Genomic DNA, 103,050 nt, shown 5'->3' on the forward strand with positions numbered 1-103,050 from the left:
ACCACTCTGCTGTCATGAATTTAGGTTTGCCATCACAAATTGCAGCGAACCAAGAAGTGAGTTTATCATATGATAATCATCATGCCAATAGCAACATGATGGGTTTTTACAAGGGGCGGGGGCGGGAAATGTACACATCCGAAAGGGAAGCAGCTGCAGACATGGTTTCTCAAAGCTTTTCTTCCAAAGCCTTGTGCCATATTGTAGCATGTCCCATTTCGTTGTTACTTCTTTCATAAATGACTTGAATGAAGTCCGGCGACTCTAGATCTAACTGCAATGCTGAAACGAGTTAGGATAAATGTGTGCGATCCACTGCTGCAGTTGTAAGCATATTAAGAGCCAATGAAATAATAAAGCGTCATATACTAAGAAAACATCACATTCACCTGCAAATACTGAGAAGAACTTTAATGATTACTAATGGAACTGTGAAATACTTCAATAAAGCGAATGACCCGAGGGCACAAATAGTGTGGGTAGACCCTTCTTCGTAGGAGTATACAAAAAGCGGACAAGCAGATCAGTATTTCGCACTGTGTTTATTGAATAACCTACTGTAAGATGGAGATACTTACAAATGTCAAATGGGGGCGGGGGAGGCTTCTCTGCAAGGCTAATAAAATGAACACATTGGATTCTACAACCAGAGCTTCCTCAGTAGTATTTACACAATTAGGTGGTTAAAATTTGCTTACAACACACAAAATATTGTACATACCAAGTCGTATATAAATACAAAAAGAAAACTTCCGGATACTAATGTACACATCTAATTTTTTGCATAAACACTTTTCATTTAAATCTGTAACAAAAAGGGAACACAACATCTACTTTCATTTTGCTTAAAGTGTGACATGCCCAGACTACAGTACACTTTAGAGACATCAGTGCCCAATCAACATACTTCCTCTGAAAAGGGGAAACACAATTCTGCACTCTAAAATCCAACTCAACCCTCTCACGAACTATTTTTCTAAAAATTATATAACTTAAAAAGCAGAATGACGAACATCCTACCATATCACACACACACACACACACTGGACTCTAGACAGAATAAAAGCAATATATTGCACATAGTCTGTATTGCAATCCTGAGAACCCTTTTCACAAACAATACTGGCTTTCAGTGACTAACAGGACAAACAGCCGAATATCAAGTGAGCACTTCATATTCTAGCAGGAATCTTCAAAAAAAAACAAACCCACAGAAATCCTGCGGGAAGCTTAATCGCACCAGTATAGTTAAGATCATGATCCCGAAGTACAGATAAGTGGAACTAAACTGCAATGAATCAATGGGACTTAAGGCAAAACATCACGTTAATCTGGCAAACCCTCCGTTCCCAAATCTGCATTTGCAGAGGTACTGCAAATGTGGAGTGTGGGAGCAGGAATAAAATCTAAGTAGCTGGGTTGAGTACTTGTCACATATCAATTTAGTTTTCCCTCTACACCTGCCTCGACATCAGCTGTTTTCCCATCAGGCAGGCTTCGCTTTTGATTTTGGTGCTTCTTAGGAAATGGGGAAGAAATTTAAATGGCTTGGGAGTAACATTTGCATGGGGGAACTGGTAGGTGGGGTAAGCAGCAGCTCCCTGTTTTATGTCCCTGCAAGTGCCTCACTACAGTTTAGGATTCGGTTTACACAGTAAAACACAGGCTTCATAATCCTTTGCTTTCTCCACCATGTGTGGCTCCACTCTCAAGTAATGGGGGAAGGGAGGGGGAGAGAGAATAAGCCTTTGGATGTACAAGAGCTAAAATGGTGTCTCTATTAAGTGACATTGTGATTTTTAAAAATTATCAGTAGGCTTTTGCCTACGGTAGCCTAATGTCTTTGCAGGCTGTAAACGAACAGCCTCAACTCTGGTTCAAGGACTGCAGCTTTTAAGACTGACTAGTTTCCAAGGTTACCTCAGGTTCCCTTACTCATGGATCCCTTTAAAAAGAAAATCAACTCCTTCCACACACATTTGTCCATATTTAGATAACTAACTCAAACGGCAAGACCAAACATACCACACTAAAAGGCAGCGATTCCTGCAATATTAAGAACATTTTGACAATGAATTGTTTTCAAGTAAACATTAATCCCTGACATAAGTTGTAAACCATGTTTTCCCACAAAATGATCTTTTAGTTACTTAAGGCAGCAGCATCTTAAATATTTTAGAGGTAAAGTTAAGATTACATTTTAAGAAAAATACGATAAACTTGAGGCCCAAGTGGTGTTTTGTCTACTGATGTCTCACCAGACAAATTAAGGCAAAAGTGGTTTGACTTGTGTTCCAAGCTTAAAGTCTTGTTCTGTGAAAATTCCAGTCAAAGCACAGCAAGGAACATTCATTAAAAAAATTCCAGTGACAGTTTCAGAGGTATCAAGGAAATATAAGCCTTGTTAGTGTCAACAAAAGGCTCCAGTGTTATGAGCTGCCACTACAAACTGTGTTCACGGGAGAGCCATCATACAAGTATATCTGATGGCCAGAAGTTTCTCCAGGTTTCTGCTTCAAGTTCGTTGGCACCCCTTCTATGGAGGACGGAAGCAAGGAGAGGAAAGGGACGTGTCTACATTCCCCACCCCACCCCAATTTCAGTAAGTCACTCTTGCAAAAGTAGCATCATGAATTTCGACGTATATTTTTGCATTTCTTCTCAGAAAAATCTTGCTTCTGCAGGAAAGGCACCCATGTTTTAAATGTTAAAAAGAAAAAAGAAAAATCAATGAGGGATTTGTTTTCGTCCAAGCTATTGGCAAGTAGTTGCTTCATTGAGCTCCTTTCTATGGTGGCAGGTGCAACTCAGTTTACATACCACCAATGTTTTCCTTCCAAGATGTACTGGTCCTGTCTCACCCCCTTCCTCTGCAGGTGCTCATCCATCAAAACAACCTGTTGTGTAAGAAGGATGCCCGCTAAAATAGCTACTGCCATAGGTCAGAGCGAGGCAGTGCCTGGGCTCCGTTGAAATGGCTACCTGCATGGTGATAGGCCCTTGAATGGACACTGTTTGCAAAACAGGCTGAAAGCTGGCCTGCAGGGTGGAGTAGGAATGCAGGGAATCGCTATGGTGGCCCGAGGCAAGGCCACTCAGTCGAGGAGCTTGTAAAGAGTCCCGGTAAGCCGAGCACAGATCCTGGATTGGGGAGTGGAACTGCGGAACGACAGCCGAATGCTGGGCCAGGGGATGATAACGCGATTGCTGGAAGAGAACTTGAGTCGGGGTTTGAAGGGTGAGGCTTTCCACAACTTGCTGCTGCTGCTGCAACAGCTTCACACGATCCTTTTCCTTGTTGGCTTCTTTGATGTCCTTATCATGAGCTCTGTTAGATAAAAATAAAATCACACACAAGCTTAAAGGCCAGGGTTTTGAAACAGAAAAATAAAATGTGACAGGTAAGTAACTAGCAATTGCTGGGTTTTTTTGGGGGGACTACAACTCCCATCATCCCTAGACCAGTTGTCAGGAATGATGGGAATTGTAGTTCAAAAACAGCTGGAGACCCAGGTTTGGGAAACATTGCTCTACACCTATGTCTGGGAATGCTCCAGGCCGTTTGGCAGGCATGGAATGTTTTAGAATCATGTTTCCAAAAGCCGCACTGAAAATTATAGTATTTACAATAAAGTTACAGACACCAAAATACCATCTGCCATCTTATGTCCTAGATCAGCAATGAGAAATTAGTAGACCAGGGTTTGGATGCGTGTACCAGACCTTTTAAAGAAAAGAAATGGGCCACCAATTTTAGCCATGTCATAAATATCTGTGCTCATCTGTACAGAAAGGGAACAAGGTTTCCCAGTGGGCTTACCAGCTCTATCACTGAGGCTTTTTGGATCTTTGCATGAGTATCATTAATAAGGCAGGCAGCTATGTCAACTGTAAATAGCTAGGGCACCGGGGACGCTACATGTTTGCAGTCAACATGGAGTCACACCACGTAGATGTTAATGTTTGAAATTCTGCCCGCATAATTTGACGTATTAGTCGCCTGAAAAAACTAACACATAAATAAAACAATGTTCATCAGGTGGCTGTTTTTATTCAAAACTTACACAAGCATGAGTTCGATACATGGAGCTAGATGCTCCCAGGAATAACACGTTAACAGCTGGAGCTGTGCGGTCCAAGAAGGAGAAACCTCAAGACAGATGCGCGAGGCTCCCACACAAGCAGCAGCAACCAGAGAAGGCCGAAACGAGAGAAAAACATGATCTGGAAGAAAAGGAATTTCAAAATTAGGCCCAGCACCTTCATCCATAAATGGCAAGACTTTGTCAACTTCTTCCAGTAAGTCTGGCAGCAGGCTAATGTGATGTATAAGCCTTCTGGCTAGAGACTAAGACACCACAATGACAGCTTTGGCTCAAGAGAGAGCAAGTCAATTTATTTCTTGCAAGCAATGCCACTAAATCTACTGTAGTCTCTTTGTGTGTGCAGTGCAACTTTTATTATGGGCAATAACTCAGGCTTCGATGGGCGCTCTTAACCCAGCATCTGACAGATCGTTGCCATCTGATCTCAGATTTTATAGACCGTTTAAGACTGCAATCATACTGGAAAGAAAACGCCATTAAACTCCGTGGGCTTTACTTCCAGACAAACATGCAGTACTGCATGCCAAGTATTGCCTGGCTTTAAGATCCAAATATGGCATATTTCGTTTTTATATTTTGCAATGGCTTAGGGGCAAAATTGAGGAAATGTGGCTTTTACTGGTTCTCAAACTTGCTTCTTCCTTGTGGGGTGGCAAAAGCTTACTATCCCAAGTTCTAGAAGCAAAGGTTGGCTTCTTTGCTCTGAGGTAAGCAGTGGCAAACATAGGGTTGAAATCACACTTCTTCCACAAAAAGACAGCAACCAACTCCTATGGAGCTGCAGGGTAGAGGGGAAATGGATGAAAATCACATTTCCACCTTCCCTTCAACAGGAGAATCCTGAGAGTGGAATTCTACTTGTGGCAGCCTCTACCCAGCCCCCATATATTAAAACAAGTTGTGGGTTAGCTTGGTCCAGAGTATGCCTAACCCCAAAACAAGGCCTCAAAGAGCAAGAATTCCCTTTGCCAAAGCCTGAGCTTTGATTTCATGCCTTTTCTAAGGTGAGGCAAATATTTTTGTGCATTAAACGCAATGTTTCCCCATATCCAAGGACTGCTATAATCCTGATAGAGGCTACTGCAAGGCAGACATGTGCCTTGGGCCTCTGGATCAAGAAATTACCTTGCAGTGAGACTTCTAGGAAATAGTGAGAATATTTCTCCATGAAAGCTCTGACTTTGGTCACGGACGTGATAGGCCAGCCATTGTGCAGATCGCTCTCGCTAACAGAGGCAAAGAGGTAGTAATCGATGTAATGCGCCGGGGTTGGCAGACAGAGATTCCAGTTAAAAGTTTCCAGGAGCAGAAGTTCCATCTTCAGCAGGTCTTTCTTGGTTAGCGCCAGGTTAAGGCTACACATGTAAGCAAAGCTGTTCAGCTGGTCTAGTTTGGGCACCTTGTCCTCCTTCTCTTCAAACTTGCCTATTGGAAAGAAAGAACAAGCCACTTGAGTTCAAGGCATTCTCTCCATCTAGATTCTCCTGAACTCAGCTAGAAGCCAATGCTGAAAAACCCAGAATTCAGAGATTTATCAGCCAGCCGTTGCCACTGCATGAGATAAACTGTAGTCCAGGCATAGGCAAACTCGGGCCTCCAGATGTTTTCGGACTACAACTCCCATAATCCCTGACCACTGGTCATGTTAGCTAGGGATGATGGGAGTTGTAGTCCTAAAACATCTGGAGGGACGAGTTTGCCTATGCCTGCTCTAGTCAAACACAAATAGTACAGAATATAAAATTATGGGAGCTTTGGAAAAGCATGCAGTCCACTTTCAGTGATGTGATGAGACAACATGGAAGAAAACTAGAGCAGCTCACAATGTGTGAAAGCAATGTATTATTTTACATAAAGATGCAATACAGTACATAACCAAGACCAGCACATATGGAAAAATGCTGGCCCACACTTCAAAGAAAAAGGAGCAAAATACACATTATGTTCAATCCGGTTATCTGATTATACACTTTTATTTTATGTCAACTATTACTAATAGGAAAGTGCGATTTAAACAACTATCCCAACCCTTCCAACAGGCACTGCTCAATATTTAAATTTATAGGCCTTGGAAGAACCCAGTCCAGTCTCTACTTTAACAAATTCCAAAAATTCTTTTTCCTCCAGTTTGACAAGTTTCTTTTATTTGCTATCAATATTTTTCCAGCCTAGCAGGATTTAAGATAACATGCAGTAGAAAAGTTTTCTCTCCTGGCCCCGCCTTCTTGCCAGAGTGGAATACAAAGGCCAGACAATGGACTGAGGAAGGGTAGCAGCCATAAGACACTGAACAGCTTCTGCTGCTTTTGTAGTTTTACAACCACTTCCTTATCTCCTTTCTAGATTGCTCCCTTGGAATCTAGATGCTTCTGAAAACACTGTGGCCACCCTCATCAAGGACTGGCCTTTAAAAAAAACAAAACAAAAAAACAACTACTGTGACACAATGCTCATGACTATACAGCCTAGGACCCTCGTACCTATGGGACGGCCTCTCCTGGTATGCCCCACGGAGGACCTTAAGGTCTGCAAATAATAACACTCTGCAGATCCCAGGCCCCAGGGAGATTAGACTGGCCTCGACCAGAGCCAGGGCCTTTTCAGCCGTGGCCCCGGCCTGGTGGAACACTCTCTCACAAGAGACCAGGACCCTGCGGGATTTGACATCTTTCCACAGGGCCTGCAAGACGGAGCTGTTCCGCCAGGCCTTTGGTCGGGGTTCAGTGTGATTCTTTTTTTTCTGTATAAGAATAAGCATTAAAGAGGCCTCCTAGCCTGCTCACAGGTCCTTTATAAGACTAGTGGTAACATTTGTTCTGAACTAATTTTAAGATGTATTTTAATTAATTGATTGCCTGTTTTTATGTTCTTTGTATACTGTGTTAGTTTTATGATGTCAGCCGCCTTGAGCCTGGCTCTGGCTGGGGAACAATTAATTTATTATTATTATTATTATTATTATTATTATTATTATTATTATTATTATTATTATCCTGACAAAATATTATGTCAGTATAGCAGCTTTGGACAGGAATATATACAAACATGCTAATAGGACAAACTATGCAAGCATGACGTTGGCAAAAAGTAGATCCTGTCTATCTTGGCCTGGTTAATCCACCTGCAATTATTCTTTTTGCCAGCTGTAGTCTTTAAAAAGAGACTTGAGAGGCTCCAAACAAGCCTTCTCTAACTTGCTCTTGGACCAGTATCTACTCTCCATGAATATAATATGGCAGGGATCACAGATGCCCTCTAAATGTAACAGGAACCCCTTTCCATGGGCTCAATCCACAATTATCAAGTAATATTTAAATGTCAATGTGGTGGGCCCCACAGGCTCTGAATAATACAGTAATGCAAGGGGTGATCTGAAGGAAAAGCATCACCCACGGCCTCATTTAAAGGGCATAAAAATGAACCTGTTACTCTCTGTAACAGCTGAGAATCCCTTTTCTCTTGAGCACAGCTTGAAACTTAAGGCTCCTCCCCTTTTGAGCAAAAAAGAAGTACATCACTGCAGGAAATTCTAGGCAAAGTTGTTGATACTCTGTTCTAAAAGCAACTGCAAAGAGCAATAGTCAACTATATCATACTCCTCTGGGCAGGACCAATAGTCTTTCCCTGTTCCATGGTTTCAAAAATGCTTTAGATGGTACCTGCTCAAAATAAACAACCTAAAATTAATGAACTGAAATAAAAATGTTTTCATCGGCTTAGGGCATTTAACCGATAAACAGCTTACTTGTCCCCCCACGGACAAGTAATAACTGCAACTGCATGTATGCATTAACAGGCAAGCTTACTCACTTGCAAGGAGGAGGCAGGCAATCGAGATGACACAGAGCTGTTTGACAGCAACATCATGGCGGTCCATAAAGAGATCCAGCAAGTACACGGCAAGGTGTCGGGCTGTGGGGCAGAGCTGGCAGCGGCTACTGAGGATGGCCAAGAGGTCAGCAAAATAGCGCCGCATCCCGATTTGTGGAGAATGGGCCTTGTACACAGGCAGCTTTAGCTCCTATGGCAACACAAAGGAGGGGGAGGAGAGAAAGAGAGACAGAGAGAAAGAAGGGGTATTAACATGAATATCCATTTCAGAAGCCAAAATCCACAGATCACCATCCACCACCTGTTCTGGCATAGCAACTAACGCAATAAAAAGCAACCCAGCTCTTGTTCTGGATGAATATCCAACCTGTTTTGAAAAGACCATGCAACTTGTGACAACTATTCATACTCCTGAGAATTACGCAATGGGCAGGGGGAGAGCCACACTAAACAACAACAACCCACCATCAGCTAGCAATCCTCTCCCACAGGGTTCAAGACCAGGAACCAACATTATTTATAAAGAAACAAACAGACTGCTGAGCCCATTGAAGACCAACGCATTTATGATGGTATAACCTTTCATGAACTGCCACAATAATTGTTAGTTTTTAAGGGGAGCTATTATTTTATTTATTGTACAAATGTATAAACTGCTTGACAGCCTGAGGTCACCAAAGTAGTGTACAATACAAAGATAAAATACAAAAAATACAATATTCAAAGCATAGTTAAAACCAATCCTACAGGTGTACAATTAATTTTTCATTAACAACTGTGTCACACCTATTAGACCTGGGGAAAGCACTCCCCCGCCCCCGTGTGTGTATGTGTGTTACGGTAAAATCTGGGTGCGAGGCTGCTCTGCCACCCAGCTCGTCGGACTAAGTCCGCGGGTCCCTGCGGAGGAAAATGAGCTCAGCCGGAGACAGGAGCAAGCTGCAGAAGATCCAAGTTTATTGCGCAACAGGTTCAAGGTGAGATTGAACAGCGAGAAAGGGGTGACATGAACTTTTGAAACTTCCCTCCATGCCCCAGAATACAGTGCAAAACACATCCCAGTTACATCATGAATACATTAAGAAGAGGTTGGGTTACACAGGATTAATATATGGAGGAGGGAGGGGGGAATATGCAGAGCTGGAGATATGCGCAGATAAGCACATCCTGAGTACAGGTATGAGAAGACAATGGTCCATGTACTGGCATTGCCTGGAGGAAAGGCTTGGCAGAGTGATTTGACAGGATTAGGGTCTTGACACCTTGCTTGAGGGATTATGGAGGACAGGGGAGGTGTCATGGAGTCCTAGAGAAATTGAGCAAATTGGCACGTTGATTTTCTATGAATTTTATAGATTTTAGTCCCTTTTGACATTGACAATTGGAAATAAATGGATATATTGTAGTGAAGAAGAGGGTGAAGAAGACATGCCCCCCCTTCCGTATCAGTGTGTTTTGGATTAAACATCTCAATCCTGCTCAGGGCCCCAACAGCTGCTACTTACACTAGAAAACTTAAGACATGTTAATTTAGGCATTCAAGGAGTTGGCTTCAGGTCTTGTTTGGGCTAGAGGCAAATTCAGCAGAAGGTTGGAATCCAAAGGCAAATTCAAAAGAAAGTTTATCTTCCATTGTTGGCTCTCCCAAGTAAAGAATTTAGAAACCACCCATTTACGGGTTCAGAACAAGTCAATAACTTTTCAATGACTTACATAGTCATTTTGGGCACTATTTAATCAAACTACATAAAATGAAATTGCAGCCCAGACAAGAAATTTAAAGTTGAAGACTTACAGGTCCACTGTATTAAAAGTATGAAAATGGGACGAAATTAGTTTTTAAAGGATAAGCCAGTTCATGAATTACTTCTTAACCAACTGCAAGATAAGACCTCTTACATAAAAGGACGGCACTGTAAATATTTATGTGAAGGTGAAGAGGACCCATTTCCTCAGGCAAACATGCTTATCTGTCTGTTTAGACACAAGGCCCATTCACAAGCTAACATAACAATTATTAGATGGAACCCTCCAGTCTTGTTCCAAGAGGCAACATCTCATTTGACCTCAGCAGATTCCAGATGAAGGTTTTAAAAACATCCCAGGCAGGGATGGAGTTGAGCTGGCTGTATTTGAAGGATCCAACTTTCCAGAAAAGTTGCTTTAAACCAAAACACCCCATCTCCCAGCTAGCAAGGAATTCTACAATGCTCACTGTACAACTCAAAACACCACCTTTACACCCCACCCTATGGACACAACTCTTCATTTACAATAAATGTTTACCGTATAAGAGCATAATTACAGTAGATTCAATGCGAGGCATGCTGCACCCGATGGCTTGGGAAGCAGCTTAGATCCGTAGGCCGACAATGTACCACAACATAGAAACCATGTGCATACATTCTCTTTCCAAAATGACCTGTGCATCCGAGATCACACATCAACTGAACGCACACAAAATGGCCGCCACCTGTACTGACACACCATTTGGTACAGGACTGGGCATCATTCTGCCATCACTCCTCCACACACATTTGGCATTTCTAAATGAGAACCAATGTTATGTGAAGTCAGTAGGGCAGGGATAGGGAACCTGTGGTCCTCCAGATTATGGTGGACAACCAACTCCCAGCAGCCCCAGCCAGCATGACTAGCAGTCAGGGATGATGGGAGCTGTAGTTCAACATCAGGAGAGCCACAGGTTTCTCATCTCAGCAGTATGGACACCATCACATCATCTGCTGGGCACTCAATAAATACTGTAGGCACTATCCAACACCGACTGCGCCAGGGAACACAACACAGATTTCCCTCCCTCTGCTGCCCACATCTGCTTTGAAGGGCCTGCCAAATCTTCAAAAAGAGATCTGGTGCTGAATGAAGGGGAGGAGGAAAAGCCCAGCAGTGCAGGAGTAAGTTTGTTGTACAACAAGCTGACACGGAAGGACGTCACCCTTTGCCAAATACAGTGAAATATGCCCAAGAATCAATTTCAGAGCAATATTTCTAGTCAGAAGTGTGTCTTGGAACATTTGCTTGGAATATTAAACAACGGCAACAATGTTGTCTTTTCCATTTCCAAAACATTTTCCTTCCCTTATTTTTTAAAAATAATGGTAGTGGGGCATGGCAATTTGGGTAAAAAAAGGCATCCTACGTAAATATATTGCGTTATTTAAAGCCGACACTGCTTGTGGGTTACTGGAAAAATATTTGTGTTTACTGTACATAAGCATAAGGCACAAAAGCAGGCTTAAAAGCACATACAAATGAACCGAATGCCCTACACATTGCATGTGTATATGAACAAGTTTTGATCCCCCAGACTGCTGCCACTTGAAAGCATTGTTTTGTTTGCCTTCTGATGTCTCCAGTCACCAGTCCACTTACCTGGGATAACTACATGGTGGCTTTTGAAGGATTAAGTTCCAACGTAAACCTTACCAATCCCTACTTGCTTCAAAGTTTTGTGAAACTCAGCCCAGGCTGTTGCCATGCCTTGATAGACACTGAAACTGGAGTGGAGTCCCTCTCCCTCATGCGATGACAGGAGGAAGAGCTGCCTGTCCCCCACCCCTAGTCTGTTGCTGCTGCCATTCACATGCCTAAAACTACTTGCAGAGGTTCCTCGTGCAATTTAGGAACCAGACATTTTGCCCCTCCACTGAGTGCAGTGCGGATGGACACAGCACCATGACATCACGAATCCAGGGGTTCACAAACTGTTTCCAATGAGTTTCATTCAGGCAATCCATACCATACTTATGGATTTGGGTTGAAGATAGGAGATGGAACGGCCATCATATTAAATGCTGATAAGCATTTTATTATTATTATTTGTATTTTATCTTGCTTCTTTTATTACTTGCACTTTATAGTTACGTATTGCAATTTGAACCCATGGAATACAATTAATATATAACACAAGGGGCAAGAAAAGGACCATTAAAAACCCTCTAGCACCTACCAAAGATCCTTACAATTGCTACAACAGACTGAAATATCATTAAGCGAGAGTTGAAGAATAGAGATGGGATTCTTTTTTCAAAATCCAGAAGAGTTGCTGGACTCCGTTGTTTTACTGTATTGTTTTCTTTATTGGAAATAAGTGTGTGGTTGTTACTGTTTTTTGAAAAATAAACTTTTTTTTTACAGTAAGATATGCCTCCATCCTCTTGTTTGATGTCAGAAAGGGTTACATATACAAGACTAAGATGATATATCCTTCATATACCATACTTTTTCCGTGTATAACATGCCCCAGCGTATAAGAAAATGGCAAATTTAGAAAATGGCACAAAGTTGTTGTTGTTTTTTCTGGGGGTGGGAGGGGGAGTGCAGTAAATAACCCGACAGTTACAATCACTGACAGTTACAATCACTCACGTCGCTTGCTAACAATCGCTCAAGTCTGCAACAAGCAGCTGCCCGATCGCCCAAAGCGGAAGGAAATCGCAAGCACAATTGACGCAGCGGCAGCCAATCCAGAGCAACCCTTGAAAATACAACCAATCACACACCAAAGACAATCTGAAGCTTGTGGCTGCAACCAATCACCCGTCACCCCTACCCACTATCCATGCATAAGACGACCCCAGTTTATTTTTTACATGGAAAAGTATGGTATATATAAAAAGTAGCAGCTTAAAGACAACCAAGTATTACATAACTCTCTCCTTCAAGCCTTGGGGCCAATTCACAGGTGGTATTTTTCGTTGTGTACAGGTTAAAAATTAGAATGTGTATGTCTTAAAATACGCACACAGTACCAATTCCTAGTGCAGGATACTCTCTTTCAATGGGCTGGCAGCTCTCTGCCGTGTGTGTATGCCATGTGGGAAACACAAGTGAACCAAGCCTTGGATAAGAATTTTTCTCTGGCTAGCTGAGACACTCAGGGGCTTTTGTTGTTCTTGGCCAGGGATAGGCAACCCAAGGCCTGTGGGCGGGATGCGGCCCAATCGCCTTCTCAATCCGGCCCACGGACGGCCCAGGAATCAGTGTGTTTTTTACATGAGTAGAATGTGTCCTTTTATTTAAAGTGCATCTCTGGGTTATTTGTGGGGCATAGGAATTTGTTCATCCCCCCCCCCAATATAGTCCGGCCCACCACATGGTCTGAGGGACGGTGGACCTGCCCATTGCTAACCCCTGCTCTTGGCAAACCATCCAAGCTATCTACTGTTGAGAAGGGACAGGTGTGCCAAATGATAACAAAATCAAATTATAATGAAATCCTGACATTTGCTCATTATTTCCCAGGATTTAAAAGGACCCAATGCAACGGTCTATTGTGGCATTTCATTCAGCTATATATATAGAAGTTACACACAAAGACAAAGCTATACATAATTTTCTTTCCAAAGAAAACACACAAGAATTCAAGTTACTTTTCCTGTGTAAATTTCACCTTGAACAAGTATATTCACTTTGACATATTCCAATTGTAAGCAAAGAACACAATGAACAATGGAAAAATACAAGCCAAAGGAAGGTGTAGGAGGGGGTGAGAAATATATGCCCTGCAGCCTATTGCTATTGCCTGCTTTGTGTGGGCTGGTGGAGGGTGCTGAGAATTACTGGTTTTCCTTTTGTGAAAAGATCTTCCATTGTGTCCATGACAATTTCTTAGATTACCCTCATGCTTCAAGGCTTACTCATGCCAGAATGTGTATGTTATCCTCAACAATGCTTTGTGAAAGATCACTAAAGATTTTACATACGTCCACACTTTTAACATAATTATCACCACCTGTATTTCCGACATCTCCATTTCCCTCTAACTTCATGGCTAACCCCTTTCTTTCTTTCTGCATATAAACCTGTCAACTCAGGATGATGCGTCATACATCTAGTGAAGCAGGCTGTAGTTGACAAAAGCTTACGCCATAATACATTTTGTTAAGTCTTTAAAGTGCCACAAGGCTTTTGGTTAATTTGAGACGCAACACTCGACATGCAGACACCCCCTCCATACTTGCAAACAGCAGGAACATGAACCTAAGACACATTTCCCCCAAGTCATGCTTGACACCTGTTCAAGGCCCTCCCTACAAAAACACTGCCTTTGCCAAGACATGGGAACAAACCCCCAGACAGAGGGAACATCTCTCACTGAGGAGGGACAGGACAAAAAGCTAGGTATAGTGGAGGACAGGAACCTGAGCAGGCTTGCAAGGAACAGCACCGCAGTAACCACTTCAGACCAGCACAGGTGCACAGCACCCGCAATATTAAAGCAAGGATTTTCAGCAGAACTAATAAGAAATTTAACACAGTTGAGAGACATTTCCTTGTAAATGTATATATTTCATGCTATAGGAGCTCAGAAAGGTGCATCACTGAATATGCTCAGGGAAGGGGCTCATTCAGGACAAACCTATACTGTCAGCTTTATCACAACTCCCTGACCCATTTGCAAGGCAATATCCCTTTCACACATATCCTTCTTAGAATGAATGTGTCCTAATCAAGTCTCCAGTGAAAAGTTGCTTTCATATGGCCCTCTTCCTTGTCTGCGTCACCACACTCTTTTCCATAAAAGCTGCTGATCACATTTTCTTGCAAACAAATCCAATTGACTCCAAATAACTGTCTTTAGGACTGGGCCTCAGTCTCCTGCTTTAAACTATCTATTCACTCCCTCTTTAATCTACAGTGACTACTTATCAGCTTTTGCAAGAGAGTTGAAGACAGTGAGCCAATCTTTTTAGCATGCAATTCAGGCTCTCATCCACCTTGAAAAATAATTTGGCTGAATGTATCAATTTAAGATTTTTTTTGTTTTGTTTTCCAACAGCACACTACATGGGAGCAGGATAGGAATCAACACTATCAATGGAGTCCAGAGTAATTACATATTGCTTTCTTCTAGAGGTAGATGGGGGGACGGCAACGAAGGCGAGCTATTCAGTATCTTTCTTCCATACAACGCAACCTAAGGTGTAAGGTGCAATGTACTTCTAACTTGCTCCCATTTAAAGCGCATTGAGGACTGCAGTCTTTCACTGTAAGAATCAACCACCATGGAAAACAGTTTTGGACCCAGCAAAGGCAGAGCAGGTAAGAGTGCAGGGACAGGGAGGCTAACTGACCTTCAACCTCAAAGTCTGATGAATCTCGGCTGCAAGGTCTCCTTTCCACCATGGCTCTTCCATCTTTAGACTTCCCATCCAAAACCTGGTCTGGGGGGAAAGGCAATACCTAGGTAGGGAGAAATAAACAGTGAACCAGATTAACCAACATTTTCTACCTAGTCAAGTTGTTTATGGGTTGTACCCCAACAGCCCCATCCTACGGAAATCAAGAGGCTTCAAGGCACATGTCCCTGCATGGGATCTGGCTGTTATTAAGTTCTTTTGGCTGAGACCTCTTAGCTGTAACATCCTTCACCTTCCTCGCCTCCCCCCGCCCAAAGAGAGAGGGCAAGGGAAAAGGGCAATTACATCTACTTTTACTACCGGGGTCCAATTCAGTCCACCGAACTTCTATCAAACACCCGGGTTTCCCTCCCACTTTATTAAAGCGTCCTCATAATTGCAGATTTCCATGCGGCCACAGTCGCCCAAGGAATCTCGGCGGCCACAGGTCTGCCTTACCTGCAAGACGGGTCCCTTCCCCTCCCCGCGCCCTTTCCTTTTGCAGAAAAGCCGCCAAGGACGCTTCCATGTGCACCAACCCATCCGAAGGGAGGGCACCTGAGAGATCTACTACCTCCTCGCCGCGATCACTTCTTTGCAGAGATCTCACCATGGCTGTTACCTTTACCTTGACTACCTCCAAAGATTTGGGAACAAACCTCTCCCTCTCTCGCCCCCCCCTTCCCGGTCTGCTCTAGAGCACTCATAACTGCACAACTTCTTTGTTTAAAGGCAGGCTACCTTTAATTAAAAAGAGCTATAACTGCAAGTTGCACGACACGCCCCCCCCCCCGCAGTCCGCAACTCCCCACAAAGTGCGAAGACGGCGCCCGCCCACGCAGCGCTTACCTTTTTGCCTCTCTTCGCCCTCCAAACCGGGATCCCCAGCCTTTGTCTTACCCGGCATCCAGCTATTTCTTGCTGGAAAAATACTGCAGCCCAGGCAGAAGGGGGAGCATTTAAACTTATCTCTCTGCGCGCCCCCCTCCCTCCGCCGCCAGTTCCCCAGTGTTGAACTTAGAGTCTGGCGGGAGGGGCGGAGGTGAGATGCATATCCGCCCCCCTCTCGCTCCCCGCGGTGTAGCTGGTGGAGGAGGGCGAGAAGGTGATCTCCCCGCCCTTTAGCCGCTTCTCTCCTCCTCCTCCCTCCCTCCCTCCCCCCGCAGATCCTGCTCTGGATGGAAGATCCCAGGAGGAGGAGGAGGAGGAGGAGGAGGAGGGGGAGATTACACGCCGGGGCCGCACTGCGCACGCGCGCGCACTCCGCGGAGCCCTTTCGCTTCTTTGCGTACAGCAGCCTTCCCGCGCTCCTTTTCGCGCGGGGGAGTCCCGCTCGCTCTTTCATTCATTCGTTTGTCCGCCCATGGACTTCCTCTGAAACCAACGCCAAGGCTACCGCCGCCGGAGCCCCTCTCCCCTGTCCCAGCCCTCTCGGCGCTGCTGCTGCTCCGCTTCTCCCGCGGGGAAATTTCAAGAGACGCCCAAACTTCTTTCAAAACGACCTAATCCAGGCAAGGGGTCCGATCACATGGGAGGTACTAACGGACCGACTCGGCTGTAGTCCGAGGGAAGAGGCTCTTGCCGTAATAGGTGCTCGTCTCCCACCGCTGTAAGTGGGATCGTGCCCCAACCCTCCAAAACTGGCCCAGTTCAAAGCTCAGCTGGGCTTGCGGGATTCCTCCCTTCCCCAATACGTATAATAATAAGCTGCATTTAAAGGAGAATGTAATGCCGGCCCCAACACATTTTCTTGCCGTATTAAGAAAGCAAATTCTAGCCCTTCTTACCTGGGAACAAGCCTCATTTTGATACAACAAAACTTATTTCTGAGTAGACGTGGTTTAAGTTTGCACTGTCGATCCATGCAACAGGTCGTTTTAAACTGTTTTAACATAGTGTTTTAATTTATGTCACCCATCCTAGGACCTTAGGGCGAAGGGCAGGTAATAGCAATAGCAATTTATCTGTTATCAGATGTTGGGAAAGCTGGACTTGGATGTGAAAGCACTGAACCCAATGTAATCACACATCATTTTAAAAGCTGCTCTGCCAGGTGGGAGGCTTCCAAGCCGTATCCAGAGAAAATGCCAGATTTAAATTTGGTCCTTCTGCATGTAAAGCAGGTACTCTTCCATAGAGAGATGGCCCCTCCTTCTAAGACAAAAATAGGAAAAGCAAAGCCACACCAAGACTTCAGTCACCGGTCAAAAGTGTCATGCGTGTAGTAGAAATGCAGTGGAATGCACAGGGAGATGCTGTGAGTTGTAAAAAAGAACCACTCACAAATATTAAATGCTGTAGAAGTGCATTCAACTGGTGAAGAAGAAAGTACCAGGTCAGATGATGGCGTGCTGCCTGATACTTTTCAATCGTTTTCCTTCCTGTGCTTTCGGAATCCATCCTTCTAGAACACACAGGTCTACCTCCAAACCAAAGGACCGAATATACAGTACAGCAATGTGGCATGAAGCTCAAGGCTTTAAAAGCATTTTAAACTGAAAATAGAGACCAATTAGTTAACAATTCAGTAGCTTACACAAAAGAAATTTGTGATGATCTGGGGATAGTCATGGATTGTCAGTGTAGAAAGAAGAAACTGTTGGCAGGTGAAGAATCATGAGATGATGCTGAATTGTCATAGGAAACTGAGTTGAAGAGAGAACTGTTTCTTTCACTGAACAGAGTGATCTAAAAATCATCAAGAGATCTCAACAGCTTCATGAACTTGCTGAAAAATATGCCTTCCTTACTCCATCGAATCTTTTGAATGAAATGAATGTCAACTAAATAATGATCATGACTATGACATTAATAGGGAAGAGTTCCTCGCTGAGAGAAAAAGACTTTAGAGTTTTGTTTCTCCTTTTGCCTCATGAGACAAAACAGAGACGTGGAAGGACAGCGACGGACCCCTTGAACTTTTGCAGTTTATTCTAAAATACAGTCTTGGGAATTTAGTTCCAAATAGAGTAATACTGTTGCAAATTTTCTTCACTGTTGCTGTAAGTGTTGCTAGTTGTGAGAAGAGTTTTTCTAAATTAAAATTGATTAAGAATTACCTAAGATCTACAATGAGTATGTTGCATTTAAGAAATCTTGCCATACTAAACATTTTAGAAATGTTGGAATTAAGGTTTTACTTAAAAAATAAACAGTGTTTTATTTCCCTATATGTTGTCCCGTTTTGACTTTTTGTAGTATTTGTCTGTTGTTGAAACAAGAGAAAAAAGAACATAAAAGGGGTATTGCAAGTAAAGCAAAGAAGAGGGGCAGCAAACTCAGTGGCTGCCTTGGGCAGCAAAATCCCTAGCTACACCACTGGCACAAGGAAGAACGAAAGGTTCTCCGTCCCATTCATAATTTGCATGCTCAGATGGTGGAATTCATCAGCAATTGATACAATAAGGTGAGCAGTTGCTTCATTGACTGGTACCTCTTTGCAATTCATTACTGTTTGACCTCACTGCCCCTAAAGATTTTAACAAGGTTGTTTGGGGTATCTGAAAACCAAGCACAGAAAGAGTGTTTCTACTATGAATCCTATCCTAGTTTATAAAGCACTCTGAAGTTTTGCAAACTGATTTGCCCTCACATGCATTTTGTGCAGCAAATCACTATTTTTGTTTCTTTACATATGGAATAAATGGGGGGGGGATCGTTTGCCCAAAGCAACACCTTTTCTGATTTGTTTATATTTAATGGCAGAAATATGGCTACTTGAGAAATAATTGCATTTTTTATTTTAAAAACTGTCATGATGAATGTGCGTGCACACACACACTGGCCCTGATCAGCTTTTGCCAACGTTTCTTTTCTTAGTGGCAGGCCTCGTTTTGCTTTCAATGTGAGCAGCAAAAGTTGCAGAAAGGAAAGCTTTCCCCCGGAATGAGGATGCCATTATACAAATTCTGCTAAATTCTTGTTTCTAGGCCAGCTGTAGCAAGGGCAAAGCAGACAGTTCCTAATACAGTAAATAGGACCAGTATTAAGTTACTTGTGAAGATAGTACCTGCTGGGCGGAAGCAACCTGGACTTAGGTGTACAAGGGGGGAAAGAATGTTTGCTGATCTTGGTGATGGATAAGAGTCTGCAGGGCAGAATCATAATGCCGTACTTCTCCGCCTGAAGGGACAGCCTTCATGTGGCAAACTCCCACCTGCTTTCCAGCTGCCGAGGAACTGAGGACACTGAACAGGTGGGATATTGCATAGCTGAAGCAAGGATGGGGAAAGATTGAGAGGAATGAAACCGAATGTGTGATATCTCTCTTGGTGGGGAATACTAGAAGGATTTGGGCACTGATAGCTGTCCTGGCCCACAGAAGTGGGTGGGATTAGGAGTTAAGAAGGATGAGAAGCAATAGCTCCGGGGATTACAAACTTTGAGGCCAGCCTTCTAGTTTACTTCCTTGCTTATGGCAGATTAGACATGTAAAACCTAGAGCAATATTTTACTTCAATTTGGAATAAAACTGCACACCAATCAGCATTTAGGGAATTTCTCATGTTTCTTAAGAGCCTACCTACGTGTCATGCTTGAGAAGAAAATATAACAAATTAGAGAACAGGCCACAATGGTAATCCTAGAATTCTAGAATCAGAATCTGGAGAGTAGTGTTTACTTATCCAAGACCTCGTTGCCAAGTAAACAAAAGTGCCAGCTGAGTGGAACGCAGAATCTGGTGATGCTTCTAGTGTTCACAGCAACATCAAACTTTACATTTATACTGAAACTGGAGTAATGCATTGCTTCTTTTTCGCTTATAAAATGCACAGCTAGAAGTTTATGTCTGCCTTTCCACAATTCCAATGCCATATATATACAGATGAAAACAAATTATTTCTGAAATCACATGTCATTAGTTTCCAGAGTGTAAGGCACCATCTTTGGGTAGAGTTGAGATGAATGGTGGAAAGGCTTAAAAGTGAATCATACTTGTAACTTGTTTACAAACCCAGCAAGATAATGAGACACAAACCTCCATGGCCACTCACCCTTGGTTTATTATCGTATTCAGCTATAGACACTTTCCAGAGCCTTGCAAACTTCAGCTCCCATATCTGGTGGCATGGAAGTGGGGGTTTAAAAGTACTTTGATTTCTTTGACCTGCGGAAGGCACATAATGGCTATGTTATGTCACTGTGAGACATGTGGGCAGGAACTGGCAGTAAGTATTCTGACTGCAGGAAATCTGATTTTGGGGCTCACAACATGGGAAAGGCAACAGTTTACAAAATTAAAACATTTAAAAACTCACTTTTTATTCTTATTAAAGCTTTCTATTCTTATTTTTTCTTACCGCCTACCAGCAGATGCTTAATTTAAGAAATAATCAGCATTTTGCTAGGTGTGTTCAACCTTAAAGGTAAAGGGACCCCTGACCGTTAGGTCCAGTCGTGGACAACTCTGGGGTTGTGTGCTCATCTCGCTCTATAGGCCGAGGCTGCCAGCGTTTGCCTGCAGACAGCTTCTGGGTCATGTGGCCAGCATGACTAAGCTGCTTCTGGTGAAACCAGAGCAGCGCACAGAAACGCCGTTTATCTTCCCGCCGGAGCGGTACCTATTTATCTACTTGCACTTTGACGTGCTTTCAAACTGCTAGGTTGGCAGGAGCAGGGACCGAGCCACAGGAGCTCACACCGTCACAGGGATTTGAACCGCCGACCTTCTGATCGGCAAGTCCTAGGCTCTGTGGTTTAACCCACAGCGCCACCCGCGTCCCTTGTGTTCAACCTTACTACTATATAATAATATTAATTTTATAAATCGCAATACCCTAAAACAGTTTAAGTCAGGGCTGGGGGACCTGTGTCCCTCCCGATGTTGCCAGACTACAACACTCATCATTCTTAACCATTGGCTATGCTGCCTGGGACTCATGGGAGTTGGAGCATAGTGACCTCTGAAAGGCCACAGGTTTCCCCATTCCTGATTTAAATGGACAGAAGAGCAGCATTTTTGGGGGGGACGGACCTAAAACAGTTTCTTCCTTACTGGGTTTCTTCCACCTTTGTGAAATTAATCCAATGGCTGCAGATTGCCTTCCCCATTTCTAGAGCCTCACTAAGGTACCCCCCCCTCCCAGAGGCAAATTCACCTGCAAGGTTGACTCCTGGCATAACAAGCTCCAGTGGTGTCCCTGGAAGTAGCTAGTTTACAGAAGTGATCTTTCTTAGCGTAGTCATTGGTTGTAACTATATTGTAAGAGAGCCATCTCACATGAATTTATTGGAGAAGATAAAAGTCTTAAAACAATTACCAGGTATATGAGAGCTGTAAAAAAAAGGATGAACTTCTTTCTGAGTGGATCTCTGAGAACTCTCTTTAACAACTGCCCAACTGTCAAAACATCAGAATCTCGGAATACCCAGTGGAAGTCTTTACCATTGCTTAAAGGTATGCCATCAGCAACAGAGTCTTCACTCCAAGTATGGATGTGCTATGACTATTCAGCTTCTTCCCGAGTGTTAAGGCTGCCCAACATACTTGAAGGATGTAGGAGGAAGATAATAAAATTTAACATGTGCTCCTCGCTTGCTGAGGTCAGTCAGGGCATATGAATATGCATCATGAGCACAGAATTCCTTATTTTGGGATGTAAAGCTGCAATCCTAACTGCATGTACTGAGAAATGAATCCTAGTGAATTCAGTGGTGCATAATCTAAACTGGAAGCAGTGCATTGAAGAAGATTCACTGTTCTGATTAGAAGAAGCATTTGTTAAAGCAGTCCAGGCCACATTATCACCCATAATTATCTATGATGTCACCACTGCTCAAGCTGATTCTCACTTGATTGCATGTGATCTTTCTTCCATTGTGAAGATAATCACGGCCCCTCTAGCTGTGTGGAAGAGCATGTCCCTGTCCCTCCCCAATTCAGTGGAACAGACCACCAATAATGTACCGGTACTTCAATTAGTCTCAAGTAGTACAAAAACAATATTGGGCTTCACTTTTTGTAGTCTGTTGTAGGATCAGTGCAAACAATGGACTTTTTAAGAAAGGGTTCTAATGTGGAAGTCTAGCACAAGAACCTCTTCGTGCACAATTCTGTAACAAGTCTTGTAGAAGAGCTCAGTATTAAAACACAACCCCCCAAAAACAAATGGAAATAGATACTGCTTCCCATCAAGAAAACAAGTCTCCATTTTGCCCATTGTGAAACATGGTATCTAAGGCTGGTAAATGTTTACTCTTGCGCACTTGCAGGTGCAGGTACAGAAATGAACATGCCCAGTACAGAAAAGGTTGGGGGAAATTGACTGAGGTGAGAGGGAAACACAGCTCTGCTACATTCTGATAAAGTGATCAATGGTGTAGAAGAGCAGTGAATATTGACAACTGGAAAAAACACATGGAAACATTTCTTGTTCACCTCCTGAAAGTGCACACCAAAAAATTGGATTTTTATTATTCATTTGTTATGTAAGGTCCATATCGGGAAGCACTGACAAAACGTTCCTAAGGGTTGAAAATGCAAATGGAAAGCCACCCACCCTCAGCTGATGGGAAAAAAACATACCTGGATTTCTGTACATTTAAAACTGCATGGCATCGTTTGCTTGTACGTGCAGTGAGCATGGTAAAGGGCACTTTTATTGACTTGTGAAAACACCAGTGCTTGGTTGCAAAATTGTATTGTTCAGGCAGCACCTTCTGCAATGAAGATGGTAGTCACTAGGTGGCAGTATGCATACAACATTAAAGCCTAAAGTGGCTGATACATGTTGGTTTCTATTTATCTTCTTTCCTTTACCAATTATTTATTATTCATTAACAACATTGCCTCCCCTCCAAGGATTTCAAAGCCCTTCCTCCATTTTATCCTCACAACAACCCTGTGAGGTAGGTTTAGCTGAGGGATAGTGATGGGCCCAAAGTTACCAAGTGAGCTAAGGGGGGATTTGAACCCAAGTTTCCTTGGCCTTAACCCAACATTCCACCATACCTAACTAACTTCAGTTGAGATTTGCAGTAGCTGTGAGGACAAAATTATGGGACACAAAAAGATTCAGGGAAAATAATATTCTGATCATTCTGTGTTGTGATCTCTTGAAGACACTTCAGTGTTGAGCTCCTGATTTTGAATATCATAATCTTTCTTCCACTGTTAAAATAATGTGGTCATCTCCATCTTTCTTTATAAATTATTCCTTTTTTGTTTGCCTTTGGTGGTTTCTTAGTGTCTCATTAGGCAGAGAACCGTGATCATTCATTGCTTCTATAAGTAAGCTGCAGATAGCAACACTTTCCTTAGGACCAACCCAAATGTCACAGTTGTGGGCAACCTTTTGGGAGTTCTCCAGAACACATCATCAGGATAGATTCTGAGCAAAACAAAAGGGGCTTTAGAAAAACCCAATGATCTTGTCATCTGAGTTTGCATTGATTTAAGATGGAGAACAAGAGACTTGATTGGATTAGCCAAAGGAGGGGCTGTGCCTGACAGGTTTCAGGATACATGCAGATTATTGAGACAGATAAGCAAAATTGGGTCTTTCGTTTTTGAAAAAGTTTGGGAAACACTGCTCTAAATGATTTGGGGAGGGGGCATTACAATTTTAAAGTTTTTATAATTTGTCATTCTGTAAATGGATATGTTTCAACATATACTTGGATTGCCTTACTGGGTTTGGGGGGAATTATATTGCAATGGCGACTGGCCACAAATGATTTTATAAGAATTTATAAGCTCAGAATTTATAAGCTAGGCTGATTCTTTAAGGGGGCCCACAGACACAAAGAAACATCAAGGCTTAGATTGAGATAGGCAACATGGTGCCTTCCAGACTCTGTTGGACTCCAACTCCCATCAGCCCCGGTTAGCTTAGCCAATGTTCAGAGATGTTTGGAATTGTAGTTCATCGAACGTGTGCCATGTGCTTATCATCTATAAACGTGATAGCAATGCCTCTGGGACACAGTCCAGGTTAAGACTGCTTCTGCAAAGATGGGACTATTTCAAAGATTATTGCAGCTCTCATTTTCCATGTCCGACTTCCTGTTAGAGTTGGCTGGTGTTGCTGTTGTCAACAGTTTTCCCTTTATATTTCATTGAGATATTCCTGGTCAGGATAGATCAGAAAGCCAGTGAAAAGGCTGTCTGTCCAGTAAGGGTCATAAAAGAGTCCATTCTGTTCTGAGTAGAATATCTGCAGCCAGACCTCATCATCCTGCTTCAAGGACAGGATAGTCGATCCAGAAGCTATGTCATGGTTCCCGGTATTGGCATCGAACGTTTTTATTCTGTACTGCCCGTTGTGCACCAGCCCAATGGCCAAGTGTTTATTGGCCAAAGTGATGTCGTAAGTGAAGTAGTAGATGCCGGGGATGCTGCACACAAATTTCCCGCTGGAACTGTTGTAGTTTGCACCTTCGTTCATGAGGATCTTGTCAAATTTGATGGGCAGCCTCTCTCTCGGGTAGCTTTTGGTCACCGCAACAGAGAAGGCGGATTTGGCTTTGTTTGCCCCACAGCTGCAGGGGCCTGGCATCCCAGGGTCCCCGAGGGCTCCTTTGGGGCCTTTCTTCCCCACACCTCCGCTTTTCCCGGGGTTCCCCTTCAGTCCCTTTGGACCACGAGGACCAGCTTTGCCAATGGTTCCCACCTTTCCCTTTGGCCCTGGCTTGCCGGGATTTCCTGTCTTGCCTTGTGGACCTAGGAGAGAAATGGACTTCCGTAAGTAACTGGCCACTTAGCTGCCACTGGAGTTTTAGGGTGTTTCCAAGACATTGCTACGTGCAGGGGCAATAGCTGTGGTCCAGGATGTGCAATAGGAACTCCTTTCAAGAACAGATTCTGTCTATATTGAGTGTGGGGGCAGAGCAGCATTTAGCTACTTTCACTGCTTTAAAGTGTCAGTATCTGAGCCTGGAATATTAGTATATATGATAACACACACACACAAAATAGGTTCTGGACTTTTAAAAACATGGTTTGAATCCAACCCTACACAAAACAAATTCCACTCATGCTCACCAAGTACAATTTCTCCCTCCTCTCCCTGTGCCACCCCCAATCTGCTGTGTGTGTGTGTGTGGGGGGTGTCCTTCAATCCTCTGTAGCAGATTTTGAGGGCAGGTGAGGGGCTACAGGGGAGAGGAGGGGGAATCTGTTGCACATGTGGAAGTCTGCTGTGTGAGCTGCGCAGAAATGTTGGATACACGCCACTATTTTTAACAGAAAAAGATGGAGCGCTGGCTCCTGTTTGAAGGCAGAAACATAATTCCCATAATTCTTTGCCCCATAATTCCCTTTCACAGTTTTAATACTGTGGCTAATCACTTGGCTAATAATAATAATAATAATAATAATAATAATAATAATGCTGTTGTTTCATTTTTCAGAGACAATGACACATCTTATAGCGTCATCCTTGCTCAGACTATGTGAGATATTAGCACCTGTGTCATTTTGGTGCCTGGTTTCTCCCAGAGTCTCGTGAGAAACTCAAGCCTCATGACTAAAAAAAAAGAGACCCACCATAGTTTTCAAACAATAAGATCTCTAAAAATTCAAACATGCAGACGTAATGTCTGCTGCACTGGTAAAAAGTCTAGTTTTGTTTGTTTAGAAGGGACGTGGCTATTAGGAGTGTCATGAAAAGTACCTGCACTTCAAAATTTAACAGTACACCATTAATAAGGGCAGGTAGGCACCCAATTGGGACTGCTTTGGGATTGACCCATTTGGATGCTCCTGCTTTGTGTCACTTCCTGTTGTGACAGACTGAGCTTTAAAAGGAAGCAGTAGTCTCTTACCTTCCTCCCCTGTCTCCCCTTTCTCCCCGTCCTTTCCATCTTGTCCATCTTTTCCTGGGAAACCCATCCTTCCCATCGTCCCAGGGGAACCTGGAGCTCCAGGCACACCAGGAGGGCCTTGTGGTCCTGGCACGCTGCAGATGACCTGCTTGGAACCTTTCTGACTTTCTGCTTTCGCAAAGCTGCTGACAATCTGACTGGCCACGCAGGGCACAATCCAGACAAACAGAACCAGGGAGATCATGGTGACGCCTGTAAGAAATTAAAGGCAGACAGTTATGGGCTTGTATTCCAGCAGGCACACGTAAGCGCCACAAGGTTCAGAGCAGACAGGGTTCAAATCCATATGCATCCCAGGGTCCATGTCCAAAGAACTTTTGATGGGAAAGGGCTGACTTGAGCATACAGGCAGATGACGGCAGAGCTGCTTGGGTGGCACAGTTCTGCTAGGCACAGCACATGAACCTGATCTATCTCAAGAGCATTCCAGAACCTTCTGCAATGCCACAGAGGCTGATGTCGTGCTAGGAGCCAGCCACACTGGAATAAAGACCCAAGGCTGGGTTAGCTAGCAATATCCAGTCAACACGTGGCCTGCCCTAACACGCCAAAGACTTTGTGAAGCCTTGTGTGTAAATTCTCTCTGGTATAATGAGAAACTTGTCATTTAGCTTTTTATTCATCCTCTCCCCAGACTGCCAAAATCCCCGCCTAGTTCTTTCTGGTGTCACGTTGCCCTTCCAATGCTGTTTGGATTTTGAGAGTTTGCAGCATGAGGAAGGTGAAGTTAAACAGAAGTGCTTTTGAATTAGTGTGGGCTTGTTCTCGAAGCTACCAGTGTGAGTTTGACCAAACTGCGGGAGGCAGTGGAAGACAGGAGTGCCTGGCATGCTCTGGTCCATGGGGTCATGAAGAGTCAGACACGACTAAACGACTAAACAACAACAGTGGATCGTCTTCTTGAATTTGAAGCACAGCCATGCGCAAAATAAATAGCTTTAAACAGGTCATACCAGAAGTAGAGGAAGCTAGTGTGAGCCAGGAAGCTGACGTTCAGCTCTTTTTATCTGTTTCCTTCCTTCACTGCCAAATTCCTGGGCAGCTCTTAACTACTGCCATGATGCTAACTGCCAATCAAGTCCTTCTTAGAGATATGAACTACATAGGTTGCTTTAGTCAAGCATCAGTTCCCATTTGCTGTAAGGGGATTACTGGAGATAATTTATATGGAGTTCTTTGAGGACTCTTGACTGTGATGTACATGCTTAGCATTGTTGCATTACTACAATTACCATTAAGATTGCTATCACCATAATCTCAGCTTCAGGAAACGGACAAAATACAGTAGGAGAAATAAGAAAAAGTGACTTGCCTTCCAAGGATGTTATGAAGATAAAACAATGACTATGCAGCATCTTAGATGCATTTGAAAGGTAAAGGCAATTCATTAATAAAACTCTGATCTTAAACATGGTTAAGTCATGGAACAGTGTACTATGTGAATTTGGCTTTATATATATATGAATGGGTGTCATTTCCTGCTCTGAGCTGTAGAGATGGGAGGAGGATAAATTCCAGTAACATAACATAAAAAATAAGACTCATCACTTCCCAAGCCTATCCTTAGATCTGGGTTGGTAGGGAATAAATTGTGTGTGCGTGGCATATTTGGGGGCGGGGGCAGGAATGAAACACACACTGCATCCTTTGCCATGGATCTTCTCATCTCAAATCACTTGCTGGAGAAATGTGTTACAAATTAATGTTATTTAGGGATTAAGAGCATGCAAAAGCAGGCTGGGGGTGGGGCTAATCTCTATTTCCCTCTGTTTGCAACTGCTTTTCACATACTGAGCAGTTACTGGTGAATTGCTCCATTAATACTGCACAATTATTGTAGTAATACCTGATGTCTGAAATACGCAAGCTGGTGCCTATTGAATACCATCTTTCCTTGTACGTTTTCAAAACCAGATGTATAAACTTTATCAAATTCTCATGCCCCTTTTGTTAGCCAGAGGGATGGAGGGGTCACAACCGGGGCCTCAGACATAAAACCTGCCAGAGCTTGATCCATAAAAAAAGTAGAGTAATGAGAAGTGAATGGGTCTGGACATCTGCAAAGTATTTCCCCATCATGGGGAATGACAGCATTAAGCAATGACAGCCAATCCACACACACATCTGAGTTTTACAGTCAGAATTTCCAGGTCAAGGGCTGTAGCCTCCAGGCAGACTTAATTTTTAAAGCACTGAGAAGCCAGAATAAATATATGTTGCTTCCACTCCGCCAGTGGTAATATCAGCATTTATAACTTTGCTTCTTAGGCGGAGAAATCCAGCAGCTGAGAAACAACAGGGCAGAAAGGGGCCGAGGAGCCATCACTGAATCTAAAGGCCAGCCACATTTGCTGGATAGAATGGAAAGCAGTGGTAGTGTTATAAGAATTTTAAGGTCTCAAATATAGAATAAATATTCATAAATGCACACATATCTAAATATATGAGCCATGTGTCTGAAATAGTATGGGAGAGCAATCCTGAAGCCATTTTGACTCTCCCAATGACCTCAAATATTCCCCTGCAGGAAGGGAGGCAAATGGGGAAAGCCTTCCTATTGTCTTTTTTGCTTGCAAATCCTCCCTTAAGGGCATATTTGTGTATGAATAGGGTGAGCCTGTGACCTGGATTCAGGAACTAAAGTATTAACCATCACAAAAGAATTGCCAGACTGCCCAGGTAATGTAATCAGTAACCATTATCAGGTATCCTGGCAGGCCGGATTTGTGCTGTAGATTGCCTCCTTCTGTGATATATGTAGTAAAAGGTAAAGGACTCCAGATGGTAAAGTCCAGTCAAAGGCGACTATGGGGTAGCGGCTCTCATCTCGCTTTCAGGCCGAGGGAGCCGGCGTTTGTCCACAGACAGCTTTCCAGGTCATGTGGCCAGCATGACTAAACCGCTTCTGGCACAACGGAACACCGTGACGGAAACCAGAGTGCATGGAAATGTGCTATATGTATGATGTTTTAGGGGGTGGTGGTCTCAGGCTACAGGGTGGGCAATTTCAAAAGTCTAGATAAGGGCTTGCGCGCCATTGTTCAGGGTTCTCCTCCCTCCTGCGTGTGGGGAGTGAGGACCATGTTGCAACAGTTCCTTGAATAAAGACCAGGCTTACTAGCTGCTTTGCTTCTGAATATACTCTGGTTGGCTTCTGTTATTTTCTGCTACTGATAGGGAACCCACTTAAGGACTCTATATGGGCTCTGGAATACCCCATAAGGGGAAGGGAGCAGTTTTTTCTTATAACAGCGGGAAGAATGCACTTCCTTCGTCCTTCCTACTTTATTTTACAGTGGACACTCGGGTTGTGAACGTGATCCGTGCGGGATGCACGTTCTGAACCCGCAGCGGCACATCTGTGCATGTGCGGGTTGCGATTCGGTGCTTCTGTGCATGCGCAAAGCGTGATTTAGTGCTTCTGCACATGCGTGATGGCCAAAACCTGGAAGTAACCCGTTCTGGTACTTCCGGGTTTCGGCGGTTTGTAACCCGAAAAAAATGCAACCTGAAGCATCTGTAATCCGAGGTATGACTGCATTTTATTTTATTTTATTTTTGGTGCAGAGGGGTTCTGTCCAAGAAAAGGACTGGCTTTCGATCCAGTGGCCTCTGGAACTCATCAGCTGAAGCCTTTGAGATACAGACTTGTAAGATGTTTAATTCTCATGCACAGTGTGATTTCCAGCTTACATATAAGGCACTCTTTCTTTCCAAAGCAAGAAGGGTCTAATCCAGTGGTGTTTGAAAGTAGCCAGGCATCAGGCACATTTTGCACCTGACTTTTGACTCCTTGCAGCCAAGGGAAGAGCGCCTGTTAACTCCACCATCTGGAGGTGCATGCCTGGGGATCGTTGGATCTGGGCTGTTTTCGCACACTTAGTACCCCACCCTGTAGAATTCTATCAGTTACGTTTTATCTGCACAATTGAAATGAATTTCTGGAACCCAAATGTTTTTTCTGTGCAGCCTGAGCAGGAGCAGTCACCATTAAGAAAAAGGGGTCAGAACAGGGCAATATATTTGTCCCTGGATCAAGTGACTTTTCTTTAAATTCTCAAGGCTCTTAACTTTGCTGAAGGTTGTCATCTGAATTAGTCAGAGGTTTAACTGAGAATCAATCACAGTCAATCATTTTAAAAATCATTGCCCCCAAATAGCAACTAGACATTCCGTTTTGGCAACTGTAACCTTGGTTTAAGGAGCCATTTGACACCTATATAATCTGAGCTCTAACACTGTAATCCAACAACTTTCAAACCTCCCCATGCCCCTCTATTGATCACTTGAAAACTGCAGTTTTTTTAGGGACTGTGTAATAAACTTTTTTGTTACTAAAACTAGCACCATATCATGAAGATCCCAGGTCAGGCCCCTGAGAAGGAGCCCTTTAACTGGGTGGTGTGTTTTTTTTTTTTGGGGGGGGGTGTTCAACTTGAGTAGACTCTACCAGTCAGTGGAGACAATACAGAGGAAGATTAACCAGTGTCCTGGCTCAGCAGAAGGCAGCTGAATCTTTGAACAGGCTAACAGCACATCCATATGATGCCTCAAGCAAAGAACTAGAAATACAGGAAGTCACTGAGGGGGTGGGAATAAATCATATTGGATGGGGAGGGGGGAGTTGTAATTTTTTCCATTGTGTGGGTTCCCATCATCTGTGTGGAGACCACAACTCCTTCTACTCTGTAGAGCGTTTACAATCAGCAGAGCTAAAATGGATCCTTGATTGCTGAAGAAATTAAATACTGTACGGAGACTCACCCACATCTGAGACACCCCTTCCAATAACCGCCCACCCCCAAAAAACTGTGCTGCTCTTTGGATATCTTACCAAGGTTTAATTTTCAGCCTAGGATCTCCAGGACTGAATTTGAGTAACAGCAGGGGTGATTCAGCCCTGGAACCTGTGTAGGGATATTCATCTACATTTGCCATCCTTCTTACTAAAAAGGGCTATTTTATAGTTCCCTTTTCAGACACTGTTGCTCTATAAATATTTATATCCTGTCTTTTACAATGTAAAGTTGCTCAAGGCAGCTGACAATAAAAAGAAAACAAAGCTCGGTCCAACTACATTTGCGACATGAACCATAAAAGCCACCCTCCAAAGAAATAAAAACCATGAGAACAAAAGTAGCGCAGATATAATTTATTTGTTGACTCATCAGTGTTGTGCTTAGAGTGCTGGACAAGGCACAGGGAATCCTACTCAGGCATGAGCCTCTGCACCAGTCACCATCTCTCAGCCTAGCCTACTTTACAGGGTTGTTGTGAGGCAAAATGTTTCTTGAGAAATGCTGCTATATGTAGGTCGTTTTCCCTTCAAACCACCTTCCATCTGATTTGAAAACCCAAAGCCACTTTCAGGGGGGTTGCAGGCATGGGGAAACCAAGCAGGTAATGGGAGTTGAGTGGAGACATTCATCTCCATCCCCATTTGCAACGTGCAAATGAAACTTGAAACGCAGCAGTGGGAAACCACCTCACTGTGTTTTCAGCCACTAATGTGTACATAGCCTGAGTTCAACAAAAGTGGCAGCAAGTACCGGTAGGTATGGCACTGCGGCCCAAGTCTACATTTTTGTTAGGTTCCAGCTAGCTTGCCAATGAGAGTTGTCTGAGGGAGGGGTAATCTGTAGGATCTAAGAACAGGAATTGACTTATGAAACGTAACAAGTCCTATTAATTGTTGTTATTGTCTTTTGATTTTCTCAAGTCCTATTTATTGAAAGGAAGGTGTTGGTGAAATCTCACTCTGCAATACTGTAATGGGGAAAAAGAAGCTGGATTCGGTTGTAGACTGTAGGATTTGATGCCCCTCTTTATTCTATCCTTTGACAACTGAATATGAATCCAGCCATTCTTGACATTAAATAGTTTAAACTCATTTTAATCTTGTATCTTTCTAATGTTGTAACCCACAAGGGAACCTAATGGTGAAGGGGTACTAAGAAATTGAATTGTTATTATTGATTTGAAGCTATTTGGAAAGATGGGAGGGTTTTTTTTTTTGCCTTCACCTGAGCTTTTGTTTGGTAGATAAGGGGAGTAGACTGATCCTGTTAGAAACTTTAATTTGACCTCCAAAGGCAAAAGGTTACGTGGCAACTGCCACTTCAGACCAAATCTGTGTGGCTACAGATTCTAAACTGTTGGAATTTGTGGGGGGTAAAATTGTGGGGGGTCTCTAGGAGAAACAGGGCTAGGAGGTTAGTATAAAAACAGCACATCCTCTGATCAGAACATGACACATAGGAGCCATATCCTAGCGGCTGAGGGGGCTTTGGCCCCCCAATAAACTATTTTAGGGGGCCGTGCTCCCCAAGTTGATGGGTATTGCCATTTAAATTATGTGATCTGTTATGCGGGATGGGTCTTACCTGGGCCCCTACAATATTTTATTCAGGTTAGCACCCCTGACACAACACCTTAAGGGTAGTGTGGAGTCTTCAAGTCTAAAAGGGTAGTTAGTAATTGTCTGGTGTGGAGTTCAGCAAGAGGGAAGATAACGATACCAGGAATGAACTTGGCCCCTCTCTCTGTCCCCCCCCCCCCGCCCCAGTTTCAGAAGTTGGAACTTAGCTGTTGTTGAACCAGCATAATGATTCCCTGGGACTCTTCCTATTGCAAAGTTTCTGTGCGAAAGAGGAAAGTTTTACAAGGGTTGCACAGACAGACAACTCTCATAAATTAAACACTGCGTTTTCCCCAGTGCATTCTTCTTTTTAACTTGCAATTGGCTCGATTAAGGAGTTCCGTCCAGTCTGCAAGGAATTAACTGTTCAAAGACTGCCATCCTACGCAATGTTAAACCTGTGACAGTGCCCTCATGAAACCCGAGGGGAATGACTTTTGAGTAAACATGTATGGGGGCTGCAGGGCTGCGATCCTGTGCGCACTTCCCTGAGAATAAGTGTGCGAGTGGGATTCACAGTGCAAGCCTAACCATACCTACTGAGAAGTAAGTTGTACTGAATTCATTGTGGTTTACTCCCAGGAAACTGGGATTAGGATTGCAGCCTTGGATCAAGCTGTTACGTCTTCTTTAGAAAACATTTTAATAAATAAAAATAGTACTCACAAGCACAAATGTCTTCCAGAAAAAGATCCTGACATCCAGTAGGAAAGCTGAAGAATCTCAAACAGATGTTTCACCGCAGAGCATAGTTGTCCAGCTTTGTGGGATTCCTAGCTATTCTTGCAAAACCTTTCCTTTAAACGAAGGGCTCGCGATTTTGCATTCTCAGATGCCTTGCTCGACGTTAGGAAAAATAGGTTTCTTTCATTTGCATTCCCACTTTCTTGCAGCGGCTTCAGCTTTTTGGCTCAGCTTTGCCAGAGGCATATTTTGATTATTGTGTAATGTTTGAGCTTCTGCCTCGTGTCACGTGAGACAGGGGAGAAAACGTTACACACATGTGGCTAAATGCTTGGAAGGCTCAGGATACTTGAGAAGAAGAAAGGAAAAAGGAAAAAGCCCTGCTCTGCAGAAGCTCAGAAACTCTAAAGGGGGCCAGGAGTTGTGTGTTATCACCCACAGACAGAAGACTGGCTTGTGTAAGGTCACCTAAAAGCAACACGAGACTCTCCAGAACATGCTTGGCTGGCAGGCAGAATCTGGCGGCCGACAGCTATTTTATCTGGCTTCAGGCAGCAGTCCAATCAAATCTCAGCCAGGCTTTGGCCAAGAGTCTGCTTACAGTTCCTCTCATATGGCATGTACTTGGGCGCGTCCACACTGGTAGTTATAAAATGGAATTCCCACTCTTTCTCCTGTGAAAAGTGAGTGAAAATTGACCGATGATACACCTTCTGAAGCAGGGGAGGTGATGTAGCTGGCAGGGGGAGAACAATGAGTGGGCGCTGCTAAAAATCCTCCATGTGGACACAATAATATAATAATACAGTGGTACCTCTGGTTACGTACTTAATTCGTTTCGAAGGTCTGTTCTTAACCTGAAACTGTTCTTAACCTGAAGCACCACTTTAGCTAATGTGGGCTCCCGATGCTGCCACGCCACTGCCACACAATTTCTATTCTCATCCTGAAGCAAAGTTCTTATACCGAGGTACTATTTCTGGGTTAGTGGAACCTGAAGCGTATGCAACCTGAAGCGTATGTAACCCGAGGTACCACTGTATACAATCACATCATTGTTATCCACTTTATGTCTCTTTGGCTCTTTAGAGCCCAGCAACTTCCTTCTCTCCCACTTCATGGCTTTCAAAGTTAACCTTTATAATACCGGTATATCATTTCATTTTCTGTGTTTTCTAATTGTGAAAAGCTTTAAGTAAATATAAAAAGGGAGAAAAATTTTCATTACAAGTCTTCATACAACCCTGCTAGCGATGTTAATTGCTTACAGTAATCTTTCAAATAGCGTATATATTTACTCCAGTCCTTTTGGAATACTTGATCATGCTGATTTTGGATTTTTCCTGTCAGCTTTGCCAGTTCCGCAAAGTCCATCATTTTCATCTCCCACTCTTCTTTTGTTGGTACTTCTTGTTGTTTCCATTTTTGGGCTAAAAGGATTCTTGCCGCTGTTGCTTTTAATAAGTTGTGCTGTGCTCACCGCATCTTTAAATTTGACCTACCAGTCTGGAAATAGTATGCAAAGTAACAGCATAAGACACATTCTTTGGTAAAGGAAGTTTATGTCCCTTGGGGAGATACCTTTCTTCTGTAGGCAATAGATTGAACTCCATGTACCATCCACACATGCTATCTTGCCTGTTTTTTCTGTTATGTTTTAAATTCTAATGGTGAATGCGAATGACATTGTCCCACCCTTGGTTTTGCACATGCATGCATGCGTCTTTGTAGTTTGTGCAACCTGGTTGCAGTTGCGTCCTCTCCCACCTTAGACTGGTGATGCCTTTTATCCAGGTACCAGCAACTACTTTGTGCAGATGATGCGAAGGGTATTGAATTGCTCCTTTCTGATCCTGGGCATAAGGTTTCCACCTCTTTTGTGTGATTCAACTGCTCCCTTCTCAAAGTCCCCTTTGCTCCAATGTCCATAAAATCCAGGCTATATTTGTTAGTTACTGGAAAACTGTACATATTGTGCTGGCCCATCCCTCTTGTGAAGTCTGGGAGTGTTTGTGCAACATCCCTAGAGAGAATATACTATAAACCATGTCTATTAGAAAAACAAAATTCTAAGCTTAGACTACATTTGCTTTCATCAGGATAGATTTTAGCTGGTCTATTGAGATTGCCAAAAGCCTTTTAAAGAAATTTTCCCCCAGACATCAAATAAACGAAAAGCAGCAATACCAGGATCTAAAAGAAGCATCAACCAAGCCTATCAAAATAATTCAGGTTGTGCAGAGTCCAACATTTGAAGAGGCTTGGCTCACGTTTTCTACCTAATGCTAGTTCACTTTTGCAGATAACATCATGCACCAAGATGCTGTGCAGTACATATATAAAATCATAGAATCACGAGAGAAGGAAATTATATTGTGACCTATTTAGTATGTATTAAAACAACACTTCAGGCAATGCGAGTCTTCCACACACACTTGTTTCATAGCCAAAAATAATAGAAGCTGCTTTTTAAAGCTTGCAGTCTCATTTTGACATTGCAAAATTTTAGCAAGCTTCACTGGAGCACAACGGGCAAGGCAATTTTAACTAAATAAATTTACATTTATGAACAGAACTGCAAGAGGCAGAATTGTGCGTAAAGAGGGAGAGGGTTTTCCCATAAGACAACATGGGTTCTCGCCCTGTGGCTACTGTGTCTTCTTTAAGGTTGCACAAAGCAGCTGAACCTTAAATTAATTCTCCTGTTGGACAGGGACATTAAACGGGGCTTACAATAATAAGGGCAACAGAAGATAAAACAGTATGTGAGTTTTGGCAGTGACAGCAGACTTCAATAGCATGGCAAACCATGAGGAATGATTGCACAAGGGACTGAGTTTGGGGATAGAGCGGGTTGGATGTCCAGTTCTAGAGAATGAACACAGAGAAGATGGAAAAGGGCTGTTGCTTGAGCTTCAAGGGAAAGGCAGAAACATCAAGAGGAACTGGAGATGGGGTTTTGGTGGTTGGGATTGGCCCTCCAGTGAGCAGACTGGCAGTATGAAGGCAATAACAGCGTTGCACAAAATGCAACGCTGCATCAAAATGCAAATTCTACTGGACACAGAAATGCACAAACTAAGCAAGTATGATTAAGGCCAGCCTGCTTTTCATTGTGAACGGTTGTCATTTTGGGATACAAAAGAACTCTAGATCAAAGTTTGATTCCCCTTCAAATCTGGTAAGAATTAGTGCTGTTAGCTTTCATGTAAATGACAATTTTCCTTCAATTTTTTTTCTCCTTCAATTTTTTTTCTCCCCGACTTATCAGAGGTGATTCGCATCTAATTTCAATAAAAGAAATTATTGACATTTTAGGAAGTATGTCCAGTATTCTCAGGCCTTGGGAGGAACCAAGTCTTAGAAATGCCAATTCAAAATGGAAAAAGCAAAGGAGCACTTCAAAATCGTAAGGTTGAAAAATGAATTGTTTCCCTTTTCCAAGACCCAACAGCTACATCACTAGGGCATATTTGCCAATGAAATGTATCTAGCATCTGCCAACAATGCCCCTCTGCTATCATAATAGGAAAAACATCTCTATGGTTTAGGCAGAAGAATGAATAAGTGTCTCTCATTAAAATCCCAGGTTAGTAGGGGACACTTAAATCTTCCAGGACACTCGGCTACTGACCAGAACAATCACTATTATTGGACAACAAATAACTTCCGGAGGAGACTTGAGTATGAAGTTATGGAATGGTTCCCCTTAGGTTATGGAAGCAGGAGGTTTTTAAGCAGAGGTTGGATGGCCATCAGACATGAATGCTTCAATTGAGATTCCTGCATTGTAGGGGTTTGGGTCCCTTCCAAAACTACAGTTCTATGTTAAATTCTAGTTTATCAGCAAATATGATTCTATTCATTTAGGGATTCTATTCACTGGGGATTTCTGTCCCACTATTACATTAATGTGTGACATTGTGAGGGGAAGCTGCTACTGTCTTAATCTGAGTGCTATGAAGAACAGACACAGACTGGACCCTCCTTCAATATGGTCTACCTCCATGCCTACAGGTGTATATTTATCTTCCAACTGAGGGCAATACTTCATGCATCAGAAGAAGCAGACTCTGGTTCATGAAGTTATGCCTCTATCCTAATGGTTTGGGATGGGTATTCAAAAGCCTAGCTGTGTCCCAAGGATGCCAGAAAAGGAAGATGATATCTGGTTCATTATCTATTACACTTAGAATCCAGCTCACCTGTGCTGAAAAATGAGCATTTAACATTATATGCCACAGCTATTGCTGACAACTGTGAGCACAATCCTGTGCTTCCAGCATGCAAGCGCGGAGGGTGGGAGGAAAGAAAAAGAACTGGTACTTTAGATGATGGATGCAGAGCAATTGGGGAAGATGTTCTGATAGCTAACTCCCAGAGCAACACCTTTAAGACACACGAGATACTTGGAAATCTCATCCAATTCTGCTGAGAAGCTGTCTGAGTTTTTCACCAGAATGGTTTCACAAGAGTAGAATTCTGTTAACTTCTGATAAGAATACCCCCCCTTCAACTGTACTGAGTTAATTTATACATAAAAGTAGGTTACAACTGTGTATTTGCCAAGTGGAAAGTACCAAACTCTTGTTCCCTTCAAACAGCAGAAATAGTGACTCCTGCTATTTTTTGTTTGGGGATGTGACACATTCTGAGTGAGAAGAACGTTGCCTTTTTGTATTAATAAACCTACTGGGCATCATAACTGCAACCAGCAGGTTATGGTTGACAAAACATTTGCATTTACAAAAGAAACACAAGATGTAAACTGTACACTCTCTTTTTTCAGTTGAAACATTGCCATATTTATATGCCATATTTATATACACATACACAATACAATACAGGAAACTGGCAGGTTTTCTACTTGGTGATCAAATATAAAAGCAACACCCAAGTCCTGTGGGCTTGCAAGTTCTTTCATAAAAGTTACTGCCCCAGAAACGAGGCCATAGGATCATCTGGCCGCTGGCGCTTCATTCGATAAGCTTCCATTTCCTCCTCTGTTGGTTCTCGGCTTTCATACATGCTGTTATATGGCCTCTTTCTCTCATCTAATTGCATTATTTCTTTCACGTGAAGGAGACGGGCTTCTTCAGCATTCAGTGCCTAAAGGAAAACAAAACACAATCCATAACTGTGTGACAATATTAGTTTACAGAAGCCAGCAAGATCCAATACATGGAGTGAGGTTTCATTAAATGATAGGCAGGGATGGAGAGAAATTGTCTGCAGCATTAAGGTGATCATGTGGCATAATGTAGGTTTAGCCCATGGGATTTCAACTGTTGGCTACTGGTCTAAACACCGTCACAAGTATTCACCCAAAAGAGTATGACTAAAAAGTCACCAAGTTGTATTCAACAGTTTACATTGGCTAACAAAAGGAATCCATCGGTTTGAAAATTACTAATCAAGAAAAATGCAGCTGGCAGATTATTCTTATTTCAAGCATACCTTCTTTAATTTTTCCTGTTTCTTTCTATCTTCTTCACTATCAGAACCTGTACTCTTCTTGTGCTTTTTCTTCTTTTTCTTCTTCTCCTCTTTTTGTTTTTCCTGATGCATCTGCAGAGGGTGGAAAAAAGCAATAGTATTCGGAGGCAGCCCCACGTATAACAATTTGCAGTAAACAAACCTAGGGACTTTTTGAGACTTTGAAGGATGAAATGTTACATGGGCTGTGCTTTCTTATTTTGAATAACCACTAGGTGGATCTTGCAGTTAAAGAGAACTATTCCTCTATATCAGTAGTGGGGAACTTCCGGCCCACAAGCCAAATTAGGCCTGGCGGGGGTTTAATTGGGCCCATGGGGCAGTTTCCCTTAAACCACATCCATCTGCTGCACACCAGATGCATGTAACACCAGGTGTGGAGCAAGTAAAGACACATCTGCAAAGGAACGATTAAAGGGCGCTGCCAATTGTTGCTTGCTAAGCAAGACTTGCATTCGGCACCTTTAAAATTTGATGCCAAATACAAGCTCCGCTGAGATTAGTGTCATTAAAGAACTCCTGATCTGAGCTCCCAAGCGCAACTGATTCCTGCCAAAAGCAGAGGTTTTAATCAACGTCACTTAGCTGATTGGCACTGACTACAACCCCAGCTGGTATTGGCTTCAGTGACCTTTCTTTGCAGCCTGACTTGAGTTCAAGTTTGTCTGAAAAGAAAAACAACTTCACCTAGGGATGGCAGGTGACTTGCAGTGGGTATGGAGATCTGGCCTGCTGGCTGGATGCAGTTCCCCATTCCTGCTCTACAGACTAAAATTATCTCTCTTCCCCTTGACACACAATAGGTTTTTCTTTTCTTTTCTTTCTTTTTTGTAAATGGAAGCACACAGGAGAAAAAGGCAACCTACCTCCACTAGAGTTCTTTGTTTGGTCACATACTCTTCCTCAGGCACTTCAATGGGCAATTCCTCATCAGCGTTCTGTAGAGAGAGTAAATAGGATAGAAAATAAAATTCAACAGGAGAAACAAGTATTAGCCTGGATTTTTTAAAACTTAGAAGTGGAAAACTTATTTCTTAGGCCAGTTCTTACTGCAATTTCTCTTCCAGCTTCTCCTGTGCAATACGAATACTTTACAAATGAGTAGCAGCATTTGTATCCCCATTTGCCTTCTTTCCAATAGGAACCCCAAATGCACTGCAGGGGGAACAAAAAGAAAAGTAAAATCAGTTACTTTTACCACCATTGGTTGTGCTGATGTAAAGTTATAGAATTATATAAATGTTGTTCAGGATACAACTAAACTTTTGAGAAATATTACTTTCCCTGAAATCATGAAATCTACTTACAGAGGATTTATTAAACTTAAATCTTCAGCCTCGGAAGGATTTGTTGTACTCAAGATCCTGCTTGTTGGCTTCCCAGAGGCATCTGGTTGGCCACTGTGAGAAAAGGCTGCTGGACTAAGGGTTAGAGCAACTGCCCTATGAGGAAAGGCTGCAATATCTGGGGCAACCCAAAGTTCAGCCCTTTTGATGTTTTGGTTTACTTGACCGAGTTTCTGAATATATGCATAATTCTGCTGCCAAAATGGGACATAAAAGTGCTTCATTTTTGCTGAACTGCGCCCTGAACAGATGTACAGTAGCTGCAGATTTTGAAAACTGTTTCCAAGTCAAATATTTGCAAAGTGAAACGATGGGGCTGGATCTAGATGTCACCCTATGTTAAAGGAAGGTTCCTCCTGCCCACAATAAGCGGAAGGAGGGAAGGCAGCTTTTATTGCTTCTCCCTGCAAAGGAATCATTGTAATAAGTAACTTTTAAAACCAACTGTTTTACAGTGGAGTAGTGACCATGTAAGCACAGGAGAACTCAACTCATACCTTATTCAAAAATATAAAGTGTAGACTTATTTTTAGTAAGGTTTCCTGTTCTTGGTTACTTACTGTGTGGTTGTTGATAGTTACATCTTCCTCATATTTAGAACGAGCAACAGCCTTCTCTTGGCCTTTAATAACTGTTCCATGTCTAGAATATTCCACATAATCTTCCGTCTGAGCAAGCAGCAACTCAGGCGGTGGGGCATCCAGATGTTCTTGTCCTCCATACTGTTAAGAAATAAAGTTTGGAATAATCTTTAGCAAAGGATTATCTACAGTTTAACTACACAGACGCAGGTGGCGCTGTGGGTTAAAGCCTCAGCGCCTAGGATTTGCCGATCGAAAGGTCGGCGGTTCGAATCCCTGCGGCGGGGTGCGCTCCCGCTGCTCGGTCCCAGCGCCTGCCAACCTAGCAGTTCGAAAGCACCTCCGGGTGCAAGTAGATAAATAGGGACCGCTTACCAGCGGGAAGGTAAACGGCGTTTCCGTGTGCGGCTCTGGCTCGCCAGATGCAGCTTTGTCACGCTGGCCACGTGACCCGGAAGTGTCTCCGGACAGCGCTGGCCCCTGGCCTCTTGAGTGAGATGGGCGCACAACCCCAGAGTCTGTCAAGACTGGCCCGTACGGGCAGGGGTACCTTTACCTTTACCTATTTTACTAATAAAGAATCCCTATCTGGATATTGCAGGAAACAGCTGTAAGCCACTGCGCTATCCTTATATACAGGCAACCCGATTTGCACGGGGTTGTGTTTCTGGTCAGTAGAGCACACAGAAGCCCATCCTGCCATTTCCCAGGTCTAAAATGACCTGCATGTTGGCGGTTGTGCATCAACTGTACGTGCGCAAAATGGTCGTCGCCTGTCCACTGTGCTCTTTCAAAGAGTTCATGAGCATGTGTATTGAAAGCATTTTCGAATTTCTCTTCAGTAGAATAGAACACACCAACACAAGCGAAACTGCATAAAATTCTAGCAGTAATTCTTTTAAAGCAAATGGACAGCAAGGTTAGACTATAAATCTATTTCCACCTCAAAAATCAGATTGGTTTGTGAACCTATTTACTCCTTGTTGTGTGTTGGATTCTGTTAAGGGACTTAAATGAATGGTTTTTTAATTTATAAAACCTAACAAATTTATAGAACCTTACAAACTGGCACACAGTTCTGTTCAAAATATGTAATCCAGTAAATCTTGCTTGCTGCATTTCTACTGCTGCATGCAAAAATCCCTGGTTGCCTACAGCTACTAGTCTGGTGCTTATATATGAGGCTGATTTACCTTCTCCAGGATGCTTTCTTTCTGCTGCTCCTTGAAGTCTTCTTTTTTCACTTTGAAGGACTTATACAAGAGTTCAAGTTTTGTAGGATCTGCCTGAAGATGAACTTCAGAGCCTTTTTCGTAGGCTTCCCAAGCAAACACTAAGGAATTAAGGAGAGAGAATGTTTGCAATAACTATTTGCTGATATATATACTAACTTCAGGGTATAAGCTGGTTTTGCTCTCAACAGGAACCAAATAATTTTAGGGGAAGTGGGGCTAAAGGAAGACAAGGCAAATGTAACGTTCTGTCTGTTTTCCTCTTCCCTTTTACTCCCATGAATTATTCTCAGCTTCACAGAGCCAGTTCTAGGAGCAGCTGCCATGAAGCTCTCTAGGCTTGGCTTTACTGAGGCAGCTTCAAGAACAGCCCACAACATCACTGTCCACTGTCCATCTGCTCAAGCTGGCCTGGAATCCACTTGCTTTGAGCAGAGGGTTCATGGTTTCCAAGGGGCAGAGGAAAGAGAACTGCCTTGGAGAATTATCTAAGGATACAAAGGGGACATCGGGCTTGGAGGACACCTGCATCACTGCAGGCCCCCCCGCCCGCAATTTTATACCCCATGCTGAAAGGAAGTGAGTGAGTGAGTGAGTGAGTGAGCGAGCGAGCGAGCGAGCGAGCGAGCGAGCAAACAAACAAACAAACAAACAAACAAACAGCCAGCCAGCCAGCCAGCCAGCCAGCCAGCCAGCCAGCCAGCCAGCTACTTCCTTTCAGCCTAACTCTTGGCCTCAGAAGCCTAAGAGAACTCACAACTGCATGATGCTCTCTGCAGCCAGTGTTCCTTTGGAAGTATGGAGGCACAAATGCACCCCTTAGCACAGGTTTGCCCCTTTTTTTGAGGGCAAGGGGAGGTATGCAAGGGGGAACACTGAAAAACCCCAATATTCCTCTAAATTTTTTGAGGGGACGGTTTCCTCTGTATAAGGACCCTTTCCCTCTATTTGGGCACTCAAATGCCAAAGCCGAAACTCCCCTGAAGATTAAACTGAGAATACTTCCTTCTGCTGCCAAAAGCATTTTTCATTAAGTAGCAGAGGATGGTACAACTGAAGAAAACATGTCTGGCAGATTCAGTACTTACGCTGAGTTTGCGCCATAGAAATGGTAGCCCCTGTGTAACGAACGAAGTTGTCACCTGCGTAACTGACCCTGGAAGGAAAGACTTTGTAAGTAACCAGGATGCACAGGAAGTATGAGTGGTTTTACATTACAATACGAGTTCTTTTTTCTTTGTTAGGACACTTTCATTGAAAGGAGTCATTCCCATGTTTGCAAAGATGTGCTTCAATAAGCAACACAAGTCCCCGCACCACCCCCAAAAGCAACACAAGTGATGAGCTCTGCCATAGATCTGTAAAATCCAGCCTGCTTCTTGTGTCTCTGAGGAGACTCAACTGCACACACCAGCTTTTCAGGAAATATGCTTGTAATCAGAGCAATCATCCATTATCAAAATGCAGTATGAGAAACAACTTTCAGATTAAAACCACATACAAGAAAGGAATGTACTGCGACCCTCCTGCAACAGAGCTTTCTTACACAGCATCTGGGGCCCACATTTGTTGGTGACTTACAAGCCAGCCTCTATTTATGCTCACCACCAACCCTCTCCTATCCCCATGAAAGTCCTCCCAAGTGTGCTGTGGGTCTTAAGAGGCAGGGGTTCCTCTCACCAGTCCTGAGCTGTAGTTAACAAACCACACAAGAAATTTCAGCTCTTTTACTTTCTCCAAACTGCAACTCAAAAGAGAAAACCATGTCTATCACTGAACCTTCTGGCTATATACAGAAGGCTTGAAAAGAAAGCATGGTCTCATCTCAGGCTTGGCTACGGTAACAAGCAGCATGAGAGACTCAGGTAATTTTTTATTTACTCCTTACTCCACCACAAAGTAAAGCTAGGAGGAAAGAGATATAAGCTTTTGGGTATCAGTCCCTCCCAGAAACTCAAGAGCACTTGCCCCTAGTGGGATAGAACATGGATACGTGAATGTCTGTGCAGCATTTAGCTATTCTACTAAATAAAGGAGGACTAATCATTCAACAGAATAATTAATTTCAACCAAATGATTAGGGGCAATGGAGATGTCAAATTCGATTTCTTTCCCTGGGTGAAATCCAACAGTGTTTCTTCACCAGTGGAATGGATATTGCTGGTAGAACAGATTCAACCCCCCCCCCCCCGCATTTCCTAAAACCTGGTTTGGGAAACCTCTGGCAGATAGGGAAAAGGGAGGTCCATCCACATGGTTTTGGATGCCACCCAGGAAATCCCCAGTATCAAATTAGTACTAAAGAAAGCTTTTCTCACAACTTCCACTGTCATGTACGGGTTTCACCAGTACCCAAATATTAATGTTTGAAAGGATGCAAGGATGCACAAGACATTTAAATTACCCAAGTAAGTTAGTTTCAAACTTACTCATCTGGATTCTTTCCAGCATTGGCATATGGATTCTCTCTCATCGCTCTGGTTTTAGGATCATAGTATGCAGAATTGGGATCAAGATTCCGCAAGTACTGAAAAGACACGAGAATACAGACTTGAAGCTTCAGTGCAGGTAACAGAGCCAACCATCTCTTGAAGATCTCTTAATGCCAACTCGTCAATGCAGCTAATCAAATCCTCATTTTATTTTAAGTTAAATGGATTTCTTAATGTCACTAAGCAATTAATTTTCAGTTAAGGATGAGAAATCTAAGAGACTATTGGTTGCATATATTAATTAATAAAGCTTGATGAAGGCAAGAAGAATGTTGTGTACTTTTCTTAACCCATCAGTAAAACACAGACAGCAGCTACACAATGACAAGGCTTAATGTAAATCTGCTTACTTTAGCGATATCCTCCCGAATACGCAGGTTTCGGACTGTAATACGCCTTTTGGAGTCAAAATTCTGTCCAGGCATATCAATGTCATCTGCATATTTGTCTTCATCTTCATCTTCACTGTTATGATCTCTTTCCTGAAAACACAGCAAGATTATTAAAAAAAGCTGTAGGTGTAGAACTCATTTGCACAATTAATCTAAAATGCAAAGACCTTTAAGCTATTTTAAAAATTCACACAATTCTATTAGTGCTCTGTAAATAAAATTTTAAAAATAAGAGTCATATATGTTTTAATTTATTAGAATCTAAGTGAGGTTAGATTTGCCAAAGTCTATTTCATCCTTGCAGGACAGGTCACTTAGACCCAGAAATAGATGCAAAACATCCCTCTAGTTGGTCCATGCTACTCAAGCAGCACAGAGAGCTAAAAGGGCAGCTGATTAATTTTGTTGTCTCTGTGCAAAAATGCTTAAATAAAACAACAACCTCCCTTATTTTCATAAAGTGATGCTGATTATCAGAGGTACCTGGTTGGGGTGGGAAAAGAGGTGGACCCCTCCCCCAATTTTTCACTTTTCCTTTTAACAGTAATAGTTTCTGGTCCATCATATATAATGGCAGGTGATTAATAGGTGGGTGGTTCCAAGCACCTATCAAAATGGCCCACAGAGGTAGGTTCAGTTCTAGATTTGGTCCTTTAGCATGATCCAGTTGCCCACCTCATAGTACACCAAGCCATTTTCTGTGAAAAAACAATTCTCTCTCCTGTATCTTGTGAGTTTTTTGAAACATTCTTTACCGTTTGTGAATTTGGTTCCTCTTCTCCCCATCTATGTCGCGGGGAGTTCTGCGGCAAGGAAAAGTAGCATTAGCACAGTATATAAGCTCCATTTTGTATTTTAGTTTTAAATTTTAAAATGTTCTTTTAAAAGTGTAAGAGTGAAACTAACTTTATTGAGGAAGTTGAAAGAAAATACCCTGAAATGGCTTTGGTTTCCTCCCAGTTCAAAATAAATTTTAATATTAAAGGTATGGTTTATACTGCCACCTAGTGAAGAAATTCAGTATCTTCTGCAAAATGAAGGGCACGCCCAAATGAGTAAGCACTCCTGTTGGTTTGTTCATAGCAAAAGCTTTAGGCTTAAGGTAGATTTAAGCCTGATCTAGCAGCATCCTATACCTTTAACTTTAATAGCAGAGGTGACATGTGAGAAAGGGGGGCACACATCCCTTGTGGTAAAACCCCAGGGTACTAATGTTTTCAGTTCACTTACCACTTGCTCCGTCAGCTTTCCTGAAGCCAGCTCCTCCTGGAGCTTCTGCACTTTCAGAGAGCGTTTAGCCTGTTAAAATGAAAGCAGGATTACTTCTCACATTGGACTGAAAGTTTCCACAACCACTTCATTCATCATGCAAACATCCATCTTGTTTAATTAAAATTAAATCCACCTGGTTTGGTACTAAAATTCAGTATGAACTTTACTACTACCCTTACTAACCCTTAGCAAGCAGAAGTTCTTCTCACCAGAGGGCATCTTTCACTAGACAAGTGGGAATTATCCACTGCTTTGTGAGTGGTGTTCTGCATGCTCAACAGAACTTCCTCTTCCCCTCTTCCCCTTGTGTACCCCCAAAATTTGTTCCAGAGAGCCCCCCCAACAATTTGGAGAGATTTTGAAGATCCACGGTTGTCTGCAGGAAGAAGAGGAAGTGGACATTTTCTTGCACAAGTATGCTGCATGAGTGAAACAGCAGCACTGGGTAAAATGCATTGTTTGAAAGTCACTCTTGGCTCAATGGTCTGGCTGAGTAAAAGGCAGCTTTTCATGCACCTTACCTTAAACATTTCTACTGGTATTTAAGTTAGTGTGCAAGTTAATTCTACTCTAGATAAAAAAGTGACCTATTTTAACACTGATATATGGCACAACTTCCCAAGAGACTGTCAGAATCTTTTTAAAGGAAAAAACCACACCATCCTACTTACTAAATCAACCTTGGCGTATTCTTCTACAATCTTCATATGCTCCTCTGGATTATAGCCATTCCAACGGTCTCTTTTTCCATCATAGTCAAACATCAGCTGTGGTTGCATGTGCTCATCTGGTGCAATGTTGGTTCCTGTGAATTTGGCTCCAACCTTTCTAGGTCTCTGCAGGGAAGGAATTAGATCACAACCTTAGCATTGCTCCTGTTCTTCAGAAAGGAACTGGCCACATTATTACTGTATTTTTCGCCCTATAGGACGCACCGGCCCATAGCACACACCTCATTTTTTTGGGGGGGGGGGAATGAATTAAAAGGCTTCCCCCGACCCCAGCCCCCATAACAGGCTGCTATCCGCAAGCCTTGCGAGCCCGGCGGCAACTCCCACCAGGCGCGCAAGGCTTGCGGACACTTGCGCGAAGCACGGGGCGCACTCCGGAGGGGAAAAAGTGCGTCCTATAGGGCGAAAAATACGGTATTTGGTTTTTTGTATCAGAGAGCTTGGGGAAATTAATTTTTCAGGATGTTAGCAAGATTCACAGTGAATTTTATCCAATTTCATGTAAAAATAATAATAATGCTTACCTCTAAGCAATCTTTCTTCTTGTGTGTAAGGGCACCACAGTTCTCACATGCTCCTTTGCGGTACTTGGTTGCATGAGAATTCTGAGCAAAAAACAAAAACAAATGCAAACTTCCTATCAACAGCACACCTATTTCCCTCCGCTCAGCCTCAATCAGAATATAGTTGGCCCCATTTGACTGCAAAAGAAATAGATCTACAATACAATTAATTTTATCTGTAATGATAATTGCAGAGAACTTGATCCTTAGCTTGAAGTCTACCCCTGCAAGTTAACTAGTGTAAAACTATTCCACAACATCTGATACTCAGAAAGATGACAAACTATCACTGAGCTCAATCTTTTAAATGCCAGTAATAAGAAATAAAGGACTGCAAACTGATTAGGATTTATTCACATTCTAGAGTACCAGCATTCCCATCATGGCGACCTACCTCTTTGACTCCTCGCTTATACCATTCCCCTAGAAATGTAAATTCTTGTTGCTTCTCTGGCTGAGGTCTCTGATGCTTTAGTGTAGGCCTTTTTGAAGGATCTATATACCATGGGACTGAGGAAATGTACTGAGGAATATGAGGGTTGATGTCTCTGTAATAAATAGAAAACACACACATTGAAGTGGGAGTAAGCCCCATTGAACATACTGGGAATTACTTCTGAATAAATATGGTTGTGTTATGGTTGCATTGTTGAATAACTAAATGTTACAGATATCCACAAAATAATGTTGTGAATGCTTTGTAAGCATGGACCTTAAGTCTGTAAGGGTTCCCATGTTGAGATAGAGATCAAGGAGACTTCTAAGGGGAAACAGTTAGGATCATTTCATTATTTATTTTTATTATGCTCTGACATTTATATGCTGCCTTTTCCCTACCATGGAACCTGACACCCAGCTGAACTCAATTGAGATATGCCTCCAAGTACATAGACTCAGACCCACAGAAAGGATGACAACAGAATCCCTAATTCAGTGCTTTTAAAAATACTTCAAAAATAGATTGTTAATTTCAAGTACAGTGGTACCTCTGGTTACAAACTTAATTCATTCTGGAGGCCCGTCCTTAACCTGAAACCGTCCTTAACCTGAGATACCCCTTTAGCTAATGGGGCCCCCCGCTGCTACTGCCGCGAGATTTCTGATCTCATCCTGGGGCAAAGCTCTTAACCCGAGGCACTACTTCCGGGTTACCGGAGTCTGTAACCTGAAGTGTTTGTAACCCGAGATACCACTGTATCAAAACATACCCATACAAGGAAAACAGAGCTTAGTAGCTGTGCATAAAAGAGAGAAAATAGTGGCAGATGGTAGCATGTTTTAGATGTTCCAATAAAGGCAATCAAAGTATCTCTCCATAAGGGTCCATGAGTCAATGAAGGGTGAAAACCATGTTCAATTGTCTTAACAATACAGTCATACCTCGGGTTAAATATGCTTCAGGTTGAGCGTTTTCAGGTTATGCTCCGTGTTACCTCCGGGTTTCGCCACTTGTGCAGACGCTCAAAATGACATCACACGCATACATTCTACTCAGGATGTGAACGGGGCTCCGGAATGGATCCCGTTCGCAACCAGAGGTACCAGTGTACTGTAAAAGGATACCGTGTTATATATGAAGTGTGAGTCTTTTCCCTTCCCAGATCGATATTCTGAGCACTGAGCTTTGGCCCTTCCTTTTCGCTTAATTTTTATTTTAAAAACCTCACATTTCAAGATTTCAATCCCTTCCAATTGCCTGCCTCACTCTGGAAAGATTAGGACAAGACTAGACAGGCTGAAGGCAGAAATAAACCATACATTTCGGTTCATTCATTTCATTACCCATTGGCTACAGAAATTCCAAAACTATCAAGCAAGATGAATGAAATTCCTTCAAGGTACATACCTCCTAACTTCAAAAAAATAAAACAACAGAAAGTCATAAAAGAAGTGCAAGTTTGAAGGAAACACAAAGGAACTGCTTGCAGATATGAAGGGATACACAAGACTTACTTTCCCTCTTCATCTACTTCTGCTGGTGCATTGCCCAGTTTTCTCTGTTCTTCCAATTCCTTTTTCTTCCTCCAGTCCTCCCTGGTCATCTTCTTAGGCTCTTCTAAGCCATTTGACCCACCAGGAGGGTTTGCAGCTATCGTTTCCATACTACCAGATTCCATGATCTTTTACCTACAAACAAGAATGCAGGTTTATCAGCCACAGAAATAGATCCAACACTGTTTTAATACATGTCCTTATGAATAATCTCAAACTGTTAGCTATAGTCAGTATTTTGCATGTAATAATTCTCCCACTGACCCTTCCCTGGTGTTCTTGTAGTATTTGGAGCCAGGCCACAGCCATTAGAAAAAGTAGCTACCATATGAAATATAACACCATTCTCTCTCCGAGAGATGATAACAGAAACAGAAGCAGCTGGGATTAGTGGGATAACGCACAAGCTCTTCATGAATCCAAGAAATGATTCAAAAACCGTAACATGGAGAGATAGTGTCATATCATAACTGCACTCTGCTTAACACCATCCTAACTCAACACAGATTATAATACCTCTTCAAACCCCACCAATGTGACTGTCAAATAAGCCGCCTCCTATAAATTAGGTGAACATGAAACCAAAAGCTAGCTAGCCTATCTAATGCTTTGGGAGTTATAAGCCTCCCAGCTATTTTCTCCAGTCCTTCTGTGGCTGCATAGATCCCTAGAAGACTCCTCTAGCAGGATTCAGCCACCGATGTTTATGTCTTTATGAACCATTCTCAACGAGTTAGCATTATTAGTCATAGCAGTACGTAACTATGTTTATGTGGGTTCCCCTCCCTCCCATTAGTAACAGTTTGATGAGAACACCTCAACTACGACCTGCTTAGCCATCATAGCAAAAGAACATCTATATGATCTAAGCAACTGGAAAAACACATAATTTCAAGCGCAGTTAATGCACTGATCAATCAGCCTGGCAACTGGATTTGTGCGTTTAACGGAGAGGTGCTGTAAGTGGGGGAGGAGGGCGGTAGGCTAGAGCAGGAGCTCACTATACGGTCAGACCCAGCTTTAACACCCCCCCCCCCAACCAAAGGACTTCAAGAAGCCGAAAAGAAGCACAAAAAGTCCTTTTTACGACCCTCTTGTGTTTCCCGCGACAAATACGTAGCTGAAACAGGTAAACCAAATAAACCTCCAGAGAAGGTCCTGACGTGAGGCCTCAGCGGGCCTTTGTTTACTCATCTGTGTGAAAACACAGAATGTACCGAAACCCAATGGGAAGAGGAGGAACAGCAGCCACCACGGGGGCTCCCGGGATTTTAAACGCCCAGGGAGACACAATACGTACGTGCTCCGTATAAACAAACACAACTTTCAGGACATTGGAAGCGGCCTCTACTGTCCTACAGGGGAAGTAAAGTTTCCTCCGCCGGGTAACACTCGCAGGGCAGCCACAAAATCCAGCCTTACCGAAATTGCCAGCCCCGACAGCTGCCGTTTCTACGCCACAGGCTTCTCGGCACCGAGCAGGCCTCACTTCCGCTTTGCTTCCGCTTCCCGCAATGCAGCGCGCCGCTCCATCCATCTTCCTCTTAAAGGGGCACCGCCCTGATTCCAAAGGCATTTCGGCGTCCCCCGCCCGGTCCCCACATGCATTTACTCGGGGTTAAGTCCCACTATGACTCCAGGGCGCTTTGTTTTCGGTGCGCGTCTTAACTAGAGCCCCGAGGGTCGAAAGCCAGCCCACGAGGGGTTTTGGTCCGGCAACCTCCTCTAGACTAGCTAAATCATAGAGTGTTTCCCAACCTTGGGTCTCCAGCTGTTTTTCGGACTACTATTCCCATCACCCCTGGCCGCTGGTCGTGCTAGCTAGGGATGATGGGAATTGTAGTCCAAAAACAGCTGGCGACCCAAGCTTGGTAAAGGCTGCGAGTAGGAGGAAGCCCAACTAGAGCAAAGTAGTCCTCCTGGGTCGGACTGTTTCAGTGACTGTATGCATGAGCTTCCTTGCACTAGATGGGACTCTTGTGCCTTAAGCACTGTGGCTGGCTTCAATCTTTATACGGCTCCCTGCTTACTTGGGAGTAAATCCCAGTACAATGAGACTCCGGAAAAGGATTAGGACTAGCATTGCAAGCCTTTAAACTCTCTTTGTTTTTGTTGCAGCAGATCGACAGGGCTGCCGCCTCCTCCGCCCATAATAATAATAATAATAATAAAATAAATAGTAATAATGGTAATAGTAACAACAAGGATTTATTATTTATACTCCGAAAGTGCTGCACTCCGGAACCTCCTGTCTTAATCCGCCGAGTGCAGCGAGCAAGGCTGACTTTAGGGCCTTGCAGTCTGATCCTACTCATACGTAGCTGGGAATAAACTCCCACTGCGCACTGCTCCCATAGGAAATACAGTTACACGCGCCTTGTAACTAGCACGCTTCATCTGCTGTCCCTTTGCCTCGTCGTGGGTTCTTTAACGAGCCGGGAACGCGTGAAACCCCGCCTCCTCTCCTCCGCCATTGGTTTACCGAGGTAGCAATCGGCAGCGGCTCACGCGGGGAGTAACGACCAATGGGGAAGGAGGGTGATGATTTAAAAGTGACCCGTGCGGAAAGCGGCGCTCGTTGGTGGTGTATCGCTTTTTGTGCGCGTGTTATCAGTTATTTGGCAGTGGGTGGATGCGAGGTTTAAAAGCTTGTTTGCCCTAATTTCTTGTTTCCTTTATTTGTCATTGCTTCCTAATGTCTCGTCTCTATCGGTTCTAATTCAAATGTTCTGGTTTTATGTTTATTAACAAGTTGTGTTGCTTTTCTAAAATTCTGTATCCTTTTTGCTTGGACTAAAATTATTTTATTATTATTGCTATCAGGTTCTTTGTTTCGTTTGGTCCATTCTATAGGCAGGTAAGTAATGCTAAAAGAGAAGTTGGCTTTTTGGTGTTTTTCCCCTAAGAGTTAGAAACACTAGTTAAATCAATCAGGTCTAGGGCAACCTAAGACTCCAGTCCTGACTGTACTTAAGATGGGCAGTCGGTAGGTTTCCTGGAGTTCTGTGTGCCTTATTGCTGAGTATTCCTGTGCATTGTCAGGCAAGTTAGTGAGACTGCATTAAAGTGATGGAGAACAATGTGGTTGTAGGGTCCCCCTCCCTTTTTTGCTGTTACTTTTTGGGTTACACTGCTATAATGCTAATGTCTGGCATTTAACACTGGCACTCAAGTATGTGGTAGCATGGAAAGTATTGCTTTAGTATATGTGTCAAAACCTGTAACTTTAGGCTGCAATTCTTTTAAGTATTTATCTGAGAATAAGACCAACTGAACTCGGTGGCACCTATTTCTGAGTAGGCAGCAATAGTTCACTGTTGTTCTTAACTTCAGAATGTAGTCCTCTGTAAACAAACACTTTTATAAAGTGCTTTTTTAAAAAAAAGACTTTTGTCACCACCATGTATTTTTCTAAACTGCTTTAGTGAGTAGTTTTTGTTTGCATTTTGAGTTCTGTCTAGTGTTTAACAGTTATCTGCACATACCAGTGAACTGTACCTAGTCAAGACAAACACTTGAAAGAAGTGCATTAAACCAGTGGCCACCTTTGCTCCAGAAGGTTCTGGAGGAGTTTCCCCAAGTGATTGAAGTACTACTAGTAAGACATACTTGAACTCCTATAATGATGACAGGAGGCTAAGGATGCAAGAAAACACGAAATAATAATGTATATATCTATTCTAGCAATCCTTGGATGTCAAAGTGATGGCGACACAAATTTACATAGAAAAAGAGAATGATGAAATTGGCACAGTTGCTTCTTCTAAGGGTCGGATGCAATTGGTATCTGCACCATGTAAGTTTGTATTCATGTGAATTTAAACTGGTATAAATGAATGGAAATACCTTTTTTAAACCAAAGCTCCATTAAAGATACTGATGAACTTGAATTAATAAGTCAGAATGCTTAATATCAACTTATTATAGCTTTCTCCTCCTTTTTTGGAGGCAGCAATGATAACAGGTCAGCTCAGCTTAGAGGTACCGGATGATGAAGTCTCTGTGGAAGGACAGGATGCCGGGAGGAAGGAAAAATGAGACCTAACTGTGGCTTCTCCTTTATTCTGCCTCATGGAGTATTCCTAGCAGCACTGGCTTGATTTGCTTGTCTTGCCTGTCACATTAACCATGGTTTAATGTGAACAAGCAGCACGCTCAGAATCTCCTGGGGCATTCCTGCTGCATTTTGGATGAAACAAACCAGGGCCTGGTTTGTCATGTCACCTGAACCTGTACTTGTTTATCTCCAAATGAACCAAGAGTTATAAGCTGAGAACAAACCTTGGTTTACAGTTCTTGGCTTGTTTGGAGAGAGACAAACAACAATCTTGGGTTCATATAACATGATAAATGTATGTTCTGGCTTGTTTTGTCTGTGGTGCCCTTGAATGAAGACGTTTTGGTACTTTGGGTCTCAAGCATGTTGGCTGATTTGATTTTCTTTCATAGTGAAGAGTTTTGCTGAAAGGTCCTGCCCCAAGACTCCGCTTGTTGGAAGGACAGCTAACGTAAATCCAGCAGCATCCCAGTCTGTCAGGAAGGTTCTAGGAAATTTGAATAGGCCTTTAACAACAACGAAGAGTAACTTTCCAAAAGGAAAAAAGGCTTCTACGAAAAAGGTTAGTAGAGCTAATACTCCATAGGACTGCATTAGATTCTCAAAACAGAATGATTCCTAGGCTGGAGAACCGTCCCAGATATAAGCAAAACAATCAGAGCTGCAGCTTAGGCAAGCTGAATAGAAAAGATCATAGATGTGTGCCAATCTGTCAAAATTTCAGCAAGTGATAATGATCAGCTCACCTTAAACTAGCCTCTTGAGTAACTGAAGCTTTCATCTTGTGTAAAACTTTTCTTCCAGAAAAGTAGTAGATTGGTGGGTATGAAATAGGGGGATGGCTGGCACATAGCAGGAAAAAGAGAGTTGTGTGTACATAGAGACCAGCTTTCTCTCTAACTTGTGAAGGAAGAATGCATTCACAAGGATGATTAAAGCTAAGAACACTGGAAAATCTGCTGGTCACAACAAGAACAACAAAAACCAGGATGGCACCTGAAAGGGGATTTCTAAGTGAAGAAGTGGGAAGAAGTGGGGAGGCAGCCTGTTTTTTTATTTTTCCTTGATTAAGGAGTTGGGAACAAGAAGTCATGGTGTTATAATAAACATGATTTTGGGAATTTCCAAGCTGTAGTCCATGGTCCACCAGTGGGAAGCACAGATTCAGCATATTAACTGGAAAAATCTCTAGTCTGGCTGTTTTAAGACTTTGTTGTGACCACTTTTTCTGGTTATCCTCATTTAAGGCTACTGAAACTGCAAACAGAGTTGAAAGCAGCAGCATGGTTACTGAAGACTATCCAGAAAAGGAGAACCTCTTTTCCTATGATCCTTTAGGTAATGCCTGCCAAGGATTATTTTGGTTTCCTTGGGATAGTGGGGGTGATTGGTTGGTTGATTGATTGATTGATTGGTTGGTTGATAATCAATGCAGAGATATGAAGCAGGAGGTGGTTCTGCTGGAGTGTCACAGGTTGCTGTATGTCTTGTTAACTGAGCTTCTGTACTGTAAGCTGCAGCGCATGTTGGGGTTATGTTCTGGAGATCGCACCTAAAGGCAAAATTGTGTAAAGTCAAAATGTATTGGGTTCAGTGGCAGGTGGGATTGCCAAAGACTTTCCCCCCAGATGCCCGTCTCATCATCATCATTTTTATTATCATTATCATCATAATTATTAATATCATCATCATCATTATTATCATCATTAGCCAAGCATGTTAACCTGAATGGTCACACATTACATGTAAGTTGCAGGATTACTGTTCTAGAAGTTGCCAGGCATAACAGATAAGTTGAGGAAATCTGAATAAAAAATCAGTCTTATGTATTTTATTTATGCTCTTTGCATGCTACTCAATAGCGGTGTAAACCCTGCTAGCTGAGTGAATTATGTTACTGCCCCCCTCCTCTAACAAGTAGTGGAGAGTGATGCTCAGGGGCAGTGCTAACCACTGTTGTTGTTTCTGAACAGACTTTGAGAGTTTTGAAGTTCCCGAAGAGCACAGGCTGAGCCACATGCCCCTGACTGGAGTTCCTCTGATGGTATTTGAAAATGCCTCTGACAGATTTGCAAGCACAATCTCTGTACCCGCAAAAGAGCCTTCCATTTCATGGGGCTATGGTAAGTAAAAAAAAAAGTGATTTGCATCCAGTAAAGTGAGTGGCTGTAATGCTGCATTGTAAGGGGCAATACTTGGTTGGAACAGAGCAAACACAGAAAGAATTGAAAAGCAACTTGGTGGTTGTCCACTAACAACTGCCTAACATTTGGGTGACTAGGGTAAAAGGGGAACTGGAAAAAAATGGAGATTAGGAATGTAACCATGAACATTAAAAATGAAAATATTAAAATTTGAATGTATCTGACTTGATGTTAACTGGCTTTTTAAATCTTTCAGATACCCTGCATTCCACTCAAGACTTCCTGGCAACTTTGGATGAAATAGTAATTGATCTTCCCCCTCCCTTATAATATGTAAACAGGCTTATCTCTTTTTAAGCTGAATTTTGAGCAAGCTGTATTAATTTTCATAATAAAGGACTTGGATTAAAATCGCAAGATGACTTTGAATGAACTGACTTAACAAAACGAAGTAAAACTTGCCAGAAACCAGAAGGTTGGGCAAAGCTAGTCAGTGCAGTTAAGATTAGGACCCCAGACTGCTTTCCTTGACAAAAGGAGAAAATGACAAATAGGGTTGTGAAGGAGGCTCCTCAACATGGTTGGTCTTGCAGTTTCATTCATCTGGTGGCTTATTGCTATGTCTGCTTCATGCCTTTTGCTCACCTGAATGTGGATCTGTGAATCTGAGTTTGGTAGTCTAGTTCAGTGAAATGGGCAACCCTGAAGTTCAGACATGGTGCTGTACCCAGACTGGAAGGAGGCTGGTAATGAGGCGGGACTTGCAATTCTGATCAGCAGTGTGGCCTAGACTTTGTTCTAGAGGAGTGTTGATGTTGGCTACTGCAGAATGACCGAATCATGTACACGCCACTTCTGAGATTTGACAGGTGCTCAGGTGCTATGGGAAGCAAAAGCAATTTTGGATCTGCCTACCTTGATTTTACAAAAGCCTTCCAACATCATACTTATCTCCATTCAGGCAGGGTGATAGAACAGCATAACCAGCATCTCCTGGGAAATGTCTGTTTAAATAATTAACCACTTGTCATCTGGAAATTTCAGCCAGGAAAGTTTTCAAGGATAGCAATATGACCTTCCTTCAACAACCCATTGAAATGATGAAGAGGCTTTCTCTTTTTTAAAATAAGGAACGGCAGTCGAAGAACCTTTGTAGCATATTAAGGGAAAGCTAGTTTCAGGAAAGTACTTGGTGCGCTTGAATCAAGTCTGGTTAACGGGCTGAAAATTTTAGGGCAGCCTTTCTCAACCTTTGTTCCTCAAATGTTGTTGGCCTATAGTTCCCACCATCCCTAACCACTCGTCCTGTTACAATCCTGGGTCTACTTGTAAGTAAGCTATTTTAATCCATAGGTCTTCCTAGTAAGTATGGATAGGTTTCTGCACCAGGCTTATTTCTCTTCTGCTTTGTCGTCTTTCCCCTCTCCCACCTTAGGATGGGGTGGAGGAAGATTCTGCCTAATGAAAACTTTTAAAATCATTGGCTCATTTATTTGCATGGAAGTGCTATCATAGGAGACCTCTTTAAGTCTTGGAACTAGCCAAGCAGAGCTAATGACAATTATTCCTCCCCCTGCCCCCATTTCACATAGGGCCTTCTACACTGCTCCTTTGGTCAAACATTTTCTGTAGCATATAGTCAGTGCAAAGGAATTTCCTCACAAACCCAACTCCTCAATCCAGAGTGCAAAGGAATAGGCTTAAGAAGGCTGGGATGACACTTGCACCCAGAGCAATTGTTGGGTCAGCTTCACTGCAAAATGGGAGGCTAAACTATAAAGGAGTTAGCAATTATGGTAACTTTCCCTCAGGATATGGGCGGGAAGTTTTGTTGCAAGTGCCCTGGGAAAAGTAATCTCTCAGTCTTGACAGGAAAATGGTGACTGCTTATGTTGGTGAATCTATGGCCCTCTAGGTATTGCTAGACCAAAGCTAGCATTTCTGATTGTAGGCTGAGCTGATGGCAATCGGAGCCCAATGTCTTGAGGGCCCCAGGTTTCCTGTCGCTGGTTTAGCATTCCTCAGGTATCTCACTTTGTGAATATGTGGCTGGCCAAGATGTCAAATGAAGTATTCACAGAAGGCAGAATTGGAACAAGCACTCCCAGCATTCACAATTCAGGTCACTGTTATTATTTTTTACAGCAAGCTGCAATCTGTTTTACAAATGGTTTCAGTAGCTTCTCTGACAGCTACACAGTACCATCGTGTGGCTATCTTCATGTACCACATATTTCAAAGGACTGTGTTTTTAATGTTAATGGGATGAAGTTAATCTTAGCTGAGTTGGGTTGTACAGGGGCTATTTTCCTTGTCTGTACTGAAAACTTGAGGTCGCTAGTTTCATTTAGAGAGATAGCATCAGAGTAAAACAAGCATCCCAGTTCTGCCTGTTTCTGATGGTGATCAAAAATACGGTATGTATTGTGGAAATGGGATAACTTAATGTCATCATTGTTCATTTGTATGCCCCCTTTCCATAGTTAAACCATGCTGTCTGTGCAGATGTAGATAATTACAAAAATATAACAAAATTTAAGTGGTCATAAACAATAAATGAAAACATCTCAATAAATATACCAAAAAATCAAACTATCCTCAAATAATTCAGAAAATGATCATAGCAAAGTCTAACAATAAAGATACAGAAACAATACCAATAACAGCAAAAATGAATCACCTCCAAAATTCAGTCTTGACCCCAACAGAAACTAAACACCCACATCAGTAGTCTCTAGGCAGCTGGTCCTGCAGGTAAGATAGTCTCTGTTCCATGCAACAGTAGCAGCTTTTGTAGTGGGAGTCAGGGCCTGGGCCTGCAAAGCAGGGAGCAGGTCTTGTAGAATGGTTTCAAATACATTCATCTACCCCTGCTTGTAACAGTGATTGCAGGTTATCAACCTTGACTAGTAGTACAGACATGACTTAGATTCCCTTGTTCTGTTAAAGTGTTATCTACCTGAACAGCCCATACAGGTATATACTAAAGCAGCTGTTCATGAATATGTTTGGACTGAGCATTCTTAATTTGGGACTCCTGTGGGAGAATACAAATGATGGAGTCAATGGGAATGGAAATCCACTTCTAGCTGCAGGAGTTCTGTCTCCTCCCTGCAGCAGATAAAGGGAGTTACATGAAAGGAGAGGCTATACTTTTTAACATTGTTTTCTGTAATATGGTTTATAGCCATAGGTTGCAGCTAGTGTGGGGTTAGTTTCTTTGGGACGGGAGTAATAATGGCATGTATGGGGTACAGAATGGGACGGCTAGTTTCCAGAACTCCAATTAATATAAGGGAATGTAAGTGGGTAAGAAATCAAATAAATGAACATGAAATGCCAACAGGTGCTTGGCTGAATCTGGCACAAATGATATAGCTGACAATGGAGGAGAATCTTTATGTAAATACTGGATTAATGGGGGTTCTGTTAGGGTATAATCCCCTTTAAAAAACCTTCAATCTGATTGCTTGACCCATATAGTCATACAGTTGGAGGGCATCCCCATTGCACCTGGGTTGAGGGCTCATGCACACATCCAAATCTTCTGCAAAGCTTATCAAATAGTCAAGGTCACACACTCTTTATCACTTTTGTTATTCATAATTGAATGTACTTAACCTGATCTAGGTAATAAACTTTTAAGCTGTGCAGCCAGCTGGCAATAATGTGCTAGTTAGAGTGAACTTGTTTGTTCCTTAAAAACCCTTGTGCATTTCCCCAAAGCATATTCTGATATCTAGCGAAGATACCTGAAACTTCTTACCCAAAGTAGTTAAACCACAATTTTCTATAGGTTCCATCTCTAGGTTCTAGAACAGAGCCAAACAGGTAATTATTGCCGTGACAGTTTATAACATGATGACAAAGTACATTTTTGAGAGCGTGTTATGAGGCATACTAATAGTGTAGTCCTAAACATGTTTACTAAGAAACAAGTTCCATCTGTTTATCGGGAGTGGGGGCTTTCTCCTTGGTAAGTGGGCATGTGTAGGATTGCAGCCGGAATCTGTCACCTTAATAGCACAAAATATGGTAATAATGCTCAGTATTAATGGAATGCTTTTGTCCCACAGGTTTTTAACTGCAGGTGCAAAGGCTTTTTAAAGTATCCTGACTTGTCTCAGTGCTTGGGTTAATGATATGTGGATACATACAGTATAGTACAGAAGTGAAATAAACTATGGCTAGGAGATAGGAGATTTGCTCTGCAACATTATGCTGGTTTGCTATGAACTTGAAGGTATCAGGTATTGTAATAGATTATGGGCTTGAGCCTGGGCTTTCGGTCCTGATATGTTACAAAAAATTCCCAATTGCATTGCCCTATACAAAAAAATGCATACCTTTGTAACAAGAACTTATTCTGTACTGACTGTCATGACGCCATTTCAAGGTCACTGTAATTTGCTGACCGATGACTCCAAATCTGAATTCATTGAATAGTGTCTGAACTTCAAATTATGTTATAAAAGAGCCATTTTAATGCTGATTAGTTAAAATTAATTTCAATTAAAACATCTCATATGCTGTGTTCACTAGAAGTGTGGGGTTAGTTTCTTTGGAAATCAAGTTCATAATGATAACTTTGTTAAGTGTTAAGATGTACAATGACAAAGAAAGTGCTTAAAATTTAACACATCATTAACTTAGCTTTGGGGGCATTAAGTTAACTTACCATACAACGTATTATCAAAGAAAACTTGAGGATGAATGAACAGCCTTCAGACCCTTGACTTACCTGCTCTGCAATGCTTTCCTTTTAATATATTCATATGTAAAACCATTCCATTGTATATGATGATTTGCTTATGAAGGCAGCTGTCCCTCCGGGATTCTTATTTCCAGTACAATAACACCTCAAAGCTGTAAATTCTAAATAACTGGTGGAAAATAGGATGGTGTGGCAGGTAGGGAAATGTCTTTAGGAAAGTAGATTATAATTTCACACCCTGTTGAGTGAGCTGTGCTGCCACCAGACTCCTGTAAAAGCGAGGTGCTATTGTACTGGTTTTCTTCATGTTAGCAAATGAAGCAGAACAATCTTTTGGTAAAGAAACTATTGAAAGGACAGAGGAGAAGAGGAATGTGCTCAGAGGTGGAAGAGACATCAACAAGCATCTATCTGACTCTAGATGCGCAGTTAGACTGGAGACAGCAAGGCTTCTTAATTCACCCCCTTTTGTCTGCTCATGCCAACTGACAAGCCACTCAAAACTCTATAGAATGCTGTGAGAGGCCTCTTATTCCTTTGCAAATCTCAAAAGCTAACTGGAAGATGTACTATGTGGAACCAAGTACCGTATTTTTTGCACCATAACACTCACTTTTTTCCTCCTAGAAAGTAAGGGGAAATGTCTGTGCATGTTATGGAGCGAATGCCTGCGGGTGGCGGGGGGAATCTGCTGCAGTCGTGAGCAGAGGATCTATGGTTCCCCTTCCTTCCCTCCATGGTTACAAAGCATGGATCCACATGGATCCTCAGGATTTTTGCATTGGGCTACTCCAAACTCACTGTCAGATCACATGTCTGTGGCCACAGCATGAACCACAAAAATCATATATCCACTATTTCGTTTAGAATATTTTTTTTCTTGTTTCCCTCCTCTAAAAACTACGTGCGTGTTATGGTCTGGTGCGTGTTATAGAGCGAAAAATACGGTACTCACTAAGCAGCAAGAATTATTGCGTCTACTCCTCTTTCCATGTACCCATGCACACAGTGATAATTAGTGTGTAAGTGTATCTTCAATAGTTTGTAAAAGAATGTTTTTCAAGTTTGTAAAAGAATGTATTTTAAGGTCTTCTCCTCTTTTCAACTTGCTTTATGTTTTTAAAAACCTAGTACTTCCTTTTCTCCCTTTCTCTCTCTCTCTCTTTTTTACAATTTTTAAATCTGTTTTTAAACAAATACAAATACAAGAACCACCAAACACTTATCCAGCTGTACATCTAATGGTGTTTGTTTTATCCACTGTCTCTAGACATACACTTGCACATTCAACATTCAAACATAATGTAACCTCTCCACTGAGACTATTGAGTGGTTGGTATAAGGAGGTCTTGATTTTGATCATTAACATAGTGAAAGAAAAGGGTCCACATTTCTTGGAAGGTGTCTTTATTTATTATGCCTTTAATTGCCTTCCTGTATCTGGTAAGATGTTCGGACATTACTGTATCCCAGATGCTATTTTCCCATGTGCTCATGGGTATTTCAGTCTGGTTCTTCCACTGCTGAGCTATTGCTAATTGTGCTGTGGTCAGTAAAAGCTTACTTGTTCTCTGTGTTGCAGGGTGGAACCTAAGTCAGTGCCCAAAGACAGTAAGACTGATTTGGAGAAAGGGATTGGCCTGTAATGGCAGATATAATGGAGAATTCTGAATTCCATTTTTTTAAAAAACATGGGGGCATTCCCACCAAACATGAATAAACAAACCAAGATTCCCACAGCCCTTTCAATATAAAGAGGGAAAGGGAGATCTCTAGAAGTAGCTGTGCACCACTTTGACAATGGTGAGGTGTGGCAGATGGAAAAAGATTACATGGGCAGGAGAGGGAGAGCCCAGAGAACTGCCTGCACCTTCACAAGGCCAGCCAAGGCACGTGCATCTGGAGAATATGGATGGAACCAAAGGAAATTAGGTGGAGTATTGCAAATAAACTTTGGTGTTGCTGTGTACCCTTAGTTTCAGATCAACGGGGGGGGGGGGGGTCGAAAAAAAGAAAAGAAAACTATTCCCAAGGACAAGTACAAGGAGTGTGCTTATGGTATTTTTGGATCCATTATAGGAAGCCTATTTGTATAAGACACTAAAGAGGTAGAGTGCCAAGGAAAAAAGGTGTCCTTGAATGCGGAAACATATTTTAGAGAATGAAGATTTCATAAGTTGCCGCAGATGGAGGTTTTACCTTCTGTCGCATGAATACTAAATGCCTTCTCTTTGCTTAGTCGTTGTGCGGTGAGAGCATATTCTGGGTCATTGCTCTGCAGCAAAAACTATTATTTTCTCAAAAATGCATTCATAGTCCTCCTGAAGTTATTTGTCGATCACTTGATTGAAAAGTTCCAAACTTTGTCCTAGTCTGTTCCTTGAGCTCTTTGTGAAAACAATGCAAGTGGCAATAGAATTCTGCATTTTCAATTTGTAACGCAAGTGAAATAAGAAATGTCTTGACCCCCGTACATTTTAAGGGTGATTAGAAAAGCTGCTTCGAATATCACTGAAGCTGTGTTAGGGTTCAGCTTGTACAGTGGTAACCCTCGAATCTAGTTTCTTAAACTATAAAGTCAAACAACGCAAGCGCTTGTCTTCGCTAGACATTTGTCACACTCTCCTAACACTGGAACTCATGGTCTTCCAATGAAGCTGAATGTTGGAAGATTCAGGACAGGTAGGAGAAAGCCCTTCTGCATGCAGTCCATAGTCAAAGTAACGCTTCTGAATGTCAGGAGAAGTGCTCTGGTGCTAAGGTTTGATTGCTTGAGAAGAAGAAGAAGAAGAAGAAGAAGAGTTTGGATTTGATATCCCGCTTTATCACTACCCTAAGGAGTCTCAAAGCGGCTCACAACCTCCTTTCCCTTCCTCCCCCACAACAAACACTCTGTGAGCTGAGTGGGGCTGAGAGACTTCAGGGAAGTGTGACTAGCCCAAGGTCACCCAGCAGCTGCATGTGGAGGAATGGAGACGTGAACCCGGTTCCCCAGATTATGAGACTACCACTCTTAACCACTACACCACACTGGCTTAAATCAACAATCCTCCTCCTCCCCAACCCTGCAGTCCTTTTCATCCTTGGTGAAGGCGAAGCCTGTTGAAGGACTCGGAAAATATTATTTATTTATTTCAAACCATTATTTAGTGTTGTGCCAACCATTTTAAGGAAAGAAGAAGAAAAAGAAACTTGAAAAATTTGATACATCTAGTTGAAGAGGAAAGAATTCCTAATATTTCACTAGCCATAGTTCAAAAATAAAAATTGTAAATCTTCCTAACAAAGCACTTGCACCTGAGTTTTCTCATGTCTTATTGCACCAGTGCCCACTTTTCAGTAAAAGATTCATAGATCTGTCTTACCCATACAGGCCATGTCCCAAACATTAATTTGGGAGTCTTCTATGGTTGGAGGACAACTTTTATTCCAGTTATAAGGGATGGTTATATGGACTGCAGTTATTAAGTACTATCACTTTATCTCCTGTTGGCACTGCATCTGTTACAACCAAATAAAAGGATCAATGAATATGTTAGAAAGTATGATCTGTGATGTTTTTAATTTTTTTTAATAAGATTTCTTATTTTAGGACAGTTCCAAAATATATGTAAGTGATTGGCATTAGACTTCTCACATCTCAACAAAAGTATTTGCCATTTTGTGTATAGTATGATTTGTTGGTTTCTCTTTCCCTCACTGTGCAGCAACTGCTTGTCACAAGGCAATGTTTACATTCCACAGTCAGAGTTACTGTTGGGTTCCCACGGGAATGGGAGACTGGATGTGACGTACACTGGTTCCCTGTTTTTCAGTGTTCTCTCGGTTCTCTTTGTGTCGAGAGGGAGTTGCTTTTCTGCTCTCACAGAGGAAAGATGTACGTTTGTATGCTCTCGGCATAGAGTGTAAATAAACAATTAGCATGTAGCACAATACCTGTTTATCCTTCTGCTGCATGTCGATGCTCTGCTTGGGCTCAAGATAAGACGAGCCTGTACCAGCTTCAGATGGGCCAAAGCTGGTCAAAATGTCACATGATTAAGAAGTGTTGGCATTAGATACCATTTAAAAATCAAGGTTTACACTAGACATATTCTGTGGTACATTCAGCCAGGTCCACCTATGTACAGTGGTACCTCAGGTTACATACACTTCAGCTTACAGACTCCGTGAACCCAGAAATAGTGCTTCAGGTTAAGAACTTTGCTTCAGGGTGAGAACAGAAATTGTGCTCTGGTGGTGTGGCGGCAGCAGGAGGCCCCATTAGCTAAAGTGGTGCTTCAGGTTAAGAACAGTTTCAGGTTAACTACGGACTTCTGGAACGAATTAAGTACTTAACTTGAGGTACCACTGTATATTTATTGATACTTTCTTACCTTGTTCTTTTTCCCATTTGGACTGATAGAAAATGGGCAAACTTTCTAGATTCACAATAATGTTATGAATTTTGCTTAACATGTGTGTTGGGTATTCCTTTAACATCAACATTTCAAATTTGGTAAGTCCTCTTAAAGAACCGTATTTGATAACTAAGGGATAAACAATAGTTCTGAGTTGCAAATATTTTTAAAAAGATGAGGATGGTTGTTGTTGCATCTTGTTAATGATTTCGTTATATGATACCATCACTGAAGCATTTCCTAAGTTATATGTAACTACTGTATATGTTTTCCGTAACAGAGTTTTTTGATTGCCATGGAAGGCAGTGACATTTTAATCCTCTAGAGGGCAGACATGTAACAGAAAACAGCCTGCAGTTTATCACAGGGATCTACTTCAAGTAAAGACAAGTAATAATGGATGGGCAGAAAGCTGGATAGCAGCCTTTTCAGAATAGATCATATAGGCCAGTGCTTCAAAATCATAAACTGTATATCCTGGATACAAACCCACATTGCAGGCACCTGTTTTTAAAATATAGTGGTACCTTGGGTTACAGACGCTTCAGGTTACAGACTCCGATAATCCAGAAATAGCACCTTGGGTTAAGAACTTTGCTTCAGGATGAGAACAGAAATTGTGTGGTGGCAGCGGGAGGCCGCATTAGCTAAAGTGGTACCTCAGGTTAAGGACAGTTTCAGGTTAAGAACGGACCTCCAGAATGAATTAAGTTTTTAATCCAAGGTACCACTGTACAAAAGGGACACGGATGGCGCTGTGGGTTAAACCACAGAGCCTAGGACTTGCCGATCAGAAGGTCGGCAGTTCAAATCCCCGCGACGGGGTGAGCTCCCGTTGCTCGGTCCCTGCTCCTGCCAACCCAGCAGTTTGAAAGCACGTCAAAGTGCAAGTAGATAAATAGGTACCACTCTGGCGGGAAGGTAAACAGCGTTTCCGTGCGCTGCTCTGGTTCGCCAGAAGCGGCTTAGTCATGCTGGCCACATGACCCAGAAGCTGCATGCTGGCTCCCTCAGCCAATAAAGCGAGATGAGCGCCACAACCCCAGAGTCAGCCACGACTGGACCTAATGGTCAGGGGTCACTTTACCTTTACCTTTACCACTGTACAAGATGAGAAGCAGCAGAGCTATTGGCTCTGGCAGATGTGCCTCATCCCTGCAGGGGCTTAAAGAGAGGCCCAGCACTGTTGGGGGGCAGGGACAGAGAGATTCTTAGTAGGAAAGGCTCCTAAACATTCCTACTCAGAGGTAAATGCGATTACTGTGAAGTAAATGCTTTGACAAATATATATCCTAAGAAGCTGCCACTCTCTGGCTTTATGTCTTTTAGGTTAAGATGGGCTGCTTTCTGGGGATACAGTTGTGATAGCCACTAGATGTGCTCATTTGCTTGGATTGTCACCAGTCTTGTTTTAAATTCTAGATAGTGGATATTATAAGGATCTTTCTAGATGAGGTCCCAAAGCACGAAGTACTGTAGACTGAGCCAGAGGCAGCAAGCTTTCCTGAGACCTTAATGTGATTTAATATAAATGGGGGTGAAATCACAATAGTGCCAAGAGTCACTGATTTATAGTTTTGAATCCTCTGGCCCTGCTTCTCAAAAGAAACATTCAAAAATATTATAGTGATTCCCTTTAATAGCAAACTCAGGTAGTCGAGTGTCTACATCCATGTGGAAGCATGCCAGGCGTTCTTGGACACCGACTTAAGATTTGGACATGCTTAGGATTCCCTAGGTGCACAGAACAATGCACTTATACAAATAAAAATATGTTCCCACCCTCCTGACTGACTGAATTTCAGAAGCTTTTCAGTATCTATGGAATACACAAGGGGGAAAAAACCCCTAGTGTAACTCATTTTATTATCTTCAGAGGGAAATTCTGGATTCACAAGGACTGTAATTTTAGTCTTCCCTGGTATAGAACTGAGAGCTGAAGAATTCCATCGGCCCTCCAGATGTTTTTGAGACTACAATTCCCATCATCCCTGACCACTGGTGCCGCTTGCTAGGGATCATGGGAGTTGTAGGCCAAAAAAATATCTGGAGGGCCGAGTTTGAGGAAGCCCTCAAACCTAGAAAATGCAGAAAATCCTAGAAGATCCTAGAAAATCCAGCCCTCAGTCTAGCTTTTTAGCTCAAACTGCACATTATGTTTTGAGGGGAGGAGGGTGGAAAAGGCGGAAAGAGCCAATTGCCCTGGCTGAAAGTCTGAAAGAACATTGCTATTCTGGAATGCCTCAAGCCCTAACCAGAGACAGTCGTGTGAGAGGCTGAGGATAAACCCTGCAGACCCTCACTTACTTGCACCTAAATGTAAAATGACCTAGGTAGCCAAGCATAGGATTCTGAGGTAATTAAAATTCATAACCTCCATCTCTCTTTTTGAACTGCTGATATTCAGGTATAACAGAACAAATACCAAAGCTGTAAAAGCAAGAAGCAGTCATGGGATTTCCTCCTTCCATTCCCATACAGAAAGACACAGAAACACACACACAAACATTTTGTTGTTGTTGTAGCAGCCCCTGTTGCCGGGGCTTCACTTTAACAGAAAGGAATGGAGGAATACTGCGGTAGATTGCAAAAGCAAAAGCAAGTCACCGGCAGCAATCTATCCAGAGACATAGGGGGGCTTTTCAGCTCGGTAATAAGATGCAGGACCACTTGCCTCTAGGGTGCTGGTGCCAGCTCAGCCCTCATGAGATGGATTAGCAGGAATTCATTATCATTTGGTGGCTGGAGAGCTTGCAGCAGAAGCTGTAGCGATTAGATACTGACCCCAAGGAAACAAAACAAAACATACAAAGGCAACCATTTTAATTCTGGCAGTGATGTTACTGCCACACTGGACAGATACGGAGAAAGATGGACTTGCCGAGGGGTTCTTTCCTGAAGGGCAATGGAAGAGAAGCGGTAGTTTCTTTCTCTGTCTCTATCTCTCTCTCCCTTTCTGCTGTCAGTAGATAATTAGAGCATTTTAGTATTCAGGGCTGCCTGTCCAGTTCCTTAATATTAATTTAAGGTGGTGGTGGTGGTGGTGGGGGGGAAGAGAGAATAATAGAGGAGGATGAGAATCCTGAGGCGCACATGGCAAGGAGTCTATTAAGCAAGTTGAAAATGAATCACATCATTCACTGCTTTTCCGCCCTGGGATAAAACTATTTTACAAAATGTAGATGTTTTGTAGCATGTTGTTAACAGTAGGAGTTACTACACACAAGATCCACCCCCTCCCACTCCAAGGACAGAGAAAAGTCAGTTATTTATTTTGATATAGGTTCATCATGTATGGGAAAGCCACAACTGACAGTGGATTCTCAGCACATGCATATATGCATGTGGTCCTTATAAATGGCAATGGTGCACTTGGTGGTTTTTAACCCCTATACCTGTGCACACCTGGGTAGGAAAAGCATCCTGCATGAAACAGGCCTTAGGTTCCTAAAAAAGTGGATTGGAATATCCCTGCTGTTTCAAAAAACCAAATCTGCTCTCTAGCTGTGGAATAGACTCAGTTCCTGGTCTGGAGTTGTGAAAGTCCTGTGGTGTCATCTGTTTCTCTGAGACACTTGAGGAATGGTGTGGGAAAAATACCGGTACTTAAGGGCTAAGTTTTATGTGGGATGTACAACAGTGTCAGCAGGGATTAGCCCTTCCACCTCAATGTTCTGCAACACAGATGAGGAATCTGAGGCCCTCCGTATGTTGTTGGCCATGTCGCAGCCAGCATGGTCAGGGATGATGGGAGATGTAGTCCAACAACATCTGGAAAGGTATAAAATCTAGCTGTTTTTATAACAGTCTCCAGCACAGCCTGGAACAAACGGGTCTCTTGTGAGGTGGAGAGCAGAAATAAAGGGCAATACTTTTCATTAGCAAAGCTAATTTTAGAAAGTGTACAAGGTAAAAAGAGCCATTAGAAGTCAAACAAGAACATTACCTGGTACATGGAGGGCATGTTATTCCCCCCTCCCAAAGACTACAGCCCTGTCACAAACCTACCTAACAAGCTAGTACTTTGGTCGTATTTTAAATACAGTGGTACCTCGGGTTACATATGCTTCAGGTTACAGACTCTGCTACCTCAGAAATAGTACCTCAGGTTAAGAACTTTGCTTCAGGATGAGAACAGAAATTGGGCTCCGGCGGCATGGCAGCAGCAGGAGGTCCCATTAGCTAATGTGGTGCTTCAGGTTAAGAACAGTTTCAGGTTAAGAATGGACCTCCAGAATGAATTAAGTACTTAACCCGAGGTACCACTGTAAGCCAATAAGTGGTTTGTTTGTTTTTTACATGCACACATTTGGGGGAAATAAAAGCCACAACTGCCCACACACAATTAGAAGGCTATTTGTCAGAAGCAGCGATGCTGAACTAAAATGGCTACTTGTTATGGTGAAAAGAGTCTACAGTTGGTGGTTCTTTCCCTCAATCGGATGTAGCCTTCCGGTTCTCTTTCCTAAAGGGCAGGAGTAAAAATTTGATAAATAAATTTTTAAAAAATTACTCTATTATCTCCACTGCCCCACCCAGTGTACTTTCCCCACTTCACGAAACCTGTTGATCACATCAATATTCACTGAAGCAGGGCCTCTGCAGAGAGGGTGGGGGGGACCATCTACAAGAAAGCCACATATTGCTATGTATGTACCTCTGAATTGTATCACAGATAATGCCCTTCTCACGAATGAGTGAGTTTCTTTTTCCCCTTGCCAACATGTTTTTAATCTTGACAGATGCAGCAAGTTTCAGCTGATTCAATTTAATTGGTGATTTATATGAACACATTCTAAAATGGTCTATTTACCTTTTTGTATTTCTCAAGGTCCAGTTGATCCATTTATTTGTCTTGGAAGCACTATAAAAAGTTGAAGTGACAGGCAATGAATTGAAGCTTTTCAATGCAGCATCAACAGATTTGCTTGAGAAAAATCAAACACTTGGCCTTTTCTCCTTTGGCTTAGAAAGGCATCTAATCTTGCACAACTTGACCTCAGTAAGGCTTCCCATTTATTCTGAATTGAAGCTGTTTTATTTTTATTGATGATTACCTGTCTTGACCCCTTTATGTGCGCGTGCGCACGCACACACACACACACACACACACACAGCATGAATGAAAAACTGCACTATTTTCTGTTCTATGAGGTGTAAGTAATCAACAACTGGAACATCTGTCTTAATTTGTTAGCAATATTTTGTGTAGGAGGGAAGGACGTTGTGGTGGCTTTCCATAGCATGGTAACTGATTCAATGAACAAGTTCAGTAAGGAAATCATCCATTCCCTTTAGTCCTAGGGAAGCCAATACCGTACCTTCCAAATGTTTTGGACTACAACTCCCATCATCCCTCACAATACTCTGACAAATACTCTTATAAAAAAACTTGCATAGATAAAACAAGTAATAATGGAGGAAGAAGAGTAAAAAGTGACTTCCCGTTAAGATGGTGGTGAGAAAGGTTCTTCTTGGCTGAGCTCCACAGTCTCTTTTAATGGTTTTAATTGAGGTTTGTTTGTTTTTCTTTTTTTTTTGAGTGTCTAGACCCTTGATATTTAATACTGTTGCTGGCTCAGCAGCTACCAAATTTATTGGGGGCAAGGACCATTTTAGTGTTGTTTTATTCTCCACGGAGCCAAAAATCATTAATCAGTTTTAAAGGGAGACAGCTGCTGCTTTGCCTGGAGCCAAGCCGAAAGGAGTGTCTCACTGCCCCCTCTTGCTTGAAGTTCAACAGGAGAATTAATTGTAAGAGGCAACCCAGAGAATATGGTGAAGATGGAAGACCTGTGTTTTTCTTCCTCTCATCTTTATTTTGAGACAGCTCCCAGCCAGAAGAAAATGAGTCCAGGAGTTGGGAGACTTGATGTGGGTTACTTTCTTTTGCATCATGCACCAAGGGTTTAAGGTCTTACAAGTCAAGGACCAAATGCTAATGTATTTTGAGACTTGTAAGAGATTCCTTCAGCTCCAACATGGTCACCACAGGGCCTGAGGCACGAAGAGCCGCACCCAAAGCTCTCAAAATTCCAATACTCCTTTGGAGTGATGCTAACAGATAACACATAGAGTGGGGCTTTATGGTCTTGTTGCAAGAACAATAAGAAAGAGAGAGATGGACAAAATCGCAACAAGTTGCACTGGAGATTCAGAGGAAATTAAGCTGGATATGAGTTAGCAGCGGATACTTTTGAACTCTGATGCCCTTTCTTTAAACAGTTGATGCTTTGTATTATGTAATTGTTGTATGCTGTATGTTATGGTTTGCAGTTTGGCACACTGTAATGAAATTGTTATGGCCTTTGGTTAATACAATAAGCTCTTTGATGATGATTAAAAAGTTACTATTTGGGTTTTCTTCTGGATTTAGAATCACTTCCAGCAAGAGATGCTTTGTGAATATTGCATGCCTCTTTCTTTCAAAGAGCATTCTGCGGCATGGGTTAAAGTACTCAATAACAAATGGTTTCTTTTTAACTTTTAAAAGATTGATTTTCTATGAAGTAGGTGTTGAAATTTTCCTGTTGATTCCCCAGTACTAGAGACAAGCTGCAGTTAAAATCCCAGAGACAAAGGGCATCCTAGTATCAATGAATCTGAAATGATTGATTCTTAGATAATTCAATAACTATTGGTACCAAGCCAGAAACTGAAAATAACAGCACATTTATTAATCAGGGCAAACAGCCTTGTACTCCAGTAATGGAAAAAGAAAGGTATGTAATAAATCATATCTGAGAGAATAAATTGAAAGGAATTATAAGTCCTTTAAAACCATTATTACATGCAGAGAAGGCAGAATAAGAGGTTAGAAAATGGGAATATTTGTCCCCAACTACTAGATCACATGGGACGCAGGTGGCGCTGTGGGTTAAAGCCTCAGCGCCTAGGACTTGCCGATCGAAAGGTCGGCGGTTCGAATCCCTGCCGCGGGGTGCGCTCCCGCTGCTCGGTCCCAGCGCCTGCCAACCTAGCAGTTCGAAAGCACCTCCGGGTGCAAGTAGATAAATAGGGACCGCTTACCAGCGGGAAGGTAAACGGCGTTTCCGTGTGCGGCTCTGGCTCGCCAGAGCAGCGATGTCACGCTGGCCACGTGACCCGGAAGTGTCTCCGGACAGCGCTGGCCCCTGGCCTCTTGAGTGAGATGGGCGCACAACCCCAGAGTCTGTCAAGACTGGCCCGTACGGGCAGGGGTACCTTTACCTTTACCTTTACTAGATCACATAGAAATAACTGACAACGTAACTGGATATAAATGATGTTGTAGAAGGCATGAATGTTTAGTTATACGATTAAATGAAGTATATTGATATTCACTTCTTTTATCTTCTTCTAAACTGTACCAGTGAATTGTACTGTAGCACTTTAATGTGACCCCTGCCCCCACATTTTGTTACACATTTAGTGTGTAGCTAGCAGTTGGTTCCATCCTGTGATGAAAGGGATGTGTCAGTAGAACAGGGAAAGAGGCAATTTTGGACAATTCCTCTTTTCCCTGCAGTCTTTGACCAAACTGCGGGAGGCAGTGGAAGACAGCAGTACCTGGCGTGCTCTGGTCCATGGGGTCACGAAGAGTCGGACACGACTAAACGACTAAACACCACCACCCAATGCTCTCAATTCTGATGTGCTGGGTCTCCCAATCTTTTGGAGGAGATTTGGGAGGTAAGGGGAACAGCTGAAATGTCTCTCCCCCATCTGCCAGTGAAGGGACATCCACTGGATACCACCCCATATAAGACTTTTCAGTTTAAAGGAAAAGAGTGGGAGAGGGGCCTTATCCATGCCACATCAAGCTTCACTGTGAGTTGGAGGCTGTTCAAGTCAAATTTTCCAGGGAACCATCCACACAGCGTACATTAGTAGCAACCATCTGTCATGGACTGGCTGGATGCGGAGGAGGCACTAGCTGGGGATCCCCCAAGAGAACCCCCAGGGGAAGGAGACTCAGAGCCAGGGGACTGGCGGTGGGGCAACAGTGAATGGTCAGAGGGAGAAGAGGGATCAGACTGGGAGAAGGATGTGTCAGAAGCTGAAGAGGGAACTGGATTTAGTGAGCAGGAAGAGGCTGGGGCAGAGTCAGTCCAGGCTCAGAGGCCAAAGAGGAGGCTGGAGGCCAAGAGGCAGTGATGAGTCAGGCTGCTGAAGAATCAAGGCAGTTTCCCTCTCCCGCTGCAACAAGCTGTCCTCTCCCTTGATCTCTCCGAACATGCTGAGAAATGGAGAGGGTGGAGCAACAAGAGGCAGCAACCTTAGGTTGCTGGGGAAGAAACCAGGGGAAGAGCCTTAGAGAGTGGTGGGAAGGCAGGAACTTATAGTCATTGCTTTGCTTCTTTGGGGCAAGACCTACTGGGAAGAGTTGGTGTGACCACTAGGACTAAGCTGTTTTGTTTCTTTGAATAAAGAATTACCTTCACTGACACTGGGTTTTTATTGTTTTATTGCTGACCTAAACCTGACTCCAGCTCCTGACACGCTCTCACTTTTCCTTTTAAAGAGTGAATTCTGATATCCAGGAGCCTGGAATACCAATCCTCTCTTGCTTCTCAATTGTGCTCCTTCTGGTTGCTTCTCCTACTTAATTAAAAGTTCCTCCCCATCAATGTCCCCTGCTCCTCTGGCTGTTCTGCGATGTCCATTTCCATTGGAGGGGAGGGATGTCAGTGATGGGAAGGTGGGGCAAAGGAACAGAGGGCAAATTACATTGGACCTTTGGAATGCCCACGCAAAGCAATTCTTTGGTAATTAAGAATTTCAAGGATTGATGCCGAATTCACTGAGGTATGGACCAGTCATAGCCAACTCCGTTTGTGAAACTGTGTATTTAATTTTGCATTATGCCCTTTTGTGAACCTTTTTGGGGAGGATAGAGGGAGGAGAAGGTAGGACTGGGGGTGGGGGAAAGAAAAAGAAGGTAAAGGAAATAACTTTTTCCTCCAGCATCCCCACATGGTATGAAATCCGCAATCAGCAGCAATTTAGAACAAATACATTCACTTCTTCAGGAAGTCTGGACCAATCATGATAGTTCATTTCTGGTCAGGATTAATTCGGGATGAATCTCCACAGTCATTCAATAGCAATCACCACAGTTCATCCCCAGTCAGAAGCAATTAATTACAAGTTGTCTCCAGCAGTAGTGTCAAGGTCATCGATAATCATTCTTGTAGGAAGCAGAGAAAAGTGGGGGAAGGAGAGAGGGCAAGAAAAGGAGGGATGGGGAAAAGGGTAGGATGAGAGAAAGACAGAGGAAAGGAGACAGAGAAATTCAGAAGGCAGGAAGGGAATACAAAAAGTCAGGGATGGAAATGAAGGGAAGGGATAAAGAAATTTAAAAAGCAGGAATGCAATGATGTAAAAAATATATTGAGTGTGCTCTTCACCATGTTTACCTACAAGAATTGCAATTGAATTCACTGGGGCTTACTCCCAAGTAAGTGGGGTTCAGATTGCAGCATAAATTTTAAATATGAAATGATACACACAAGACGGATAGTTATTGTTGGACTCAGTGGGATCAGAAATGCTTGCGATGACAGAATGATTGCCATAGAACTATGCTGAATTCCTCCCATTGTTTAGAGATCTCCTAAGTAATTTAATGTTTCATGGGTTATATCTAGTAACTTGATCAGGTTCATTTGTACCAGAATTCACAAAGAACAAACTCAGGCATTCTTATTTTAGTCTTTTGAGAAGCCCTGTGTAGAATAAGTGTCACACTTCTCATCATTATAAACTTTTATGAGCCAGGCCACACATACCCATCATGGGGCATATGTTGTTGCCTCTGCTTCATCCTCACTGAGATATCCATGTGATGATGCTATATCAGGTGCTCCTCCTAGACCAGCCTTTCTCAGCCTTGGGCCCACAGATGTTGTTGGACTACAACTCCTATCATCCTATCATGACCACGGGACCTGCTAGCTAGGGATGATGGGAGTTGTAGTCCAACAACACCTGGAAGGCTATCCTAGATATTATAGCAGAGAGGGGTAGAAGAGTTCCTGATGGCCTTGCTGTTTTTGTCAACATTCCCATGATGGTATTATGGGCAGCCTGTCTGTAATATGCAGGCATTTTTAATCCAAGAAATTAGTAGATATTGGTTGTACTCTCATAATTTTTGTGTGCCTCTTATGTTCCAGGGCTGCTCTCATCTGTGGCACCTCAATAAAATTATGGAATGAGGGCAACTGCTGGACTTTGAATGTCTTATCTTGATTAAAAGATTGGCCCAATTTGGAGTTCACTCTGTTCAGTTTCATAACCTCTTTAATATTTTCAGTGCAGAGGAGTCACTGGTTTAGCTGCTTGTTTCCTGCCAAGTTCAAAAGGGAAAGTCTTTTTATGTTGGAGCTGAATTAGAGCAATATATGACCATAAAATTATTCTTAGATTTAGACTTGCCCCATGGAAATCTTTGCTCTTTAATACAGATTTTATTAAGGAAATGTGACAGCAGTTATTGTGTAACAATGATGTTGAATGAAAAAGGCAAAAAGCAAAGAAAGGTAACCATGATGCCTTTCTACATGATGCTCAAACGCAGTTGATAAATGAGGGTGCCAAGGGGCTGATTTTGAACTGGAACCAACCGGAAATAGAGAACTTGGTGCAACAGATAAACAAAAATTCCTTGATTGTAGAGCTGTCTCTAGCCATGTTGTGTGGACTGATTAAGGAAAGGTTTTGATTTGAAATGAAAGAATTGATTCTTTAGAATCAAGAGTTGTAGTCATGGAAAACCACCCTTTTAAAACCACAACATCAAGTGACAGCCTGTGTGAAATGCCGCAGTCACATTGGGTTGTTGCCAACTAAGTTATACTCAGAGTATCCCCACTGAAATTAATGGACCTAAGTTACTCATGTCCATTATTTTCAATGAATCTCCTCTGGGTAGGACTAAAATTGGATGCAACCCATTGTCTTACACCAAACACTTTTTAGTGGAGATAGTTGAGATGTTGATGCACAAGCCTTTGATGGAAGGCTGACATCACATTCTGCATCAACTCAACCCTAGGGAATGCTAATGCTAGACAACAAGATCTACTCTTCCTTCAGTTGGTGGTACCAGCACCAGGTTATGATATGAAGCAGGATGAGGTCAATATCAATGGCCATTTCTCTAGTTGCTAGTAATTCCTCTTCTCTATGATCACATGCCCTTCTGAGGGGAAATTCACTATAGGACATGTATGCCAGCAATATTACTACTACTCTAAAAAACGAGTAGGGACGCGGGTGGCGCTGTGGGTTAAATCACAGAGCCTAGGACTTGCCGATCAGAAGGTTGGCGGTTCAAATCCCCGCAACGGGGTGAGCTCACATTGCTGGGTTCTGCTCCTGCCAACCTAGCAGTTCGAAAGCACGTCAAAGTGCAAGTAGATAAATAGGTACTGCTCCGGTGGGAAGGTAAACGGTGTTTCCGTGTGCTGCTCTGGTTCGCCAGAAGCGGCTTAGTCATGCTGGCTACATGACCTAGCTCCCTCGGCCAATAAAGCGAGATGGGCGCTGCAACCCCAGAGTCGGTCACGACTGGACCTAATGGTCAGGGGTCCCTTTACCTTTTTAAAAAACGAGTAATTCATATATTTTGCTAGAAGGATGAAGGGATGGAGAAAAAAAGCTGAAGTTAACAGAAAGAACAATTAAAACACAGCTGGACAGTTAAGTAAAATGAAACCCATAATTAATGAGTTGACATGAAATACTCCTCCCTCTCTAAAATAAAAGTAATTTAATTATTCAGTGTATTACAATTCTTAGAACTGCCAGTACTATAGAATTTCTCACCAAACAGTTAAACACTTGACATTGGGCTATGCATGTTTTCAAATACGTTGTTCGCCGCCAATTTTGCAGCCTCAGGCTCTTCCCTTCAGCTCTACATTTGCATCCCCTTTTGCATTCTACTTGCACCTGCAATCCTTGCTACCTCCTCTGACCCCAATTTTCTTGCTCCGTTTCCTATATCCCCATTTTAATTAAGAGCTGGAAGAAATGCAGTGTTCATCCTTCCTCGACCCCCAAGTTCCCTTTGCAAATACTAGTGTGTTTTTAGCACCGCAGTGAGCGCCAGTGTTGTGGGGGAAGAGAGGTTGTAGAGGTATACAGTTCAGACCCATGTAATTTGGCGACGGAATGGAAATGATCCACCTGGGGGAAAGGAACATATTGCTTTGTATAGGATTAAATTCTTTGGCTTGTGTTTTGCAGTAGGTCAGATAATGAAATTTGTCCCTTTTGGCTTCCGAATACATGACTCAATTAATCTTGTTACAATATGTTTGCTTCTCAAAAACTGCAGCAACCGCTGCCTTCCATATGTTTTGAAGTTGTCCCGTTGCCCTTCCTTTCTGGTTGCAGGTTGCCTCTAGAACACTATAGTTCTGGTAAAATCACTCCTCCTGCTACATTTCAGACCAGCATTCAATTTAAGTTTTTGCACCGCAGCTGCCCAACAAAATGCTGCCGGAAAGAAGCATCCGCTGACTTGCAGACCAGTTTTTCCAAAAAAATGTAAAAAGTTTTGACACCCTTTAAAGGCCCCCCAAGCCTTCTTGTTGGCATCCATCTGTGCTGAGAGATAATGGAGTGTTTATCTGGGGGAGAAGTCAAACCGCTGTGTTAGCAGCATCGAAGTGACCTCCCTGTGATGTAAGTCTGGCCAGTGTGTACGGAGATCCTAGTCTGCCCTGATGACAAGACTTGGCCTCACTGATATGGTCCAAAGGAAACCAGAGCAATATGTTTAGCACCAACTTGGCTGCAGGAGTTGCCAGAAGGTGCCTTAGGAACTCCACTCTGGATTTGTGAAGGGTTTACTCCTTAACCTTTTATTCTCCATAAGATATCCTGCAAGGTAGTAGAGGTTTAAGATCAGAGTTTTCCTTCTCCTAGATGGGCTACCTTCACAGGTTGATGAGCCCCATCTACCCTGCCCCTCGCTTCCCTCTACAGCACGTGCAGAAACCACCTTATTGACCGTTGGATCCACTATTTGTCTTGTCTGCACAATCCTCTGGACTTTGCCTTCACATGCTGGACAAGTTCTTACTGAGGGTTTGAGGCCCACTGGCTACCTTCACCTGGTTTAGCTGGCCAATGAAGTTGTTCTCAGGGTGTGGCTGCTGTTGCATGCTGACAGCTTATAGGAGCCACAGGTAAGAGCTGAGTGTAGGGTGGGGACCAAAGGTCGACAAACCACCTCAGAAGGAGGATGACGTATCTTTTATTTGCAGGGAGTTTTCAGTGTAGAGAAGCAATAAAAAAGATGTAGGCCCCTTCAACAGTTTGAAGTGGTGCAGTCCACTTCAGCATTCCTTCAGCTTGCCCAGAGGGCAAATGATTTCTCCTCCTTCCTGCTAGGCTTCCTGTTATTCTGTGATACTGCAGTGACTTCAAAAGCACATTGGCAAGGCTCTAAGGATGCTTGTGTAAGAAATGTTTTGCAAAATTAAATAACAAAGTGATGTACTTTTACGGCAACTGTGGTGAATAATTGTGGCTTAATATTTTATTCACTCTACCCTCACCACAAATTGATTTCTGTCATAATTATTTAGTTTTAGCCGCAGATGTTTTCTGGTAGCATAGCACAGTAGGAAAGGCCTTTTGCTCAAATCCTTAAAAAACAATGACAGTTTCTTTAATTTTTGCTGGAGCTTTTCCCCTCACAGTGCAAGCCCAAAGGCGATATTGATACCTATTATAAAATGCAGGTCTTGTTCCAATGCAAAATGATGTGCCAATGCATAATAGGATGCTACTTTGAGGCACCGATTTGTTTACTTCTGAATTCATTGACATGCACAGCACCAAGGCAAGCCAAGCGCTTTCCTGGATGAGTATTGTCAGATACGTGGGCAGGTGGTCCCTAAAGAGACTGATCAGTCATGCAGAGCCAGACTTTCTCAAGGCCCTTTACTTTACCTTTGCAGAGTAATCCATGCCTGCGTCAGCACTTCCGCTAGAAACCATTACTTAAGGAATTTCTAACTCATCCGTGAGAAGTTTTGGGGCTATAAGTGTCCATACAAGTTCTTTGTCCTGGAGATGACAGTGGAATTCACTAAGGGGTAAGGGGTAAGGATAAGGAAGGCAGGAGTGGAGAAGCCCTGTTTCAGGAGTGCAGCAAAGAGCATCAGTTTGGTTTCAGAGACTTATTCAACACAGAATATTTAATTTCCACAGTGCAGGCTGCGAACTACTATTTGATAGGAATTTAAGCAAATCAAAATAATCCTAGGATGACTGCTTCATATTTTCTCCTTAAATATATCTTCTCCTGAATTAGTGTAATATTAGCTGAGGTAAACTCACCAGAGGCAATCTAATTTAATTAATTTTCAACCAAGCTGGATAAGTTTTATGAAGGATACAATATAATGAGTTTTACTCTTAGTCCTCAGTAATGATCCATCAGGCTCAGGAAGCTTTTTCTGCCCCTCCCGTCTTTGCTAAAAATTTTTGTTTTGTTTTTCTTCTAAAGCCTCTTCGGTGTCAACAACTAGAGAAGGGGCTTCTGGAATGTGTGAATATGTGCAACCTTAGAGGGCTAAAATGTTTTCCTTTGAAAATGGTGGATGGATTTTGCTTATAGAGTAATGGCTTTATCCAGATGTAGTTGCATACCACAGTTGTCAGAGAATGCTGGACTAGATAGGCCCTTGGAGTTAGGCTCTTCCTATGTTTTTATGGGGACGTGGGTGGCGCTGTGGGTTAAACCACAGAGGCTAGGGCTTGCTGATCAGAAGGTCGGCAGTTCGAATCCCTACGACAGGGTGAGCTCCCATTGCTCGGTCCCTGCTCCTGCCAAACTAGCAGTTCGAAAGCACGTCAAAGTGCAAGTAGATAAATAGGTACCACTCCGGCGGGAAGGTAAACAGTGTTTCTGTGTGCTGCTCTGGTTCGCCAGAAGCGGCTTAGTCATGCTGGCCACATGACCCGGAAGCTGTATGCCGGCTCCCTTGGCCAATAAAGCGAGATGAGCGCCGCAACCCCAGAGTCGGCCACGACTGGACCTAATGGTCAGGGGTCCCTTTACCTTTATGTTTTTATGACATGTACCTCTATCTATATTTGCAATGGTAAACAACCAAAACAGCAGCTTATGGATTTCCACTGAGGGGAGTGTGCGCATCTAGTTCACACATCTGGTATGGCAGCTAGATACAAGCTAGTTGACATCTCCCCATGGCATGGTTGTGTGATTCTCTTATGGGATGTTGCATAAGTCACTTGTGCCCCCATTTTCAACACTTCCTGTAAAGTACAAAGCTACAGATTGTTAAACAAAGAAACACTTCTGGTTTCAGTGGAACTTTAGCATGCTTGGCCAGACATCCTATGTTCTTCATTTGTCATTTTGAATGCTAAAAATTGTGATCCTGTAGCTGAGGCTCCAATACTTTGGCCACCTCATGAGAAGAGAAGACTCCCTGGAAAAGACCCTGATGTTGGGAAAGATGGAGGGCACAAGGAGAAGGGGACGACGGAGGACGAGATGGCTGGATAGTGTTCTCAAAGCTACCAGCATGAGTTTGACCAAACTGTGGGAGGCAGTGGAAGACTGGAGTTCCTGGCGTGCTCTGGTCCATGGGGTCACGAAGAGTCGGACACGACTAAACGACTAAACAACAACATGCATGAACTCAGGAGCAAGTCTCACTGAAATCAATAAAACATTTCTAAGAAAAAAATGCTTAGAACCACAAACCATGTCTAATGAGTTACCCTTTTGTTTTCCTCAACTTCCTAAGCACATCTTGAAAGAAAAAAAGAGTGTTTTTGTAGACATTTTGTTCCATGCTTACATAATTGAACAAATGCAAAAGCTGAAGTGCATGTCATTGCCAGTATTTGAACATTATTTTTCTTCTCCTGAGCCCAGTTAACTAATTTGTGGCACAAAAGAAATATCACTGGACTATTAATCCTTATAATATATGGCAGTAAGCAAAAGGAAGAGAAATAAGCATGTATTTCACTTAATGAAGAATAACGAGAATAGATTCTTATCTGACATTTATACTTTCAACAAGTATTTTGTAACAAAAGTATTTCCCATTTGAAATTAAAGCCTCAAATAAAATTTATGAAGTAGGAATCTGAGAAAGATGCTGTCCGAAGGATGCCATTCTTCCCAAGGAAACAAAAAGATGGCTGTTTTAAATTTGTAAAGGGGAATTAATTGAAACGTCTTCATTTAAATACATGCAAATTTAAAATTTCTCCTCAGTTACGTGTAGTTGAACTTAAAGGGGAAAAATAACCCCACAAGCAGACAAGGATTAAAAACCCAAAGAACATGATCTGAAACACGGGGCTTCCTTCCAGACAAATATGTTTACTATGGGAGTATCTATTGCATTAGTAGAACAGGCTTAGCACTTGAAAGAGGCATGAAGCTCCACTGAGTAGGGGACGTAATGAAGTGTATCCTGTTCTGCAATTAAAACTTTCTCCCTCAGTTGTGGTAAGGCAGAGGTGGAAGTGGATCACATTGTTTCCCCCTGAAATTACCATTAATATTTTTGTGGTATTGTAAGTCTGCAACTTACACACATTTGTGTGAATTTTAGGCAAGTGGCATTTTTTAAAAAAAATGAATAAAAAGGGGACAGAAAAGAGATGAGGTTCTGGGGAAAATGGCTTTGGCAACCCCACCTGCCATTGAACCCTATATTTTGGGTTGACTATACACGATTTTGGCTTTAGGTTCAATCCCCGGCACATAATGCCTGCATAAGTTGCTAGCTTCCTATACTTCAGATTCTAATCTTACTAAGAACTCTGGGTCATTAGCTGAAACTGGGCAGCCATGGATTCTGGGGGGGAAAAACACACAAAGGAACTTCACAGAATTCACTAAAGGAGCTCATTGTCTTAAGTTGGGATGACTGTCCTCTGGCATAGCTCGCTTTAGAAGGGGATGGTTAGACACAAGGAAAGGAAGGCAGCTTCTGAGGAGAGCACAAATCCACCAAAATGTAGAGACATGTTGAAGGCGCAGCAGGCAGAGAGCATTACCTTGAAACCCTACAAAAATTGTGAATTCTTCATAGGGCCGGTCCTACTGTTAGGCAGAGTGAGGTGGCTACTGAGGGGTAGGGTGGCAGAGAACAGTGGTAAGGCATTGTTTGTGTCATCAGGACCCCCCAAAGCTGGATGTGTTGGAGGGTACTGCCTCACCACAGTCATTACAGTGAGATTCAACGGCTGATCTGGTTGGCTTCTGTCAGTGGAATGCATCTTTGGCAGTAAATTGTCCTATGTTGGTCCTGACTTTCCCCTCTTATTATAGGAAACTTCAGTGCAGTTAGGGATGAAATTACTTCAGGTCACAGTAAAAAGCCAATATACAATATACAAGCAGTGACACAAGGGTAAAGGTAAAGGGACTCCTGACCATTAGATCCAGTTGTGACTGACTCTGGGGTTGCGGCGCTCAGTGAGCCAGTGTGGTGTAGTGGTTAAGAGCGGTAGTCTCGTAATCTGGAGAACCGGGTTCGAGTCTCCACTCCTCCACATGCAGCTGCTGGGTGACCTTGGGCCAGTCACACTTCCTTGAAGTCTCTTAGCCCCACTCACCTCACAGAGTGTTTGTTGTGGGGGAGGAAGGGAAAGGAGAATGTTAGCCGCTTTGAGACTCCTTAAAGGGAGTGAAAGGCGGGATATCAAATCCAAACTCTTCTTCTTCTTCTTCATCTCGCTTTATTGGCCAAGGGAGCCAGCCTACAGCTTCCGGGTCATGTGGCCAGCATGACTAAGCCACTTCTGGCGAACCAGAGCAGCGCACGGAAACGCCATTTACGTTCCCACTGGAGCGGTACCTATTTATCTGCTTGCACTTTGACATGCTTTTGAACTGCTAGGTGGGCAGGAGGCGGGACCGAGCAACGGCAGCTCACCCCATCGCGGGGATTCGAACCGCCAACCTTCTGATCAGCAAGTCCTAGGCTCTGTGGTTTAACCCACAGCACCACCCATGTCCTGACACAAGGGTAGAGAGTGTGTTTGTGTCATAGCTGTCAACTTTCCCCTTTTCTTGTGAGGAATCCTTTTTAGAATAAGGGAATACCCCTTTAAAAAAGGGAAACGTTGACAGCTATGGTTTGTGTGTGTTGTAGAGCTTGAACACATGATAAAGAAATGCATTATGAGGTGTTAAAGAAGGAGCCATGGTTCATGTGTGAGAGAAACACATCACTGGAGGGAAAGGGCTCGTACATCTCAAACTCACAAGGGGATATACATGGAGGTGAGCCAGCATTGTACAAGGCGACTAATCACACTTCCCTCTGGCTTACAGCCCGAATTGAATAAGTCCATGAGAAATCAACTGAACATCTCAGGTCTATACGTTTCTTTAGCCAATCACTACATAACTTTGTCTTAAACTGTTAATTCCAAATACAATGGGACTGTCTTCAGAGCCAGGAATCTAATGTCCCTCTTGGGGAGGAAAAAGGCTATTTGAAATAGCAATTTCCCATATTGCTTTTACATCAGCATTGTCTTAATGCTCCATTTGTCTTACTCCTGGACCTTAACACATGCAGAACAAACATTGGCACACTTTTAAATTTTTTATTAGGCAATTAATGTGTAGTGAATGGGAAATTTATAATAATAAACATTAAATGTTAAGGCAGCCTTAGTGCCTTTTAGTTGCCATGAGAATTAACTCTGCAGCTTTCAATGTCCTTGATTCCAGTCTTAAGCACATTTACTTGCAAGGAAGTACTGCTGATATTGCTGGGGATTTCTTCCGCATCAAGGCTGTGTGCATACAATGGGTGTGGGGACTGGAAGTAGTTACAAGTACAATCAGAAAAGGAAGTAGTGGGCCTGGGAACAAAGAGTTTTGCAACCAAATACATTTGTTACCTGATATTAGGTTAAACACTCATGTGTTAGCTAGCAGAACAACAATAGTTAATTATCAACCCATCAAGTTCAGAGACCACTTAGTACTTCAGTGGAATTTCCCCATGTTAAAGCCTTCAGTACTAACACATTTAGGCTTTCCCCATTTCAGTGTCAATTAAACAATTATACTTAATAGGATCTAAGTGGCTCCCCATGTCAAATACAGATCTCATTGACATAGTTTGCTGTGTGAACTGGATGAAACTCCTTCCCTTCCCTTTGCACCCATCAGCCTTACTGATATTTGTTTGACATGCACTTGATTGAAGAGGAGTAAAACTGTGGCATGCCACAATTCACAATTTGCATGCTTGAGAATCTGTAGAGAGCGGCCAGTGATAGAAATGTTGGCAGATTTTATGGCCCATGCATCAGCTACAGCAGGGCCATCCACAGCTGTAATCTCAAGACCTGCTAACCAGTCAGTCTCAGAACATACTAATTGCCCAGGCCTAGGGCTGCCGTCTTCTCATCAGTGCTTCATGCCTAGTAATGTAACAGCAGAGAAACAGAAGCGGGGAAATTCATTTACATGATTTTGATTTCTGCACAAATCTTACCCTAAAAGGGCACAGCTGTCACTATATTTGTCAACATCAGCAAGTGATTATGTAAAGAAGGCCTAATTGTACTTTTGACTTTGTCTTGTCATAGCCTTGAGAGACCGATAGATGGACCACTTGGACTATGCTTTCTAGCAACAGCGGCTGCAGAATGCAGAATTATCCTGACTTTCCTAAGCTTGTTATTTTCCCTAATAATAGAGTGAGAATATATAGGGAGAAAATTAGCCAAGGGAGGAAAAAAACCTCCCGATTCCTCTTTGTTGGATTGTCAGTTTAATTTATTCCTGAGCACAATGTACCTGAGGAATGATAAGAAACAACTTTGATATCATTCTAAATAAATAAAAAGGTTATGTAACCCAATCTCTCTGGTTCCCGGAGATGGTTTCTGTTTATCCAGTTGTCGCTTAACCACTGCAGCAGTCATATAATGGGAGGAAATAGGAGCTATCTTGACTGACATATATTCGTCTACCAGGGAAGGCAAGATGTAATATAAAAAGGAGGCTTGCTGCAGTCCCTCCATTGTGGTTTGAGCTTGGCTTAATCCCAATTTTGCAGTTGAGATGGCAAACGTGTACTAGCAAAGAGAATATAGTTTCAGCCTGTCCCTCCCCGTCATGCTTCAGATAGGCCCTCGCAAACACACAGTTGGAGCTCTGAGCAACTTGGAGTGGCATGGGGGCTTTAAGAGGAAAAAACAGTTTCTGAGGGGTAGGCAGCAACCACCCTTCTCCAAATCACCTGTTGCTGAAACAGTCAATTAAAGTGACTGTTGGAATTTTGTTACCTGCATTTATGGGTTTATTAATTTTTTTACATGCCTCAAAAGACATGCTCAATGCAGCTTACAGCCTTTGATTAATACAATTCCCTTGACACAAACCTGTTCTTTGGCCCTGAATAATCGGTGGTTATGCCATCTGGTTCAGCATCCTTTTCTCACAGCGGCCAGCCTGTGGGACACTTGCAAGGAGGACATGAGGACAGGAGCCCTGTCCCTTCCTGTGGCTTCCAGCAGCTGGCATTCATAAGCATTCATAAGCAACCTCCTTAGTGATTTTCCAGAGATTATTGGTTTTTTCAAGCCTTTGGCTCATTGATAGTTCTGAATGACTCATTCGTTACTGAAACAGGTATGGCCCTCTCCCCCTGGCCTGGCTCAGTTGACTGAAGAACCTCAAAAATAGACAAGACGTGCATGATTATTGCTGATCTGATAACCGCAACATTTGTACTGCACTGATTGGTTAGTAAAGTACACCAGCTTTCAGCCACCTAGAATCAGAAATGCAGTTTAAAAATTAATACATAGTGCAGCAACACTGCATAATGATTTAATATAACTTCAGACTTGGAGAGTGTCCCTTTAGAGCCCAGTATTTCAGAGTAATAAGGTGGATAAAAATGAGATTATGCTCTAACTCTGGGGGGAAATCTTCATGTACCCTTTTTTGTTCCCCTGATTTTAGCAATTAGTTAAATGCAGTCGTGCAAATTTCATCCATCTTTCATTCTCTCGTCTTACATTTGATTTCCCAAACACCTGGAATACAAAAATCAAATCATATCGCTGCATGAATTAAAACAAAAGGCTGAAACACAAACCCCTCCCCAGCCAGGTTTCAGAACCTGTAAATCGAATTGAGTAAATCAAATTCCTTTCCTATCAAAAATGTTTGTCTGCCCAAATCTGCAATCTGAACAGAGGCATATGCTTCTGGGTGTGCAGATAAAAAACTCTGTGGTAAACTGTGGTTTATTGTGGAAGAAAGGGGAGGAAAATGAAGTCACTCAATGATGACAAGATACTTTGTTTTACAGTTTGAAGGGAGAAGCTATATTTCCTGGATTGCTAGACTAAATAGGAAGAGATCCAAAGTGTGGAAAGTGATGCTTTTTAGGGGACCAATTTTGCAGATGACACTGACTGCAAGCTTTTTTGAATGACAGCAAATTATGTAACAAAAAGACAGCTCCTTCTACCGCAGTACGCAGAGCAAGGTTATTTACTAATGCAAACATTTTATCCATCTTAAGGAGGTGGGCGGTTTAATAGCAAAACCCTTTAGCACCTTAAGTACCCATAAACCAATATATTATCAGCACACAGTGAGAGGCCATTGTAATGTGAGATGTGGGACAACTCTAATGGGGTGTGTTGGTGGAGGGAGGGAAGAGTGGGAGTTTCAAGTATACATTTCAAGTTTCCCAGAAACACACAGTTTGTAAACCTCAGAGCAGGTGCAATGGAGCACTTCCAAAGGGCTGAGGGCTTATGATAGTTGTTTTAATAAATGGTCTGCATCGTCTAAGTAGACAGTCCCAGAGGGAATAGTGCTCCATGTGGGAAGTGACACTGTGACCTGTGGTCTATTCTTAACAGAGCTTTCACTAACACATTGCACCTGCGTGCTTGGCTAAAATCCTTACCCAAATTATTAATTATGAAGCAGTGCTAATTTTTTAAAAGTGAAGTTAAGACATTTGCTTTAATGAAAACTAAAGTGGGTGATTTCCATGAGGTCTGTTTATAGGAGAAAGTATTTTAATTTGTTCCTATACTTATAGCATGTCCTTCTAATGTCTATATATTACTCAGGGGAATTTACAATAGTTGAAATTTACAATCTTGCAATAAAAACAACCATCTGTGAATGGCCTTGAGACCTCTGGGTATAGGGTGGTATATAAATTCAATAAAATAAACAAACAAATAAATAAAACACAACATGATATAACAGAGAGACAGACTCAGCAGGCCGAAGTGCACCACTCAAAAATATTATCTGCCTGGTGGGTGTGCAGCTGCACATGAGTTGCACAAGATCCAGCACCTTTGAGAAGCCTTTCTGGTTTAGGATGTAGTCTCTTCTTAGCAATTTGAACATCAAGACATAATTGTTATTCCTGTTATTTATCCACATATCTAGGCCTGGCACAAGTGTGGATGAGCCATGGTGACGTGGGCTGCTGTCTGGAATACGGGTGTTAGAGTGTCAGAGAAACTTACTGAGCGCTGCTCATGACATCACTGATGAATATAAACACAAGACATACATATGCATAAACCTAGAAACAGTCCAACTGAATCGGTCCAAAGGCCCATCTGCTTCAGCCTTCTGCATTCACAGTGGGCAACCAGGTGCCTTTGGGAAGTTTGCAATGAGAACCTGATGATTGCCACTGGTGATTCCCAGCAACTGGGCCTCCAACCACAGTGCAGTAAAACCACAGTCAACATGGAGAATAGCCACTGATAGCCTTATCCTTCACATACTTATAAACCCAACCATTACTACGTCTTGTTTTAGCAAATCCCATAGTTTAACAATGTGCTGTGTGAAGTAGTCCTGTCTTGACTTTTCCAACCTTTGGCTTCAATGGATGACTCTGGGTTTTGGAATTTTGAGAAGAGGAGAAAAGGTCTCTCTATCCATTTCTGTCCTTTCTCCCTTTACTCCATATTTTTTAGCCTTCCAAATGAATTTCTCCTCTTCTATGCACACACTATGACCCTAGAACCCATTTGCAGCACCAGATTTCACACGGGCATCATAGAAATGGAAGTGACCTTCCCATTCACTCATATGATTAATTCCCCGCCCTTAGGGCAAGGTGTCCTATGGTTTGAAGCAAGTGACACAGGTGCTTCAAAGAAGGTGCTAGACAACCTGCTTTTGAAAACTTTCAAGGAAGAAGCTTTCATCTACTGAATATTCTAATGCTTAGCAAACTTCTCTCTCATGTTTAACTTGTGGGAGACAGCTGCTGCTCTCTAGCCCTGCTTTTGAATTTCCTTTAGGCACTTACTTGGTTAGTCACTGTGGGTAGCAGGATGCTGATCTACATGGACCTTGGGCCTGATCCAGCAGGGCTCTTCTAATGCTGATGACTTGCATCTGGTGAAGTAGGTTATTACCTCCAAAAGGTAACATTGATAGTGTTTCAATTGCCCCAGAGATTTGTTAAAATCTGTCGTTTCAAAAACATCACGTCTTCTTATGTTCAATAAGAAATGACCTGAGTTGCACTTCTCATGTTAAAGTGCAGATTGGAATTTGGGTGTCCGCTGGATTTTTGCACTTCTTCTAATGCTGCAATGCAATTCCCAGCAGTTTATATGTATCAAAATACTCATTTTAAAATATGTTGTTTTGGGAGCATGAAAATTATTTCACAAATAAATGTTGAAATGGAAGAGAATGGAATTATAGGAGTAAAAATGTGTAAAAGCGACATGGGCAAGAAATGGATGAATATGTCCATCCCTGCTGAGAACTCCCAATTTGTGCCTGGAGCACAGATCATGCAGACCAGACTATCCCGTTTACACCAAAGCTATTCCCATCTCCATTGTGTGTGGACTGAACATCATGCCTTTGCATGGGAACATGCAGGACAATCCTGCAAAGACTACAGTGCCTAGAGGCACCATTTGAACTAGACACCAGGCTAAGCCATGTTCAGTGACAACTCTTCCTTTACAGTTTCATGACATTTTGTAGTGGAAATGTTTATGTGAAATTGGACACTGACAATTTCACAGTAAATTTTGCACAGAGAATCGAATAGCAAATAAGTTCTTTCTTACCATGGGGATATTTAAGGGGGAAGAAAAAGAAGAAGGGATAAGCAGATTTGCGGTATGAAGAAAACAAACCCTCTCTGCTTTGAATACTAAATGGCAAATAACCAGTACATTTTCCTGTCTTGGATTCTGCCTTTGTGTGGCTGGGGTGCTCAACATCTGACCCATGGCTTGGGTCAGGCTCACAGAACTTGAGCATGATATTGGTAACTGATGTATTAGGGTGCATCCAGCTGTGTAATTTCATGCACAAGCTTTTACTAATCGTCATAAGGGTTGCTGCCAGATTCCATGCAAAACAGAATATGGTAGCAGATGTAGTGGGATTTAAGGGGGATTTGTCAGACTTTGTGGTGGGTTCTTGCAGTGGCGCTAGCAAAAGCTGTAAAAACCATACATGGCTTTCTTGAACTGGTTCTCTACATTTCCCTGCCTATCACCAGATTGCCAAATCAATAGGTTAGGAAGCATTTACAGTGGAATACAGAATTATTCATGTTACTATTTATCCAATATCTCAAAAAGGAAAAAGTCTGAGCATAAATATTTACAATGTTTCAATTACTGTCGGCATAGCAGCTGGCAGCCATGACACTTGGATCCACAAATCAATATTTATGAGCCTTTGAATGCTTAGAGTACACCTGGCCATTAGTCTGAATTGACTGGTTTATTGTCTTAACACTCTTTAGAACAATGATAAACATCTTTAAACAACTCTTTGCTGAAGATATCTTGATTATAGCCTTGCACTGAGCACTTGCAAAGAGGGCTGGCAGCTGTCGGTTCTGGTTTAGAAACAACCCCGTTAGTAGGATGCTCAGAAGGAAAACCTATGAGATGGTAAATGATGGCTGTGCAAAATGTGAGCAGAAGGGGGAAACCACGGTGGGGATACAGCGGCAGAGGTCAACAACCATGTCATTACTCAGAGAGCAACACATTTGTATTAATTGGGTTGAAAGTGGCAACACCTTAGATTCAAATTGTTTTCTTGAAGGAGACTGCACAAGCAGAATGCAAACATTGACAAAAGGCAAATTGGGTATTCTAGACATGCCTTGCTGCTGTTGTTTGTGTTTTCACAGGGAAGAGATTCTCCGCAATGGCTTTGTGTCGGGGTTTTGTTTTGTTCAACTGCTCGAAATCTGAGCACACGGCTTTGCACTGACCTAATTGCCACCGGCTTATTCTTAAAGATGTTTACTCGGGAGTATGTCCTACAGAATTATTGCATCCTGTTAGCCTGCTTAGCAATGCCGTCTCAGTCCTCCTCTCTGCATGCCTCACTTCTGGCTTCCTCCATGGCAACTCCCATGCTGCTACAGGTACACGTAGAAGTCTTCCACTCTATTGCCATGCCGAAGCCACTTACTAGCGACAGCTAGACTGGTGACTGGGATCAGCCGCCGAGACCTCATTACACCGGTCTTGAAAGACCCACACTGGCTCCCAGTACATTTCCGAGCACAATTCAAAGTGTTGGTGCTGATCTTTAAAGCCCTAAATGGCCTCGGTCCAGTATATGTGAAGGAGCATCTCCACCCCCATTGTTCTGCCCAGACACTGAGGTCCTGTGCCGAGGGCCTTCTGGCGGTTCCCTCACTGCGAGAAGCCAAGTTACAGGGAACCAGGCAGAGGGCCTTCTCGGTAGTGGCACCTGCCCTATGGAACGCCCTCCCACCAGATGTCCAAGAGAAAAACAACTACCAGACTTTTAGAAGACATCTGAAGGCAGCCCTGTTTAGGGAAACTTTTAATGCTTAATAGACTATTGTATTTTAATATTCTGTTGGAAGCCGCCCAGAGTGGCTGGGGAAACCCAGCCAGATAGGCGGGGTATACATAAAAAATTATTATTATATTATTATTATAATCAATGAAGCTGTAGCTTGATTTCACTCAACACTATTATCCAGTGTGCGTCATTCGTACTGCTCTCAGGAGCCGCATATCTGCATCTGCCTGGTCCCTCACAATGCTACAGTAAGCATAGCCTACAGGTGGATGGCTTTGTGTGCACACCATTGGCTAGGAGCAGCTATAGACGTGGCAACAGCCATATTATTAGGGCAGCAATGGCTTTCCTCTGGTCCTCTAAATGTTGGTGGACCATAGTTCTCATCAACCTAGCCAGCAGGGCCAGTGGACAGGGAAGATGTGAGCTTTAAGTCCAGCAGTGTCTAGGCGGCCATTGGCAAGCTGCTCCTATACAAGAGGCATGTGCAAAGAGGGGCTTAGAATGCTATGTTTCGTATCTGTAAATTGCCTTTGGACTTTGCTCATGCATAAAGCGAATGCTTGATCAGTATTAATGTTGGAAGGAAAGGAGCTGTGATATATGGAATGCAAATGAGCACTGTGGTCAACGTAGGGTGTGCGAACGAGGTTGTGTTATGTAGCAGTTTGAAGCAAGAAGCACTTTTTAAGCCTCAGATCTGAAAGCACCCCAAGACTGCAAGTCTTTGGCTTGCACTCCAAGGCTTTGCAACTCTGCTCACTAGATAAACCGGCTTTTAGAAGCCCTAGCTCTCAGAAACATCTGTGTTTCCTCCTTGTTGTTCTTTTGCTGAGCATCCAGCCTGAGGAATAGTAAAATATAACTCAAAAGCCTGCATATTACATTTTGAATACCAGTCTGAAAAAAGAGAGCTGCTATTCTCCTTGTGGGGTTTTTGTGGTGGTTGTCCAGAACGGCTGCTAGTTTTTGATCTTGTTCACTGTGTGAGCCTTCTCAGGAATAGTGATGCCACTAGGTGGCACTGTTACATATAGCCACCTTCATCTTTAGTTTTTTGGGGGGAGGAAGGTTTCATTAGATCTCTTAAGAGGAGCAATGTGGCAGAAGGTGAATCATTATGATTTCTGTCTTGGTGTCTGATTATAGGCAGCTCTTGAGGCAGAACTATTCTCTGTTGGGTAGAAATTTCCAAAACCTACATTTTCTCCTCCTCTGAATTATTAAATTATGATTGAAAGTTTCTGTTGTATTTTATATATATATATATATATATGCAGGTTTTGGTGTCCTCGGGTGTCTTCCCGTGTAAAAGTTGGGGTGTCTAGGCGACGTTTCGACGAGGTCTCACTCGTCATCTTCAGGCTGGTGCTTTCGGCTTCTTGTTACTGGAACAGAGCGGGATCTCAATGTTTGAGTTCCTATAAATACTGTAGAGGGGGTGTGGTGTCTAGCCTCCAATGTTCTGGGCAGAGAGGAAGTTCCCAGGCTAGTGTGCCTTTTCTTCTTTTGTTCCTTAATTACTTGAGAGATACCTTGAGTGATTTCTTGAGTGATATCCTGAGTACCACTTAGGTGGGTCATTAGGTGTGGATTAGTTGCTAAAGTCTTTGTGTCTTGACCTCTTGAACTTTGTGAAGAGTTTTCCTGAGAAGATGGCTGTATTGCACTTAGTTGTGCTTTGGCTTGGCTTCGTGTATAGGGGCGAGCTGTGGTTTTGTGGCTTGTGTCAGCCAGATCTGTGTAGGGATTGCAGGGGGGTGCAGCATCCGGAGGTGCCACCATGGATTGGCTACTGGATGGTGTCAGTAATTCATCTGTGGAGAGGGTCTGGGTTTGGGTCTGGTGTGGTTGATTGGTGTTGGCGTTCTGTGTGCCTCTGGATCTGGTGTCAGTTTTTGTGGAGAGGGCTAATTTCCAGATGTCTGGCAAGCGGGATGTGTCGTCACGCTTGTTCATGTTGTGAGGGTGTTTCTCTATCTCGATGGCTTCCATGATTATTCTCTTGTGGTGATGTTCCGTGTTAAAGAGCAATTTGGAATCTGCAAAATTAATTTCGTGTCCTGTTTCTTTCATGTGTTGGAAAAGAGAGGAAGTTTTTTCTTCTTTTTTGACGGCATTCTTGTGTTCTGCGATACGTGCATTCCTCTCTTTTCCAACACATGAAAGAAACAGGACACGAAATTAATTTTGCAGATTCCAAATTGCTCTTTAACACGGAACATCACCACAAGAGAATAATCATGGAAGCCATCGAGATAGAGAAACACCCTCACAACATGAACAAGCGTGACGACACATCCCGCTTGCCAGACATCTGGAAATTAGCCCTCTCCACAAAAACTGACACCAGATCCAGAGGCACACAGAACGCCAACACCAATCAACCACACCAGACCCAAACCCAGACCCTCTCCACAGATGAATTACTGACACCATCCAGTAGCCAATCCATGGTGGCACCTCCGGATGCTGCACCCCCCTGCAATCCCTACACAGATCTGGCTGACACAAGCCACAAAACCACAGCTCGCCCCTATACACGAAGCCAAGCCAAAGCACAACTAAGTGCAATACAGCCATCTTCTCAGGAAAACTCTTCACAAAGTTCAAGAGGTCAAGACACAAAGACTTTAGCAACTAATCCACACCTAATGACCCACCTAAGTGGTACTCAGGATATCACTCAAGAAATCACTCAAGGTATCTCTCAAGTAATTAAGGAACAAAAGAAGAAAAGGCACACTAGCCTGGGAACTTCCTCTCTGCCCAGAACATTGGAGGCTAGACACCACACCCCCTCTACAGTATTTATAGGAACTCAAACATTGAGATCCCGCTCTGTTCCAGTAACAAGAAGCCGAAAGCACCAGCCTGAAGATGACGAGTGAGACCTCGTCGAAACGTCGCCTAGACACCCCAACTTTTACACGGGAAGACACCCGAGGACACCAAAACCTGCATATATATATATATATATATATATATATATATATATATATATATGAAATATACTCAGAGTCGCAAAGTGATTTCATGCTCTTTATTCGGCTCATAGTGGTGAGGAGGAATGAATGAATGTCCCCTCAAAGTATCTGCTTTATATACATTATTTACACAATGGGCTGCACATGATTGGCTAATTCTGGAATTCTACTGTAAGCCAATCAGGTTGTGGATTCACTTATATCTGGAGCATGATTGGGTGGTTCCTGCCAACCAATCATATTGCTGCATTGTTCTAGGACCAATCAGACTGCTGCATTCTGAATCCTATTGTTCTAGGACCAATCAGACTGCTGCAATTTGGATCCTATTGTTCTAGGACCAATCAGACTGCTGCAGTTTGGATCCTATTCAACTCAGTACATAACACCCCTCCCCTCTAAGTTCCAGTCCTGCCCGGGAGGTCGCATTCATAGTCCTCGAGGTACGCCGGCGGCCTACGTGTGCGTTGTGGCCTGGGGTGTTCCCTGGTCCGGGGTTCAGGTTCTGGCTCGTGTTCCAAGGATGCTGGCTGTGATGGGGCTGTTTGGTCTGGCGCAACCGGCTCGCTCAGTCGTGGTTCTGGCTCCGGTGTCCTTTCGGCCTCGCAGGTCCTCTCTGTATTTACTGATTCTGCCTCTCCTGCTGCCCCCTCCTGCTCTATGGGCCTCACTGCCCCGCTGTTCCCTTGGGACTCCTCTGACCTTTCCTCCTCCTGGTTTTCTCCCGGGAATCGTCGCCGTATCTGGTCGCAGTGGCGGCGCCAGCATTGCCCCCCATCCGTTAGCACCTCGTACGACACGGGGCCAGTGACCCTGGTGACTGTGGCAGGTACCCATGCTGGGCCTGCCCCAAAATTCTTTGCGTACACTGGGTCCTGGGCCTTGAAGGTCCGGGGGTTCCTGCCTTCCCCCACCACTACCTCATCCTGAGCTCTATCGGGGTGAAGGCGGTCCAATCTGATTGCAAGGCGCCGACCCATTAGTAGTTCAGCGGGGCTCCGGCCAGTTGTTGAGCTGGGGGTGCTGTGCTGTGCTAGGAGGAATGTGGCAAGGCGGTACTCCCAATCCCCTTGCGTCATGCGGCGAAGGGTGTCCTTGGTGGTCCGCACAATGCGTTCTGCTTGGCCATTGGTGGCAGGGTGGAATGGCGCCGAACGGATGTGGCGGATGGCGTTCTGCGCTGTGAAGGTTTGGAATTCTCCTGACGTAAATGCAGTCCCATTGTCTGAGACGAGAGTGTCAGGGAGCCCATGGGTTGCAAAGAGCCTGCGTAGTACCTGGATGGCTGCGGATGTAGAAGTGGACGGTACCAGTGCAACTTCCAGCCATTTGGTGTAGGAGTCCACCACTATGAAGAATGTTTTCCCCTGAAAGGGGCCAGCGAAGTCCACATGCAGGCGTGACCATGGTGCTCGGGCGGACTCCCAGGACTGGACTGGGGTCCTTGGGGGATCTGGGCGGGATTCTTGGCAGGCCTGGCAGTGTTTGACCCAGGCCTCTATCTCTCCGTCGATCCCTGGCCACCACACATAACTCCTGGCCAGGGCCTTCATTCTTACTACCCCTGGGTGTGTCTCATGTAGGGCTGTGAGGACCCTTTTGCGGAGGGGCTGGGGAACAACAACCCTGCTTCCCCATAACAGGCACCCCTTGTGGGCCGACAGTTCATGTTTACGGGTTGTGTAGCCAGCGAATTCTGGCCCAGGACTGCTGCTGGGCCATCCCCTCCACACCCAGTCCAGGACCCGGGAGATGACCCTATCTTTCTTGGAATGGTGTGCAACTTCTTGTGCCTGAATGGGGCGGTCAGGAAGCAGCTCCAGGCTCATAACCTCTTGTGCAGGTGCTGGGTCGGGGCCTGTTTCTGGTAGTGGTAGCCTGCTGAGGGCGTCCGCATGGCCCATCGCCTTCCCCGGGCGGTGAATCAGTGCATACTGGTAGCTGGCAAGGAAAATTGACCACCTGAGGACACGAGGAGACAGCACTTGGGGGGTCTGCTTTTCGGGAGCAAACAAGCCAAGCAACGGCTTGTGGTCAGTCACCACGGTGAAGGGCCGCCCGTACAAGAAATCATGGAATTTTTTTACTCCCTTCACGATTGCGAGCCCCTCCTTGTCTATTTGCGAGTAGTTCCGCTCGGTTGCGTTGAGTGTCTGGGAAAAGTATGCTACCGGTACCTCTCTTCCATCTGGGAGTTGGTGTCCCAGGACAGCGCCAATGCCATAGGGCGAGGCGTCGCATGCTAGCACCACCGGCAGCCTCTCGTTGAAGTGTGCCAAGACCGAGTTTGAGACAAGCAGGTCCTTGACTGCCTGGAATGCAGCCTCCTGGCGCTGGCCCCACACCCAAGGGGCCCGCTTGTCCAGGAGTCTGTGTAGGGGCTCCGCTACCGCCGCTTTGTGGGGAAGGAAGGAATGGTAAAAGTTCAATAGTCCCAAGAAGGCCTGAAGTTCAGTCTTGCTCTTGGGTGCTGGGGCATCACAAATGGCCCGTACCTTGTCCCCAGTTGGGTGGACCCCTTCTGCGTCCACCATAAATCCCAGAAAGTCCACCTGAGGCACTCCTAGTAGACATTTTTTCCGCTTCACCTTGAGACCCGCCATCTGGAAACGGTGCAGAACGGTGCGGAGGCGGTCCTCAAACTCCTCTGGTGTGGGCCCGGCAATCAACACATCATCGAAGAAGGGGGTGACGCCAGGAATCCCTTTAAGGAGCGAGTCCATTAGATTCTGGAATATGCCTGGTGCCACACTGACACCGAATTGCAGCCGCTTTACCCTGAACGCTCCTCTGTGCGTCACAATTGTCTGTGCCTCTGCTGTGGCCTCATCTACTGGAAGCTGTTGATATGCTTGGGCCAAGTCCAGCTTGCCAAAAATTTTCGACCCAGCCAGGGTGGCAAGGACATGGCTGACCACTGGCACTGGGTATGCATGGGCCGTGAGGGCCTTGTTTATGGTACATTTGTAGTCTGCGCAGATGCGGACTGAACCATTAGGCTTGACGGGTGTGACGATTGGGGTTTCCCAGGGGGCATTGGGCACCGGCTCCAGCACTCCTTGCTCCACAAGCCGGTCCAATTCCTCGTCTATACGGGGTTTCAGGGCGAACGGGACCCGGCGGGCCTTTAGCCTGACCGGTCGTACTGCGGGGTCAAGCTGTAGAGCAATGGGGGGGCCCGTATACTGTCCCAATTTCCCATCAAAAACCTCTGGAAATTCCTTGCATATGGCATCCACGTCCACTTGTAAGGTAGTGTGGTTCACCCCGGTGATGGCTAGCCCCAGTGGTCCAAACCATGCCAATCCCAGTAAGCTAATGTAGGGGCCCTTGACCACAAGCAAGTCCAGTTGCCGCGTCCGCCCTCGGTATTGCACCCTGAAGGTCCCCACCCCCATTGTGGGGACCTTACGTTTCTGGAAGTCCCGGAGGGTGAATGGGGCTGGCCTGAGTTTGGGACCCCCAGTAGGACACAGTTTCCTTAAGGTCCTTGCCGAGATTATGGATAGATTTGAACCCGTGTCAAGCTCCATGCGGCATGGGGCCCCCTCTATCCGTACCTCTACATAAATTTTCTCTATGTTGGGGTAGGGCAACTGGTATACCTGGACGTCCGTGAGCTCCGTCGAGTTGCCTTGGTGCGTTGGGCCCCGGGACCTGGGGCTCTTGGATTGGTCATCTGATGCCTGGCATGGGGTGGGCCGAGCCCGACACACCCGGGCGATGTGTCCCAATTTTCTGCACTGCCTGCACTCTACGTTGCGGAAACGGCAGGTCCTCCTCTCGTGACTTTCCCCGCAGCTTGCGCAGTTCCCTCCTTCTCGTCGAGGCAACTGTGGTATGTGGGCTGCTTGAGTGCGCTGCTGTACTCGGTGCACCTCCTCCCTGTCGGATCCTGAGTCGTTGGTGAGGTCTTCGTGGTGGACCCTCGGTTGGGACGGCTGGCTCAGCCGTGCCTCTTGCGTCGACCTCTCGGCAGCTTCCGTTGCCAGGGCCTCCTCCAGAGCGACCTGGAACGTTAGGTCCTTCTTAGCGTAGAGGCGTCGTTGCAGCTTCTCATCCTTCAGGCCACCGACGAGGCGGTCCCGAAGCATGTTCTCCAGCTCTGAGAAGTTGCAGAACCGGGCGGTTTGGCGGAGAGAGGTCACAAACCCAGTTATGGTTTCCCCAGGGGCTTGCCGCTTTGCGTAGAAGGCATTTCGACGAGCCACCACTGAGGGCTGTGGCGAAAAGTGCCCCTTAAGCTGTTCCATTATTGTTTTGTATGGAACAGTAGCGACGTCTTCAGGCGCAAGGAGAGCCCGGGCGATTTCAAATGTCTCCTCTCCGCAGACGCTGAAGAATATCGCCCTCTTCTTGGCGTCTTCTTCATCGGTGACCCCTTTGGCTTCTAGGAGGAAGGTAAAACGGGAGGCGTACGCTTCCCAGTCTCCCGTTGCTGGGTTGAACGGCGAGAAGCTGCTGTCGGTTGCCATTCTGAGTTCCTTGTGTCCCGGAGCTGAAGCCTGGATACACGGTGCGAGGCAGCGGTGCGGCAGGTGGCGGTGCTGCGGTGCTGTGCGTGGCAGTCAGCTCAGCGGGATCCCACCTTCGTCGCCAGTGAAATATACTCAGAGTCGCAAAGTGATTTCATGCTCTTTATTCGGCTCATAGTGGTGAGGAGGAATGAATGAATGTCCCCTCAAAGTATCTGCTTTATATACATTATTTACACAATGGGCTGCACATGATTGGCTAATTCTGGAATTCTACTGTAAGCCAATCAGGTTGTGGATTCACTTATATCTGGAGCATGATTGGGTGGTTCCTGCCAACCAATCATATTGCTGCATTGTTCTAGGACCAATCAGACTGCTGCATTCTGAATCCTATTGTTCTAGGACCAATCAGACTGCTGCAATTTGGATCCTATTGTTCTAGGACCAATCAGACTGCTGCAGTTTGGATCCTATTCAACTCAGTACATAACAATATATATATATATATATATTGTGTGCATAGTATTTCTTGGTCTTTAATTCTGACAATATGCTGATCTACCAGGGCAGAAGTGGTTTTCTGAAGCTGAGTGTCCATTGGCCTGGACTAGCAATCTCTTGAGGGCAGCCCAAGATGGATTTGATGTACGCATGGTGCTGATGTTGGTGGTGCAGCCCATGCACAAATGACATGAATACTGGATTGCGTCCGGGGGTGCTCTGGAGTGAGGTGTATGACATGATAAAGGTTACTTGCTAAGGACCTGTGATATATGGAATGCAAATGAGCACTGTGGTCAACGTAGGGTGTGCGAACGAAGCTGTGTTATGGACCAGTTGCTGACACGGGCTTTGATCTAGTGGTGCAGCAATAAAACTGCTAGCACATCTGCAAAGCTATGCAGGGTCTGGTCTGGTTTCAAATGGGATGGGAGAAGAGATTCCTGCATTGCAAGTGGTTGGACTAGATGACCCTTGGGGTCCCCTCCAACTCTACAATTTTATTATTTCCTTCTCTGTTCTCTCTGGGAAACAGGATGGCAAAGTAAAAAAGAGGCCACCATATCTGTAGAATATGGTAATTATATGTTATGTCCAACTGTTAAAGGTGCAGGAGTGCTTGACCTCTTTTTCACCCCTCCCCCTAGGAATGGGGGAGAAATTCAATTCAGATCACATTTAAAGGCAAACCTACAGAATTCCCACTTACCAAAATGATACAAGAACCAAAACACAGCTATCCTTTGAAATCCACACTTCTCTGAATTTCACAGTGCAGTTCTCTTCACCCCCTCTGCCCCCCCCCCAAGATGACTTATGTTGCCTTCAGGATCTCCTGCAAGTCAAGAGAGGAGTAATGTGCAGCACACTGCTATTGTTTACTCAGAAGTAAGTCAATTGGGTTCACTGTGGCTTTCCTCCAGGTAAGTGCATATAGAACTGCAGGCTTCAGATTAGCATGGAGTAGTTTTAGGACTTTTGTACCCATCTGCCCAACTTATACTATCTGAAAACAAAAGGTACATATGGACCAGGTAGTCTTGGGGAATTGTGGTCCCTGGGCACTGTTTTCTGCATGCTGTCCAACAATTCACCACTGTGCCACATGTGACATCAGGTCAAAGTGGAGATTATCTTTCCCATGCATTTGTGAAGTGCCTTAAATGAGACCAGTGCTCTTTCTTCCTCAAATCTTTTTAAATCTAAGTATAACTTTGTGAGGAGTCCATTTCCCAAGAAGTAGATTGAATGTCCAGGACTTGGCCTAGGGGTGGAAAATGGCTGACAGTGAATATTTTAGTATTGTCTGCTATTATACACTTCTCCCCCTTGCTTTAAAAGGGAACATCAAAAGAACTGATGGCAAAGGTTTAAACAAAGATTATGTACTTGCTAGCCTTTACAGCCACAGACCTGATTGCTCTTTTTTAAATAAACAGGGTCCTTTAGAAGCACAAAAGTGCTACTTGGATCCTTTCCTGTTGTCATTAGGTTGATTCATTAATTAGCATGACTGCTAACAGAATTACCAGGGCTTTTTGCCTTTGTTAGACACATGGAAGAATGGATGTGATGGAGACATGGACTGGAAACAGGTGGATAGTTGCTCAATGTCCCAAAACGCCCGGTCCATATCCCTTACTGGCAGAACAGAACATTTTTCTTTGAGCTCATTCAGCACAGCAGGGAATGCTCCAACAAAAGCAAGCACCCCCCACTCCCGTTTCATTGTGGAAAATGCTGAGTCCCATCATTCTGGAGTCTTTTAAGTTTTAGGGAAAGCTGCATACTTGAAAGTGAAAAGATGGAGCATACTGTGAACTAGGCAAAGCCCAAACTTTGCTCGCTCATAACTGCACATTTTAACTCTCCAACATCTAAGCTTCTTTTTTATGTGGGATGTTTGTTTTCTGCTTAAGTTCTACAAAAGGTAGCTAGACTTGGAAAACTGACAATGGCATTGGAGTCTTAGATAGGTAAAGGTAAAGGTACCCCTGCCCGTACGGGCCAGTCTTGACAGACTCTGGGGTTGTGCGCCCATCTCACTTAAGAGGCCAGGGGCCAGCGCTGTCCGGAGACACTTCCGGGTCACGTGGCCAGCGTGACATCGCTGCTCTGGCGAGCCAGAGCCGCACACGGAAACGCCGTTTACCTTCCTGCTGGTAAGCGGTCCCTATTTATCTACTTGCACCCGGAGGTGCTTTTGAACTGCTAGGTTGGCAGGCGCTGGGACCGAGCAGCGGGAGCGCACCCCGCCGCAGGGATTCGAACCGCTGACCTTTCGATCGGCAAGTCCTAGGCGCTGAGGCTTTAACCCACAGCGCCACCTGCGTCCTACGGAGTCTTAGATATGTCTGCTCAAAAGTTAGTCCAACTGAATCCAATATGACTTATTCTCAGGTATGCCTGTCTAGGATCGAAGCCTCAATGCATGCTACTGTTTACGGCATTATTTCACGTCTCTGCTTTTGAGCCTGTTAACAAAAGTGAAAAATTAGTAGCCAAAAATTTCATGCCCGTATTCATGTTATCACAGCTTGAAAAAGATGTTTCAACTGATAAGAAACCACCAACTTTTATTCTCGCTTTCAGGACCATACAGGACAGAAAATAGCTAAATTGCTCAGTGCTAGCATTAAATATGTATGCATTGCTCAGTGCCAGCATTACATATTTATGCTTGATAGCCAGGTTTCTGGGTATTTTCACGACTGTATTGTACATGCTTAGTGGTTTCTTTTTTTAAAAAAAGACTTCCTAAAGCTGCAGATTCAAAGCAAATGCTGTAATTTATGCAGAAGCCAGTGTGGTGTCAAGGCTACAGGGGCTCAGGGAACACAAAGAGAAACAAGAAGGGTCATATCTGACTCCCTCTGACCCGAGGTTCCTGACCCCTGGACTAGAGTGTCAGATTAGGACACACCAGCCCCCAATGCACCCTCAAAATCTGCTCCAAGGGAAGCAGATACAATTTTTAAATTAAAAAAACTATGAAAAATTAGCATTTTGTGTCATTTTCTCGTAATATGCATATATGAATTGGATTTTAACATACATGCATATCTATGTAAGCAGTTTTCCTCATTATAATGCATTTTGGTTTGCTCTTTTCACAAATTGTGCATTATTAAAAATATATGCATTTCTGCACACACTTCCCCTAATATGCAAAATTTGTGCACATTTAGTTTTTTTGTATTTTTTGCAGAAGTCCATCTCAAAATTTGGAGAAGCATGAATTGCAAAGCACACCTATATTTCTGATCATCTGCAGTTTGGGACCTGCCAATTAGCTAGTTTGCATCAACACAGGAACCAAACTGATTTTTCCTGTATCCCCCCCTCCTCAAGTAAAAGCAAGCATTACTTGAGGAACTCTAAGGTAACACTTGAGATGCTGAGAAGCTGACAAAGATTCTGGGTGGTTCTTGTCTTCTTATTTAACTTAGAACAGCTACTGCTTCTGGTCCTGAGAGTTAATGACCTGTTGAGCTCATCTCTTCTTTCAGGAGATGTTGCCTTCATGTTTTCTGGCTTAGCAAACCTGCAGGTTTTCAACTCTCTGTGGTGCGATGCACTGTTAATTTTAAAGGCATTATGCTTTGAGAAAATCTAGGCAAAAGGTGAGCAGCAATGTCATTGGGTGGCCCAGTTACTGAATAGCTGGTGCCTGAACTAAACGGATCTTACACCAGTGACAAAGGAGGGAGGCACTTAAAGGCTGTGGCTCCATTTTACTTTTGAATCTTTTCTTTGTAAATAAATAAAGCGACGGGTTTATTTTGTGCCTCTTAATTGAATGAATTGGGTTTCTGAATTAGGGAGATGCTAAAGGAATGCAGGCAAGTTGGACGCCGATGATGCCTCTGTTGAAAACAATACATTTCCATAGCATTTTAAGTGCAAGCAGTGCTTTAGAAATCATTATCCCAATACTGTCAGTCAGTTTCTGGGGAGGTTGCAGTGTTTTGTTGGCACTCCTTAGAACGCCTTAGCTCTCCTTCAGGCATTCCAAAGTGGTGACAATCAATATGGGAGGATAAGCATGCTAACTCCAATCCTTCTTTTGCCATTTTTGTCACCTTCCAATGCATGGAAGGTGACCTGTCTGTAGCAGGGAGCTTTTTGTATCTGCAGAGGCTGCCCACACAGTATAGAACTTGCATTTCCCAGGGTTCTAAAACACATGGGGAGCCCACACAGACACAAAAGGCTCCTTGATGCAGGTAGCTACTGTATTTTTCCGTGTATAAGACTATGTTCTTTTCTTTAAAAATTATGCCAAAAAGTGGGGGTTGTCTTACACATGGGCAGTGCATAGGGTGGACGTTTGATTGGTTGCTGCCGAAGTTGTCAGTGGCTATTGTGCGTGTTATTGGTTGCTGCATCAATGGATGGTGTTGATTGGCTGACACTCCGGCAGTTGGGCGGGTGATTGGTAGCTTCTGCCGGCGATGGGACAGATGGGAGGTAGATTAAGCGATGCAGGTGGGTGAGTAATTTTAGGCAATCCCCCCCTAAAAAAAGCTCAATAACCCTGGGTAAGCCTCCCCCCCAAAAGCTCAAGAACTCTGGGCCATCTCCCCCCGTTTTCTTAAATCTGAGTCCCCCAAAATAGGGGGCATCTTATACATGAAGGCGTCTTATAGACGGGAAAGTATGGTACTTTTCTCAAGTTGGAAGATGAGAAAAATGGCTGCAGAAGGGGGTGGAGCTAGCACACTTATCCTCATTGGATCCTCTCTCCTCACTAGAACATCTGAAGACAAGAAATGTGATGTGGTGTATCCATGATTTGGAAGATACTGAAAACTGCAATTG

At 43.4% G+C, this 103,050-nt stretch overlaps 4 protein-coding genes across 6 annotated transcripts; 1 reads left to right on the forward strand and 3 right to left on the reverse strand.

The window, feature by feature from the left end:
- Nucleotides 1-527: 527 nt before the first annotated feature.
- CCNJL (cyclin J like) lies at nt 528-21,350 on the reverse strand. Its single transcript, XM_083719486.1, is given in 8 exon segments — nt 528-3,328; nt 4,065-4,224; nt 5,232-5,531; nt 7,917-8,127; nt 15,035-15,130; nt 15,132-15,143; nt 20,074-20,186; nt 21,178-21,350. Coding segments are annotated over 8 exon segments (1,362 nt in total). The 5' UTR covers nt 21,200-21,350; the 3' UTR covers nt 528-2,880.
- A 1,117-nt stretch (nt 21,351-22,467) lies between these two features.
- C1QTNF2 (C1q and TNF related 2) lies at nt 22,468-33,365 on the reverse strand. 2 transcript variants are annotated; one of them, XM_083719799.1, is made up of 3 exons: nt 32,988-33,365; nt 25,844-26,095; nt 22,468-24,740 (listed from the first exon to the last, which is right to left on the reverse strand). In XM_083719799.1, exons 2-3 carry the CDS (start codon nt 26,085-26,087, stop codon nt 24,127-24,129), a joined length of 858 nt encoding a protein of 285 aa, XP_083575925.1. In that variant the 5' UTR covers nt 26,088-26,095; nt 32,988-33,365; the 3' UTR covers nt 22,468-24,126. The 2 variants fall into 2 exon arrangements, with proteins under 2 accessions (XP_083575925.1, XP_083575926.1); XM_083719800.1 differs by lacking the exon at nt 32,988-33,365 and adding an exon at nt 27,804-27,916.
- A 4,420-nt stretch (nt 33,366-37,785) lies between these two features.
- SLU7 (SLU7 homolog, splicing factor) lies at nt 37,786-50,827 on the reverse strand. Its single transcript, XM_083721271.1, has 16 exons — nt 50,525-50,827; nt 49,064-49,237; nt 47,505-47,658; nt 47,072-47,152; nt 46,488-46,652; nt 45,775-45,843; nt 45,300-45,347; nt 44,503-44,634; nt 44,090-44,187; nt 42,749-42,816; nt 41,622-41,761; nt 40,408-40,569; nt 39,552-39,656; nt 39,368-39,439; nt 38,463-38,573; nt 37,786-38,114 (listed from the first exon to the last, which is right to left on the reverse strand). The coding sequence occupies exons 2-16, from the start codon at nt 49,225-49,227 to the stop codon at nt 37,935-37,937; spliced, it is 1,749 nt and encodes a 582-aa protein (XP_083577397.1). The 5' UTR covers nt 49,228-49,237; nt 50,525-50,827; the 3' UTR covers nt 37,786-37,934.
- Nucleotides 50,828-51,612: 785 nt separating this feature from the next.
- Nucleotides 51,613-55,720, forward strand: PTTG1 (PTTG1 regulator of sister chromatid separation, securin). 2 transcript variants are annotated; one of them, XM_083721292.1, is made up of 6 exons: nt 51,613-51,726; nt 52,787-52,898; nt 53,552-53,721; nt 54,407-54,497; nt 55,133-55,282; nt 55,560-55,720. In XM_083721292.1, exons 1-6 carry the CDS (start codon nt 51,628-51,630, stop codon nt 55,631-55,633), a joined length of 696 nt encoding a protein of 231 aa, XP_083577418.1. In that variant the 5' UTR covers nt 51,613-51,627; the 3' UTR covers nt 55,634-55,720. The 2 variants fall into 2 exon arrangements, with proteins under 2 accessions (XP_083577418.1, XP_083577417.1); XM_083721291.1 differs by having other exon boundaries at nt 51,680-51,959.
- Nucleotides 55,721-103,050: the final 47,330 nt, after the last annotated feature.

The sequence above is a fragment of the Podarcis gaigeae genome, assembly GCF_964106915.1.
Source record: "Podarcis gaigeae genome assembly, chromosome: 2".
In the NCBI taxonomy this organism is placed as follows: domain Eukaryota; kingdom Metazoa; phylum Chordata; class Lepidosauria; order Squamata; family Lacertidae; genus Podarcis; species Podarcis gaigeae.

Bases quoted from the DNA above. Each gene is read 5' to 3' on its own strand.
- PTTG1 (XM_083721292.1), top strand. From the start codon at position 51,628: ATGGGGAAGGAGGGTGATGATTTAAAAGTGACCCGTGCGGAAAGCGGC. The intron at 51,727-52,786 runs GTGGGTGGATGC...TATCTATTCTAG, and splicing joins GTGTTATCAGTTATTTGGCA to CAATCCTTGGATGTCAAAGT. The intron at 55,283-55,559 runs GTAAGTAAAAAA...TAAATCTTTCAG, and splicing joins TTCCATTTCATGGGGCTATG to ATACCCTGCATTCCACTCAA.
- SLU7 (XM_083721271.1), bottom strand. From the start codon at position 49,227: ATGGAATCTGGTAGTATGGAAACGATAGCTGCAAACCCTCCTGGTGGG. The intron at 45,348-45,774 runs GTAAGTGAACTG...TCCTTGCCGCAG, and splicing joins GAAAGCTGACGGAGCAAGTG to AACTCCCCGCGACATAGATG. The intron at 41,762-42,748 runs GTAAGTACTGAA...TTAATTCCTTAG, and splicing joins TTCTATGGCGCAAACTCAGC to TGTTTGCTTGGGAAGCCTAC.
- C1QTNF2 (XM_083719799.1), bottom strand. From the start codon at position 26,087: ATGATCTCCCTGGTTCTGTTTGTCTGGATTGTGCCCTGCGTGGCCAGT. The intron at 24,741-25,843 runs GTAAGAGACTAC...TTTCTCTCCTAG, and splicing joins AGGGGAGACAGGGGAGGAAG to GTCCACAAGGCAAGACAGGA.